At 40.5% G+C, this 144,179-nt stretch overlaps 5 protein-coding genes, 1 long non-coding RNA gene and 1 pseudogene across 10 annotated transcripts; 4 read left to right on the top strand and 3 right to left on the bottom strand.

Annotated features, from left to right (window-relative positions):
- Positions 1-15,676: 15,676 nt before the first annotated feature.
- On the top strand, positions 15,677-20,487 carry hepacamb (hepatic and glial cell adhesion molecule b). Its single transcript, XM_084698414.1, has 7 exons — positions 15,677-15,855; positions 17,698-18,039; positions 18,205-18,486; positions 18,798-18,891; positions 19,171-19,247; positions 19,370-19,437; positions 19,649-20,487. Exons 1-7 carry the CDS (start codon positions 15,768-15,770, stop codon positions 19,967-19,969), a joined length of 1,272 nt encoding a protein of 423 aa, XP_084554540.1. The 5' UTR covers positions 15,677-15,767; the 3' UTR covers positions 19,970-20,487.
- A 9,747-nt stretch (positions 20,488-30,234) lies between these two features.
- LOC146288773 (uncharacterized) lies at positions 30,235-31,003 on the bottom strand. Its single transcript, XR_014755117.1, has 4 exons — positions 30,973-31,003; positions 30,620-30,655; positions 30,430-30,534; positions 30,235-30,338 (listed from the first exon to the last, which is right to left on the bottom strand). It is a non-coding gene; the product is annotated as an uncharacterized LOC146288773 (long non-coding RNA).
- Positions 31,004-32,898: 1,895 nt separating this feature from the next.
- Positions 32,899-37,842, bottom strand: LOC146288772 (uncharacterized; annotated as a pseudogene).
- A 4,177-nt stretch (positions 37,843-42,019) lies between these two features.
- ccdc15 (coiled-coil domain containing 15) lies at positions 42,020-53,715 on the top strand. 2 transcript variants are annotated; one of them, XM_084698607.1, is made up of 11 exons: positions 42,020-42,175; positions 42,497-42,657; positions 42,778-42,927; positions 43,113-43,310; positions 44,525-44,641; positions 44,749-44,934; positions 45,212-45,331; positions 45,711-45,814; positions 45,996-46,190; positions 51,963-52,111; positions 53,090-53,715. In XM_084698607.1, the coding sequence occupies exons 1-11, from the start codon at positions 42,166-42,168 to the stop codon at positions 53,212-53,214; spliced, it is 1,515 nt and encodes a 504-aa protein (XP_084554733.1). In that variant the 5' UTR covers positions 42,020-42,165; the 3' UTR covers positions 53,215-53,715. The 2 variants fall into 2 exon arrangements, with proteins under 2 accessions (XP_084554733.1, XP_084554732.1); XM_084698606.1 differs by lacking the exon at positions 42,020-42,175 and having other exon boundaries at positions 42,201-42,657.
- Positions 53,716-54,681: 966 nt separating this feature from the next.
- slc37a2 (solute carrier family 37 member 2) lies at positions 54,682-68,986 on the top strand. 3 transcript variants are annotated; one of them, XM_084698400.1, is made up of 18 exons: positions 54,682-55,344; positions 55,990-56,071; positions 56,270-56,360; positions 56,506-56,584; positions 56,924-57,059; positions 57,640-57,716; positions 58,803-58,969; positions 59,519-59,556; positions 59,649-59,786; positions 60,053-60,143; positions 60,260-60,322; positions 60,938-61,023; positions 61,361-61,409; positions 66,201-66,274; positions 66,480-66,558; positions 67,929-68,026; positions 68,108-68,172; positions 68,584-68,986. In XM_084698400.1, the coding sequence occupies exons 1-18, from the start codon at positions 55,286-55,288 to the stop codon at positions 68,597-68,599; spliced, it is 1,488 nt and encodes a 495-aa protein (XP_084554526.1). In that variant the 5' UTR covers positions 54,682-55,285; the 3' UTR covers positions 68,600-68,986. The 3 variants fall into 3 exon arrangements, with proteins under 3 accessions (XP_084554526.1, XP_084554528.1, XP_084554525.1); XM_084698399.1 differs by having other exon boundaries at positions 54,683-55,344; positions 59,646-59,786; XM_084698402.1 differs by lacking the exon at positions 68,584-68,986 and having other exon boundaries at positions 59,646-59,786; positions 68,108-68,176.
- Positions 68,987-85,212: 16,226 nt separating this feature from the next.
- On the top strand, positions 85,213-99,462 carry pde9ab (phosphodiesterase 9ab). The gene is made up of 20 exons (XM_084698246.1): positions 85,213-85,327; positions 85,668-85,795; positions 86,511-86,581; positions 86,950-87,027; positions 87,420-87,463; positions 87,692-87,746; positions 87,887-87,957; positions 88,224-88,311; positions 88,537-88,618; positions 88,703-88,777; positions 88,889-88,975; positions 89,101-89,205; positions 91,022-91,104; positions 91,258-91,414; positions 91,535-91,648; positions 91,892-91,996; positions 92,112-92,240; positions 92,443-92,538; positions 92,789-92,872; positions 99,325-99,462. The coding sequence occupies exons 2-19, from the start codon at positions 85,727-85,729 to the stop codon at positions 92,837-92,839; spliced, it is 1,560 nt and encodes a 519-aa protein (XP_084554372.1). The 5' UTR covers positions 85,213-85,327; positions 85,668-85,726; the 3' UTR covers positions 92,840-92,872; positions 99,325-99,462.
- Positions 99,463-121,827: 22,365 nt separating this feature from the next.
- Positions 121,828-131,747, bottom strand: pou2f3 (POU class 2 homeobox 3). Of its 2 annotated transcripts, XM_084698312.1 has the most exons (13): positions 131,630-131,747; positions 131,208-131,258; positions 129,313-129,347; positions 128,363-128,464; positions 126,143-126,239; positions 125,805-125,893; positions 125,406-125,582; positions 125,086-125,227; positions 124,796-124,929; positions 124,359-124,523; positions 123,894-123,960; positions 122,647-122,758; positions 121,828-122,527 (listed from the first exon to the last, which is right to left on the bottom strand). In XM_084698312.1, exons 2-13 carry the CDS (start codon positions 131,248-131,250, stop codon positions 122,485-122,487), a joined length of 1,206 nt encoding a protein of 401 aa, XP_084554438.1. In that variant the 5' UTR covers positions 131,251-131,258; positions 131,630-131,747; the 3' UTR covers positions 121,828-122,484. The 2 variants fall into 2 exon arrangements, with proteins under 2 accessions (XP_084554438.1, XP_084554439.1); XM_084698313.1 differs by lacking the exon at positions 131,630-131,747 and having other exon boundaries at positions 131,208-131,291.
- Positions 131,748-144,179: the final 12,432 nt, after the last annotated feature.

The following is a 144,179-nucleotide window of genomic DNA, read 5'->3' as shown; positions in this document are numbered from 1 at the left end:
TGCTTTCTGTTGATGGATGCAGCAGCTCAACATGTGGTCTCGTAAGTTTTACATTTCTTTTTATATTCAGCAAACAAGTTGAAATCCACAGATTTTATGTGTCAACACTGTCTTCAAAGTAGGTATGATTTCAATCAAGAATTTCGAAATAAAAGTTGGTATTCCGGTTTAGTTTAGTGGCAGCTAGCAACTGAGGAAAATCAAAATGGCTACCATTTACTAGACATGATTAAATTGAAAAAACATGTTGTTTTGTCAACTCCGTCAGACGTCAACTCCGTCAGATATTTTGTCTGATGGTGTTGACATGTAAGCTGACGGAGTGGAAAAGTGCTCCGAAATACTTATTAAGTAATGTATAACAACTACATAACTAATAATGATAATATGATATAAGTGTAGCCTGGCGAAATTGAACCAGCACAGGACACAAATATATTTTCGGGGTCTTTATTCTGGACTATAAAAATGGTGTTCAGCTAAATAATGAAAATAAAACAAAACTAGTAGACCAAGATACTGCAATAGTATTACGACGTGTACACTATGCGTTTCTTTTTACTTAAGACAGTAGAGTGCAAAAATAACTACAGTCACTCCTGTATACACAAAAATAATTCACAATTAAGATGTGTACATTGATAGACAGGTAAATAAATGTATAAAGCTTAATACACAACTTACTAACCTGTACAGATCCGTATCAAAGAAAATAATAGTCCTATGCCATGCGGCTACATCTGAACAATGTCTACAGTATCTGTTAACATCCGATGGAACACTAACATCAGTTTACAATATCTTTTGGATTGTAGGATTTGTAGGCATCCATTTCAATAAATGTTTACACATTGATATTTTATGCCAACAATCAACAAAATATACATATTTACCTTTTAACAATAAAAAGTATTGTTTTTATCTGTAGTGTAGGCAGACATGGCTAGACAAAACCTGTCAGTGGAGGAGCGAAGAAAAAGAAACAGAGAGAACCAGAGAAAAAGGAGAGAAAGAATTAACAGTGACCCAGATAGCAGAAGAGACCAGTTAGAAAATGAGAGACAGAGATGGAAGGATAGGGTCCAAAACAAAAAAGTTCAACAAGTAGGAGATTTAGGACTAAGAGCAAAGAGGCACCGCAGAAGGTATTGGAGGAAAGCAAAGAAAAGGTCCAGAGCTATGCAGAATAGACAGCTAAATGAAATAGACACCCCACCAGAAAGTCCTCTGGACCAGACTGTTGAGGAGCCTACTTCAAGCAGGCGTGCCCTTGCAGCTGAGAGGGAGAGGAGAAAAACCAGGAAAAGGTATGAAAGGGAGATAAAAGTATTGAAAGAAAAGGTTAAGAAATCGACAAAAGAGCAACAAAAACTAAGAAATCAGGAATGGCGGAAAAAGAAGGCTCAAATAGAAAAGTCAAATGTCAAACAAAAAGATAAAATGACAGTAGATTCTCCGCAAACAGAGAGAATTCTAATGGGAAGCCAACTTCGGAACCCAAACATTAAGAGATCTCTTCTTTTCCACAATGTTCTCTGCCAAGAGCTGAGAAGGAATAATACAACACCTGTGGCACAGAGACGAGCCGTTGAAAAATCAGGTCACAGACAACTGGCATTATCAGGCAAGGTTTTAAAGAAGTATCGGCTTCTTCATAGGCTTCGCCAGTTTGGTGTTAGCTACAATTTAATGAGCAACATATCTCCAACGTATAAGCCAGACTGTTAAGGAGTTCATTGTAAACTCATCTCTCGCATGACAACTGATAAAACAGACACCATCACCAGGAACAAGATAAAACATCAAAGGAGGATTTTAACAGACTCGATGCTGAACCTCCATAGTGACTTTCTCAAGAAGAATCCGAGTATGAAGCTGAGTTACTCATCCTTCTGTATTCTCAGGCCCTTATATGTAACACCACCTAAGGCATCCGACAGAAGTGCCTGTCTCTGTCGTCATCATGAGAATGCAGACTTAATGCTGCAGGTTCTAAGGTCATCGGGTGCTTTAAAGTCAACCAAACTGGAGGATATTTTTCAATTAGTTTGTTGCACTCCAGCAACTGAGGCCTGCCTTCTTCGCACCTGTTTACGGTGCAAAACCAAGCATACTGTTCTGGCTCCAGAGATAAGTGGAATCAGTGTTCAATGGAGGCAATGGGAGCGAGTTAAAGACCAAACAGCCAGTGGGATCCACTTCAACATGAAACTCAACTTGCATAGTGGGAGTCTTTCAGAGTTGCTTCATCTGTATGAGGATAAACTTAGAAGTGAGACAACAACACACGTGTGCCTTGTTCACAATCAGGAAAAACAGACAGAGAATTGATTAAAACATGCAGTGAGAACACTGTAATTGTTCATGTTGATTTTTCAGAATCCTGGAAGTGTAAATATGCTTCTGAAATCCAGGCTTGCCATTTTGGCCAGAACTTACCTCAGTTAACTCTTCATACTGGAATGTATTACACCAAGGGTGAAAAGGGGGCATTTTGCTCAGTGTCGGAGTCTAAGAGACAAGATGCAGCAGCAATCTGGACTCACATGGATCCTGTCCTTAGAGATATACGGATTAAAGTCCACATGGCAGGTTAACCACCACTGTTGATTAATGGGTACATAAAACACTCAAGATATGTAAATTATTCAAGAAATCTCAAAATGGTGTCTCAAAATGGTGTTTAAGACCAATTGTTGACGTTTTTTGTGTTAGCATTAGCATATTAGCTTAATTCGGCGATGATGTCACGTTGGGGAGTCGTGGAGGAGAGTAGCCTCAGTCTAGTACTAGACAACAATTGAGGTGTTATAAAAATCGTATTTGTTACATTAAACATTTACACAATTTCTGCAGAATAAACACGTTCTGTTACGTACTGTATTGCATCTTCGTCCCAATATCTCTAGCTACAGACCGTGCAGCTAATTTGATGCCTGACACTTGATCGGGGGCTTATTACTTGAAAGAGGAATTATTTACTGCGTCTTCTCAGTTACATTATATGTGCTTTGAAATACTGTGACTTGCTAAAGTAGGCAAATGGCTAGAACATAACATTTTATAATAATTTCAGTCAATCAAACAGCTGCAAGACCCAGTGAAATGTTAGAATCAATGTCTATAGCATCGCTAAAGAGGAGAGAGGCAGTGCCGCCGCTCCCATAACGCGCACTACGCGCTGTGCGCAGGGCACCAAGTCCTGAGGGGGCACCAAAAAATTGCCAACTGAAAAATCATCATAGTTATTATAATTATAATGCTGATATTATTTTAGTAGGCCTATATAAATATTACGCACCTTTTAGGCATGTAAATCACAAAACAGGCAAAACAAGAGATATATTAATTTTTTTACGACGGTGCCCCCCCCCCCCACCCCACAAAAAAACAAATACACACTCAACTTTCCAAGCTCGCCGTGGGTGCCCTTTCCTACCTCAGTGGCCTGACGAATTTTGACAGTAGGCTAGGTAAACTTTTCGAAAATTGCCTCAAAAAGACAACAGGAGTCAGGGGCAGAAAAATAAATAAACTGCGAGATGATGCCCGTGCATCACTTTCAGGTAAGTCCATGTTTAATTATTGTTAAATACGGGAAATGTGCTGCTAACTTATAGTTAGCCTATGCATACACCTCGAACTAGCTGACGTTATTGCTAATTTTAGCACACTCAAATATGCATTTGAAATAACTGACGCCAGCTAGATGTTACTTCACTGTACATTCTATGATGCTTTTATATTCGATTGATCAAATAGTTTTTAAATGAGTAATAAAGGTGGAGAGCTCCTTGGCTGCATGCTTTCAGTTTTAAATGTTTATAATCAATTTGGAAAACCATGCTAAGAAACGTAAGGGTGGGGCTGAAAAATTAAGAGACAAAAATACATCACCTTCACTAGACAAGGTTTTACCAATTGAAAAACGGTTGTTTATTTTACATTATTTTGTTTATGCTCCAAAAACTATCATGCACTCAAATAAAGGCCCCAAAATTTCGCTCGCACGCATTGCGCGCTCGCATTAACAACGTAACGAGCTTCATATTAAACACAGAATGCATTGACAGGGCAGCTGTGGTGGTGGTGGGGGGGGCGGCATCATAAAGGAATTATGCGTAGGGCACTAAAATGGCTAGCGGCGGCACTGGAGAGAGGGTATAATTTCTGGGGAAATTGTAGTGTGTGCTTGCTTGCGTCGGTTGCAAATGGGTCAGTTTATTATGAAACAAGCCGAACCCCCTTTGATACATACAAGCTATTCTAACAACGTTGTCACCGGCAGTATTTTTCAGATGGAATTGTGATTCAAACAGTGTACCAACTAATAACTGAAAATATGCCCACAAACACGTATATAAGATGGACATTTATTTAGGGGGAAATGGCAAATTCAAAAGAAGTTTGCTGGAAGCGATCATTATCAGTAAATAAGCCAAAAGCGACCATTTCTGTCGGTCTCAGTCATGCAAGCTAGCCTAGCTGCTGTTGCTAGCCAAACTTCACTGAATGTGCTGGAAATTAAAACATTTCTTTTGACAGAAAAACCTGTGGCATTGAAGACAGTGACACACCACACTAGCTTGAGTTTAAATACATTATTTAATGTGACATTACTTTCTGTACATGCAAGTCTTGAATTTCTTAAATGTATGATGCTGCCACTACAAGGCAAGATACCATACTATCATTGTAGAACTACTTACTGTGCAACTGTCTATCCAGCCTAGCACATCCAAGAAAGTCGTATCTACTGCGTTGTCTCAGTTACACTATCAGGGCTTGTAAACACTGTGACTTGCTAAACAAACAGCTGCAAGAACCAGTGAAATGTTATATACTGCCACTGCTAGCAAACTAACGTTAGCTAGCATCGCTAACGACATTGGCTAACTCAACTTCGGTAGGCTATCCTCAGTCTTTGCAAGTTGGCCAGTGCAAGTAACATAGCTTTTTTTTTTTTTTTTTTACTTGTCCAGTGGGGCAAGTACATTTCTCTTCCACTTGCCCTACAAAAAAATCCACTTAGTTACCTCTAGTAGTACTAGTAGTACAGCAGAAGACATCATGCTAGCTATGGGCTGGCTATTTTTTTTACTTGCCAGTCCCACCTGTAAAATCCCCCCAAGATCATCGCTAATTAAATATTTTCCCCGACGTTGTAAACACATTTCCGAGATGTCCCACGTTTTGATGGTACTAGCAGAGCCCATATTAGACATTCTCTGGTACTAGCTTAGTAGTTTTTATTCCCAATGGATTTCAATGGTCTTAAAGCAGACATTTGTCTGTTGTCTCCCCAACGTGACGTCATGCAATGCATTGTGGGGGAAAGAAGAATCATTGCAAAAAGTTGCAACTTTTTTGTATTATATTACGTATTGTGACACCCAACAACATGAAATACAATGGATAACAGTTTAAATGTTTATTACCAACAACCAAATAGCGCAAATTCGTTGGAAAAATCTACCTGCCATATGGCCTTTAAATATCCATCAGTTACTACTGTGCACTTCTGGTCAGATGGCCCCAGTAAGCAGCATAAGAATAAGAAGAACTTCTTCGTCATGTCTAAAGTACCACCCACTCTGGGCTTCAGCAGGACCATGTGGAATTATTTCCCAACATCCCACGGAAAAGGTGCCCCCGACAGCATTGGAGGAACAGTAAAGAGAACTGTAGATTCCTTGCTTCTGCGGGGAAATTATGTTGTGGATGGTAAATATTTATTTGAGAAAATCTCAAACAGTTTGAACGGTGTTAAACTGTATCACAATTTAGAAGAGGACTTGGAGCTACATGACACACTTGTTTCACAACACCTTAAACAGGTTCCATCAACAAGACAAATACACCAGGGGGGTATTCCAAGTAGCGGGTTTAGTGAAAACTTTGAGTTGTTTAACCCTGAAAAGAGGCATACTCCGAGTTGGGGGTAAATATATTGGCCAAACAACCGAAACTAATTCACCTATGGTTTGATGGAAGATGGGAAACTGAACAGTGTATTAACATTAACCAAATAATGCCAATACCAATGTAATTACAGTTATTTGACTCTTTGGGTTAAATCAGAGAATGGTCAAATTAAGGTTAAATAATATAATCAGTTTATCATGTTGCAAATGAATGCAATCAATGAAGTTAACTCTTCTGCCTACTCTACCATGATTATTGTAAACCAGAGATAGAAAGCATGAGGTGAGGAAAGAGTAGGACAAGCCAGAGCTGAGGAGAAGGTCTCAGGAGATCAAGAATCTACAGAACAATGCTTCACAATTCCTCTTATAGAACAACTACAATCACACCAGAATCTTGACCCTTACTTATCAGCATGTCTAGCAATGCTACAGTAAGTTGCAAAGATGTGAGAGCCATCAAGTTGAGACTTCATCCAGTAACTCCATATTTTATCATATGAGAGGTGGGGGCAGGTTGATAACCTTACAAGATCAGCCTTTATTCTTCTGCCCTAAGTACAACATCTCTTGGTCAAAATAGAAATTCAGCAAATTCAACAAATAATATTAATGTAGGTTATTGTTCCTACAATTAACATCACTTGTGACCATGCATCCTCTCATAACTGGTGTTCCAGTAAATCTATATCAAGATTAGCCTTTATTCTTCTACCTCAAGTAGGCCTACACCATCTCTGGGTCAGTTTTTGGCACTTTCTTCATGAGCTGCAATTTGTACAACTCACTCACTTGTAACTGGGCATACATGAGATTACATTAGCTACATTTCACAGTTCCACATGCAAAATTCCCCTGCCTTAAAACTAAGGTGACGTTGAGGCTACAATCACAGCCTAAGCCTAAGCAAAATATGTGTTACCTGTTCGTAGTATGTTTTTACATTTAATAAAACATTGAACACTTTTTCTCCTGTAATATTACCAGACAGCGGGGTTAAATGTTCAATATATGGACTGGCTATTGCCTTCAAATGTATGCATTGACTCGGCAGCAATGTCTCCCAAGCCACTTGTATACGCTGCTACAGCCGTGTTGCTTTTTTCGGTGAGCCTTTGGAAGGAGTCAGGAAATACATCGGGAGAATTCTAGATCCTGTTACACTTCAGCATGTGTACACTATTAACACTATTACATACCTTTCTTAGTTAGTTCTCGGCCTATTGTATCCTCTTGCAAATCAGTTGTTAAATTTACAGTTTAATTTAAAAATAGATGAGAAATAGAGGACCTCCAGATACATTTGCTTTCTCCTTTTGATACCAGGAACATTTTGACATTTTCATGTGTGCCTTAAAGATTCTGTCATCAGGTACTCTTTTTTTTTTCTCTTTTAAGTTGGATACACTTTCCCTTGATATTCTCTCCCTTTGTGATGTCAAAACTAGGTAAATGTCTTTAATCAGTTTGATTCTTGATTAGTTTGTCAACACCGTCAATTGTGTGTCAACACCGTCAATTGTGTGTCAACACCGTAAGATGGAGGTTTTTCATTTTTATAAAATTTTTTAGTTTCTTTTGTTCAATTGAGTGTGTTCATACATTAAAACACCAACTTATCTACATGCATCAGTGTCTTGTGTGCACAAAACCACTGATAGTACATATTCAAAATGAAAAAATGTGTAAACTAAATGAAGGTAATTTAAAATGGCCAAGTCCAAAACTCTGTAAAATAATATTAAAAGTGTATACAATGCAATTTATCACTTAACCTTGCCAAAGCACACCATTTCTACACACTTAAAGACTTGACAGTGTTGTTGAATTGATAAATATATATACATATATATATATATATATTCATGTCTCAGACGGAGTTGACAAATTTCAAGTTACTCAATGAGTAAATGTCAACAAAAAGAAAAGTGGTTAAATAAAAAACCTGTTCCTTTTCATTGTATGATAGATGAGACCCGTGTTTTTGAAGATATCCAATTCAAATAAATGTTGTATAGATTTTTTGTTTGTCACTTCTCAAAAGTACTTTTGTCCCTTATTTCAACAATCAGTGATATATTTGAATATACCTTCACTGAGTGGATATAAAAATATCAGACTTTATATCCGTTATAGTAAACAAATGATTCTACCTTTGGTTCTGAGTCGGCCCTTGAACTTGTTATGCAAGGTTCAAGACTTGGATATGGTTACAGTGTTAAGCTCACCAGAGTCAACATCTTTGAAGGAGGACATTGAGTTGTGTTAAATTTGTCCACTCTGGAACACATGCTCCACATTCCCACTGGCATAGTACAGCTAGCCTGACGTTGTCATACTCATAATTCTAGTCAGAATATGAGTCTGATTACTCTCCGTTGGGCTGTGACTATGGGGTATGTTTCAACTGAACTCGTAAAAACAAATGCCTCTACGCTCAATTGAATAGACCTACAACCAATCATAGCGACGTAATATGTTGTTTGTTAAAAAAAGGAATTCAACCCAAGCGCTCTTTTGTGACGTTGTTGATTACGTTACTGTGTGTCCATCATCATATAAAGCCCGCCCTGGCAATTTTATTGGTCCGCCCAGCTCCTGGTTTTATATAGTTTGTCCCCAATACGAGCCCCTCCACACCCAACTTCCCGACCAAATTTTTGTTGTGGTCGGGGCTAAGTTGGGCGGGAAGCCAGGCTATAGTACAGCAATAAGACCTTCAGAATAATGTGATAATGGTTATGAACAGAGATGGGTTGATATGCCAGATACCCATGCTGTAACCACACAGAAAGTCAGCAATAGCAGCAGTGGCATTTAATAGACAATATGAAAGATTTTCCTGGTTCAGTTTCTCACTATGAGTTTATTTTTTCTTCAGGTTCAGCAGACCACTTTAAGAGACAGAGTCCATAAATTGAGTCCTTGTTCTCTCTCAAAATAGTGTGGTATAATAAAGATTGTTTCAATTGCCTGTTCAGCTTCAGTTAAATGAGGATATTTTTTCAATTATTTATTCAATTTTCATAGAAATGCATAATTTACCTGCATACTCCATGATAGACCCTAAATATTGTTCAGGTTGTAAACAACTGCACTTTGTCTTTCTGAACCAGGAATAAATAATTAACCATTAATTTATAAACTTGTCTTAAATTATTAGATAGAACCCATGTAAAAATTAACCATATTTCCCAGATGGACATTCCTCACAAGTGCATCACTGTAAGGCAATTTGGGCATTAGCGGGTCTGATTCCCATTGTCACGGTTCTGACCGTGTCTCAGTTTTTTCCCTTCTGTTTCACTTCCCCCCAGTTTTTCCTGTTTTCCCCTGTATGTCTGTGAGTGTGGCTCCCGGCTCCATTAGATCCAGACCACATCTTCACCTCCACCTGCTCAGTATTTGGGTACTTCTTGCTCCACTACCCATAGACAGAAGGATCTGGCCCACCATGGACCCAGCAGAGAAACGCCTGTTCTTGGAGAAGGTATTTGAGTTTGGTCAGGCTATGCAGTGCCTCATGACCTCTCAACCACATAAGCTGTCCAGCACCAATGGTTCAAAGAGAGGCTGTGGGGAGTCACACTGTTCCCCAAGTGGATATCCTCCGTGCAGGGTCGGACTGGGACTGAAAAACAGCCCGGGACTTTGAAACACAGACCGTAACAGTAATACCAAATGTTTTTTTTGTTGTTGAAAAATTAAACCAATATGGTTTGGCTCAAGACCGCCCGGTCCCAACACAAGCTCTTCTCCTGCCTGGCCCCCCAGTGGTGAACTCCCCACCTCCATCAGAGACACAGACTGTCTCCACCTTCAAGAGAAGGCTCAAGAGAAGGCACGCACTTGTTCCGGAAGTACAACGGTACTTAGGAATGGTTTGCTAAACCCATTGCTAGTTTCCTCAAGGATCACAATGACTCTTGCTTAGAGACTTGTTGCCCTTTTTTTAAACTGTTTTAAACTGTTGTATTCGCTGCAAAATATTCTATTTTAGTTTCTATTTTTACTGCTGCTGCTTTTTCTACAGGTACACTTGCACTTAGAGATTCATGTTGTTTAAATTGTAACTTGCTTAACTACATGCTCTTATGGTTCTTCACTTTGGCACTTATTTTTTGGTTGTTCACAATGTGTGCTTCTTGTTTTGGCTACCCGCAATGCTTTGGGGCTATCTTGTTGTTATTATCAGTGACCTATGCACTTTGAAAAGCTCTCTCTTGGAAGTCGCTTTGTATAAAAGCGTCTGCTAAATGAATAAATGTAAATGTAAATAAATGGAATGATATTTGAATTTTCTAAATGTCCAGCTGTTGGGCCTCGCTGACCGTTATGGCATTGAGAGGTGGCAAGCGGCTGAAAAGGTTTGGTGCGATCAATCTTGGCAGCGCTCCTGCCAAGGGCTGTCAGTATTGTCAGGGGTGGGGCATGGGAAGAAGGAGTGCCCTGTCTTGAGTGATGGTGGCAGGGGGGTCATCCTCAGCCGCTTACACATTCGGTGATTGCCCTTAGGTTCGTTGGTCGTTGCTTGGCTCGTTGGTCGTTGATTACCCGTAGGTCCGTTGGTTGTTGCTCGTCCGTCGGTTTGTTGGTCGTTGCTGGGTCGTTGCTGGGTCGTTGGTCGTTGCTTGCCCGTTGGTCCGTTGGTCGTTGCTGGTGCTTAGGTCCGTTGGTCGTTGCTTGCCCGTTGGTCGTTGATTGCCCTTTGGTCCGTTGGTTTATGCTAGCCCTTAGGTCCGTTGGCCGTTGCCAGCGCTGAGGTCCGTTGGTCGTTGCTTGCCCGTCGGTCGTGGTTTGTCCATGGGTTTGTGGTTGTTGGAAGGCTGGGCAGGGGTTTGCTCTGGGTTCGCCGGCTGCTTTTGCTGTTTTCGCCTGTTCCCCCCCCCCCCCCCCTTTGTTTTGTTCCATTCCAGGCGCTGGGGGCTGCTGCTTGGGCCGGGTTTGGGTTTGGGTGACACCCTGTGTCCCCGTCTTCTGGGGGGGCGTGTGACGGCCTCCTCAGCCGTCAAGTGGCTACACCTGGGCCCGGTGGTTTCCTCCCCTTTAAGAGGACGTCAGAAGAGAGAGACAACCCTTCCGTTTGTCCGCAGCACACTTTTGTTTTGAGTTGTGGCAACCTTTTGACTTTTGTTAATACACCTTTCAACACTGCTCGCTATCATGAGACACTCACACACATGTACACCACTGACTTACATACCTCACGTTTAGTTGTATACTAATGTTAAATTAGTATTCTTTAATAAATTACCACAGCTTATAGTTCTCGCGCATGTGTTCCCCTTTGTTCTGTCTCAACCCCAGAGCCGGGTTCATGACACCTGTCAGTCTCTTCTGCCTACTCCAGCCATAGAACCGGGCACCCACCTGGCTCTGGGAGGTCATTGCAATACCATCCAGAATTCCAGTCGTCATGGCAGGTGACAAAAATTGGAGCCCCCTTTGGAGCTGTGGTGTACTGCAAGTCTGCAGCTTGTGTGTGAGTGTACTGTAGCCGTAGTCAGGGGTGGTTTTCGGCACGGGCAGACCGTGTAGCCGCCCGGGGCACCACCGGGGGTGGTGGGTGTGCAAGTGATAAACTCAAAGTATTTTTGTATACCACAAGGTTCATCATTATACGTTGTGATTAGCTAGCTAGTTAGCTGGGAATTTCCCATTCCTCACGTTCTGTTAGCTAGCTAACCTTGCTGCCATACTGAACCTGATGTATTTTGTCATTTTATTTATGTGTGCAGATGCTGCGTATACCAATTGTTTATGGTTGTGCATGAACAGGTATGTTGCGCCAATAGTGTGTTATATATGTGAAATATGTGCATTGTTGTTTGAATTGTTTGTGCACTGTTTTTTTTGTAGGCTATATGTGATTTATGTGTTGTATGAAATGAGACAGAAGAAGGTTGCCTGTCAATGATGCTGCGTATAGCAATTGTTTATGCTTGTGCATGAACAGGAATTAAAGAAGCATCTTCGTCAAGAGTGTTTGTCAGTCCTCTGTCCGTCCTTATTAGTGGTTCGGTCCTTGTCTGCCTGAAGTTCAGGGTTCCTGTTTGCTTGAAGTCTGTAACATACCCAGGGGCAGTGTTGGGTGTAATGTGTTACAATGTAATGCTTTACAGTAGTCAGACTACTTTTCTTAGGTAACAAGTAACTTAACGCGTTACTTATTTAAATGAATGAATCCGTTACTAGTTCCTTGATCAAACAAGTAACGTGTTACTTTATTTAGTATTTTAGTCGCGAGCCCTCAGCATGTAGCTAAAAGTCTCGAAAGGTTGAGATGTCGGTTGAAAGTTGACGGTTTTATCTGCTAGACAGGTGGGTTCCCATTTGTTCTTTTGGTGAGCAGTCTCACAAGACCAATTTACCTGGTGTCATGGAGCCGACCAGCTAAATTATTATTTAAGACTTGCATGTACAGGCGTACGTAATGTCACATTAAATAATGTATTGAACCCAATCTTGTGTGATGTGTTGCTGTATCGTTCAGTGGTTTAGGTTTAAGTCTATATAACAGTAAGTAAAATAGTCTGGTTCAGTACATAAGTGAACACCATTTTGCTACCATATACCTAGCTATAGCTTAGCTTTGTTTTCCTCCTATATTCAAACCTAGCCTTGGTAAATAGTAAAGCTAGCTAACTGCTCGACTTCTGCCTGACATTTTACAACATTATTTATTGATTAAAGAGTTTCTTGATTCAAGAACTACATGCAAATATTGCTTTTCACTATGGTGGATTATTACCTTGATCCGTCTTGCTGTTGAGGAAGAAAATTCTAGCTGGACTGTGTAGATTTGAACATAGTCAAAATGGCAGTTTCAATTTAATTTATTTAGCTTGTACAAACTTAAGATTGAACAAAGCACGGTGGCCCTGAAGTGCAAATCACCCCCCCTAATATGAGTACATCCCCCAAATGAAAACACTCCCCCCGAATACGAGTCAACTCCCCCCAAATCGGATGACTTGTTCACCTCCCCCCAATACAAAAACACGCTCCCCCAAATGGAAAACGACATTACATGAACTCTGAACGGAAAGGGTAGGTACTACACTTTAGCGCTGATTGGATGCTAGTAGGCTAAGAAATTGATCGACAGAAGTAAAAAATGCACTAGCCTGACAGAGTTACGTGCACTAGGACATTTATTTGGGTATCGAAGCATGTAGCATATGCTACATATGCAAAAGCATAAATTGCGTGTTAAACATAGCCAAACAACTAGTCCACCTAACTCTGTCATTATCATGAACTTGATCGTTTTGGTTGGAAGGAAAGAGGAAACATTAATGTTTACAATTCAGAGTCATGACACTACTCTTTATTTTAATCAGGGTCATTCCTATGAAATAATCTCAGATATGCTGTTAACGTTTCATAATATAAGTAGCCTATGCGCACGCTAAAAACGCAGACTTTTCAGAAGAACAAACTATTAGTCCACTACAGAAGAACGAAATGCCACAATGACAGAGTAACGTGGACCAGGATATCCTGATCCTGGTCCACGTTACTCTGTTTCATGTTAAATGTAAAAATCTATATCGATTTTTACATTTAACACGAAATACTTTTGCCTAAGTAGCCTACTATTTGCTACATTCTTCGATAGCCTAACAAATGTTCTGGTGCACGTAACTCTGCCAGGCTATTGCATTTTGTACTTCTGTCGATCAATTTCATATTTCTTATTTGTTAGCCTACTGCATCCAATCAGCGCTTAAGTGTAGTACCTACCCTTTCCGTTCAGAGTTAATGTAATGTAGTTTTCCATTTGGGGGAGCGTGTTCTTGTATTGGGGGGAGGTGAACAAGTCATCCGATTTGGGGGGAGTTAACTCATATTCGGGGGGAGTGTTTTCATTTGGGGGATGTACTCATATTAGGGGGTGTGATTTGCACTTCAGGGCCACCGTAACTTTGTGATCAGTCATTACGAAGGGTGTGCTGGTCACAAATCGTTCGCAAGAGTGATAGAGAACTATCACACATGCACTGCCTTATATAAACTTTAGATCAAATGGTCTATCAATAAGGTCTATAAGGTCAATCAATTAATGTAGCAAACTCTGTGATTGGCTAACTCAACTTAGTGACAGTTTGAAACAATACATCTCCATACCAATTGTCTCACAGTTCTTTGATGTGGCATCTCTCTCCAGGGCAGTAGATAATAAAACCCTAGGAGTTGGCAAGCCAAATGGTCAACTGTCCTTTGTGTGGTCATCTTCAAACAATACTTTTAATTAACACAAACAATGAAACAGGACACAGTCCTTCTCTAGCCAAAGTTCAGAGCAACTACCTCATTGACCCCTTACACTGACCAGAGGACAGAAGGCCATATAAGATGCTTCACCCATCCCTCATGGCAAGCTGCCCACAGAGCCATCAGCACCTCACATTCCTTTGAACTAAACTTAATTATCTTCCCTTCCTGTCTCTTATTAATGAACATAGAAGCTTATAGATTTCAGACACATACATCTATGCATATGACCTAAAATTTCTACCACACTGTATAATGAGGATCGATCATGTAATATGCGAATGACACTGAATATTCAGTACAATATGTGCTATTGCTGAGGTCAACCCATTCAATGTGCCTTCCAGGCATCAGAGTGACCAAGGTGAATTGTCTTAGAAATAAAATACTTTTCATAATGTAACGCAAAAGTAACTTAACGCCTTACTCTGTACAGCAAGTAACTAAGTAACGTAACTAGTTACTTTACAAGGAATGTAACTAGTAACTGTAATTAGTTACTTTAAAAAGTAACGTTACCCAACACTGCCCAGGGGTACCACCTTCGGTGTCTCCAGAGCGACCCAGCCATCAACACCATTAGATTGGGCCTGCCTTCGCTGCCATGTGGGTGTGGCTCCAGGCTCAAGTTGATCAGACCACACCTTCCACTCCACCTGCTCGGTATATACACCTGCTTTCAATCAATTCATCAGTATATCTTCTCTTGTTCTCCACCCACTTACTTTCAGATCTTTTGTTTTTCATCAGTTTTGTTCTTGGTCGCTTCATTATATGTTCTCAGTATTTATTATGATTTACGTGTTGGTACTTATACTTACCTCTTGTCCACCTATCTGACTTGCCTGCCGTGTAGCGCCAATATTAGGCAAAGGTCTCAAAAGCACAACTCAGATACAGAGACAAGAAGAATCCAAACAAAGTATCTACTTGCCAAATGTTTGGTATGCAGTAATGCAGTTAGAAAGGAGGCAAACATTCCTATAGGAAAAGGCAAAGTGAAGGCCAGGAACAGATTATTGTATTTAGCCTGTTTTGCACCTCTCTTTCACCTCTTTCACCAACCATCTCTGGAGGAGGGGATCCCTCACCGAATTCCTCCTCTCAAGGTTTCTTCCATTTTTTCTTAACTTGGTTTCTCTGGGGGGTTTACGTTTGATGAGGGGCACTTCAATGGGTGTATGTGAATCCGTCTGTGACATTACTTGTAAAAAGGGTTATACAAATACATTGTATTTGATTTCATTTGAAGAGAGCTGTGTCATGAAATGGATTTCAAGAGTGCATCCCATTTTTAGGGTGAATTTACTTCCAAGTACCACCAACAAAAAAGGAAAAGTTCCATTACTTTCAAACATTGTTGTTTTGAGTCTTGTACATTAACAATGCCAACTTCTCCTCTCCCTGTTTCTCTTTCTCTCTCACTTGCTCTCTCTTTCACACACAACACCCAGTCCCATCTGAGCCCAGCCTTAGAGGAATGGCTGTGTGCTTTCTCCAGGGACGTGCCCAGAGTGGACAAATCATGCTAATTGTCTGGGAGAGAAACAAAGTGTTAGACCCAAGATGAAGGCAGAGAGGGAGGCTCTCTCAAAAGCTGCAGCCGCTCCTCGACTTTTGCTACTCTGGTGTCTCCATGTTTTATGCCTGTCAGGTTAGTAAAACTATTTTCAAGCCACTAACGTTGTACTGATCTAACATTAGATTACTTTAGATTCCACTTTATTTTCATTGTGCAGAGTACATGTACAGAGCCAGTGAAATGCAGTTAGCCTCTAACCAAATGTACAAATAGTAATAGCTTATAAACTTAGGTATTAAGTGTGATCAATGTATTATGGCAATAGAGAAGTGGAACAGTGCAATAACCAGTAACATGTGGTAGCAAGTTGAGTAGTGGAATGCTCTGGAACAGTGCAACAGTGCAGTGTACGGAAATGGGGGACAAGTACTGCTTAAATAATTAATTGTGCGAAACGATGCAACGAAATGTAGGTGCAAGGTTGAGCAAGGATGTCTAGATGGAAGGTAGGGAGGGGTGGAAGATAAGAGAGCGGGGTTCAAGTTTTGAGTCCAAGGTTCAGTAGGTGGACAGCAATTCCTGAGCCTGCTGGAGCGACAGCGGAGGCTATTGCAGCGTTTCCTAGATGGAAAAGGGGAGAAGAGTCAGTGATTGGGGTGAGAGGGGTCCTTGATGATGTCTCTCACCCTCCACAGGTGGAAGTTGATTGAGGTTAGCTGGGTACCGGTGATGTGTCAGGCGGTCTTCACCACCTGCAATTTCCGTACCACACTGAGATGCAGGGGGGTAAAGTCAAGAAAAAGAGGGCAGGAGAATTAAAACTGTGTTGCAGGTTTGGCTTCATTCATGCCCGATTAGAGCGGCTTGGAGTGGAATCATTTTTTTTGTTGAGACATTTGTCTACTAGGAATCTGTTTAGTTATTTATAATTTTTACTTATACATTTAAGTATTCAACTATTATGATGTTTTTAAGTCCACTTACATTTCTTACTAATGCAGCAGCCAATTAAAAGTTTTGCATTAATGACTAATTAACACGTAGAGTTTACGAGAAGAGAGCTGTTGAAAGTAAGTCACGTATTCAAGGAACTCAAATGTTTTCTAATGGACTTCAAATGCCTCATAACAAGCTTCATTTCTGAGATGTTTATGTAATGTAGGAGGTGGTACGTATTTGTAAAAAAATATTGCCATCGTATTGTTACTGTAAATATTGTGTCAGAGGTGTGGTTTCCATGTATCACTGCAGTGGTGTTGTAATCAGAATCACTGAGGTTCTCTGTCCCCTGCTTTAGCCAATCAGAGAACCCTGCTTTGCACTGAGTGCTCTTTTCATGGGCTGCCAGGGAGGAAATTGGGCCAAACAAATCCAGCTTTTGTTAGCTCATCCCAGCCGTCCCATAGGATTGCGATCCGTTACCACGGTGATGCTGAGCCGCCACACAGACTTGCTCTGGTGTTCTCTGCTCCGGCAGAGGAGGAGGAGGTGCTCATACTGGAGCAGAGTCATTCGCTTCCTCCCACCACAGCTCGCAACAGAGCTACTGTAGCTAGCTACAGGACTTAACACTCAGTCTGAAGCGTGGGCTGAATCTGATTTTCTCCTCAGAGGGATTAACCACAGGTCAATGAACTTTGCTGTATGTGCAAAGAAAGCCTACTCTTGAAACCAAGTAGGACGGAATTTCTTCTCATATTGCTTGTGTACTGGAGGCTGTAGCTCATGCCTGAAAAGTAACCTTCTCTCGATACCTCATTTGTCAGCCACAAATGCTTGAATGAAAAAGTGCAGATTAAAAAAGGTAAACCTGCTGATATTAGATCGCCAATTGTTAAAGGCGATATGGGGAAAATGCAAGATCAGGCTATAGTTTCTTTTACTAGCTGCTTTGGCTTTAATCTGTGTCCCATGAACCTGGCCAAATAGTAAAGTGTTTACACATAGTTGACCCATTTCCTCCCACATCCTCAGGCCGTGTTGAAGTGGTCAACATCACCAGCCCAGGCTCCCTGATCCGGGGAATTTTAGGGGGGGAAGCTCTCCTCTCTGTCCGCTACAGCAGCATCAGCCTTGACCCACCTGTTATCAAGTGGCAGCTGAAGAGGGATAAGCCCGTAACAGTGGTTCAGTCAATTGGTACCGAGATCATCGGTAACCTGCGGCCAGAGTATCGGGACCGCATCCTTGTGTTTGAGAATGGCACCTTGCTCCTCCACAACCTCAAGCTGTCGGATGAAGGCACATATGAGGTGGAAATTTCCATCACAGACGACAGCTTCACCGGTGAGGGGAGTATTGAGCTTACCGTTGATGGTAAGTGATGTCCAGAGATGGAGCGAGAAATTTGATTGTTAGATTGGTTGTTTGTGTTTCCAATCTGTTCTGACTGCTTCAGCTTTGATTGTATGATTGTGTGTAGGCCCTTTACGCCAATGAATATATGCCTGAACATATCTGAACAAATCTTCTTGCCCATAGAGCCCATATCCAGACCGTATGTCCATATGGAAGCGTCCTCTGTTCTAGAACTCAGTGAGCACTTTATCCTAAACTGCTCCCATGACAATGGAACCAAGACCACATACAGCTGGTTGAAAGGCGGGAAACCGATAACCAATGAGACACGGATGCTGCTGTCACCTTACCAGAAGTACTTGACTATTAAACGTGTGCTAATGGTGGATGATGACATCTATAGCTGTGCAGTGGAGAACCCCATAGGCAGCATGAAGAGCCTGCCTATCAAACTGACTGTGTACAGTAAGTGTTGCAACTTTTCTTGTTGCCTTGATTTCAGAAACATGTTTGAACCAATCACAAGCAGCAGACCAGGGCAAGTAAAGAGAGAGAGACAGACAGATTTAGGCTTGAAGGTAAAAGTTGTCATTACTGTATGTACCAGAAAACTAAAGAGTAGGAAGAACATATTAAAAGAGATGATCTGGCTCATCGTCAAGGGGGTGTGACTGTGTGTGTGGAAGGAGCATGCACAACCCATTTGAGCCTACTGAACAGTGGCAATACATTGTTTCCTTTTCAATATAACTATACCATGACCCCATTCTCCCAAGGAAGGAGCTCCCTCTACATCATTCTCTCCACCGGGGGCATTTTCCTTCTCATCACCCTGGTGACCGTGTGTGCTTGCTGGAAGCCCTCAAAAAAGTAAGAGCCTCCACTGGATCCTCTGGTGTTTGTCTCTAGGCACTCCGGTGCATGTTTTGATGAATCGCCTCTCGAGGCTTGGTGTGGAACACTGTGAAAGAAATTGACTTTTTCGAACATTCTCATGTTCTACCAGTTTTATGGCTCATTTCTGTGTATTTCATTTAGGTGAGGCATAACAATGTCATGTGAACGTGAGCAATGGCAATGATTATGTTTCTCTCATCATGCAAAAGCCAGACTTTTCATGAATTAAAATGTTCGTTTTCTATCTTCTAGGCCAAGACATCCTGTTAGAAAGCCTCTATCAAGATCATTTCACACTCACTCTGATCATTTTCCAATCAATCATGCAGGTATGGAACACTTCCTCTCTAATTCAAAACCAAATAATCTCATAGTAGATAATATTATCATAGCATATTATTATAGCATTTTTATCATAGTTTACCAAGTTTAAATTATGATTTAATTACAGTTGATGTGGTACCAATAATGACAGAGCAGAAACGCAAGAATACAGTGGCTCTCTACATCCTTAAAGAAGTAAGTCTACCTGTCATTACTATGAAGGATGTAAGATGATGTGAGTCTGCTTGACACTGCTAAAAATACCATGAATTAAAAGAGTTTCTTAAATGACAAAATTGCTCTCAAACACTGATATTGTTACATGCATATTTTACAATAACTTATTCACAATATTACTAAATGTTATGTTGTTTATGAATATTGACTTTTCTTTGTCTCGTTGTAGGATTCCCCCAAGGGTGAACATGACTCACTCAACAACATGGGCTCCTCTCCTGAACTTAGCAGTCCCCCTAGCTACAGCAGCTCGCAGCTCCCCTCCTCTCGGTCCCCCGAGCCCCCTGCCCGCTCATCTCGCAGGTATCCCCGCACCCCAGCCAGCTCCCCCCCTTCACATCACAACAAGGTGCAGGGCAAGTCCACCCCCTCCCCGCCTCGTACCCGCAGCTCCGGGCACATATTCTGCTCCCCAGAAGTTGTACCTTCTGTCCTTCCTTTGGAAAAGCCTGCCCACACACTCGAGGCCAATGGTACAGTTCAGACCTGATTGCTATGCACTCCCTCCAGTCATACATTGTTTTTGCATAGGAATGTGTGATCAATTTCTCTTTGTGCACATGGGTCATCACACAACAGCTGACCATATGTTTTTAAGAAAGAAAACACATCCAAAACATTAAATTATAAAAAGAACACAGGATGTAGTTGTCCTTCCTTGTGGTATAGTACATTTACATTTCAGGTTTTAGTACAGAATCAGAACCAGTCCAGCTTCCATTACAGCTTCAATGAAATTTCACATTCCTGTGTGAATGTATGTTTACATCTTTACACCTTTATATCTGCTTTTTGTCAAAATGGCATTGTGTAGCTGTTTTGTAATTGAACCAATCGTGTATGTTCATGGTACCATAGTTCAATAATGATTGGACGCTATTTTATCAAGGACTCACTGAGAATTGTACGTTCTCTCCTTTGTGTAGATTACTTAAATGATCACGAAAATCAAAAGATGAACTGTACATATCAGTAGTTGAGTTTAATAAAATTTTGAAAAGCACACAATGCTTTTGCTATTTTTTCACATTCTTTTTCAAATACTGTTAATAGAAAATTCAAATGCCACATTTTTCTTCACAGTATCAAACCAATATTTATGAATATATTTTGCTCATTGTTATAGCTATATATGTCGTGTTTTTGTTTTAGTTAACAGAGAAAGCTTGTCTTTAAACTCAATGAGATAGACACACTTTCCACACAGTACAGTAAAAGCCTTATGTAACAGTTGGACCCCTTTTGTTGAATGCTGTTCATACTGATAGTTGGCTCTTTCTCACACACACACACACACACACACACATACACACACGCACACACAGAATGTTTCCTGATTCACACCATGAGAACAATGGTTTTTCTGTTCTGTAACTACACTGTTGTGTAGCTTGGGCATTGGGAAGACAGGGAACAATTCATCTGCTCATCCCCACATATACATTTATGCGTAAACTGGGGAGGGTGGACACGGTTACACAAGATGCCACAGAACAGTACAATCTCATGCCAGAGTAACAATTACGTATTGTTACGATATATCAAATAATGTTCCAAACTCCTGAAATTTGTGAAAGCCTACATGGTACAAATCCAATCATCTCTTGGACCATTGGAAAGTAAATGTTTTCAAAGCAGAGTGAAAGTCTAGGTAAGATTATGCTTTTAGGTCATTCATAAATTCCTGCCTTTAGTAAACAGTCAAATGACCCAAAACAAACATTCAGCATCAACATTCAGCATCCAACGGTGTAATCATGCATACAAGTTTAGCACGCTTTGACATAAAATATAATATTTAAGTTTTAATTAATCATAGTTAAACTGAAGGATACCCCACTCCCTACTTAATTTTGAGAACATCACCAAACACACATAGCATATGCCTGCTCCAAAGTACTGTACAGTAGCTAGCGTTAAGCTGCTAGCAAACGATATCGAAGATGTTAGTTGAGAGAACATCCCCAAACAGTTCATGTAAACTAGTGTTTTTACCACTACTAGTGCATAACTAGTCACTCCAACAAATATGTTTATTGCATAATTCAAAATGTTGTATCAATGTTGAACAAAACGTCCCAACAAGCCATTATAAACTTATTTTATTGTAATCTTCGTAGAATTTTGTGTGTGGGCGACATATTCCTGAGTATCCCAACCCTGTGCTTGCTGTTCAAGTGACTGGCCAGACAAGGCTACTTGAGACCTGTATGCTTTGGCTTTGATTTTTTTTGTTTTCCCATTGCTAATTTTAATATTTTGAATATATCCTTCCATTGCATATTGCAGTCCCTTCTGCCTGGATCTGGAAGATATCGCAGAGGTGTTACTCAAAAAATCCTCACTCACACAGACAGCTATCCACCTTATTCCTAGCTCCCATGATCCATTTCCTAAATTATGGGCGCCACTTCAGGAGCCGGCAATTGTAATGGCAACGCTCATTAACAGTCATTGCGGTAAACTAGTTCTGATGCAAAATTAATCATAATAAATAAATGTGGGAACACAGTCTGATACACCTGAATCGAGAAAGTCTGATCATACTTCTGCCTTCTACTATCGAGGGATGGGAGGCCGACCTGAAAAAGTGGCCTAAAATAACGTACACTAGCATATTTCGCTACTTTATTAACTCTGTTGCTACGGACGGCGAAGCGATAAATAACCTGAAAAGCTTTGAGTCTTATCAGTAGCTAGCTACCTCCACAGCAATAAAGTTGGACGCGTTTTAATAAAGGATGTGTGGGACACAACCTTATCTACCTTAAAGCAGACATAAAGCCTAGTCAGAGCCTCAAAGTCCCACATGTTGTTCTCTGGCCTCCCAATTACCTACTTGAAAAAGCGGGTACAAAATGCTGCTGCTAGACTATTGACAAAAACAAGAAAGTTTGATCATATAACCTCTACTCTTATCTCTTTACACTGGCTCCCTATCCAAGCCAGAGCTGATTTCAAAGTTTTACTACTAACTTACAAATCTCTGCATGAATTGGCACCACTGTACCTTTCCGGTCTCCTTGCACCCTATTGCCCCGCAAGGACTCTAAGATCTCAAGATGCCGTCTATCTGGTAATACCCAAAATTAAGAAAAAAACTGCTGAAGGTAGGGCGTTCTCATATAGAGCACCTCTTCTCTGGAACAAATTACCTGTCTCAGTTAAGGAGGCTGATACTGTTTCGACATTTAAAACTAGATTAAAAACGTTCTTGTTTAGTCAATTCTATGATTGTTAAAGGTAAGTATGTGTGTACTTTCTATGGGATGTGTGGGGGGAGAGGAGAACAGGGATTAGAGAATGCCAGGAGCAGCTAACAGTTACAGTCGTAATATAATGAGATCCCCACCAGTCAAGTGTGGACTAGTGCAGCAATTTAACAAAGCTAAGAGGGTATTTGATGCAGCCCTACACACCAAGACAGCGACAGCCCCCCTTGGTTGGAACATGAAATCTGTTCCGGGGGAAAAAACTCTAAAATAGGTTATATTTATACGAATAAGCATGAAAACAACCAGTCCCCCGTTGTCTCCAACTAGTAAACTATAACAATAACAATATACAGCAACGGAACTATTACAGTAACAATATACAATAACAGGTTTACTTTATTTGTAACATCTAAATGGGCAGTGTGAACATAAGCTAAAATTACAATTTTAAAGTTACATGAGAACGCATAGGCAAACGCACACCCCAGGTTTACTTGTGGTGTGAGCTGTCAGGACCTGCCTGGTCGTCGGTCTACCAACGCTGGACCAGGTTGTCAACCGGAAACCAGTCTCCATGACGACCAACAGCGAGTTTCCAGGTCCCATCCAACGTCTATAAAGCCGAACAGTGGATTTTGGTGTTTCAAAACCCATTGACATTTTATGACTATATTTAGCTTGTGTTCTGCTCCTCTCTCTTACCAACCGTCTCTGGAGGAGGGGATCCCTCTCTGAATTGCTCCTCCCAAGGTTTCTTCCATTTTTTCTCCCGTTGGGAGTTTTTCTGGGAGTTTTTCCTTGTCTTCCTTGAGGTTTTAGGTTGGTTGAGGGGCAGTTCTATGGGCGTTGTGAATCCCTCTGTGACATGCTTGCGTGTAAAAAGAGCTATACAAATACATTTGATTTGATTTGACATCACCGGTCCTGGGTTTTAGTTTCATCGTCAGGTGAAATAGAAACGGCTGGGTGCTCATGTGTTGCTGGACCAGGACACAATACTAACCCAAAAAAATTCCTGTATGAACACTTGCATCGCACCTTTACTGCCAGTACTGCAATTAAATCTGTGGAGGTCTTTCGTAGCCCACACAAAGTAGGATGTGGATTTCCTCCGTCGGCTTTTTGTCCACAAAATGAAATGAGTAGCTACACATACGATAGTATTTTGGGTGGTCTCTTCAAGGCTAGGTTTTTCAGCTACATTCTTTTGTAGTCCTCATCTGTTGGCAGGCAAAAGAAACTGTACCGTTTGTCACAAGAACAATCCCTTTTTGTTGTGGGTGTGTGTTCAACACACTGTCGTTGAAGCCACAGAATTAGCTATATCTGGTTGTTAGCTAGTAAAAAGCCGCAAACCGCGCAACAGGTAGCCTACCAGAGCTCCGCAATTACATTTTATAACAATGATAATAACAATCAAATGACAACATATGTTTAAAAACAAACCAGTTTAAATTACAAACCAGATAAATTACAGTTGAAATAACTTTCGAAAGAATCACTGTTCACTTCCGCTACTCACCGGAAGATGCACCCATAATCATTTCTACAGTAGAACCGCTGAGAATAAGGTGGATAGACCTTTTTTGAAACGTAAACAATAACAAACCAGTTTGGAACGCAAGGCCCTGAACGACATCCGGTTAGCGCATCTCATACATTCGTTGCTAGCCACTTTACCATCGAGTTAACATGACTAGCGCATATTACCAACAATTAAGTGGCTGTGAATAGCAGCGATACATCAAATAGTGTCCCCTAACCGACCCACTGGATCAGAACGTTATTTATTTTAGACTATAATTTATTTTAGGCTGTTCTGAAATTGATAGCCTACCTAAGGACGATAGAGCTAGAGGCTAGAGCTAATCTATCCCGATGTCAAGGCTACCACTATTTCAAATAGTAGCTACATTAGCCTACCAAATACTATTTGGTAGAGTGTGTTTACTGTCAGTAAAGAGGTTATTGGAGCTTATAAAAGTCTGATGCCTACAACTAACTAACGGTTGACTGATCGCGTTGTTGTACCCAGTCAAAGGAATAAACACACAGGAACATCATGAACATTCAATCGGAGAATGTTTAATATAGAGAGAACTGCCACTCTCGGGAAACTTCCGGGTTCTGAACTGGTTAAAGTTCCATATGAGGGCGCTAACGAGCGACCCCTCAAAATCCACTTTTCTCAGGATATAATTTTGTCTAGTAATTTGAATTATGAATTCGAAAGGGGAGGCAAAAATAATACACACTGCTGGCTGTTAGATTGTTTTAAAGTCGCCTTTCTGTTCTAAAAAGCTTTTGAAAATGTCATTGACGTCATACACATCGTACGACCAGAGCTACTGCTTTACGGCAAGTTCTGGTCACTTACTTTTTTCTCTCAGGGCATCGACAACACAGCTTACAGGTCAGGCTCTCCCTGTCAATACACATGCTAGAAAGAGTTTTGGCTTGCTAATGTTGTTGCTAATTTTGCTAATGCTCTGACATTCTGATTCCGCTTTGGATGCCATCAAGCGGGAGCTCTGGTCGTATCATTCCTTCACTAACCAATCTGCATTCATTAGCAGACTGCTAGCGTGTTATGGGCAACAACGACTCACCCTGTAAGAAATCAAAAGGACATAAGTACTCGTTCATTCAACTTTCAACCTATAATCCATGTTGAACATGCAAAAACTACAATCAAATCGGAGATTTCTCAACGACAATCAGGCAAAAGAGACAAATTTAGACGTTTAGCTCCATAGACTCCCATTCAACATGCACTCACTCGCAATCACTCCCAGTGGAACTTTGGTGGAACTGCAGCCAAATTCGGTACAATGGGGCTTAATAGGGAGTGGCAAGGCTCTCCTTAAACAGGCTCTGATTCAATGGTCTAGTCCAGTTATCCTGGCAAAACATGTAACATAATGTTCTATATTTATTACCAGGACACGGTCCAAGTAGCCTCGGCATACGTAAGCTAATTTGTTTGGAATAAGCTATACTTGATGTTACATGTTGATGTTCAGCCTATTCAATTTAACAACTTCAGAAGGACAAGACAGGTAATGTCTAGGAGAAAAATATGCCTATCTATGAACTATGTTGCTAGTATCATTGATAAACTGACATTTTTCTGTTTGCTTATGCCTGCATAGCCATAAGTTAGTTCTTTGTAAGGTGTGACTATGAAAGGCCTGTGACATGAGTGTTGGTCAGAGGTCACAATATTACCAAAGTGTATACTGCCATGCAACTTTGAACGAGGAAAATCGGAGGAGCGTCAAGGCCATTTCTAGGAGCCCTATCTAAAGACCTAAACAAATGCTATCTAGCAGCATGCAGCGTCCTTTTTCTGTGCTTGCAAAGGCTATTTTGATTACGTTTGTTGTGAGAGTAAAACTCCCCATATTGTGATATTATTTAACTGCCCTGATTCCTGTATTCATGGTCCAGTCTTCTGAGATGCTCAACTTGAGTGTATCAGACACATGCACTTTATAGATCTATAATCAATACATTGAATTTATCTTGAACTTTGGTGATTCACTTCAATGACTTGGTACTTTCACAGCAATTGGGTACTATCTAATACATCTTCAGTATTAAACCTGTAAGTTGTGAATTTAATGGTATAGAATCATGTTTAAAGCAATATCAATAGGCTAGTGACAAATAAACTTTGGTATCATGTTATAACAGTGTGCTAGGTTCTGTTAGTGTAGCGTCCACACAAAAAATGAAAACCTTCACTGATGGTCTGAATATGTTTAATTTGCTGTCTTGCACTTCTACACCAGAGTTAAGCAGAAAAGTGTTGTCAGAAGGCAAAATTATCAATTAAAACTCCATTAGCAATAGGCTACATTCATTAGCAACTTATTAGAGGCAGGTAGAGAAGCTGTGATTGCTGCAAGGGTACACCTGTGATCTGTGCCTCGGTTTCTTAATAAGCTGTGCCCTAATATGGTGGGTCTCTGTATTACTAGCAGGAACATCATCACTGTTTGCTTTTTAGTTTGTAATGATTCTCTACACACTCTACACTTGCACTGATCCCACATCCACTCCCTACACTACTAATTTACATGACCCTCACATCCAACTGTTTCTTTGTAAGCACTTTTTATTGAATAAATACACTGTTATCCTTATTTTCTGTGCCTTGTCACTGCCTGAAGTGCCTACGTATCTATCTATTCTTCCTTCATATATGAACCTGGTTATGACAGCTTTAAACAAGCACTGGTTGGCTACACACCTCATGCCGGGCTTATACAGATGTGTGTATTGGCACTTTGAAAGGTTTGAATGATTATATCCACATATCAATGTATAATTATTAAATGTCAAAATGTTCAAAATGTGAATAACCTACAAACAATTAGCATAATACAGGCTAGAGGCGATTCTAGGTTTTAAAACATCATCATCTCAAAATGAATACTGGATCTTAAAATGTATAATTAATCATTAGTGTACAACCAACCATGATAGAACATACAACTCTGACATCACTTTAACATGTTCTAAAAACCTTTAATCGTTTGTGTACATTAGTGTGAAAATGTATTTTTTTCATCCCAACAGTAGGGGGTACTGCACCTGTTGTAAAATTTTCTATGCTACAGACTGTGCAAAGTTGGCTACTCTTACACTATCTCTCAATAAGGAAATGTTAACATATTAAACATGTAGCCTTGCGACTGTATTTCACTCAATAAGATTTGAAAAAACAAGTCAGTGACGGTGGCGACGTAGCTACTTAGTAGGTGTGTTGTTTGGCGACGACGGCTTAGTGACGACGTACTTATCTCAGACGTACTTAGTAGGCGTAAAGGCTGATTTATACTTCTGCGTTTTTACGCACACGCACACGGGGAACGCCCTCTCTGTCAAGAAACGCCCTCTGCGTGTCCTTGCAGAGCTCTGCCTGTACCTCCTGATTTTCCTGACTATCCGTCTGTCCGTGCGTCTTTGTACGGATACCCTTTGGCTGTGATTGGTCCATATTAAGAACCGCTTGCGTCAGGGGCGGGGTTGCCGTGACCAACAAGAGAACAGAATCCTTTGACCGCCATTGTTGTACGTTTTTACTATTCATATTTCAGCTAAACAGTACATGTAAATCAGCATCTGAATTAAAATGGGACAAGAAATGGGCAGTGTAGTTGCTAAGAATGTGCTTATTTTATTGATGAAGCGGCTAATTTGTAAATTTGCTCCAACTTTTCGATAACCTAGCGAGCATTGCAGTGCAGCGCCATCTACTGTTCTAGCGGTTAATTGCTTTCAGCACGCAGAGCCGTCGGAGTAGTATAAATTCAACCAATCCGTCCGACTCCATGTGCGTCTGTCCGTTAACGGAGACGCAGAAGTATAAATCGGCCTTTAGTCCCATTTACACACAACAGTGACACTAAACTATTATCGAAAACTAATTTGAGACAATATAAAGATGGAAAACCAGGCTTGTTATGTTATTTCCTAATTATAAACTGGGCGCAGCAGCGTGTTTAGTTCTGGTACTCTTTACTCAATAACAGTGTTATAACTCTTTATTCAATAACCATCCTAACACATGTGGTCACTCATCTCCGGTCTACTGGTCTACCCCCTAGATTCTCCAATGTTCCTTGTCACGTGACCTCTCAGATCCAATCAACACATCTCCCTTCCTTTAGAAGTTAAGCATTTTCTTTCTAAACAAATGCATTCAAAACAAGTAACTGCATTATCACATAACAAATAAACCACATTTGTTTATGTTATACTTTAGCTTAAACACAAGCATCAAACTTTGTTTTCTCAGTATAAAATATTCAAAACCAAACATAAATTATACTGCCATAACCACAGCTATAAACATTCACTTATTGACTTTTCCCCCTCTTCTTCTTATTTTTTTTTTAAACATCTTTTTCTCCCCCCATAGTCCATAACTCCTTCAGCAGGATTCTATCAGTCTCTCAGGTGGTTTAACCATCCTGCTGGGTCTGTTTTTCACAGCTGGTGAACTGGGTACAGTTTGACCAGAGTCAGTAGTGTTTAGGGAACTCGGACAGTCTTTGTTGCCCGTAGTGGTGTTTATCACCTCCGGTGGCTCTGTGACAGTCTCTGAGCTGTTGGTTTGTAGACGGATGTCCACTCAATTTCTCCTCAGGGCTGATCCTCGATCTGTCTGGATGAGGCAGAACGAGGTGCAACCTCCTGTTGTACAAGTCCCTGCTGTGTCCACATTCCTCTTCCGGCGAAATATCCTCGTCTGACACCATGTTATGTTTTTTCCTTATTATAAACCGAGCGCAGCAGCATGTTTAGTTCTGGTACTCTTTACTCAATAACAGTGTTATAACTCTTTATTCAATAACCATCCTAACACATGTGGTCACTCATCTCCGGTCTACAGGTCTACCCCCTAGATTCTCCAATGTTCCTTGTCACGTCACCTCTCAGATCCAATCAACACAAGGCTAAGAAACGTAAACGTAATTACCTTCACTAGACAACCTTTTACCAATTGGAAAAACGGCTATATTTGTTTGTTTCAAGCTCCAAAAACAATTTTCGCTGAAATCAGCCCAAAAAATTCGCTCGCGCGCAACGCGCCCTCGCATTACCCATGGAAGTCCCTAACTAGCATCACACCAGGCACATAATTTGCATACATTAGCAGGGGGGGGAGAGAAAGTGTCCCGCATTTGGGGTTGAGGGAGTTGGCACCCTATAGGGTTGCCAATAACTTATCACTATAGTGATATGTCGGATTTTTTTTCTTCTAATTTCGGCAGTTGGCTACTGTAACCATGGCAGTCAAGACAGTCAGAGGGCGGCGGAGACCAATGGAAGACGCAGAACTGTAGGCAAAGCTGTATATTTATATTTCTATGTTCCGTTGATCTCTCTTTTCTGTGTTCTTTTAAGAGCTTGATGACATCAACATCCAATCTGATAATAAAAGATCGTTAATTTGAATTGTGTCTCTTCATTACCCACACACAGTAAATCCAAGTTGACAAGTTAACAGTTTTTACACCTAGCTACAACTTTCTTATATCAAAGACAAAACCAAAACTCAAAATCAAACAGTTATCTTGTCAACCTCATAAAAGTTATTTGAAGTCTTTCATGACAGGGTTTTCAAAATTACCTTGGGAGTCCAAAGCCAGGCTCTTCTCCTCCATTGATCCAGCAAAAAATTTAGAATTTAAAACTGAATTCATTAGGAGACGTACAAATTCTCGAATCGGCCCGCCATCGTCGACAGCGCCCTCACCAGTCCCACAACTGTCCACAAACACAACACTCAGTCGGCGGGACGGGTTGAAGGATCTTCTGGTCATAGCCCTCAGGGTGGTTTCCAGGACCTTTGACCTGACCACATTTATTTGGTTTGCAATAGGGCCATCATTGTTGAGATCAACTTTGTCCCTCAGAGCTTCTAATACATCAAAGACATTTTGAAAATAAATTACTAGAATTTAGCTTGACTGACCAGAAGAATAGTCAATAGAGAACAGCTACGCCATTACTTAATTCAACTTTAAGACTTAAAGAGTTTAAGACTGGTACTGGAAAAGGTGTAGAGCATGGTGTTGACACCTCTGGAACGGTGAAAGCCTCAGTTGTTAACAGCAGCGGGTCATGCGCCTGTTTACAAAAATATATTTATTTTTGGGATACTATACATTTAAACTTAAACGATAACATATTTTTAAATGGAAAATTATCCAGCAATTACCTCCTCTCTGTCTTCTTCAAAGGACCCCTGAAATTGGGCGTCTTGATCCTCAATGATTGCACTCTCCTCATCACTTTCCTCTCTGTTTTCATTATTTTCCTAAATCTATAATGACATACATAACATTGGCTGCCTAGAAATTACAGATTGAGACTGAGGGAGTTGAAAACAAATTTGTGTTATGGTTTACCAAATCTGAATCCATATTCATGTCATTTTCATTTGGCTGTGAAAGACAAACATGTAATGTTTTAGACACTACTCTGTCACTATCCTCTCCAATATGTTCAGTAAAGTATATAATACAATTAAGTTTAGTCATTGTATATCAATTGTTCTTTTGCTGCTATACATTTAGCAGTATCCAGCATGGGGCAGTATAGATGGAGACGCACTAGGGACAACTATGGAAGAGAGACAGGCAGAAAAAGCCAGGAGCCTGACCCAGAGTCATTGAAAAAGAGTGTTGCTACATACAATGTTCTCGCCCACATAATGGTGACTCATAATTGTGATTCATGTATATTTCATATAAATAATTACCTTGTCTGAGTCCTCACTGTAACTGTCTATCTCCACCTGTATACGGCAACACACAAGAATATTTCATTGAGCAGCACGGTCTTTTTACATAAAATAATTAATAAAAATATGTTTTTTTACTTACTCTTGGTCTCAAGTATAAGGCAGACCGGCCCAACACACCACTGTCTCGAATCTCCCTTGGTGTCCTCTCTGTGAGTTTGACAACCACTCTGTGGCGATTGACCTTACAGAGATCAAATGGGGTCTCTCTAAGTTTTGGGTAAACCCCTTTGAGAAACTCGATGAATTACTCTTCATTTAAGTTTTTGGGGATGTCCACTTTGGTGATTTTTTCAGCTGATATATAATAAAGGCACATTATTTTTTTTATTTGTTTTATCTTGTAAAATAAATAAATAAAAACATTACATAGTTGGTCATTCTTACCTTTCTGACTGTAATGTTGCATTGGCTCCATCATAAGACACAATCTCATTACATACGAGGCAGACCTTTGATTGGAAGAAATTACACTATTATTAAGGAAATCTTACATTATCACATTTTACAATGTTCTAATTTGACATATAATAATGTACACTGTATGCATAAAAAGTGATTAATTTCAGTGTCTCACACCATTGTGGAGTCTTTGGAGACAGAACTTCTTTCCATAATAAAAAAAAAGATTAAAGACACAGAAAAGTTTATTCATTAGGGTTCCTCTGGGAGGTGGAAATCTATTGTTTTGTTAGTATTATTATTATTAGGGTTCCTCAAGTCAAGTCAATTTTATTGATCCCACAAGCGGAAATGTGTTTATTGACAGGTACTGAAACACATTCAATCCATCATGAAATACTACGTACATGTCCTCCGGTAGGAGGACAAAATGTTGAGTTTGTATGAATAGACAGAGTAATAGCTTTGGGACAAAGTTTAAGCAGCTGAAATTAAGTCATGTCTTAACCTTCGACAATGTTCATTGCTATAATATTTTGCCATGTTGCGGAGGAACCCGCATTGCTGTTTGCAGCTATATTAATACTTATTTCTTCCACTATAATTGATGCAAACACATGCATGTGTCCAATAAGGGGAAGCTTTATTTGATTTACCAAATTGTATATGAAAACATATATATTAAAAAAATAAAAAGCATGAGCTTGATTTCAAGTTTTAAAAAAAGTAATTACAAATACATAACTCAATGGATATGATCATATATCTGCAACAGATGTAAAATGTACAAATAACTACTGAATTGTGACGTCTTTATGATTTTTGAAGTTTTTGAAGGGGTTGAAACTCACCTGCCACTGCATGTTGCCACATGCCCAGCTAGGTGGCTGAGGGCAATTTGAGTATTGCAGTTTCTGCAAGTCTCTTTTATGATGTCTTGACCCTTTAATTACAAATACACTGACATGTCTCTTGGCATAACATGGTAAAAATATTTTGTTACAAGTGGATTGGTGTGTTAAACATACATCATTAAAATCTTACCGAATGATGTGGAGGCCTCTTGTCTCACTATTGGGAGACTGGCCTGAAGGGGAACTACATAGGCAACTACCCTGTTTAGACCACTGGTCTCTTTCAAATATTGGACTGTATAGCCTTCTGGTGGCATTGGTATGTCAACCAGCTGGCGGCCCCTGTAGGACCTTATCGATTTAAAACCACCAGCTCCTTTGAGTGGGGGAAATGTGTCAATAATTTTGGCAATTAACTAATTTCCATTAGATTTTTCACTGAGTTTGATGTTCTTTTTGCCTAAACCAGTCATAATTAGGCTGGCACTAGCCTCTGTGGTGGGAACTGAATCCGTGTCTGGTGAGGAACAACAATAAAATGTGTGTTCCCAAATTGACATCTACATTAAACGTCTATGCTAAAGACGTTACTGGTCTGGGTGTTTAAAGGCTACAGTAGGCTATTAGGCTAACTGGTCAGATGTTCTTGAGACAATCTTACAGCGTCTATGTAGATATCTATTCCAAACACATCACTGGTCAGGAACGGGTTGATATTGTCCCTCAGATGGGCCTCAATTTGTTCTTTCAAAGTAGTTGGAGCAGCTGGCACATTAACCTGTTGCTGGTCATCGGGTTGACTAACAGGTCCATCCCAGTCGATGCCCCAATTAGCATCCTCAATCTGTAAAAAAAACAAAAAAACGTATATTTAATGAATAGTTTACTTGTTTGTAAAACATTCAAGGAAATGTTAGCAGGGTGTCTGGCAGAAGTATCCACTGTAATTCAAGTCCCGTACTTTGTCTGTTATATTGTCTGATATCTTTTGAATTACATACCTGCTCTGGAGTCTGCAATTCATCCAACAGCTGTCCTGCTACCCACAGCTGTTGAGGTGATCGGTGAACCTCAGAAGACAGAGGATGATGGTTCCAGGTCTGGATGAACAGTTGGAGGTGCCAATTGATCCTGGGAAGCATTACATAATGCAGGCAGATAACATGTAGGTCTTCATCAGGATCCAACATGCCATTTTCCTCCAGGTGTCTGAAGGCTGCGTAATAGTTATTAACTACAACACACCAGAGATCACGCCATAACCTGTTGGGATCAAAAGTACATTGCACAACAATGTACTATGTATTATATTTACATCCAAAATAACAACAACAACACAAATAAATGTATGAAGAATGTGATTGTTCAAAAACCATAAAAGTATAAATAAAGACCAATAGGCTCAATATACAAGATGTTTCATGAGTTGTTAAGTTGGAAAAATAAATGAAATGACAGAATAAAACCATGAAAATAACAACTGACAATGAATGCGAAATCTATTCCGCCAATATTCGCCAATTATTCATACAAGAATTCTCTGAACTATTATCACTATGTGCAGTGCCGCCGCTAGCCATTTTGGTGCCCTACGCATAATTCCTTTATGATGCCCCCCCCCCCCACCACCACAGCTGCCCTGTCAATGCATTCTGTGTTTGATATGATGCTAGTTACGTTGTTAATGCGAGCGCGCAATGCGTGCGAGCAACATTTTGGGGCCTTTATTTGAGTGCATAATAGTTTTAGGAGCATAAACAAAATATGTAAAATAAACAGCCGTTTTTCAATTAGTATAACCTTGTCTAGTGAAGGTGATGTATTTTTGTCTCTTAATTTTTCAGCCCCACCCTTACGTTTCTTAGCATGGTTTTCCAAATTAATTATAAACATTTAAAACTGAAAGCATGCAGCCAAGGAGCTCTGCACCTTTATTACTCATTTAAAAACTATTTGATCAATCGAATATAAAAGCATCATAGAATGTACAGTGAAGTAACATCTAGCTGGCGTCAGTTATTTCAAATACAGATAGATAACATATTTGAGTGTGCTAAAATTAGCAATAACGTCAGCTAGTTCGAGGTGTATGCATAGGTTAACTATAAGTTAGCAGCACATTTCCCGTATTTAACAATAATTAAACATGGACTTACCTGAAAGTGATGCACGGGCATCATCTCGCAGTTTATTTCTTTTTCTGCCCCTGACTCCTGTTGTCTTTTTGAGGCCATTTTCGAAAAGTTTACCTAGCCTACTGTCAAAATTCGTCAGGCCACTGAGGTAGGAAAGGTACCCACGGCGAGCTTGGAAAGTTTAGTGTGTATTTGTTTTTTTGTGGGGTGGGGGGACCGTCGTAACATTTTTTGAGCAATTAAGTATATATCTTGTTTTGCCTGTTTTGTGATTTACATTCCTAAAAGGTGCGTAATATTTATATAGGCCTACTGAAATAATATCGGCATTATAATTATAATAACTATGATGATTTTTCAGTTGGCAAATTTTTGGTGCCCCCTCATGACTTGGCGCCCTACGCACAGCGCGTAGTGCGCGTTATGGGAGCGGCGGCACTGACTATGTGTCACTAGATATGACAAAGTAGTTTTAAACGGAGACTTAAATATCCAAGTAAATAAAAAAGCCGACCCAAGAACTATTGAGCTCTTAAATCTCCTAGACAGTCTCAATCTAACTCAACACATAACAGACCCAACACACCGGCACGGAAACACACTAGATCTAGTGGTAACAACTGGACTAAATATCAATAATATCTCAATAACTTATCTACCCCTCTCAGACCATCATTGTATACTTTTTAATGTGGAAATTATCCCAACAAAAAACACAAAATAATTCTTAGTCCAAAGAAGATATTTAGACGATACAGCTATGATGAAATTTTCTGAACAATTTGCTCTATATGAACCAACTAATCAGGTTTGCTCTCTGAATGAAATGGTAGAGAACCTCAATGATGCACTATTATCAGTGTTAGACTCTGTTGCACCACTGAAAACCAAAAAGAAGTCCACAAGCAGAACCTCCCCATGGCTGAGAAATAAAAATGTTAGTGAAACAAAAAGTAAATGCCGTGCAGCAGAGAGAAAATGGAGGAAAACAAATATCACTATCCACTACAATATCTATAAATATACACTAACCACCTACAACAAAACCATCCATCTAGCGAGGAGAGAATATTTCTCCAACATTATTACAGAAAATGCCAGAAACTCCAGAGTTCTTTTCTCCACCATTGACCAGCTGCTAAACACTGTCCCTACCCCCCCGCCATCCTCAGCAGTTAAATGTGAAGAGCTTGCTTTGTTTTTCAAGAACAAAATAACTTTAATCAGAGCTAGTACTAGTAATGGTGGAGTCGAAACTGACATTAGTAAATTCTGCAACATAACCATGAGCACATTTACCTGTATCACACTTAGTGAACTTTCAAATATTGTCAGTGAATCTAACTCCACAACCTCAGATATTGATCCTATACCCACAACATTCTTTAAGCAAGTGTTTGATAGTGTCTCAGGTCCGGTGCTAGAGATTATAAACACATCCCTTAGAACTGGCGTCTTCCCAGATGCCTTCAAAACAGCTGTTGTAAAGCCCCTATTAAAGAAACCCAAATTGGATAACAGTCTACTTGCAAATTACAGACCAATATCAAACCTTCCATTTATTAGCAAAGTACTGGAAAAGATAGTTTCAGTCCAACTAAATTCTTTTCTTGAAGAAAATAACATTCTGGAAGTCTCACAGTCAGGTTTCAGGAAATATCAGAGTACTGAAACTGCTCTCACCAAAATAATTAGCGACCTCAGACTAAACTCTGATGCAAATAAAGTCTCTATCCTTATCCTTTTAGATCTCAGTGCAGCATTTGATACCATTGATCACAACATCCTAATCAACAGACTGGAAAAGCTTATTGGGTTCACGGATAGTGTATTGAACTGGATGAAATCATATATCACAGGAAGGAAGTTTTATGTTAGTTTAGGAGACCATAGGTCTAAGAAACATAAGAACTGCTACGGGTTTGCTCAAGGAAGCTGCCTAGGTCCATTACTTTTCTCTCTTTATGTGTTACCACTCGGTGACATAATCAGAGAACATAACATGAATTTCCATAACTATGCGGACGACACACAACTATATATATCCACTGAACTCAACGATGCAACGGCCATCAATTCCATTACCAGCTGCCTGTTGGCAATATACAAATGGATGAATGATACATTTCTTAAATTAAATGAAGACAAATCTGAAGTCCTACTATGTGGCCCCAAATCCAAAAGAGAGATGCTTACTAAGAATCTAGGAAGTTTAACCCCCTGGCTTAAACCAGAGGTGACAAGTCTCGGTGTAATCCTGGACTCGGATTTGAATTTCAACTCTCACATTAATAAAGTGACCAAAACTGCTTTCTTTCACCTGAGGAATATAGCAAAGGTACGACAATTCATAGACCAAAATGATGCAGAGACGTTAATTCATGCTTTTAAATCCAGCCGGCTGGACTACTGTAACGCACTTTCTTATACAGTAAGTACAGGGACATTCTCCCCAAGGCATGTAGGGTGAAGTGCCTTGCCCAAGGACACAACGTCATGTGCACCACCCGGGAATCGAACTGACAACCTTCAGATTACTAGCCCGATGCTCTACCCGCTCAGCCACCTGACTCCCCCGTTCTGGATTCTCCAGCATATACCTGGCCACCTCCACGTTTTCACTCCCTTTGTCACTGCGGACGCATCGTGGCAAACCATGATTCTGGACTGCCTCCAGAAAGCAATCAAGGACTGTTGATGCCATGTTGTTGTTGGCAGCTCTAAGGAAAACTATCTTCCTGCTAAACCCATCAATTCCTCCATGGATGACCATTCTCCATCTGAAATTAACAAAGTAATGTCCCCAAATAATTATAAACTTGCCTTTATAGGATTGATACAAAAATATGTAAAATAATCACATAATCACAACGAAAATCCAATTGTCATTTTATGGATAATGTCAGTCTTACCGTATAAGTTTATGGTAGCCATCAATGTGCCACAGGAACAATGGGCCTGGAACTGAGTATGGACGCCTGGGAATTACATTCAACCGAAGTCCACGCAATACCGTCCCAACTGGATCAACACATCTGAGTGCTTAACGAACCCGCGTTGCTGGACTCTTGTTGAAAAATCAAATATAACATATGATCAAAAAAAATACTCGGAAACTGCACACTTGGTTTCTTAATGTAGGCTACTGCATTTTGACCTCCATCGACATGTCATAATTACGCCTACCTTATCCCAATAGATTTCAGATGTCCGGTGACAACATTATAACCCGTGTTGGGGCAAATGGCAATGAAGTCGGATACAATTTTCTTTAAATCCTCATCGCTGATGTCCGTGTATGTCTGCCTTACAGAAAGCCCATACTCTGTCATTCTCCTTCTGATGGTTCTGACGCTCAAACAAAAGATCTCTGAAATATCTCGAACTGTCATCTGTAGTTCAAGCAAATATTCAAGTTGCTGTTTTGTTACCAACATATAATTGGTCGGGCCTTGAGTACGACGCCAAACAAAGTAATTCCTATCCAATTCCAGCACCGCTGTATTTAACTTTGTGAAAATCGCCTCTTCATTTGGCAAGGTGTGTGTTACTGCGAATCTGGATAATACATGAATTAGACTCTCGAAACGGTAGTAAAAATGATCTGTGTCCGTGTCCCGGTGCGTTTGATTAAGTTCTATGCTCAGTGCATCAAGTGACTGCATTAGGTATTCCCGGAATTCCTCCGAAATATCCATTTTCTGAAAACACCAACTGGTAATGCGTTAGATCAGAATTGACTGTATCACTTGAACAGTGTCCCTGAAATGCAAAACACACCCAGTAATATGAGTACATCCCCAAATGAAAACACTGCCCCCGAATAAGAGTCAATTCCCCCAAATAGGCTGACTTGCCCACCTTCCCCCAATACAAAGAGTCTCCCAAATACGAAATTAGATCCTGTATCCAGTGAAACAACCCGGCAAGTCCCCCACCACCACCCCCACCCCACCCCCCCACCTATACCAGGGCAGTTCAATGTAGACAAGGGTAAAATGGCCTATGGTGATTACACAAAAAGGCATCAACCAATAAATGAAACCACATCACTGCAAATTACAATTACCACACACAACCACTGCTGTTGATACTCTGAAATACAGTGCAAACTAGGCCCCAGCTATGTACTAGAACCCACTGGCTCTCCAAAAGGATAGGTATACATTTCCCACAAAAAGTGCCCCCCTACTCAGAAGCCCTGGGTTTATGCTGCGGGCCAACCTGAGCTCGTAGCTTGTGGACCTGGGACTAAGCACCTCCCTATGCAAGTGGATCTTCAACTTCCTGACGGGGAGGACACAGGTGGTGAGAATAGGTGACCGCACCTAATCCACACTAATCACCAACACAGGCACCCCCCAGGGCTGTGTGCTGGAGCTCCTTGTTCACTTATGACTGCGGCAAAGCACAGCTCCAACCTCCTTGTTAAGTTTGCTGACAACACAACCATTGTGGACCTCATCTCTGACAGTGACGAGTCAGCCTACAGAGAGGAGGTTGATACCCTGACATCATGGTGCCAGGACAATAACCTCTCAATGTCAGTAAAACTAAGGAGATTATCATGGACTACAGGAGGCGGAGGAGGAGGAGCATGCTGCTTCAGGTCAGCTGCAATCAGGTCAGCTGCGTCAGGTTCCTCGAGGTGAACATCAGCAATGATCTCACCTGGTCTGTTCACACGGTAGTTAAAGCTGCCCGGAAACGCCTGTTCTTCCTGAGGAGACTGAAGAAGTTTGGCATGGACTCAGTCATCCTCACTAACTTTTACAGATGCACAATAGAGAGCATACTGACTGGTTGCATTACAGTGTGGTATGGGAGATGCACAGACAGGGGCCGCAAGGCCCTACATAGTGTGGTCAGGTCTGGTGAGTTCATCATCGGCAGGAAGCTTCCAGCCCTACAGAACACCTACCACACACAATGCTTTAGGAAAGCTGACTGTTACCACCCATCTTTCAGTCATTTTTCCCTGTTGCCTTCAGGTGGGCAATACTGAAGCATTCTGTCTCGTACACGTAGACTGGAGAATAGTTTCTTTCCATGGGCCATCAGGCTTCTGAATGGACACTGATACACTCTCACCACTTTCTCACTAACCACTTTACACACTGTCACTTTCAGCTACTGGTTGTATTATCAGCAATATTGCACTAATTGTTACCCCACTTTTCTTTAGGTTAGTATAGGTTTAAACAGTTAGTATAGGTTATTATGTGTATTACAGGTTTAGTATACTGTATTGTATATTATTTTGTATATTTAGGAGTTTTTATTTTCTTATCATAGATGTAATCTATGTTCAGAGTACTTATATGTTATGCCAGGTTGCTTTGCGTTGTCTTGTCCTAAGAATTTCAGGGCCCAGTCTGACCTTCTGTTGTTCTGTGCACCTGAAAATAAAAGACTTGAACTGGAACTCAGCTAAAAATCAGACTAAATGGTAGAACAGTGGTGAAAACCAATCCTATGGACAAAAAACAACTTAAAATACATGAAATGGGATTACATTTTAAAACCAGCACATACAACTCATATTCACCTCTTGTTTGTCAGGGACACATAAAAAGGCATTTTCTTGATAGTGACTTAGGACTCCAGCAAATACTATTGTTCAAACATTGAAAGCAGACACAAGGACAAGCAACTTTAAATGCCAAAACATAGTTTATTATCAAAATAATAGGATAATAGGATTGTGTTATGGGCAACAACGACTCACCCTGTAAGAAATCAAAAGGACATAAGTGCTCGTTCATTCAACTTTCGACCTATAATCCATGTTGAACATGCAAAAACTACAATCAAATCGGAGATTTCTCAACGACAATCAAGCGAAAAAGACAAATGTAGCCGTTTAGCTTCATAGACTCCCATTCAACATGCACTCGCTCGCGATCACCCCCAGTGGAATGCTGGTGGAACTGCAGCCAAATTCGGTACAATGGGGCTTAATCGGGAGTGGCAAGGCTCTCCTTAAACCAAGCCCCCACCCCTCGGCTTGAAGCAACGGCCCCGGTGGATGTAAGTGGTATTGCATTACGGTTAGGTTTCCGACTCTTCCGGTCATTTTTATTCTATTAACTCCATTCAACATTTACAAAACTATCTCCCCCAATAATTTTTGTTGGATTCTCGAACCTGGCTCATACTACTAGCTTTTTCATAGAATACATTTTCCCGATTTTTGCTAAGTTTGAGACCAATCCGAAATGGGTAAACTAGCACCCCATTTATTTGCTTACGTCAATAAAAGTTGCCTGCAAATGTGCTTGCGGATACTAACAATGCACGAGCACAAAAGTTCACATTGGTCGATAGCCGATTTACATGGCGCTGAATGAGCCATAGACTTACATTGAATGAGCACAGGGAGAAATGGCTTGAGTTGCCTGCCTTGTTGTAGCAAGTTTAGCAAATCGTTGTCACACATACATGAAATGTTGTTAATAGGCTATAGTTTATTCCCGTTATTTTAAAACGGATTTGATTTTTCGTAAACGTTCATGACATGATGGCAAATATAGGATGACATATATTATGTTAAGCGCGAGCATAGATTGTTGACATATATCTGGAGCAAAGACGAAGATTAATACTTTAACTGTTAACCACAATAGGAAATGATATATATTTAAATAATATTAGTCTTGCCTTCAGAAGCTTTTGTTAAACACACCCATTATTATTATTTTTTTGATCGTGCCAGACGATCAAAGGTCCTCAGTGATATATGTTTCACCCCCACTTACATCTGATGGTAACGTCTTGTAGCCTATGGTTCTATGAGTATGCCCCTTTCAAAGGCAAATGTTCAAACAAGTATATTTTAGACACACTTCTCAAGCTTTTATTTATTACATTATTAACACGTCTTGTTAGATCACGTTATATCCATTAATAGACGTTCGGTTTTCTAGGTTGAACATATAAAACACAGGTCGCATTTCGACACTGATGTGAAATTGAAGGCAGTGTGAATTTCGTGGCATTTCGTTTGAATATAAAGTTGACAGTAAGCTATGGTAAGTCTGCATTATGGAAGATTTCGGTTACCAAAATAACTCATTTCTTTGCCTGGCGAGAACAATGACGGAGCTGTTCATGTTAACAGTTTATTTCATCCGATACAATGCGTTGGAAATCATACTCATATCACGAAGAAAAAAAGCAACATATGTGATGAGTTCCATCTAGAATAGCCCTATATTTAGCCCTAGAGCCCATTTCTAAAAAACAAGTAGAAGGAATACTATACAGTGACAGAATACATTTCCGTTAAGTTTGCATCATGTCTCTGATTCTTATCGGACTTTCTGCCCATAGATTCTGCCTTAGCTCACACGCTCGTAACCATATAAATCTATGCTCGCGACTGGTTGTCGCAAAGTATGACGTGTAGAGCTAGTTGCAAGCGTGCACGAGATCTCGGAGCTAGGGAAAAAAAGAGCCACTGTTTAAAGCTAGACCGGAAGACACGGAAGTGGAAATATGGCCGCGCCCGGTCTCACGCTCTCGCTTGCCTCACTGCGCCACTGAGCACTTTTCATAGAAATGAATGGGGACGCCCACTTGGAAGACAAAAGTAGCTTACTCTAGTTATATTAACTCTATGCCTTAAACAGGCTCTGACTTGGGGGTGGAGCTGACCGTCGCTTTTAAAACACGTCATTAACAACGTCAAATACACGGTGGCAGTTGAAAAAGCCAAACACTCAAATTAGATGTGGATACTGCGCTAACATTGTTTCTTAATGCGTAAAGGTAACGTTTCCTAGTCTACTGTTGAGATCACAAATACAATTCATGTAAAAACAGACTGCGTGTCCATAAACTATAGCTCTACAGTAGTTTGGATAGCATAAGGAAGGAACATTTGATAACTTACCTTTTAGCAAGCTACTAGGCTAGCTGGTACTGTAGCTAGTCTAAGTTAGTAATGTACAGTAGTAACTAGCAAATAGTGTTGAAGATACTAGCTAACTACATGTTAGTCAAGTATTCTATACTCTTTGGTAGTAGCAGCGTACATTAACTTCCGGTGGGGTTTGTTGTCCACCAAAATGAGTCTTTATGATCTTTCAGTAAAGAACCCCGCTTCAGTATCGGTTAGTGTGAGGAATGGTCCAAGCAAACATGCTGATAGAAATAAAGTGTTGGCTGAAAGAAACCAGGCTGTCATACCTGTCGGTGCATGGGTGGAAAGTGGACACGACAATACAAGTCCAGACCACAACCATCCAGCTGTAAGTGCTTGCATCGAACGCTTTCATCTAGTTTGTATGCGAACATGTAATGAATTCAGTTAACCATTTCACACAAATAATGACCAACTACTAATGCATGTTTTAAAATATTTTTTCAAGGTCCGTGCAATTTTAACTGATGCGCTACAGGTAGAAGTACTGCGACAAAAAGAACAAAATCTGCAACGGTTTCAGGACCGAGTGCGTCGCCGTGTGGCACAACAAGCACAAATACTCAAGAGGAGGCAATTGCAGAAGTCATGCGAATCGGTGACTACTTTAGGGCTGTTCTAGGATGACTAATCACTTCACAATATACAAAAATCATATAACAAGTCATTTGTAGTATGTTTTTTTGTTCAACAACCAAACAGTTTAACTGTTTGTGCATCCATAGCTTAACAACATAAGCGTGACCAAACTTAACCAAGTCACTTTATTGTTTGTTCTTCAAGGTGGAGCGAGAGGGCAGAGTTCTGCAACAATCAAGTGATGCAGCCCAATGCCTCACCCCCAGAAAAAAATGTTTTCCTTCTTTCCCTCCTGGGGAGTTGGCTATCTGTAGTCCCAACTCGCGTTGGGTCGAAGCAAGCCGCCGCAAGTACAGCGAGAGAGAGTACGGCACACAACTAGCAGATCTGCGCAAAAATCAGGTGGCGAGAACATGTTACATTTAGTCATTTAGCAGACGCTCTTATCCAGTGCGACTTACAGTAAGTAAAGGGACATTCCCCAGAGGCAAGAGGGGTGAAGTCAAGTTCCTTGCCCAAGGACACAATGTCATTTGGCACAGCTAGGAATTGAACCAGCAACCTTCTGATTACTAGCCCGATTCCCTAACTGCTCAGCCACCTGACTCCCTCCCCCAATCAACTGTACTTGTTTGTTGTGAGGGAAATAATCAACTCTTTTCAATTTTCTATATCTTGAGACCTAGTCTGTAATGTCTTTCTTGTAATAGTGTAGCCGGTGTGAATTGGTGAAACTCACTCCTCAGGTATGTAATGGGCCACCCGCGTCAACGAATAGCTAGCTTTTCTTTGGCATAGCTGGTAGTGGTTGCGCTTTGGAAGTCAGAGGTGGTGAGTTTGACTCCTGGTCGGAGCGGCCAGATACCTCTGACGGAGCTTGCAAAGACCACGTCCGTTACATACCCGTCACAATAGCATGTCTGACACCATGTCTAAATACATGTACATTACTGAAATGTAAAAAATAATTGTATACACATCTAATGCAATTATAAGAATGGGTTGACTACATCAGGGGTGCACAATTAGAATTGAAAGAGGTCCATTGACCAACATTGTAGCCCTGTGAGGGGGGGGGGGGTTTCTGATAGGTGGCATTTTACTCTGTATAACTTGAGACAGCGCTATCAACTCAGCAGAAAACTTCCCTCCGTGTGCCTGCGCCTCGTCTATTAATTTTATAGAGCGGGACAAGTTATCCCTTACTTTCCTGCGTGAGAAATAAAAGGTGTGGCGTTTGAGATCTGTATTGACTTTTGAACACGCTATTGTACAACTTCTCTCGCTTCAGCTTTTATTTCTCTTACTGTCTCTCTCTTAACGTGTATTGTAAACATTAGCTCTGAATTTCGTGAGGTTATTTAAATAACGCCTGTTTGGGACTTTCCCAGCTGCACCAAGCCAGTGCAGTATGTATTCATTGAAAGTAACGGTTGCTTCATCAGTATTTAATTTAACAATTTTTTCTGAGAAATGTATCTAGGGCCAGATAGAACCTTGACGGACCGAGTTCGGCCAATTGTGTACCCCTGGACTACATAGCCTGCCTCAAATGGAAAACATACTAAATGCTTACTAACGGTTTGGTCTGTCTGTATTATTAAATTTATTTTAAGTTGAGTCATGTCATGAGAGAAGTGAGACACAGACTGGCCGCCTGTCAGACAGTCAGTGATGGGGAAGTGATGTCAGAGCTTCCAGGAGGACTGTGGAAAGTCTCTCCGACCAGAGATGTGAGTGAGCCGCAGCATCCTCATTTCAAACATTTCAAGAACACTTTAAATTGAGATTCTCCCCTTGTTGTAGGCTGAATTCTCATATTTTCCTTCTCAATGGACAGAAGCCTGTTTCCAGTTTCATGAGAGATGCAGGGGAAGAAAAGGAGGAAAAGGAACAAGAAGAGGAAAGAGAAGAAGAAGATGAAGATATTCCTCTGACTGGGCAGCATGACTGCCCTCTTTTTCAACAGAACGTTGATCCCTGCGAGGGCCAAGTAAACAAAACGGTCACTTTTGACAGTAATTCGGTAATCCATTCACCAATAATTGCACTCACTTCATCCAAATGTTTTCCCCATTTTAATTGCACTGGTTCCCTAATGCTCGGAAACAATAGTCATGTCTAAAACATTTTCATGAAATAATTCTTCTTGGCAGACAGTGTTCTGTGTCTAACATTAAGACAACACTGACATAAGACAATTGCTAACATAAACAACACTAACATAAAGACTAAGCTGGACAACAGCCTCCCTTCTTGCTGCTCTATACAAGTGTTTATGTTGGTCGTTTTTGTTTTTACAGGTGTGTGAGAGGCTGTTGAAAGAGCCCTACCCTTCCGGTCCTAGCCTTGGGTTCAGCACAGATTACAGGGCGACACAGGTTCTCTGGCCACAAGACGACCAGGAGGAACTAAAAAGACAGGTAATCTTAGTCTTTGCTTTCTTGGTAGTATCTAACACAAGAAAAGAATGGACCAAATTGTGTCAGGTTTTTTCAATTGTCCTAGCAACAGGTCTGATTACCTCTAGTATTAAAGACAAACTATATTAAATTACAGCTCTAGCCCCCACCCCTCGTCCTATTTGAACTCTATGTTGCACAGTAAGAGGTTACTGTGCCTCATATTTGTCAACAGAGGTGATAAAGACAACCCAATTGCATCCAGATAATACATAGTTACCGGTACAATTCACCAACATTTTCATAATTTTTTTTGTGACCATGGTCATATGTTATTTAAATGTCTCCCAATTTGATTTGAATCCTGGCACTGACACATTTTCATGGTCATGCCTCGTAGCGTCAGTCTCAGTTTCTGATGTATCGGCGCCTCTTTATGGACAATGAAAGAGAGCAGGTGAAGGAGCACCAGCGACACAGGAAACACCTGAAGAGAATTGCCAGGTGCAGAAACACAGCCACATATTCTTGTTTTCCTGTCTCCTTAAATTCTGTCAGATCTCTAACCTTTTCTTCTGTCTATTTCTATTTATCAAGATTAAAAGATTGTGTGAAATGCATAGGTATTATGTTGCATAAATTGTGCAATACATTGCATGTAAAAATACAATGTCTTCCACAATAGGATCAAAGCAGAAAAAGAAAAGATAAGACTTGAAGAAGAGCAGAAAATGGAGAAGATGCGGCAGCTGAAAGATGACCGATTAGAAATGGCCAAAAGGGAGTTTCTAATCCTGGAGCGTCTGAGGCTGGATGAAGAGGAGAGGGCAGAAGCCAAGCAGAGACAAGAGAGGGCCAGGAAAACCAGAGAGGCCACCAGGTAGCTTTCTAAGCACTTTTACCATTACATCCACATACACTTTTCAGGAAAGTCAAATTGTAAAGCAGAGTAACACAAAGTTATGAACACAGGATTTGTATCTTTACAACATCTTGTTCTGGTCAACAGTGTTACAGTTAATTACTGACTAATGTCTATATTACTAGCAGTGCCGGTCCTAGCACATTTGGCGCCCTAGGCGAGGTGCACATTCGGTGCCCTAGGCAAGATGCACATTCGGTGTTCATACGGACCGGCACTGCTAGTCGAGGTGCAAATCGAGGTGTCTTTAAAAACAAGAACACACTGCAGGTGACAAAATGCACGGTGTGCTGTACCGACCATCATTGTCCCCCAACCGTCGTGGTTGTGCCTAACCTTAACCTCGACCGCTGCTACGACTCCTGGCCTTAAACTAATCCTAACCTCAACCGTCGTTGTGACGCCTAAACTCAACCGGGCCTCCCAAGCTGCAGCCGTAGAATGGATTTTTAGTTTGTAGTCTAGCAACAAACAAAAAAAAAACACGTACACCAAAGTAGGAAGGAGAAATAGCGGACCAGACAAGCTTTTATTTTGAAAAGTAGAAGCATGAGCCATACACTGCAATATGCAAATGTCCAACTAGTCATCGGTTGCCATCGGTTGATCTCCAATGGCGCCGACGATGGCAGCCGCTGTAGCTAGGTGCGCTCTGTTTTGTCTGTTAATTCAGTGGTCCGCCAAGATTACCGGGGTTTTCTAACAAGAGACTTCACTTAACATCAGGACTACAACTCCTGTGGATTTATTTCCGACTTTTCTGCTTCCAGCGGCAGATGTAGTGGGAAGTATAGTCAAAGCCACCCTCGGCTTTGTCCTAGCAGCGAAGCATCGTAGGAGAGGTAAACGGGCCGGTGCTTTGGTGAGACTTCGTCGGCGTGGAGTGCGCACAGCGTTACCGGGGATATTTCTCTCCAACTTTCGTTCGCTGAGCAACAAACTGGACAAACTTCAGCTACTGGTGTGGATAAACAGAGACTTTCGTTTATCTTCCGTTTTGTGCTTTACATTTACATTTAGTCATTTAGCAGACGCTCTTATCCATAGCGACTTACAGTAAGTACAGGAACATTCCCCCCGAGGCAAGTAGGGTGAAGTGCCTTGCCAAGGACACAACATAACTTGGCACGACGGGGATCGATCCGGCAACCTTCTGATTACAAGCCCAAATCCCTCACCGCTCAGCCATCTGCTCCCTACGCTTTACGGAGACATGGATGAGTTAACTGATCCCAGACTCTGCGCTACAGCTAGCAGGTTTCAAACTGCTGAGAGCGGATTGTGACTCCCTGCTTTCTGGCAAAACGAAAGGCAGTGGTATTTGTTTTTTTATTAACAGTGGCTGGTGTAAAGATGTCAGTGATTCTGCAGTACTGATCTGGATTTTTTTTTAATCAACTGTAAACCTTTTTACTCGCCACGTGAGTTTGCTTCATTCATACTGGTCGGCGTCTACATGCCGCCTCAGGCTAGTTCCAACGAGGCTCAACGTGTGCTCGCCAACCAGATATTGAGTGTGGAGCATGAAAATCCAGATTCCTTGGTTATTGTGCTAGGTGACTCTAACAAAGGCAATCTCACTCAAGAACTCCCCAAATACAGACAATTCATCAAATGCCCTACCAGAGAAGAGAACACTTTGGATCACTGCTACTCTACTATCAGTAAAGCATACCATGCGGTTCCCCGAGCAGCACTGGGTCACTCAGACCACGCCATGGTCCACCTGATTCCTGCATACAGGCAGCGCTGTAAGCCTGCTGTGAGGACATCGAAACAGGGGACCAGTGAGGCTATGGAGGAACTGCGGGCGTGCTTGGACTGTACTAACTGGGACATGCTCATGACTGCTACCAATAGTCTGGATGAGCTCACGGAGGCTGTGACATCATATATCAGCTTCTGTGAGAACTGCTGTATACCAACATGCACCAGGGTGAGCTACAACAACGACAAACCCTGGTTTACAGCTAAACTCAGAAGGCTGAGGCTGGACAAAGAGGCCGCGTTTAGGAATGGGGACAGGGACAGATTCAAGGAGTCGAAGAACAGGTTTAGCAAGGCGGTGAGAGAGGCTAAACGACTGTACTCGGAGAGACTATAACATCAATTGTCTTCTAACGAATCTGCTTCTGTCTGGAGAGGCCTCAGGCAGATCACCAACTTCAAGCCCAGAGCCCCCCACTCCACTAACGACTCCCGCCTGGCCAACGACCTGAATGAGTTCTACTGTAGATTTGAAAGATAATTGGACAGTCCTGAACAACCCCTTTCCACCCGTAAGGCCTCCCCCCTCCCCCCCCTCTACAGTGACGACCCTCTCCATTTAGGAGAGACAAGTGAACAAACACAAGAACTGCGCTGACCAGCTGTCTCCGGTGTTTACCTACATCTTCAACACCTCCCTGGAGACATGCCATGTGCCAGCCTGTCTCAAGTCCTCCACTATCATCCCTGTGCCCAAAAAGCCCAGGCCAACTGGACATAATGACTACAGACCCGTCGCCCTGACCTCTGTGGTAATGAAGTCTTTTGAGCGCCTGGTGCTGGCACACCTTAAATCCATCACAGACCATCTACTGGACCCCCTGCAGTTTGCCTACAGAGCCAACAGGTCTGTGGACGACGCAGTTAATATGGCCCTCCACTACACCCTACAGCACCTGGACTCCCCAGCATCCTATGCCAGGATCCGGTTTGTGGACTTCAGCTCTGCCTTTAATACCGTCATCCCCGCCCTGCTTCAGGACAAGCTCTCCCAGCTGAACGTGCCTGATTCCACCTGCAGGTGGATCACAGACTTCCTGTCTGACAGGAAGCAGTGCGTTAAGCTGGAAACACAAGTCTCTGATTCCCGGTCCATCAGCACCGGATCTCCCCAGGGCTGAATCCTTTCTCCTCTGCTCTTCTCCCTGTACACCAACAGCTACACCTCCAGTCATCCGTCCGTCAAACTCCTGAAGTTTGCGGACGACACCACCCTCATTGGGCTCATCTCTGGTGGAGACGAGTCTGACTATAGGTGGGAAGCGGACAACCTGGTGACCTGGTGCAGCAAGAACAACCTACAGCTCAATGCTCTCAAGACAGTGGAGATGGTTGTGGATTTCAGGAAGAACACAGCCCCACTCACCTCCATCACCCTGTGTGACTCCCCAGTCAACACTGTGGAGTCCTTCCGCTTCCTGGGCACTATCCTCTCCCAGGACCTCAAGTGGGAACTGAACATCAGCTCCCTCACCAAGAAAGCACAACAGAGGATGTACTTCCTGCGGCAGCTGAAGAAATTCAACCTGCCAAAGACAATGATGGTGCACTTCTACACAGCCATTGAGTCCATCCTCACCTCCTCCATCATCATCTGGTACGCTGCTGCCAAGGACAAGAGCAGGCTGCAGCTTATCATCCGCACTGTGGAAAAGGTGATTGGCTGCAATATGCCTTCCCTCGAGGACCTGCACACCTCGAGGACCGAGGCAAGCAAAGAAGATTGCGGAGCACTCCACCCACCCGGGATGCGGTCCATCAGGACCAAAACCTCACGCCACACAAACAGTTTCTTCCCTTCCGCTGTTGGCCTCCTCAACAAGGCCAAGAGTTCACACTGACTTTAATGACTTCATGTCTTAAAACAATTTGCATTTTGCATTACATTCAAGTCCTGTAATATTTGTATTTATATTGTAAATTGGCAACTTATATTTTATTTTATGGCTTATCGCTTTTATTTAATTGTATATTTAATTTTAATTTTATTCCACTTAGTATTGCTAGTTTATGTATCCTTAGTATAGTTAGACCACATATTTAAATGTAAGATTCCTATAAGATTCCTGTAAGATTCCACCAACACGTTTTCCGACGTGGAGGCAGAGTCTGGGGACATCGGGGGGGGCCCTCCTATCTCTGGGGCCGAGGTCGCCGAGGTGGTTGAAAAGCTCCGCGGTGGCAGGGCCCCTGGGGTGGACGAGGTCCGCCCGGAGTTCCTTAAGGCTCTGGATGTTGTAGGGCTGTCTTGGTTGACACGACTCTGCAACATCGCGTGGACATCGGGGACAGTGCCTCTGGACTGGCAGACCGGGGTGGTGGTTCCCCTCTTTAAAAAGGGGGACCGGAGGGTGTGCTCCAACTTTAGGGGGATCACACTCCTCAGCCTCCCTGGGAAAGTCTATTCGGGGGTCCTGGAGAGGAGGGTCCGCCGGATTGTCGAACCTCGGATTCAGGAGGAGCAATGTGGTTTTCGTCCTGGCCGTGGAACAGTGGACCAGCTCTATACCCTCCGCGGAGTCCTGGAGGGTACATGGGAGTTCGCCCAACCAGTCTACACATGTTTTGTGGATTTGGAAAAGGCGTTCGACCGTGTCCCTCGGGGGCTCATGTGGGGGGTGCTCCGAGAGTACGGGGTACCGGATTCCCTGATCGGGGCTGTCCGGTCCCTGTACGACCGGTGCCAGAGTTTGGTCCGCATTGCCGGTAGTAAGTCGAACTTGTTTCCGGTGAGGGTTGGACTCCGCCAGGGCTGCCCTATGTCACCGATTCTGTTCATTACCTATATGGACAGGATTTCTAGGCGCAGCCAGGGTGTTGAGGGGGTCCGGTTTGGTGACCTCAGGATCGGGTCGCTGCTTTTTGCAGATGATGTGGTCCTGTTGGCTTCATCGGGCCGTGACCTTCAGCTCTCACTGGAGCGGTTCGCAACCGAATGTGAAGCGGCTGGGATGCGAATCAGCACCTCCAAATCTGAGGCCATGGTTATCGACCGGAAAAGGGTGGAGTGCCATCTCCGGGTCGGGGAGGAGATCCTGAACCAAGTGGAGGAGTTCAAGTATCTCGGGGTCTTGTTCACGAGTGAGGGAAGAATGGAGCGCGAGGTCGACAGGCGGATCGGTGCGGCGTCCGCAGTGATGCGGGCTCTGCATCGGTCCGTCGTGGTGAAGAAGGAGCTGAGTCGAAAGGCGAAGCTCTCTATTTACCAGTCGATCTACGTTCCTACCCTCACCTATGGTCACGAACTATGGGTAGTGACCGAAAGAACGAGATCGCGAATACAAGCGGCCGAAATGAGCTTTCTCCGCAGGGTGTCCGGGCTCTCCCTTAGAGATAGGGTGAGAAGCTCGGTCATCCGGGAGGGGCTCAGAGTAGAACCGCTGCTCCTCCGCGTCGAGAGGAGCCAGCTGAGGTGGCTCGGGCATCTGATTAGGATGCCTCCTGGACGCCTCCCTGGTGAGGTGTTCCGGGCACGTCCCACTGGGAAGAGGCCCCGGGGAAGACCCAGGACACGCTGGAGGGACTATGTCACTCGGCTGGCCTGGGAACGCCTCGGGGTCCCCCAGGAAGAGGTGGTGGAAGTGGCCGGGGAGAGGGAAGCCTGGGCCTCCCTGCTTAGGTCGTTGCCCCCGCGACCCGATCCCCGGACAAGCGGAAGATGACGAGACGAGACGAGACGAGATTCCTATATGTTTATTGTATGCACCTTCCTGCCAAAGCAAATTCCTTGTCTGTGCAAACTGTCATGGCGAATAAATTCCCTTCTTCGTCTGTGATTACTTGTAAATCTTACACAATCAGTTATGGTTAGAAAATAATTGCTGAGATCAGAGCCTGTGGTTTGGTTTGAACAACAAGCGATCCGTTCGCATGCATGCATACAAACATAAATGTGAGTGTCCCCATCCCACTGTGTAAATGTTTTTGTTGTTTTTTTTATCAAGTCTTTGTGTGGTTTGATAGGTACATTGAGGCTCTGCGGGCCCAGATGAAAGAGAGGATTGTCCAGGAGAAAGTAGAGCTCCCCCATCTGTGTTGGTGTGGAGACAGCTTCTGGGACTCCCACCCTGATACCTGTGCCAACAACTGTGTATTCTACAACAATCCGAAAGGTACAAACTCTGCAAATATTGCTTTTCAGATCCCATTCAGACTATTGCCCCATGTTGTTTCAACATGCAGTCAAGTTTACGCGTTCATTTCACCCTGTGGTTTGTCACGCTTCAATGTTAAAACATATTTTGTAGCACACCCTCAGAGTTCATTAACATGACTATGACAAGCTACTGACCTTTAGAATGACCTTAACTTCATGCAAACATGTATAGATGATTTTCTTAGAATAGTGCTCCACCAGTTAACCCAAGCCTATCCAAAAGTTTTAGGCTGAATCCCAATACTCCCCCTTCCCCTTAGTTTTGCGCGTTCCCGTGAGAGCTAGTGGTGTCCTAATAGTCTTAGCCCTAGTTCAAAAAGAGTAAGGGGTATACACCCCTTAAAACCAAGTAAGATCGGGAGTTTACTTGAAACCTAGGGCTATGTGATTACTGCGCGACTGGCAACAATGGCAGCCAGATCATCCAGAGTCCGATAAATGTAATATTTTCGACTTAATTAATTGATAAAAAATCATGACAATCTTTTTTTGTGTTATACACAGTCCTGAACATATATATTTGCAACCATTTTCCTAATCGAAACGTTTCTAAAAATCGCTAGTTTGGTACGCTAATGTTACAGTGCTGAATTGTACAACAGTCCCGCATTTCTTTGACTAGCATGTCTACAGTTTTAAGTAAACTCCATTAGCAGCAAATTGTGTTTAATATCAGTGCATAACACTACTTGCCTTGGAGATATCAATACGTGCTAGATGACGTACCTGTAACCAAGTGGCGTCCCATTTCTTAGGGATATGTAGCCCTTACCCCTCACTTTCGAGGGCCAAGGGCTAGGGGTTAACTAAGGGCTAAGGGGTAAGGGGGAGTATTGGGATTCGGCCCGAGTCTAGAAAAATCCCTGTAAAAGCGAAATGTTGATTGTGGGTTTGAAAGAAGGGGTGATGGTGATTTTGTGTTTTTGTGGTCTAGCCTATGTCCAGGCTCTCCAGTCCGCGTTGTGGAGCTGTGATCTAAAAGACGGGACAAATATCCTTCAACACAAGGGTTCAGCTCACAGGATTGCCTCCATACATGTGCTCTCCCCCAGGAAGTGAGCAGAAAACAATAGGAAGTCATCCCACCAGAACCCGAAAGCAGACCTTTATAAATCATTTTTTGTTTAGTTTCATGTTCCTCATTAATAATGACCTTAAGTTTACCATTAATGTTTGTAGAGGGATGTTATTCATGCTGTGTGATTTAATCATACTTTTTTCTTCTGTTTTGAAGGGGCATCCTTTTTTTATCATGTATTTCATGCTCAGGTACACTCATCGGTTGTGTAAAATCACAGCATGTTGATGAATATTGTACACTTAAAAATGTATCTGATTATCTCTGCTATTTGTGCTATTTCAAAAGACAGAAAGTGTCTGAGTATTTAGAAAAGCGCTATATAAAAATACATTATTGATATTATTATTATTGCAAGTTAAGTAATTTGTTTATTTTTTGGGCAGTACAAAAACTTCTGTCTTGAGTTGGAGCACACAAGCATCATCAGTGCATATTTATAATTGCACTAAATGCATAAAAATACATTTGATTAAGTTTGACATTGTTGCCAGAAAATACTAAATATTTGTTATTATTACACTTCACAGGTACATGGTTGATTAAAGTTTTAATTGATCATCACTTTTTAAAAGGTTTTCCTTTGTCCCCTTCAGGCCATTTTGTGTTGTTTGATTTGAAGGATATTTACATTTAGTCATTTAGCAGACGCTCTTATCCAGAGCGACTTACAGTAAGTACAGGGACATTCCCCCGAGGCAAGTAGGGTGAAGTGCCTTGCCTAAGGACACAACGTCATTTGGTGTGGCCCGGGAATCGAACTGGCGACCTTCAGATTACTAGCCCGATTCCCTAACCGCTCAGCCACCTGACTCCCATATTCATTCAAAATGCAAGATTTATATAACATAGATCGCTCTCTTGACATGCTCCATTGGAAAAATAAATATGCCAGGTGTAAAAATGGGGAAATGGTGAATAGTCCAGGCCACTGTCTATTCTTGCCATTTTCTATAATATCACTCATTGACTCATATTACTTATGATGATGACATGTTTCCCATTGGTTTGTTGGATTGTGGGTGATATAGTTTCTGTCCAAACAACTTCAAATTAATTAATATAAAAGAGAATAAAAGCATCCATCTTGGATATATCTTATTTCAAAGGCATGTGAATTTGAGATTAATTTGCCACAAATGTCAGTGAACCATGCTCAGCTAGTAACGACACACCATAAAGATGTACAGAACACTTTGTTGGAACATGTTTCAATAACTTATTCGGTAGTTAAAATGCAATTTTAATAGGTACGTGTGTTGCTTTATGTGCAGGTCCAGTAGTTGTAGAGTTAATAGGTGCGTTCGACTTCATGCAGCGCCGGTGTCGCCTGCAGCCGCCTGCAGCCCGGCTGACTTGAAGCAGCCAATGGCATTCTTAGCTTCAAGGCAGCCGACTGCAGCCGACTGAAGTCGAACGCGCCTAATCAGTCACGTCCCTGACGTCACGGGAAAGTCACATGTCCATACAGTTCTAGGGAGGTTTGGCACAGAGATTGTTTAGCTTGGAAAACATTAGGGAATGGCGGCGTTTACATTTATATTTATTCCAATCATGAGCATGGGCACTACAGTACATGTGACTTGGTAAAACGGTGCATTGACTATTTATAGCAACTGCCTTTAAAACGCGATCACCATACTGGACCTGATCAAGCATGGAAATCTATGGAAATGCATTGTTCGCTGATATCCTCCCTCATCAGGGAGTAGTTGGAATAGCAAATGGACTGAAGCAGTTTTGATCGAAGTAGCACTATTTCTAAGGTTTTATCAATACCTTTTTAAAGAGAAAAAATAACATTTATAATTTACCTAATTGTGCAAATATTTGTCGTCGTATAAAGATTGTTTCTTGTTACCCAAGTTGATTATTTGGCTCCCGTTGGTGATTAAATTCACTTTTTAGCGAGTTTCGTTTTAAGATTTTAAATATGGCGTTTTATCCTGAATTATAGCAATTGAATAGCCTACATGTAGCAAATTTATCTTTTGAAGGTATGTTTGCGTAAAAGTTATAAGGTTTTTATCAAGTTTTAAAAGACCACCGAAGATGAGTTCGTCTTTGGCCCCAGCTATTCGCCTTGTCACGTCCTTCTCAAGAGATAGTTGGTAAGTTTCCACTCCTTATCAATCTTGTGCTGTTATGTTGGTCAAACGAATTGAATTACCTTACCTAAACGTAGGCCAAGTAGTAGGCCTTACAAGAAGGCTGGCTACTATTAATACCCATACTGAAACCGAGTTGGTGGCGGAAGAAGCCAGTGAATCTCAATGTAAATTGAATGATTGATTTGTGTAACATTTCAGGAATATTGTATCTTAGACTTAAGTCTTGATATATACAGAGCTCCCCCACCTATAAATAACATGGTTTCTTAGACATTTGAGGACTTATATGGAAAGTAATGAGTTGGCACTCGCAATCGAAGATTGCTCAACTCCAAAACTGTATGCGTTATTTGTATATGAGACTCGGTGGTAAAAACCTGAATTTACACTCAAAAAACGCAACTCGGAAAATACAAGGACTGCCCTGTGTACGAGGTGCAGGCTGTATAACTTGATTTGGGTGTAAGGCAGCAGAAATAATAAATATCTCTGATAGTGCTTCTAGTCTTGGTACGGCTTTCTCCACATGAGCCAGAGGCTATGAAGTATAAGTATGCTTTAGGTTCCATTAAAATCAATTAGTCTCTGTAGTCTTGTAATCTTTCTGTCAACCTATAATTAATACATCTTGCTCACTCTCTCAAGTTACAGATACTACACCCTCTTTCTCACCTTCATCTTTTACACCAGTTATCATCTCTCCCGCAAACCTATCAGCATCGTCAAGGTATACCTTCTCAACAAACACACATGACTACATCATAACCCACAATGTCCTAAGATGACCAACTTAGTAATTTTATTGATATGTCTTTAATGGCCATTGTTGAATCCTCTGTGATACATAGTGTTTATGATATAACAATTGTTTGGACTGATGGCATAACTAAATGTGTCGTTTTTTGGGGTTGTTGACCATCAACAGAGTGAGTTGCACAGGAACTGTTCGACAGTCATTCGCCCAGCAAATCTCAACATCACCGACAATGCCACATGGTGTGATTGGGCACCCTTTGGTGGGTTCCTTTAAAAAAAAAAACACCCATACTGGCACTATAGTTGGCACAATTGAGGACTAATCTTGGATTAAACCTTTGTTGTAAGATATCAGACATTTTGTGGAACATGTTATTAATGTGTCTTGTACCTCTCTGTCTTCAGACAAGGACAATTATCAGACACTTTTTGGAGCTTTGGACAACTCATTTCTGATTGCTTATGCCTTTGGCATGTTTTTCAGGTATGCAAATGTCTACCTTTGTGTACATTCATTTGTTGTGTGTGGGTTTGTTTGTGGGGACAAGAATAGTAGTAAACTAAGGACAAATGTAACTATTGAGGACATTTTCTTGGACCTCACATCTTCAAGAGCTATTTCAAGGGAGGTTGGGGTTAAGATTGGTGTTAAGAGTTAGGAAAAAAACTATTTTGGATGAGACTGAAATGAGTCCTCATAGGAATACTAAAACAAGTGTGTGAGTGAGAGAGGGACAAGGAAGGTGAGAGAATGTATGTGTGTATATATGTTTGGTGTTCATAACACAAGAAATATAAATTTAGCTTGTCTTTTTTTCAACAGTGGGATTTTTGGAGAGCGTCTGTCCTTGCGGTACTACCTATCCACTGGGATGATCCTTAGTGGCCTCTTTACTTCTCTGTTCGGTCTGGGATTCTACTGGAATATCCACTCCATATGGTACTATGCCTTTGTCCAGGTAGGCCAGTCATTGGATGGGAATTACATCATTTGCTTCCTGTCCCTCATGTTTCTCGTTCACACAAGCCTCTTTGGTTGGTGCATTAGGTGTTCTTAGTGACAGACACAAGCCATATCCACTGGCTATTTTATCTCTACATGTTATCTGGTAAGAATCTTCAGTTCAACATATCGTGTACATAGTCATCATGTGCTCATCCTGTGCTCATTCACAGTTATGAGCTTTTACCGGAGTTGAAATTGTCATAAAATTAGTTTTAAAGGCAGACAGAAATGGAAGCTTGAAGCAGACAACTCACATGAGGGGTCAGCTTTAATCACATGATGGCGCCGGAGGGATTATGTGCTTTCTCAAGGATGTGAGAGTACTATTGTTGACTACCTTACTGACTTGCCTCCATTTTTCTCATTCCTTCTATCACTAGCCCTTCATTTGTTCCATTCCTCTGTTGTGACTGGACAGGTCTAACTATATATTTGATGTTTTTTTTTTGTAGGCCTCCTCAATATGTGAAAGAATAAACACAGTATCTCTCACTATCCCACCCTGACTCTCTTCTCCCATGCATCCTTAACAGGCCATGAATGGACTGGTGCAGACGACAGGGTGGCCTGCAGTGGTTGCCTGTGTTGGGAACTGGTTTGGAAAGGGGAAGTGAGTGTTACAGTTCCAGATCCCTACATTGTATGCTTACTCTAGACAGGGCTCAGCTCTGCTGACTCCACAGTATCAGTACCCAAATGTTTTCTATGTTGCACGTTGTTTCAGTTGGGACCCGGCCCACAGTCACATGATATGAAAGTGAAACAAGATAAGTTTCCTTCTTTGATTAGGTGTGACGGTTTTGCACATGCAGAGATTCAAAATAGAAACTAATAGAAACAATAACTTGACAATCTTTAGAAACCCTTCAAATATACAGTAATAAGAAAAGCTAAATATAATTTTACCACTGGTGTGTGTGTGTGTGTGTGTGTGTGTGTGTGTGTGTGTGTGTGTGTGTGTGTGTGTGTGTGTGTGTGTGTGTGTGTGTGTGTGTGTGTGTGTGTGTGTGAATATACACACACCTGTAGTAAATTGTTTTACATAAAAAGGGTGTGTGTTTTCTCAGCTATAGCATGATTGAATGAAACATTGATTAAACATCAGAAGAATTGCCATACCCACCCTGTATGATATGTGTTTTTTTACTAAATTCACCAGTTTCCCGATGATTAGAGAACATATTTTCAGATCGTTTTTTACCTTATGGCCACAAATAACAAAAAAATGAATGAGCACCCAGACAAACAGCAATATTAACTACTTACTAACCGAGAGTGAGGTCATGCCGGGAAATATCAAACTGAGGCTGCAAAGCCGAGGTTTGATATTTCCCTGCATGACCGAACGGTTGAGGTTAGTAAGTAGTTTATTATATGGCATTTTTAGCTTCTTTTCATTTTGTAAATGAAAATAAATGGTACCTCTAGGCTAATTGTGGCTAGCTCTCAAGTCTTCTCACGCTGTGTTTCATGTGTTGCCTAGCAACTCATTACCGGCGAGGAGGGCAATACGCGGCTGGCATGACTACCCATTAGCCATCAGAACGCTCGTACCGTCGTTGCCATATAATAAAAGAACATAATGCCTTATTGAAAAACACTGTTATTACAGGGGGAAAAAATATCATAGCAATACACACCAGAAAGCGGAAATTAGTATTTTGAACGATTTGTCTGTTTTGTGTGTGTCTACAAGACGGGGCTTCATCATGGGCGTGTGGAATTCTCACACCTCAGTGGGCAACATTCTTGGATCCATTATCGCCGGCCTCTTTGTGTCCTCGGCCTGGGGCTTGTCCTTCATTGTTCCTGGCATCATTATGGCTTCCACAGGAGTGCTCTGCTTCTTGTTCCTGGTAGAGAGTAAGTCATCTTTTCATTTGTTAAAGACATGTCAACAGGATGGCTTTGCGTAATGTTCTACTGAAATGTAGTACTGCCATGAAATGACAAGACTATAGGTGACTGTCATGCTCAATGTGATGGGTTGGTTGTAGACAGATCGCATGCTGCTATAAAACTGTTGTAACCCTATGTGAAGAGTGAGAGGTGAAGGGTGTGTATCACCTCCCTTCTATCTAAAAAGAGGTCAGAGAATAATTTTACAGTTCTCCTATATTTTCCCAAATGGGTGATCAGTTTTTTTTGCTTCCCTCTGGAAAATGAGTGTCAAACGTAAGTGTTGTATTCCCCCCCCCCTTCCCCCCCTCTGTGAAGCACATTGTGTTGCCTCCTGGAAAGTTTTATTTGATTTGACTCCTGATAATATTACCTTGAACATTTATGCTGTCACCCAAATATATTTGGGTCTCATTTAAACATAGATCCAGAAAGAAAACAATTGTAGAATCCACTCATTTGCATTTTCAATACAAATTATTGATTTGAGTCAATGTTTTTTCTCCTTCACAGACCCTGAAGATGTCAACTGCAGTCCTCCTCAGCACTATGTAAGTTTATCGCAAGAGCACAACCAAATTGGCTGAAACAGTCGTATCTGGTTAGGATGAATGCTGACCAGCAGTCTTTTGTATGTCAGAAGAACACTGAGAATGAGCCCAGCTTCCACAATTCCAGTAATGAGGAGATCTTCAGCAGCCCCTCATCGAGCTCTGCCACCACAGAGGCCTCGGAGGAACACACGCAGGCTATCAGCTTCTGTGGAGCACTGAGGATACCTGTGAGATTATACTAGTTTCATAACTGTCTCAAATAAAAAGTTACCTGTATCTGTTTCATCTCATGTGTAGCAGGTTCTCAGACGTTTTTACATCAATCAGTATTTGTTTTTCTAAATTGTACTACATTTATCTACTGCACCTTAAAGTACAATTAATAATTTTCCATTTGGTTATTTTCATGATTTGTATCTTTGTTGCTACTCATAATGGAATAGAATAGCAACAGTCAAGCCCTATAACCTTCTGTTTTGTAATTACACCATAGGGTGTGGTTGAGTTCTCTCTATGCCTGATGTTTGCTAAGCTGGTTAGCTACACTTTCCTGTACTGGCTACCTCTCTACATTGCTAATGTTGGTAAGTGACTCATGGCAATTCATTCTAAAGTATGTCCAACATTTACATGATACATCAATCTACGGAAATTATTAGTGTATGTACCGTTTCTTTTTCTGTTCTATTTTTCTCTCAAGCCCATTTTGATTCCAAAAAAGCTGGTGACATGTCAACACTATTTGATGCTGGAGGAATTTTGGGTAAGATCTTCCATTTTATATGATTGACATTTGTGATGATATGATCTAAGTTGACATTATGAAATTACATCAGAAATCTCTCAATTAACAGCTTAATGCTGTCTGAAAACAGACATAACTGTCTGAAAACAGACTTCTATAAACAACATACTGTTGATAACATGTTTCATAACATTCTTTTTTTAAACTGCAATAGGTAATATTATAAAACAAAATAAACTGCGCTCCCAATTCTTGTCTGAACATCAGCACTTTCATTCAGCTCGAGTTTGACTGACAGTGGTTTCACAAAATAAGCAAAGGATGAAGGCCCTCTGAAGGCGGTTAACTGGAACAGGAGTGCTGGAACATAATTGGCTGTAAAATAGTGGGCCGCTCCAAAATTTGAAATGTACATTCCACTGGCAAGTTTTCTGTGTTGCTAAACAACTGTCAATGGGCATAATACACAACATATTTGTAGGGGACAAAACCTTTAGTTTTTTTACTGAAGTCTTACCAATTGTAACTTTTTACCAGTGTATCCACCTATCCACACCTTTTGAACGTATGTAAAACTGTGTGTGCTTCTGTTTGTTGTGTCTGTGTGTGTGTGTGTGTGTGTATGTTTTGCAGGGGGCATCATAGCTGGGCTAGTGTCAGACTACACTGGAGGCAGAGCCACCACCTGTTATGTCATGTTAATATTGGCTGCCCCTATGGTGAGTGCAGCTTCACACTTAGTTATTTTATAACACTTTTACCAAAAACTCTAATGCCATAAAAAAACATCTGTCATGTTTTAACCGAAATACTAAGGTTTACACAGTCACTCTTTATGTGAATTGTCCATATATTTAACATAATTAAATGTTCATTAGAGGTTCAGCCCCCCCCCCCCTCCCTTCCTGGCTCAAGTCTCAGAGAGGCATATCATTCCGTTTTCTCCCAACACCAATGTTTTCAAATGGATTAGCATGGAGTTGAGAAATTGTGAGAAAATCCCCAGGTTAAACTAGTCATATTTTAATGTTTCACCCCCCCCCCCCCATTTTCCAGTTGTTTTTGTATAATCAAGTTGGACAGAACAGCCTTGGAACCACAATTGGTAAGTGTAAATATTTTGCACAATGATCCTTAATCAAGCCTCAGAAAACCAAATGTAGCATTTGAATTCCTAAACGACATAGAATCTGTAATAGGGCTGGGCAAAATTACGATAAATATTGTTTGGCAACAGAAAAATGTATATTGTTTGATATTTTGCTCAATCGCAAATATCGTAAAATCCCACTCGTTATGGCAATATTTACGAATATATGAAGCGCAGTGAAATCTATCTAAAATCTATATTCAAGTTAAAAATCTAAAAATGAGGTTTACCGTATTTTTCGGAAAATACACCGCATTTTCTATAAACCGCACCCCACCAGAATAGGAGTTTTGGGCTTGTAAATCTGAGTATAAACTTACTGGAATATATGCCGCAATTGATACGGGAACAATGATACTAAGTAGGCCTATAGGCGATCTTACAGCATGCCGTTGTGTAACACACTTCGAAAACGAAAGTAAGTGCGTAATGTAAGTGTATAAGTGTATGTTTTCTTTTGCCCGGTAAATAATATTTACCTTTAGTTCTAAATATTTTCGACGGTCCCCAAAACGTTTCGACGGTCCCCAAAGCGTAAGTTATTTTTACAAAACGGTAGGTAGCTAGCTTTAGTTCGCTTCCGGGCTAAGTTAGCTGGCATAATACTCGTAGCAATGCTAGTGTTACTTGTTAGCCTTCTCATTAGTACATTTTGCAGCCATAGTCAAGCGTTTGTGGCATAGTTTTTTGTCCATGAAAATATTCAGTTGGAATGTTCGAAATTGCATATATGTGACATTACGCTGTCAGACCCGCATTTGAACGATCACATGTGCGACGTGATCTCCTTAACGGGTTAAATAGCAGTCACAAAAAAAGTATTTCTACTGTTGTTTTGTTATAAAAACGAGCTATAAGCCTATTAGAAATTTTAACTGCACCACCAAAAGAAAATTGTAAAATCGGTGTATAAACCGCGGTTTTATTCCTGAAAAATACAATAATTCGCTAGGTGACCGAGGTGAAATGAGTTTAATATCCGACATTCCTCTCACATTTGGAAGACACTACTTTGCAGCGTCGCATTAGGGATCGAGTGAAAACTACCCATACAATTTTGAAAAATTATGACTTTTATCATATTTCTAGGAATATAAACTTCAAATGAACAGCAGAGTATTGCAACAATGTCTGGTATACTTCCACAGCCTTTCCTTTCTAAATAAAACACAATTTTATATAGAAAATTGCTAATCTCTGAAAATAGCAGGAAATCCTCGCTAATCTCAATAATTTTTTCAAACTTGTGTAAAAAAATCTCATATACACCAGATTATTATTATTAATGGTGGCTGACCTACTTCCTCACCTTTTACTTGTTCAATAATGTTTTTAAAAGAATGATAGAAAATTGCTAATCTCTGAAAATAGCATGAAGTTCTTGATAAACTCAGGGACCTTTTCAAATTTGTCAAAAAAAATGTCAAATATACACCAGATTATTCTAATAATGTCTGACCTACTTCCACACCCTTTACTTTTTAGAATGATAGAAAATCGCTAATCTCTGAAAATAGCATGAAATCCCCACTAATCTCAATAATTAAAAAAAACTTGTATCAAAAAATCTCAAATTTACACCAGTTCATCCCAATAATATCTGGGCTACTTCCAAATTCTTTACTTTTTCAATAAAGTTTTTAACAACATTCAAATCAATCGCTAATCTCAAATTAGCATGAAATCCTTGCTAATCTCAATAACCTTTTCAAACTTGTCAAAAAATCTCAAATATACACCAGATTATTCTAATAATGTCTGACCTATTTCCACACCATTTATTTTTTCAATTACATTTTTTGAAAAATAATAGAAAATTGCTAATCTCTGAAAATAGCATGAAATCCTCGAAAATCTTTAAAACCTTTTCAAAAATGTCTGGTCTACTTCCACACCCTTTACTTTTTCAATATTTTTTTTTAGAGAAAGAAATTGTTAATCTCTGAAAACAGCATTAAAGCTGTGCTAAACTAAATTCTGACCAATGGTCACACAGCTGCAGGTCAACCAGGAGCTAGTCTGTGGTTTGATTGGGACAGCATAACCAACGTGTATTCGCACCAATATGCTTTCCACCAAATGCGTCAGAGGACAGCCAGGGAGATGGACAGGAAGGGACCAGGAACTCTGTGTGGTCCGTCATAGGAGACCAAAGTCCACTTGAGGACTAGGTCCAACATTGTCACACCAGCAACCAGGCCGATGTTGACGGCTCAACCCCCCCACACCACAGGGGAGGTTAGATGGGCAACAGAGACAAGAAAGTATAATTAGAGAATGCAAACCAACAAACAACAGTTACAATAATAGTATGGGTGAAGTCCCCACCAGTCAAGTGTGATTTGGTGCAGTAGTTAAGCAAACTAAAGAGTTTTTGATGTGGCCCTAAACGCCAAAACAGCACCAGCCACCCTAGATTAGAAAATGAAGTATGTTCCAGGGAATAGAAACTGTATACACAAATGCTCAGTAACCTGATGCATTTGTTTGAGTTGGAGGAGGCAGGAGGCAACCCCGGTGGACGAGAGGGTCGCCTCCCTATGCCTATGGGTTGTGGGGGAGAACATTCTGACTGTTGTCTGTGCATGTGGACCGAACAGAACATCAGAGTATTTTGCCTTTTTAGGGCCCCAGTGGGGGACTCCATATTGCTGCTGGGAGACATCAAAGAGTACGTGGAAAATGACAGGGACACCCAGAGAGGCATGATTGGGAGGAAAAGCCTCCCTGATCTGAACCCGAATGGGTGTTTGTTGTTGTATTTCTGTGCTAGTCATGGATTATCTATAACAAACACCATGGTCGAACATAAGGATGCTCATAAGTGTACGTGGTACCAGAGCACCCTAGGCCGAAGGTTGATAATTGATTTTGTAATCATGCCGTCGGATCTGATGTTGTTTGTTTTGGAGTTGTCAACCGATCAGCATGTTGTGGTGAGTTGGGTTCCAGCTGAGTTTCTCAGGTATCCCTGCGGAGGTTGCGGGCATCGAACCAGAGTGGGCAATGTTCAAAGCCTCCATCGCTGAAGCCGCGGTGGAGAAATGCAGCCTCTGAGGTAGTCACTGAGGTAGTCAAACAACTCCACAGTGGCAAAGCCTGGGGATTCTTGCTCTTCTTGGGCGATCCAATCCCTGTACATCCAAAGCGAGAGTTGTGTCAGGGTCCTCGGCACAAAGTTGAGTTTGTTCCGTGTGGGGGTTGGTCTCCGCAAGGAGACCAACCCATCATCGGTCCATGACCTCAGCTGGAGGTCTGAGTATTCGTACTATTGCACCATTGAGCCGGAAGGAAAAACTTTCAATCTACCGGTCAAGTTTAGTTCCTACCCTCACCTATGGTCATGAAAGTTCGGCCATAACCAAAAGAACTTGGTCGCGTGTACAAGTGGCTGAAATGGTTTTCCCTCAGGAGGGTGGCTGGTGTCTCCCTTAGAGATAGGGTGAGGTGCTCAGTCATGAGGAGCTTGGAGTAAAGCCGCTAATCATTTGCGCCAAAAGGAGCCATTTGAGGTGGTTTGTGCACCTGGTGCACAAGGGTGTGGAAGTAGGCAAAGCATTATTAGAACAATCTGGTCTATATTTGAGATCAATTTTGAAATTATTATTAAAATTAGCAAGGATTTCATACTATTTTCAGTGATTAGCGATTTTCAATCATCATTTAAAAAAACTTTATTGACAAGGTACATGGTGTGGAAGTAGCCCATACATTATTAGATTAGTCTGTTGTATATTTGAGATTTTTCGACACAAATTTGAAAAAGTTATTGAGAATAGTGAAGATTTCATGCTATTTTCAGAGATTAGCGATTGATTTGAATGTTGTTAAAAACTCTATTGAAAAAGTAAAGGGTGTGGAAGTAGAACAGACATTTATTAAAATAATCTGGTGACAGTTTGAGGTTTTATATCCATAGAAATAGAATTTTCTAAATTGTATGGTTTAGTTTTTACCCGGTCCCTAACTTGATACTGCAAAGTAGCGTCTTCCAAATGTCAAACGAATGTCGAATATGAAACTAATTTCACCTCGCTATTTTAACATTGGATAGAACAATGGTCACTGAATCAGCTCGCAGCAGGCACATACTGTGCAGTAATTAGCTAGCGTTTTGTAGAAAAATTTAAACAGGTCACAACTCAACAATGATTTGCACTCGCTCCTGTAAGGAGTTGGAAGTTGGAGGTTGACAAAGTTCTCCCTTTTCGCACACAACTATATGTCGTTTTTTCAAGTAGGGCTACAAAGACAATACTTTTTGAACAGCAAATGTAGCTAACTACCCACAACGTGGTCCAGGTGCAGTGGCCACTTGAACCTGTGCTGTAAAGTATGTAATTTGTACAAAATATATTTTAGAGTATAGCGGACTACTACAATCCAAAATATATTTATAGGTGGCGCAGGTTACATTTTGGGTAACAATTCTGAACTCTCCAAAAAATCTAATATGAGTAAAAACTTTTTTATTTGGCCTCTCCATGTGGAAATTGTATTCATTGATTTTACAGAAAATGTGCCATTCTTATTGTTATTGGGATATGAAAGGATCTATATCAGGATATGAGATTTTGGTCAGAACGCACAGCCCTAGGCTGTTACTTGCATTGTTTGGACAAACTGTTCATCACACAAGAATTACCATGTCCCCATTGTATTATTTTGTTATGTAAATTTAAATACTAAGATTAAGTCTGTCTGCAGAATAGTCACAGGACTATGTCATGTTGTCCTTTCATGCAGGTACGCTGCTCTTGTGTGGAGGCCTGGTGAATGGTCCCTATGCCCTTATCACCACCGCTGTGTCGGCTGACCTGGTAATTACTTCTGTCCCATTCATCTCTGTATGCCTTTTTCACATGACCCCTGCAGCTGTTCTAGACACCCTTGATCGTACTGCACAGACAGGTGGGATGGAGGGTTGCTGGGGGGGGGGGGGTGTTACATGTGCCCTCATGATCATTTCAAAGTTACAAGGACCTTTGAACTGAATTGACTGTTGGGAATTTCCTCCCCTCCCAGGGAACACATGAAAGCCTCAGAGGAAACTCGAGAGCGCTGTCAACGGTAACGGCCATTATTGACGGCACAGGATCAATAGGTAAGTGAGGAATGTCTGGGTGGTGGAGGAGGGTTGGTTATTTAATCTTTGTTTTTTTTTTTGCAGACGCTCTTATCCAGAGCGGTTATCCTTATTCACTCCTGCAAGTAGAAAGACTCATGAGACTCGTCAGACTCATCAAACTCTGATGGTGGTTATCAAAATAATAGGGCTGTCCACACTCAGTTGACTAGTTGATTTTCTGGTCGATATGCCCTTTGTCAACTAAGATTGTTTTAGTCGAGCTGCCGTATGGCAGGGTGAGATCTGATTCCCGCTTGTGTCACCATTGCTGAATTAATGAAATGTTCTACAGAAATTGTAGATTATATTATTTAAGACAAATAACGCAACTCCAAAAATATATAATTTAAAAGAAAAGGTGTCACTGTTTTCCCTTTCGTTAATCTGCACTTTGTTTTGGTTTGTTTTTTTGCACACGGCCCGCGCACAATTGGCTGCTGAACTACAAACTCTGCCATAGCCTACTTTGACGTTGTTATTAGTCAAAATGTCAAAGAAATCTGTGGTATGGTAGCATTTCATTAAAGTACATTTACAGTACCGTGTGACTCAAAAAACATTGAATGCGAACTCTGCCAACAACGGTTTATTTTTCATAGTTCGACATTGCATATGATGTAGCCTACCACCTGAAAAACGTAAGTTGGCCTAGGCCTACTTCGCTCATGCTAATGCGCTGGGTTGAAAAATGAATATGCCTATTATAAGAATCACATCCAAATCGAATGACATTATCTTCTCCGGCCAAGACAACAAAATCTTTCTCTGTTGCACCGTTCCCCACTCGGTTTCAACATAAGTTTGCATGCTGCAAGTTTTCAGGCAGTGATAAGCGCGCTCTGATGATTTGCATGTTAAACAAACAATATTTTTAATTTGTACTACATTGTAAGAGATAATACATAATAACCAATCAGGCATTTTGTATTATATTGGCATTTAGTAACAACAGGACTGGTGACACGAGACTTAATATTAGTAATTAGCTTATTTTATAGCGGCTGAATCTGGAATGTCCAGCAGCTACATTGAGTCAGATCGGGAAAATGTTTGTACATTTATGTTTGTCTAGTTGTCAATCTCCCTTCTTAAGTGTTTAGTCAGTCTTGGTCGAACAAAGAAAATTATAGTCAGGGACAGCCCTACAAAATAACTTTGTGATTGTCAGCTAGACACAGTTCACAGTTAAAATTGTGTTGCAGTAAGCATTGTAATCTTATGCTATTGTACGACTCGGTCTTGGGTGCATGCTTTTACTTTGTAAAACAATGGTTTACCTGCAAGATGGAAAGTGAGTTAAGATGTCATTAATGTACCTCTGTTCTTTTTCACCGATTGTCCTCTAGGTGCTGCTATAGGGCCTTTGTTAGCTGGTGTGATATCTCCAACTGGATGGAAAAACGTCTTCTATATGCTCATCACGTCTGACATCCTTGCATGTTTGGTCAGTGTCTATTAATTAACCAGTGCTATATTTTACTAATGAAAGCAAAGTTATCTTACACAGATGTCTGCGTGTTTTCAGCTTCTGACTAGATTGGTGTACAAGGAGATCAAGGGTTGGTGTGGACACACCCCCAGGCAACGAGGGTGAGGGCATAAAAATCATGAATGCACTGCACCGTCACAGCATACATCCGTGATTCATACAAAATGAATTCAAAATGTCTTTGATAATCATCTAGCTTATGACTCGAGAATATGGGGCAGAACTATACATAGCTCTCACTCTTAGGCCTGCGTAAAGGTCCTCTGGTATAACAAGCAACGTGACACACTATCTGCTCAATACATTTCCCATTTTAAAGAGAAAAATGCTAGAGTGAAAATACAGGTTGTTTTTTTTCCCATTGGTATAATAGATCAATCATGATCGATATTCTGATCGATCTTGAGATTTGCATGTTTCCATTGGGATTGCCCAAAGGCAATATTCAACTCCAACTATTTACAATAGTTGAATATTGGAATTAAAGGAACGCTTCTCAACATGTGTTCCAGATACAAAGAAATTTGAATCCAGCTCTTGCCCACTGACCAAATCTGTGAGGAAGGATGCAGAAAAAAGGACCAAGAGACGAATGGATACTGTTGAGCAAAACAAGACCTTGAATGTAGTTCTGCATGAAAACCTCAGGTTTAAGCATGACACAGACCCTTTCATTGTTCAGCCTTAATTGAACCAATCCATCATCAGCAGATGAAAGGAATTGAAAGGAGGGACAAAGATACATTAATATTCTGGGACTGGCTGACAGAGATATAATTATTATTTTCTGAAATTTCCATGAAGCTCTTTTACCATTTTAAACCAAAAATATATATTTTTTAATGACTAATGCCTCTACTTTGGCCTTGTGTACATTTGTGATCTTCTATCATTAAATTGTGTGTACACATTTGACTGCGTCTACTTTTATTTATGTATTGTTAATGTTGTTTAGTTCACATGCCTTATTGAAGGGATACTTAAATTTTTTTTTAAGGTAGGGAGTGGGACACATCACTAACTCTGTTTCTTGCACAACACCCCCTTTCAAGGTGTGTCAGATTGGGCGATTGCACTGGTGCTCAGTGCCACGGCATGAGCAGTCAAGAAACTTGATACAAAATCAGATGCAGACTACACCTGCACTCACTCTAGGTGTCAGAAATATTAATCTATCAAGCATTGCACAGTCAGTCGGTGAACAAGTTTAAGAAAGTTTATTGCTTGCGGCCGGCCCACAAGGAGACAAAAACATCACACGCCATTGTGCTACAAGTTTGTCTGCTAGCATGTTGTGCTAGCTAGCTATTTAAGCAGCCCCACTCTTTACAGTTATTGGTTAAGACAAAGGCATGCAAATGTTCCATGGCTCTTCTTCATTGGGTCCTTGCATAGACCTGGTGCGCGTGTGTGCGTGCGTGTTTGAGTGTGTGTGTACCTTTTGACCCCTGTAAGCTTGACCACATGATTCACCCAACACAGATAAGGCCAGACATCTTTTATGGCCTCTCCAGTAAGAGAGAGTGGTCAGCCCAGGCCACTTTGTTTACATATGCCTCGTGTTACCCAAAGTTCAGATTTGGGGGTAGGCCTCTCTATACACACAAGGAATGCTGAACACAGAATAATTCTTATACAGGATAAATGTGTTACATCTTCAATTTTTCCAACATATCCCTCCTGTTTATCCTGAATAAAATGTGTTATTCCAAAACCATGCCTACACACAGTCAATAAAATAAAAAAGACAAAATCAAAATAATTCATAAAAATCTAAAATGTGTAATATTCCATAAGCCTATACAGCATTATAGTCGAGTAATGTGAATGCTTGGACATGACGGAAGCCCATGGTATTGGGTAAAACCCGTCAACACGCAGCAGAATGGTCATTTGACGTCTGATGCGTTGGACCTCATCTCAGATTTCCTTGGATTTTTTTCTCCAGATGTACTCCCCCAGTCAAACTTATCTCCATTTTATAGATGGCAAAAGATTCTCCCCCTCCCCCGAAGGTGATGTCCTACAGAGCAGTCAGGACTTTTTGTCAACAGACATTTCTTTCCAGCCTGCTGCTACCCCTTCTACAACCTCTGCATGATAAGACACATCACTTTGGCACAAATCCTGAAATCTCATTACACGTTGTCAATTTCTGTTTCTTTTCAAATTAATATAAATTTTCTGTAGTAGAACCAAGTTTCTCAAAAACTAAACATTAAGCTTTAATGCAATTCTCAAGTAATACTTAATCAAGTCACATAAATGAAACAGCATTGTTATCACCTCTTCCGACAGTCTATAACTGTTCTCAAAAGATTCAAACTCCTGCCCTGGAACATAACAAATCAACTGGAACATCTTTACGTAACTGGTAGAACGTATCGTGATAGGAGTGTTTGTACCTACATTTCATTCCACAGACAGGTTTCTAACTTATATCAAGATTAAAACTTTGCTTCTGTATCTCTACCATTTGCATTGTTAACCCTGAAACAGTTAAATCATTATATCCGTAGTCATAGCACCATTTAGTCCATATGTATTTCAACATACAAAACGGAACATCATTCCCAAGACAATCCCCATTATTATCAAGGTCCAATTTGCTGAAACTGATGCCATGATTGTGTGCATGGTATGTGTAATCTTCTATAGAAAATGTTGTCTAGTTGATCAAAACGGCAACCTCAACACACTGTACTATAGGCACATCAGCGCTGAGTTTTCCTTATTTTGACATCATCAAAATGCACGCTTGACTCACGTCTACCATGCCATCTTCTCTGAAACTAGCCAGGAATGACCCCGTTCACCTTGGGTCATTTCCCAGGACTTAATGTGTCAAATCGGTCACCAAAATCCAGTCTCCTTAGGTCAGGGACCTCTCACTGGATTGAGACAGCATCTCTCTCCTGTCTGCAAATTTCAGAAGAAGTAGACTACACAGCAATTAAAATTACATTGTCACAGAGGTCAGTTTAAAGCAACTGACTCGTTGTTGGTCCATTTATGAATCTTTACAACATTTCTTTAGCTCAATAAAGTTAATGCATATCTTGTTCTCACTCAAATTGGGTATGCTAAAAAAGTTTTTTCTTAAAGTTTTCTTGGATAGTTTGGAATTCCATTTGCTGTAAACACTCTTTAGTTATTACTCCCTCCTGTTGAGACATAATTAATCTCATGGCTCAATATTATAGCATAACGAAATAGATTCTTTAGTAACATGAGTTCATCCTGTGAATTTACACAACCCATCATTTTGGTGACACGTCTCGCATATCTCTCAAGACAGTCTCATCCACATTATACCTTTCCTAATGTTAAGACACCTGTATGGCTGCCTCTTTTGCTGCCACATGTGCTTTAGCATTCCCAGAAAAGAAAAAAAATCAATGTTATCAGTATACACTTCTCGTTGAGCAAACAAATTCTTCATAATCGCTATCTTTCTTTGTCGATAGTCACTGAGGTTAAAACATTGCATCTTTTAACCATAGGGAACAGCAATGAGATGCTCTTGCATTGTTCAGTAACATAAAACTATTGTTATAATGTTGAAGCACACATTATAAACCTGTGTAATCTGTTTAATCACTCAGCTGGAATAGCACTGTGCCTAGTTGAGGTCTAGCTTTGGCACATGCAAGACAGTTGGACTTGCCTTTTTTTTGCGAGCAGCAAACATTATCCATTCCAATCACTAATATTCTGTCAGTCAATCCAGTTATTAATAATAGTGTGTTCTGCTCGTCTCAGCGGTGTTGTCTTTATCTGTCCTACTGTTTCCACTAGGGGCATCATACAGGAGCAAGCACCTTTTCAAACCATAGTATAGGGAAGACTATTATGAATATTAGCAACAGTAAGCTAAATATGGTACCACAGATGTCACAGTACTACGGATGAGGAAATAGGTCACCCATCTTTTCTACCTTTCCCTGCTTACTGTCTCCTATCTTTTTAGCCTATTTAGTCTACACCCTATGTCTCTGTTGGCTGTTGGTTTCTTCACTGAGGTTGAGACGTGCCGTTCTTTAAGAGAATGACTCCCCTTTGTAGTCAGACTTGTGCCTCAAGACTGTGGTGAGTAATGAATCTGTCCCTGGATCAATGTCCCTTACTTTCTTACAGTGTAACAAATGTATCCAAGACGTCCCCTCTGCTATTTTGACTGCAGTGGGTGTGGTGAGTAGTACCTGATACGGCCCCTTCCACCTGGGCTGGACCAGTTCTTTCTTGTAATAACTGTAATCAATACCCAATCTCCTGGTTTGACTCATCCACTCTTTGGTTTACTGCTTCACCTGGAACAGAATTTAGCAGAAGATATCTATTTTCTAGTTAGCATTTTGTATAAAATCGGTTAACGTTTTGATCCACCAATTCAGGAATTTGTACTAGTTCTAGTAGAACCAACACAAGTTCTTCAGAATTCTTATCTTTCCAGGTGATCATTGCCCTATTTTTTCATTGTTGAGTAAACATATATAACAAGACAATACCTCATTTGATATTCAACTCCTATTACTTATGTCTAGAAATCTGTTTCTTTTGTTCCCTTTTAAACAAAATCAACTGTTAGTCCCATTTCTTTCACTCCAAAAACCTTTTCTTTCTCTCAAAACAGTTAAGTTTAAGATCTATATAATTTTAGATACTCGGTTTAACCAAATCATACCTCTTTTTGTCAAAGATATGATAAAAACCATTGTCATTATCCCAAACCAGAATTTAATCTGCATGCTTCTCAAATGAAAATATAGACCACATACTGTTCCCAATGTAGCTATTAACAAAACATTTTTTCAACTTTATTTTCCATAAAAGTCAGATAGGTAGAACTTCATAACTTGCTTTGGCTGCAGTCCAAAACAAGCTAATTAGCTGAAACCATAATGACCACAGTTTATCAGACTTGTTGAACTTTCCCAAATTATTTCAGAACAAAGGTTATAATAACCCTCCTTATGCACTAATACCATTTATTAATACAACCTTTTCACAGCCTAACTGTTTATCCCAAACAATGTGTCAGGCTCTTCATAAAACATCCAATAAAACTTAAAATCAAATTACAATCAACCTCCAAATAAAAGTATATTTGAGTTATTTTCTCTTTCTCATTTGTAACCAAATTGCATCCAATACCTTTATCAAAACTTTTAGAAACCCAATATTTTACTATTTTGATTTTAAATGTTTTGTCATATACCTAAATTATATGCATAGTTCAATTTTCAGAACATCAAAGTGTTTTAAACCAACCATCTCTTCACAACCACAAAACATTCTCTTGTTTCATTTCATTACCTTTTATGATCCTTTTAAACCAATCTTTTATGTAACTTTCTAATCGCTTTTTTTCTTTTTTTTTTTTACTTACATTTCCTCAAACCAAAATAAAACATTTGTGAAAACACAGCTTCAAAATAATCCAAACTGGAAAAGTGGCATCAATTGTTCCATGTCAATGGATATTTGATGTGCACGTGATTAGAAAACAAATGTAGATAATAATAAAGTTACAATTTCAAATGAAATCAGATCCTTAAACAAAACACATTCCTTCGCCAAATAAAAACAACCTTCCTGTCTGAACACAAACTTCCCATAAGTTCCCATGACACACAAGGTTGCAATTAGTGAGTGAATCTCGCCTTTTGATTTCAAAATTGGTGTTCTACCAATTTGCTGACCCACATTTTAATTTGCTTTAAAATATTGTTATCATAATTTTGTTTCATTAAATCCATGTTCGGACAGTTAAAACTGCTCCCAGACCTAAGTCACTCATGCCAGTATTACGCTTCGTAATCACGTCAACCAAACAATGTCCTCCCTTTTTCTTTTTAAACCTTTAAATTCACAATTTTACAAGGGTAACATAAGCCTGTAAAGCAAAACCTTATTCTTAAACTTCTCAAAAGTCTTATCAAAGCATGTAATACAGAATACTCCTTTGAATATTCCTACATTTACCAGCCATTATGCTCTCAGAATGCGTAATGCACGGACAATTCTTAAAATCTCAATTTTGCGGACCAAAAACCCTAAATAAAAATATTTAATTAAATATTTCGTAGTTTGTATATGGTTTAATGTATCACTCTTCTTACTTTCTCAATTACTAGTTTTTTTTTACTCGAAGAACTCAATGCAACAGCGCGCTTTCAAACAACAGCGCGCCAGGACCAAGTTTTAAATTCAGTTTTTCTTCTCTTTGAACAACACAGATGGTTGGCGTTTACCTTCTATTCATTTAATTTTGCTCTAATATAACTCTTCCGATTGTATTGGACCAATTTATAAACCAGGGGTTCAATTTCTGCATTCTTATTGAATACCATCACACACACATCACAGATATGTCGCTTATAAATACAATTTCTGGTCGGAAAGGCTTCAAAAAAACTCCCTGTTTGACTAGGAATTACAACAAATGTTGATCACGCATTTGTTAACCACCAATCTTCTAATTCATCCAAACGAACACATCTTTCAACATGTAATACTCACATAATTATGCAGAATTACCCTCTGGGATCACCTTTCCTCTGAATTTCTGAAAATCATGTAAAATGTACTCAAACAACCAAAAACCTTGTTAGCAAATATTTCAAAATACTCATCACGTAACATATTTTAAAAAGAAACCAAATTAATATCAAATTTGCCTATTTCTCTAAATTCGTGTCTTTTCTCAATTTCTCAATTAGTCTGCACATGCGTCATGCGGTTACTCATCCTTGATGTCAAATGTTAAGCTGCAATTCCTTTACTAGCCTGTACCCGCCACCATCGCTGTTGAGTCTGTATGCAAGTTTGTTAGCTACAAATGTCGTTGCCATATTTGCAAATTCAACTTCCTGGACTCTCCTCGGTCTCAGGACCGAGCAAAATCTCTGGCAAAATGCACTTTCTCTACGTTTTCACCATTAGCCATTAGCTACTAGCTAACAAAGTCACTGCTTGGATCTTTTCCTCTCAGATCCCAAAGCTATCCTAGCAATTTGTAAAAGACTTTGTTCAACAGACAGTGGACTGGCAAATTCACTAGAATCATGTCAGCTTTCTTTGAGACACATTTGAGACAATTTAACACATTCTTCTCACAATACTCTTTAACCCAAAAAACGGAACTCAAACTTTGATTTCACCATTGAACCCGAATTTAGGTTTCCATCTTTCTAAGCATTTCACACTTCCACTGTACAACTTATATTTATATTTACATAGAACCTCGATATTTACAATTCTATCAACTCTTAGTACTATTTCAATTTCAACAGAAAAAATTGGACTTAACAACAATCTCAGTCTCTCTGACTGGTTCACCTTATATACACTTCAGTCTCTTGGACTGGCTCATCTTTTACGTGCGCACGGAGATATCTTTTACCTGTAGCCTTCTCAATAGGGCTGTGGACCAGTCCGTTACTTCAATGGCTTTCTACAGAACTTAGCAAAATAGGCTACTAAGCTGTTCTCGGTACCCCCGGCGCCATATATTAGTAAACGTGACTCCTGTGATTAGCCTGCACCATCTCACAACTTGGACCTGAATTAAGTAAATGCAAGAGATATAATTGCATGTAATTTATCTTTAACTCAAAAATCGAGTCCAAAGTCTACATTGTACACTGAAAAGTCCTATCTTATGTTCACGCATCCAAATCCTGGTCGACCAGGCCTTGTCCTGTTCGTTTGACTAGGATTTAATAACACATGTTTATGGCACGTGTCTACCACCAAACTCAGATACTCAACAAACATCTCAGCAACAATAAACGCACTTATGTAGAACTCCACTCTCTAAGGCATGTCAAATGCCTTTATCATGTGTAAATTACAATTCCCAATTCATCAGCAATAACAATCAGTTATTATGTCAATTTCAACCAATATACATTTACAGGTCAGGATTCATTGTGAGTTTAGTTCACTACTTCACAGCGGAGTATTTTATCCAACTCTGTTTTACTGCAGTGGCATTCCCACAGAAATCAGCAATAATCTTTCCATTTGGTTAGGTATTTAACTACCACCAAACTCAGATATATTTAAAATATCTCAGTTCTGGTCGGTCAGGCCGTAACTGATTCTGTTTCCCGGATCTCCCGGCGCCATTTCTTAGCAAAACCTACAGTCTATTTACTTCACCGATCTTTCTGCTCCCGATACGTCACAGATCACGGGTCTCAGTAAATATGACACCCTACTCGCTGCACTGGCTCGAAGGACCATTGTGTCAGAAATATTAATCTATCAAGCATTGCACAGTCAGTCGGTGAACAAGTTTAAGAAAGTTTATTGCATGCGGCCGGCCCACAAGGAGACAAAAACATCACACGCCATTGTTCTACAAAGTTTGTCTGCTAGCATGTTGTGCTAGCTAGCTATTTAAGCAGCCCCACTCTTAACAGTCATTGGTTAAGACAAAGGCATGCAAATGTTCCATGGCTCTTCTTCATTGGCTCCTTGCATAGACCTGGTGCGCGTGTGTGCGTGCGTGTGTGTTTGAGTGTGTGTGTGTGTGTGCCTTTTGACCCCTGAAAGCTTGACCACATGAGTCACCCAACACAGATAAGGCCAGACATCTTTTATGGCCTCTCCAGTAAGAGAGTGGTCAGCCCAGGTCACCTTGTTTACATATGCCTCGTGTTACCCAAAGTTCAGATTTGGGGGTAGCCCTTTCTATACACACAAGGAATGCTGAACACAGAAATATTCTTATACCGGATAAATGTGTTACATCTTCAATTTTTCCAACACTCGGTGTATTTTTTTTATGCTGCCCCATGCCACTGGATTTAAGTGTTTTTTGCACATGCTTTGGTTCTATTTCCATTCATAGTACAGGTCATTATTTACCCAAAGGTCATGATTGCACCTCAGGGACCCTTTTAAGCATTGCTGTGAGAGGTGTGTTGGTGTATGGGGTTGTTTAGTTGATAGATGCCAAGAATTTATGATGAGGATTTGCCATTGCATTGAGCATACTGCATCATGTTAATGTGACAGGTGGTTAATTATTAGTGATGCGTTATGGAACATAGTTTGTCATACACAAGAGATTCTAATTTATAGAAACAACACAAAGCTGCGGTAAGCAGGTGTTGAACAACTAAATGTGTGTGTTATGTTACCTGAAATCAGAAATCTTAAACATGCTTGTGGTAATCAAAAAGTACTAATAGAAAATAGAAAAATTACCATGAACAATGTTTGGATGTTAGTTTTTTTTGTGGGGGGGAGTAGAAGACTTTGAAGGAAGTTAAAATTCAACGTTCTAAGTCTTGGATCAAACATTTTCTAAGTTTTAAACAGCACAGGAAATCCGACAGAGTTTGATGCAAAGAGTTTTATTGGAATCCAAAAAGGCAGGGTGATTCCAAAAAACGTGAGTGTGATTCTGCAGAACCAGACTGAAGAAATTCTCTCCAAACACTCTCTTTTATATCAAAACCTTATCAGTTCTGTAAGTTTTATTATTGGTACAATATTTGTTTTGTCACAATTCATCTAACTTCTTATTGGATCTCTCTCTCTGAGAGATTCAGATTGCAGATGCTTAGTGAATTCATCTATTTTTTGTAGACCTATTCTGACCTTGACGGCCAGTTACACTGGGCTCCGGCCTCATTACTGCTGGGTCTTGTAGTTTTTCATATAATAGGAAGTTGCTCACATAGACTTATCTCACACCGATTCACGATCATCCAGATTAACACTTTGGGCTTAATTTTCCTTCTATATTTTAGGGGAAATACTAAACAGTCAACTACTTTGCATCAGGCTTTTTCAATAGTGTAACATATAAAAGTATAAGATATAACATATAAAGATATAAAGTATATAGGTATAAAGTATAACGTATTAAAGTAATTAAATGGCATTCTTCATCATATAATCCATACTCATCTTCATAATTACAACAGTGTGATATTATTCCACTTCAGTCCCCCCTGTCTTTAAGTCTGTCAGACTTATAAAATCTCACCACAACTCATACTACTTATTATGAGTAGGTGTCTGATGATGTCCAGGGAAAACGACTGGTGTTTGATGTGGTTCAGAGAAAGGGTTGGATGTGGGAAGATGTGTTGGGAAAGGGGTTGGATGTGTGAAAATATTTTAGGGAAAGGGGTTGATGTCTGGTGATGTCCAGGGGATGGGGTTGGATGTGTGAAGATAATTGGGGAAATGGATTGGGTCTCCGGCGGGGTGTCCAAAGGGGGCAGTATATTTTAATGGGGGACAGAATAATCCGTGGTAAAATTGAGTACTCCAGGATGTAACAGAATATTCCAAAGTGAACAGAATGATCCAGGGTGAAACAGACTGAGTGGTTGGATTGGTGTGGTTGGTCTTCTTTTTGGGTTTCATCTAGTTTGCGCGGGCAGACCATCTCATCCTTAGTCATACTTTGGTAATTACCATTCGCCATGTACATAGTACAGTAAGCAAAGTACTGGTCTCGGTCCGTACAGGACCCTATTGCGCTACCTGGAATGGGCCTGATCTGTGGAAGTCTTTTTGCATTGTAACATGCTTCACAGGTTTCCTGACTTACTTGCTGAGCGGAGTACTTCAGCCAGTCATAAAACATGTTGGACTTTAATTGCACCGTTTTTAACGTATAGCCACTATCCCTGCTGCGTTTGACTCGACGGGTCACGGCGTATATTTTGATCATGTTTATGGCTTTTTGTTTATCCATTACTCGTTTTGCGTTTACATCAATACATCGCGTTTTCAAGCATTTTATTATTACTGTTGTAGTTCCATTTTTCATGCACATTGTACTCTGGGAATGACTGTAGATTATTATTTTACCGGGGCTGGATGTTATTATCACATTTCGGTCTGGTGGTATATTATATGTTAAATTGACGTCTTCAGCTAATGGTATATATCCTAGATTTGCCGCCAGCGTCCCTACAGCAAGGGCACACTTGGCCATCTGCACATCTTCCTTTAGTGTTTTTAACTTATTGGTGGTAAAACATTTTGTAGGGTTGGGTCGTGTTGGGGATATTGTGTGGGTAAGATATGTTGTGGAGTCAGGTTTTCTTGGGGATGTGTGGTGGGTGAAACATGTTGTAGAGTTAGATTTTGTTGAGGATATATAGGGGATGTCAGGTGTCGTATTGTCCATATTAGCATTATCCCTAACCCTGATCATATCTTAGTTGCACAGTCTGGGGCGTCCCTCTCCTGTCTCGTGGTGGCCCTAACACTTGGTGCTCTCTCAGCTGTCTGCTACATCTGGCTTTGGTAATTTCTTAATAGCTGGGCAGCTGCTGTTAGTGTTTTGGTTGTTTGCAAGTCTTTACTGGACCAGTCTGTGAGATCGTCTGGGTCCCTGCGAGAAGGAGTGTCCATCCCCATCTTGGAGTCCCTGCGGGGCGGTGACAACAGCCCCTTCTGTCTCTGGTTGAGCTGCTCCTCTCTTATGTGCCTCATTTTTTTCTGGATCTTTGGCTTTACAGCAGTGATTGAAATGGTACCAAAACTTCTTACCGTCAACTTTTAGGGCTGTTTGGGTTGTTAGACAGACTTTGAAGGGACCTTCCCGTCTGGGCTCGTTCCACTTTCTTTTGAATACCTTTACGTAAACCCAATCTCCAGGCACAGCCGTCCAATTTTTCAAGGGGAGGACCCTCAACGGGGGTCTTCCAGTTGCCATTTCATGCGGTGTTAGAAATGTTAGTCGGTTAGTACTCGAGCGCATTGCCATTAGTGCCAGCGGTAAAGCCTATACCCAGTTTAACTTACCATCAGCCATGATTTTTGCCAACTTGGCCTTCAAGATACCATTGGCTCTCTCAACTGTCCCTTGTGATTGAGGATGGTACACACAGCCAAACCTTTGTCTGATACCTAGCATTTTCAATGCCAATTTAAATGTTTCAGCCACAAAATGCGGTCCATTGTCTGAGCTTATGCTGTCCGGGATTCCAAATCTTGGAAAGACCTCTCTACACAGAAATTTAACTACTGATCGGGAATCTGGACCTGCAGTTGGCACCGCCTCTATCCATCTACTAAACCGACAGATTACTACCAAGATGTATCTCAGCCTTCCTATACGTTGTGTCATGTCTACATAATCTATCATCAGATGTCTAAATGGTCCGTCTGGCGTTAGAATGTGTGATATGGGAGCAGAAAATGTCTTCCTAACATTGTACTGTGCACATACTTTGCATTTGTGTAGCACTCTATCAACTGTGGCAGCTAAATATGGTGATCACCACACGCTTTGAAGGCGTCTTACAATCTCCCCCCTGGCGCAATGGTCAGTTCCATGCGCATTCTTAATTGCAAAGCGTAGCAACGTACTAGGCAAGACGACCTTTGTTGGGTCCATCTTGAGTGTTTTGCATGGCCCCCCGTTTCAACCACATATCTTTTTCCTGAGGACTAACCCGGTCTTGGGCTAACGCAAGAGAAGATAAAGTGGTGAGTGGGGCAGGGTCATCAGTCACCTGAAGGGGTCCCATTACTGCCCCTGTCCCCGTTGCTGCTTGCCTGGCTGTCTCATCGGCCATGTTGTCTCCTTTGGCAATGAGAGTGTCAGTCTTTTGGTGGGCAGGGCATTTAATTATGGCCAAGGCTGCATGGCCTCCAACAGTTGTGAAAATGGACTGTCCGTGGCTGATTACTGTACCATCGGCTCTGCGGAAGCCTCTCTGCTTCCATATGTTACCATACACATGACACACGCCATATGCATATGCAAAGTTAGTATAAACATTAACACTCTAACCCTTTGCCAACAGGCATGCTGCTGTAAGAGCTTTGATCTTAGCCAATTGGGCTGAACACGGTTGATCAACCTTTACAGATGGGATGGTTTCAAATGTGCTGTCATCTTTGAGCTGCACCACGCCGTAACCCGCATGATTGCCCACAGCATCCCTAAAGCAAAATCCATCCACAAACAATGTGAGGTCTGCTGTGATAGGTTCGTTGTGCAGGTCTTGGCGTGTGCGCATAAATATGTCGGTGTCGTGGACACAATCGTGTGGTGTCCCATCTACTGGCAACACCATCTTAGTTGCTGGGTTTACTGTGTCATACCTTTGTATGGTGAGCTCTGGGGCAGACAGTATCACCTCGTAGCCAGTTCTCCTGGCCTGAGTCAACACAAATTGTCGGCTTGTGAGTAAGGCATATAGCTGATGGGACGTGTACAGAGTTACTGGGTGTCCCATCGTCAGCGATGAAGCCTTCTTGAACGCAAAAACAGCGGCTGCCAATCCCTGATAGCAGGGTGGCAGTCCTGCTTCTACATTGTCAAGTTTTGTACTGTAATTGGCCAATGGTTGTTTCCCTATAGTCGTGTCCTGTAACAGTACTGCAGTAGCATATCCAGCTCGTTCTGCAACATATAGATGAAATGGTTTAGAGTAATCGGGATTGCCAAGGGCGGGGGCTGATTGCATGTCACTTTTAAGAGCTAAAAAAGCTCCCTCCGCCTCTTCGGTCCACTGCAATGTAGCAGCATTACTAGTCTGCCCTGCAGCCCTAATAAGGGCTCGCAGAGGTGCTGTTTTGAGAGCATAATCACAAATCCATGGTCTGCTGTATTCCGCCATTCCCAACAAGGTAAGCATTTGTCCTACCGTCTGAGGTTTGGGTGCCTTGACAATGGCTTCTATCTGTGACAAGGCTATCTGTCTCCTGTTCCCACTAAGCCTCCTGCCCAGATAATCTACAGTTGTCTGACAAAACTGTAACTTGTCTTTACTGACTTTATGACCTCCCTCTGCCAGCTGTGTTAACAGTGTGACAGAGTCTTTCTCGCACTGCTCTTTCGAGCTGCTACAAATTCAAATGTCATCGGCATACTGTAAGACGGTACTTGCAACATGCAGATTTCGCAGTGTTTGGTCAACACTCGATTAAACACTGTGCAGGCTGTCCAGGAATCCCTGAGGCAAACGAGTGGATGTCATTTGTTTACCTTCATAGGTGAAAGCAAACAGATATTGCGAGTCCTTGTGTAAAGGTACTGCGAAGAAAGCAGAACAGAGACTGTATACCATTTTGTACCTGGTGGGATATTCGAGAGCAATGTATGTGGTTCGGCATGACCGCCTTTGGAACGTTTACAATGGAGTTAATTGCTCGCAGATCATGTACCAATCGATAATCATTAGAATGTGGCTTCTTTATTGGAAAGATGGGTGTATTGCAGGGGCTTTTAGTTTCAATCAAGACTCCTGCATTCACTAGACCTGTAATGGTCGGTCTAATCCCGTCTATGGCGTGTTGTCGGAGAGGATATTATCTCTGGTAGGGTAATCTTACTCCCTCCTTTATGTTTACGTGTATGGGCTCTGCTGATTTTATGTAACCTTCAACTGTCTTGTGTTTTTACCATAATGTCGGGGGCACTTGTTCTAACAAATCTTTATGTTCTGAAAGTAAGCATAGTTTGGTGGGTGTCTGTATATTCAATATCACTGTCTCTGCTGTCCCTATGTTATAATTCTTTGCAGAAATTCTATTAAAACGTGTGTCGGTGGATATGTGTATGTTCTTATTGTTTGTGGGCCTCCATTCTAATACATGTAAAGCTGCTTTAACCATTGGTCCTAATTCTCTAGTCCTATGTCCTTCAGTTGTCATTAGTGTAATGTGTGGAGTAGAATTTTGTATTTGATACCATTCTTGCAAGTCTGGTGGGAGTGTTACAGCTGCGGCAGCTCCCTCAGGGCCCACAAAAATATCCTGGCTGATGATAGAGTACTGTTTTTTATTGATCAACTCTATCCAACAGTCAGCATAGTCCGTGTGGAGGTGCTTGTCCCTCCAGACAGGACTGGTCCTATCGCTTTTGTACGGTGGCCCTGAAGTGCAAAAGACGCCCCCTAATATGAGTACATCCCCCAAATGAAAACACTCCCCCCGAAAACTAGTCAACTCCCCCCAAATCGGATGACTTGTTCACCTCCCCCCAATACAAAAACACGCTCCCCCAAATGGAAAACGACATTACATTAACTCAAAAACACATGACATCAACTCTGAACGGAAAGGGTAGGTACTACACTTCAGCGCTGACTGGATGCAATAGGCTAACTAACAAGATAAGAAATTGATCGACAGAAGTACCAAATGCAATAGCCTGAGTTAAGTGCACCGGGACATTTGTTTGGCTATCGAAGAATGTAGCAAATAGTACGATACTTATGCAAAAGTATTGCGTGTTAAATGTAAAAATCCATAGCCAAACAACTATATCCTGGTCCACGTTACTCTGTCATTGTGGCATTTTGTTCTAGTAGTTGACTATTAGTTCTTTCTTCTGACAAGTCCTGCTTCCTTCAACTGCGTTTTTAGCGTGGGCATTGTACTTATTTTAATATTGTAAAACGTTAACAGCATTTCTAAGATTGGTTCATAGGAATGACCCTGATTATAAGAGTAGTGTCATGACTCTGAATTGTTAACACAAATGTGTCATCTTTCCTTCCAACCAAAACGATCAAGTTCATGACAATGACAGAGTTACGTGGACTAGTTGTTTGGCTATCAATGTTTACGTTTAACACGCAATTTATGCTGTTGCATTAGTAGCCTATGCTACATGCTTCGATACCCAAATAAATGGCCTGGTGCACCTAACTGTGTCAGGCTATGGCATTTTGTACTTCTGTCGATCAATTTCTTATCTTGTTAGTTAGCCTACTGCATCCAATCAGCGCTGAAGTGTAGTACCTACCCTTTCCGTTCAGAGTTAATGTAATGTCGTTTTCCATTTGGGGGAGCGTGCTTTTGTATTGGAGGAGATGAACAAGTCATCCGATTTGGGGGGAGTTGACTCGTTTTTGGGGGGGGTGTTTTCATTTGGGGGATGTACTCATATTAAGGGGAGTCTTTTGCACATCAGGGCCACAGTACTTTTGTCCCTTCGTGGTCGTCAATTGAAGAAGTTAAAATTCAACGTACTAAGTCTAAGTCTTGGATCAAAAAAATTCTAAGTTTTAAACAGCACAGGAAATCCGACAGTTTGATGCAAAGAGTTTTATTAGAATCCAAAAAGGCAGTGTGATTCCCAAAAAATGTGTGTGTGATTCTGCAGAACCAGACTGAAGAAATTCTCTCCAAACACTTTCTTTTATATCAAAACCTTATCAGTTCTCTAAGTTTTATTATTGGTACAATATTTGTTTTGTCACAATTCATCTAACTTCTTATTGGATCTCTCTCTCTGAGAGATTCAGATTGCAGATGCATAGAGAATTCATCTATTTTTTGTAGACCTATTCTGACCTTGACGGCCAGTTACACTGGGCTCCGGCCTCATTTCTGCTGGGTCTTGTAGTTTTTCATATAATAGGAAGTTGCTCACATAGACTTATCTCACACCCATTCACAATCATCTAGATTAACACTTTGGGCTTAATTTTCCTTCTATATTTTAGGGGAAATACTAAACAGTCAACTACTTTGCATCAGGCTTTTTCAATACTGTACCATATAAAAGTATAAGATGTAACATATAAAGATATAAAGTATAAAAGTATATAGTATAAAAGTAATTAAATGTCATTCTTCATCATATAATCCATACTCATTCTTCATCTTCATAATTACAACAGTGTGAAATTATTCCACTTCAATTTGAAGGTGACATTTGATGTGCAATTCACTCATTCACAATTCAGTATGTATGAATACTGAAGTAACAAATGTATCATAACAAATAATACAAAAAAAAGTTTAATATTATTTACAAGCCCCAAGTAGATTAATTAAAAAACAACAGAAAAAGCATTTATAACATGATATACATGTTGCATTTGTAATTTCCTGTTCAGAAAGGTTGAAACCATCATGGACTTCTATCACCACCTGGCTCTTTCTTTTTGTTGACCCTTAGTTAAACCAAGGGTCAAAGCAACTATTCTTTATTAATTATTAATTGCCCAGACACCTGTTATGTATAATTTCTCTTTTATATAACCAAACCTTCAAAGCTGTAACAGAGATTGAGGATGGTGGGAATGATTCCATCTCTGGATGTGTGCTTTCTAAAGGGAGGTAATGACATGAAAGAGTCAAGGGACAGCCTACTTTGCCGTAGTAACGGGTCCCCTAGCAACAGGGAGTGTGTGTGTGTGTGGAAGAAGGGTTATATTTAAGGGAATTATAGTGGTTTCTTCCTCAGGTTTCAATGTTGTATGTCTACAGCGGTGTGTAAGGGAAAGGCTGTTGCATTTGGCAGGGATACAGGTACTGTAGTTTTCATTACGCTTATTTTTTCATCCATTCCTTTGAATGTACAATTACTTTTGATTTGACAAGTTTGTTTTTTTCTTTGCTGGTAATTTATGTTTTATTTCAGTAATTATTATTCAAAATAATTGTAATGTGGCTGATCTATTTCACACTTAAAAATGTTACTTAAAAGTAATTGCAGCAAACTGTTAAAAACATTGACACAAAAAATGAATGAATGTTATAAAATGAATGAATATATGAACTATAAAATGTTAATGAGATGTAAAAAACAGAACCTTGGCTTACGTTAGGCTGTGGATTTAATCCAGTTCTTGTATTGGGTGGATAACAGGTGAGTATTCAGGGACCAGTAGGTGAACTACAATACAGGTGACCTTTCTGAAGGTCAGCATGGGTTCCAGTTCCTCATCATATGCGCCAAAAAAGATTTACCTGGATGTAGATGGGAAAGTGCAAAGGGTATGTGAACGTATTCTTTCTACCAGGGTTTTCCTGCAGCTTGGCCTACTAATGGAATGGTAACATTCATTTGAACAATCAATTGTGTTCAACGTTGTTTTTCAGTAATGTGAGGTTTTTATTTGGGTTGTGTTAATTTGACAAATCAAATGAGTGATCTTGCTTGAAGCAACAAAAAAAGATATGAAAAGTAGATAATGTTGTTTTGAAGTCCAAATACCAAAATTAGTCTTGTCATGGTTTGTAATTGTAGTAGTTTTATTCATAAGACAACCAGGAGTCTTGTTGATTTTTACATCTGGGACAAATGAGTAAGCATAATTCATTGACTGAAGTTATCATTTTCTCAAGCCAATGTCTGTGGGTCAAATGTCAGGTCATGTCAAAAATAAAGACAAGAGGTGACGTGCGTCACAGGTGGTTGTGACACAAGGGTTAAAGTGACACCTGGAGAGAACATGCTCTACTCTCAGCAGTTGTTGACGGTTCATTCAGTGTAAACCCACTTCACCTTAATAACCTTAATAGGCGTGAAATGTGCTTTCTGTGCTTTTATTTAGACTACCATCACAATACTTCCAAAATTGTTCCCGGGTGTCCTCCAGTACAGTGTCTGCTTACAGTGTTAGTGCTTACAATGTTCTAGTGTTCAGTATATTGTACAAGTACGAACATAAATAATGTTAATGAGAAAATCTTTTTTGTCTGTTTTCAGGTGATTTTCAGTCGGTACTGTAGCCCTTCTGACATCCGAGAACTTCTGTGCTCCTCTTCAAACATAGCAAGGTCTGTGGCATTTCTCTCTGTCTGTCTGTCTGTCTGTCTGTCTGTCTCTCTCTCTCTCTCTCTCTCTCTCTCTCTCTCTCTCTCTCTCTCTCTCTCACACACACACACACACACACACACACACATACACACACACAGATAGATATGCACTCACAACTAATAAACAATGTTAGCTCATTATGCTAGCCAACCAACATGACTCATCCTGCTAGTGCCCTTGAAGACTGCATTAGGGACCTTCTTTGAAGGGTTGTCCACAAAGGTTTTTTTCATTCCATGATTTTCTTTTCCACTCAAGCATGCAGATATAACTGTCTTACAAAATCAGTCCATCATCCTACTTTGATGCGTGTTTGGTTTATCCTCAGGAACACTGCTATAATGCTGGTGGACTCAGAGGGAGCGCTTATTTCCATAGATCCCACCATGCCCACCAACACTCCAAAGTAAGAAAATACTACTTTAGTTTTATTTTTAGTTATTTTTACGTTAAATGTAAAAAAGTCTTATGACTGAAACTAGAGGATAGAAAAGCCAGCTTTTGGGTATCATTTAACTTACTGTCTGAAGCAAATACTGTCTAACTACACAATACGCTAACATTACAGTTAAACAGGGACTACGATGATGTGTTATGGTAATTATTGAATAGTTGTGACATGCTGAAATGTATCACCACTTGAAAATGCCCCCATTCCAGATTCTGTGTTTATTTTATGTTATAACACATGCCACTAAACTATAGTACCAAAACATAGTCATTGAAATGTACCAACTCTAAAGTTTGATGACTTTCTTTCAGGATAATCATATCATATTTGTGTTTTTGCCTTTTCAGCTCCTTATACAAGGTAATGCCTCAGTCAGCTGGCCAGGTGGGGGGTAAGCAGAAACATTTATTAGGGACATTTTATTTGCTTTTAATGTATTATGGTTGATATTTTTATACAATTATATTGAAATAAATATGGCTATATTTACTTCATCTGAAATATACATTTACTCTCAAAGTTTAGAGTAGGTTGGGGGGAAAAGCACAAACACAAACAAAGGAACAGAAAGAAAATACATTCTTAAATAATTAATCAAATCCTATTTCTTCTTTCTCAGATAAGGAGGACATGTTCCAGAATGTTCTGTCCCAAGTTGCTGAGCAGTTTAGCAGGTAATGCAACAGTTTTACTTGCCATTGGCCCTCAGCAGCTTTGAACATGTTAAAAAGAAAACATTTCCTTGAGTGTAAAAAGCAACACAAGTTCTCCATGGAAATGTACGAATGCATTTTTTTTGTATTTTTTCTTTTAGAGCTTTTAGGATCAACGAGTTAAAGACGGAGGTGACCAACAGACTGGCCATGCTGGAGAAGAGAGTGGAGTGTGAGTTGAGATGTTATTATGGTATCTCTGATCAAGTATTAGTACTAGGACATGAACAGAAACCAGCTTTTTTCTTGTACAGCATGTCTTGATTTTTTATCTGTTGACAGTGACTCTTTAATGTTTACACTGCATCAGAGTGTTTCCATGTTGTCATGCTACAAACTAGCATTAAAAGGAAATTTGCTGAGGTTTGTCTCAAGGATCTACAAAAAATAGTTGTTTCACTTTTTACTCTGTAAACTAACAGTTTGTACATGTTTCAGTGGAAGGCCTGAAGGTAGTTGAGATTGAAAAGTGTAAGAACGACCTGAGGAAACTGAGAGACGAGATGACTTCCAAGGGAGGAGCAAGGTCAGGGAAATCAAGATCTTTGTTGTTGTTTTGACCAACTTAACTATTTAAGTTTTTTCCAAGGTGATATGCAATAGGCTTACTAAACCCGCCCTTATGTTTACTAAAAACCGCCCTGTTACCATTTTTTTTACTTCTACAACATTGAAATTAAAGGATTTAGTTTTCATTGTTTTCATAAAGTGTTACTTACTTATAAACCCCATGTCTCGCCTCTGTTCTTAGGGTGACATGTGGCTGCAAATATAGCTTCACAGAAGATGGAAAGAAGCTGTCGCCAAGGCGCGACGTTCCAAACTACCCAAAGGTAAAATTCTGTTTAAAAAGACACTGCTACACTTTCATGGTGGACAGAAGAAACACCACTAACTCTTTGTCCGTTTGTCTACAGTACACTCTATCTCAGGAGACCATTGAAGCCCTTAAGAAGCCAACATTTGATGTCTGGCACTGGGAACACAATGAGGTTGGAGGTCTATCATTCCTAAAACAAACGTGTATTAAGGACCAAGATATGCCAGACACCTCTCATATTCTGACGAAACTTTTCTGTTTACTATGTATCTTCAATGTGTAGATGTTGAGTTGCTTGGAGTACATGTACCACGACCTCGGCCTTGTCAAAGAATTCAATATGAACCCCATCACACTCAAACGATGGCTGGTAAGATTCAGCATGATCTAATTTAGTCTATCAAAACAGTATACAGTATAGTACTGATTTAGAGTCACAGTGTGACACATCTGGTTATTACATGGGAACAGTGCATTTCTCATTCTGTGTTTCAGCTAGGAATCCAGGAGAATTATCGCAGCAACCCTTTTCATAACTTCCGCCACTGCTTCTGTGTCAGTCAGATGATGTATGGGATGATCCACCTCTGTAACCTCCAGGTGAGGATACAGGAAAGACAGTATTGTCTGTTTTGTAGATGTATGTATGTTGTGTCTTAATTTTCTGCTTATCTGATTTCATGCACTTGCATGTTTAAATGTGTATCAAGTAAGTGTTTGAGAGTATGTGTCCATTTGTGACTTTGAGTGCTGTGTGTGTGGGCTTGTTTAACAATTGGAGTGAGGATAAGAAATGTCCACAAGAATAGTAAAATGTAAAAGATTTTATTGGATTTTTCCCCTTACCTGTATTAGTATTTATCCATCCAAATGGTTTTTAGTGTGAGTTGCCGAGTTTTGGAGATTCGGGCTAAAGAGATGTCTGTCTTCTCTCGAATATATTGGAACTAGATTGAGCTAGTCATGTGGTACTCAAAGTCCCCACCCCAGGGGGCAAATTATGGGAGGGTTTGGGGGGGTCTGACCCCCTAATCAAGACTTGGACCCCCCCAAAAGAGGTAAAAACAACAGGTCGGGGGGGTCGATACACGCTCTGGAGAAGACGTTGACCCCCCCTGATTGTCATTGGCCTGGTTTCCCAGATTTGTTAAGAAGCTCTTAACGCTAAGAGCTTAACGCTCTAGAACGCTCTTAGAATGCTCCAACAAAGCTCTTAGTGTTAAGAGCTTCTTAACGACTCTGGGAAACCCGGCCATTGTATAATTCACACTCTAACTCCCCCCCCCCCCCCCCCCACACACACAACAAAAATAAGAAAAAATCATGACCTGGGGCCAGTTGCATAAACGTAGTTTAAGACTAGTCTTAGCCTTAGACTGTCTTAAATTGTCAGGTTAGACTAGTCTAACTAAGCCTGTCTGTTGCATAAATAGTAAGACTGACTTATTTTGAGGTTAAAAAAGTTAGCCACCTCTCCCCCTGGCTAAACCTTGCGGTTAGGGCTGAGTTGCTATGCCAATTATCGTTAGTAGGCTACGTCATTATCTTAGCATAATTTATTACAAAAAGGAATACGTGTATTATTTGTAACTGCAGAAAATGTTGACTGGGTTCTGCTTTTCCGCAGAATAAAATGTCATTTTATTAAACGAGTGAGTACATAACATAACTCACTTTATTGACGCTAGCACTAGTCGGCATCTGCGTTGGAGTTGTTGATAAATGGAATTAACGTTGGGGTTAAATTTAGAAGCTTAACAACACATACACTAGCCTATTTGTTAATAAGACAACTTTTTCAGTATTGTATTCCTCCAAAAGATATAGTTTTTCATCAGGTTTAAATGTATCAATCTTCCTCTTTTAAGTATCGCTGTTCTGTCCTCCATCTTTTCTTTTCTCGCAAAGTGTCTTATTTTACCCATAATGCAAAGCGCAACAGGCTATCTAAGTCAGTCTTACGTTAGTCACTGATAGTGAAGCTTGATGCAACAGGTACAATTAAGTGTCTATAGTAAGTTGGACTTAAAGTTACATTTAAGTATAAGACTAGGTCTATTTTTATGCAACTGGCCCCTGGTTACTCAAGATAATCTACACACCTTGTTGCGAGCAGTTTCATGTAACTATTGTCTTTCCACCAAACTACACCCACCAACCGTATCACGAGAAAGTCACGGTATTCAAGGTTGTCAGTTGTAATTTGGTAGAAAGAAATAGCTGCTGATATGTCAAAAATTCTGCAACTCACACCAAAACAATCTAGATGAATGGATTGCACTACATTTTGTGGTGAACTATCACTTTAAGGTTAGGGCTAAGTTTAGGTGTTAGGGGATACAGATTTTGAATGGTACTGAATTGTGAGTCCCACCAAGAATAGCAAGACAAACTTTTATTTGTGTATGTTTCTCAGGAGAGGCTGACCCTGACTGACATGTGCATCCTCATGACAGCTGCTGTGTGTCATGACCTGGACCATCCTGGCTATAACAACACGTAAGTTAAATAGAAATGTAAAAACAATTAAAGTCTGTTTTGCTTGAAGCAATACTTTTCCTTTTTACTAATATTGCAAGTAAAGTCAATATTTGTCAAAGCATATCGTATTATCTAGATGCTATCAGGAAATTGTCATCTGTATGTTGCCAGGTACCAGATCAATGCTCGTACAGAGCTAGCGGTGCGCTACAATGATATCTCTCCCCTTGAGAACCATCACTGCGCAGTGGCCTTCCAGATCATCTCAATGCCTGAGTGTAACATCTTTGCTAACATTGAGTCAGAGGCCTTCAAGCAGATACGCCAGGTTCATTCATAGCTCCTTCACAGTCACACAGATAACATTCATAGTGTTGTTAACATTAATAATAAGACATTGGGCCGGGACATGTATAGTATATTTCTTGTCATTTTGGCCCCATTACAGGCTATCATCACTCTCATCTTGGCCACTGACATGGCAAGACATGGCGAGATATTGGATTCCTTCAAACAGAAAGTGGACAACTTTGATTTCACTAACGATGAGCATGTAACTTGTGTATGTAGTAAACAAAGGCCTTCTGAAGAATGTTACACACCGTGTGTAATGTGATGTTTTTTTCCTACAATTTATGATAAAAGTATTAACATGTACTCCACACGTTACTAGGAGCAGTAATGTCACCCAAGTATTGATGACATGTATAATTCACACAATAAGTAGTGTACATTTTGCATGTATATTGCATGTATACATGGGATACGTATTGATGTATTCCCTGTCCTTCTTGTGCGCATGCAGCTAAAGATGGTTCTTATTAAATGCTGTGACATCTCCAATGAGGTGAGGCCTACAGAAGTGGCTGAACCTTGGGTGGATTGTCTACTGGAAGAGTACTTTATGCAGGTAAGTGAATCCATGATACCATGATTGTGAATTAAAAGGTTAAACTCAAATTTCTCATTGTTTAAACTGAAATTCACACTTGATAGCTGCTTAAATATGTGTTAATTTGGTCCAGAGTGATAGAGAAAAGTCAGAGGGTCTGCCTGTGGCTCCTTTTATGGATCGGGACAAAGTCACCAAACCCACTGCCCAAATTGGCTTCATCAAATTTGTCCTCGTTCCCATGTTTGAGACTGTAATGAAGGTGGGTCATGTTTATGAAAGAAACAGAAAGAAAGACAGACAGACAGACACCTATATACACATACACACACACACTTACACAGACATAAACAGACACTGGTTGAAAGTGAGACAGAGTGAAAATGTCCAAAAGAAAATGTAGAGACTAACAATTTACAACATCTTGCATTGATTGGTACCAACCATTTACTGCATCTGCACAGCTCTTCCCCCAGATAGAGGAGATTATGGTGCAACCATTGCGGGATTCCCGAGACCACTACGAGGAACTGAAACAGATTGACGATGCCATGACTGAGGTACAGTTCAGCCCTTCACCTCACACCACATGAACCTATTGTCATGTTCATTTCCTTTCAATTCAGTCATATTTAATAATTATTAAATAATAAATATATGGGAATTAAGAGTTTAAAAAAAAACTAGTTTTCAACATTGAAATACACCAGAGTAGTACTCATAATAGTTATTGGTTCTTACCCTGCCTGCATTATTGAATGAAATTAGCGCACAAATGCTAACCTGAAGGTGTGTCTTTTGTTCTATGAGGCACAGAAGAAAAAAAGTGAGAGCATGTCATTAGGCGGGAAGAAGAAGTAGACTTTTCCGGCAAACTCAGTGGGTACGGTGTAAGTAAGTTTAAACAATAGATGTGACAAGTACCCTCCTTTCTCACTCTTTGACACATCCCTGTCAATAGTTGCCGTTTCAGAGACCATAGCAAATGGTCAGTGTGTTCTTGCTATGTTCTTAACTGTGTGTAAAGTAGCTTCATAGGGTAGCTTCAGTTCCAAGGGACTGAGGACATCTTGTGGATGTTACAGCCTTTGCAGATTGAAAACCTGGACATTGTGATTTTGCAGGCATTGACGGTGCTCTTGCTGCACAAACACAATTTACCTTTATACTGATGATAAGCTGTTTTTGTCCTTGATTGCAAACAAAGCAACATGCTGAAAAAGACTGCTGACAGACTAGGGCTGGGCGATATGGGTAAAAAATTCTCGATATAGATATTTAAATTTACATTCGATAACGATAATTAAGACGATAGACCACAGATTCGTAGTAGTAGAAAAATAAGTCTCTTCCTCAACTTTTTCCTTACACTCGGCATAAAGTTTAGGCAGCGCGGTGTGAGAGAAATGTTTGCGTCCAGGGAGCACGTACCTAGGGTTAATTCGAAGTATTTACCCATTAACTAAATACTAACGTGCTGGTCATTACTGGGTATGTTTTCTGTATTATTGGGTATTACCGATTGGTACCAAGGTGGTAAATACAGAGATAATTTGAAGTATTTACCCATTAACTATTTACTTACGTGCTGGTTATTACTGGGTAATTTTCACTGCTCCTAATTAGGTAAAAACAGAATAAAAAACTTAGTATTTACCTGGAAACTTATAAATATTACTATTTAAATACCTCTGGTAGTAAGATGATGATGGCCTCATTTACTTGGCCTCCGCTGGAAGAGTTTTCCTCTACTATCATGGTAAATCTTCTTGGATACTGGGTATGTTCCAGCGCATGTTTGGACTATTTACTCAGTAAGTAATCTGAAACTGGACTGTAAAAGGAAGCCTTGTATGTTTCCATTAGGGATGTGCATCTCCATCACTGAGGACGATGCAATACACATCTCGATGCACTGCCAACGATCCGATACATTAAAGATACATAAAAGCAACTACTAATGCGATACGATACGATTCACCCCTATTGCGATGCAGTGCGATTCGACACGATGCGATTCAATGAGATGTGATGCAAAGGGAATATGATGCCATGCAATTTAATATGGTACATATTGATTTACATTTATGCTATGATTTATTTCTTTGTCAGACTGCAAATCATCATTTAACTTAACAAGTGAAAGTTTTATTTCACATATTAAAAGTCTCTGACAATAGATAAAATAACATCAGGCCTAGACCTTGCCTTAAACCAGTCCTTCTTTCCTGTTGTATGTGTTCTCTGAATGTAAAAAAGGGTAAACTATTAAAGGCAGTCACAAGCTGCTGTAAACACTGTCATAATACAACACACTAAATTGAACTAATACGTTCTACTTTTTCCCTAAACATTTTCTCAATGACTCAGCTATCTCTCGTCTTACTTTGTCGTACACAACAGGGATTTGTTTTGTCGGAAAATAGCTTCCTATTCTTGCTTAGGGTACCGATGGAGCTAGCCACTGACAGTAGCCAGCTGAATCAGAGGGGGAGGCAGACGTCTCCACACAAATACCATGTAGCCTCTTCAGGTGACAATCTAAATTAGCCGTGCTGCCTGTGTACTTTATAGCAGCACAACATATCTTTCCAATTGCATGGGTCTTGTCAAATTGCCCAGCTTTCTTGTAAAATCCGAAGTGTTGCCAAACCTTGGATTTATTGCAATTTGTAGTAACGTGTAACTCTTCCTCCGCCATAACACTCGCCCGAACACGCCTCCAACTCGCGCGAAACTTTGCCGAGATACTTCACGATAATCGGCCACTGACAGCAGTGGAGATAAGAGCGTGCTTAAGAAACTAACTAATTATAAAATTATTGGTCACAAATCATTAGTCAAATTTCTAAATACTAAAGGTGTTCGCATACACATCATTCTATATAAATACATCGGATTATACCGATGCAAAGATGTTAGAAACGATGCATCGCGATTTCATCCCACATTGTATCCGGTGCACACTTTTTTAATCCGGGCCATCGCATCGTGAACTTTTATGCCGATGCACCGATGCAAATCGGTGAATCTTCCCATCCCTAGTTTCCATGGTGTTACCAGGTTCTTACCATATTCTTTGTGAGCGAATATCACTTTGTCAATGTTACTCTTAGTATAAACTTGTAATATAAGTTCCAAGGCGATACTAGGTAAAACATGGCTATGTACTCAGTAAGTAATCTGAAACTGGACTGTAAAAGGAAGCCGTGTTTGTTACCATGGTGCTACCAAGCTCTTACCGTATTCTTTGTAAGCGAATACCACTTTGTCAATGTTACCCTTAGTATGAACTTGTAATATAAGTTCCAAGGCGATACCAGGTAAAACATGGCTATATACTCAGTAAGTAATCTGAAACTGGACTGTAAAAGGAAGCTGTGTTTGTTTCCATGGTGTTACCAGGCTCTTACCATATCCTTTTCAACTGTTCATTCCCTTTTCATGCAATAAACACAAACTTGGATTGTTTCAAAGGAAAACGGGACACTTCACTCTGTAAATTGTAACATTATTGACCAAACATGAACAAATGTTAAATCTATACAAACCTCCATATAAAAACTCAAAATTCAATAACTTCATACCATAGAACACGTCAGTATTAGTTTGGCCCCTATGGTTTGTTTTTTCTACAGCTCCTGTAACATAAAACATAGTCTACAAATATCTAAGATTCTACCTATTTTATTTTAGAGTACAGAATAATCAATTGCCACATTTATCTGAGTGTATCCTGTGTGGTTGCCAAGGATGCTGTGGTAGTTTTGGTTCTTTAGAAGTGGTTCCACACTGGGCATCGTTTTTTCCTTGCCAGCCGCCTCTCCCTTTGGAGCCTTCTTATTAAGCTTTTACCGCCTTGAGCCGTCCTCTGAAGTAATATATTTGTTAATGTCATACTACTAAAACAGATGTTCAATGACTTTAAGTTGTATTAGCACTCAGGAGCTTCGTTTTCTTAGCGAGAAAAACTGTGGACGCAGATATCACGCATCGTGAGATTAAAATGGCTAGCAAAGATTTAAATGGCTAATTTTGGCCTCAAAATATGTTCTGGACCGATCATCGTTCTACTAGTAGGTAATGGACGATAATAGACCAATGGTTCATCCAATCACCTGCCAACTAATATATGGAAGTTCCGGGTTTTATTCTGAAGATTTTCTGTCATCAATGAGTGGTTGGTTGGTTTCGTGAGCTAACTCCAGCATCAGTCTTGCATTACTAGGTAAGTCACAAAATAACACACAGCCTAATTACATCATTTATTTGTCAAGAAAAAGTATATAAATGCCTATTAAATGATCTTGTGCTAATAACATGTATTTTGAAAATAAAGTTAGGCTATAGGTAATGTTAGCACATTGCTAGACAGCTACCTCAGTCAACATTGCCTGGTTGCTCGTCCACGTTGCTAACATGTTTATTTTCTTTTTATGATCTGTCTTGCAGTTCACTTGCCTGACGTTGTCATACTCATAATTCTAGTCAGAATATGAGTCTGAAAACTCTCCGTTGGGCTGTGACTACGGGGCGTGTTTCAACCAAACTCGTAAAACAAATGCCTCTTCGCTCAATTGGATAGACCTACAACCAATCAGAACAACGTAATATGTTGTTTGTTGAAAACAAATTCAACCCAAGGGCTCTTTCGTGACATTGTTGATTACGTTACTGTTGATCATCTGTCCATCATCGTATAAAGCAATTTGATTTGTCCATCCCGATCCTGGTTTTATGTAGTTGTTCCCAATACGAGACCCTCCAGACCTAACTTCCCGACCAAATTTTTTTGTGGGCGCGGAGAAGTTGGGCTGGCAGCCAGGCTAGTAGTTCACAGTCCAGAGGATGATATCCACCGCTATCGTGTTCGGCGCACCAGGAGCATGACCCTCTGCCGAAAACTAAATGTCGACAAGAGCACATAGCTTTGACTGCCATCATTGGGGCAATTGTGATTTAACCTTTTTATTTGTTCATGTCATGCCATGGAAACAATGCTCTAATTTAAAATAATGTTACAATTTACAGAGTGAAGTGTCATGTTTTTCTTATAAACATAATCCAAGTTTGTGCTTATTGCATGGAAAAGGGAATGAACAGTTGAAAAGAATATGGTAAGAACCTGGTAACACCATGGAAACAAACACGGCTTCCTTTTACAGTCCAGTTTAGAACATAACCATGTTTTACCTGGTATCGCCTTGGAACTTATATTATAAGTTCATACTAAGGGTAACATTGACAAAGTGGTATTCGCTTACAAAGAATACGGTAAGAGCCCGGTAACACCATGGTAACAAACACGGCTTCCTTTTAAAGTCCAGTTTCAGATTACTTACTGAGTACATAGCCATGTTTTACCTGGTATCGCCTTGGAACGTATAGTACAAGTTCATACTAAGGGTAACATTGACAAAGTGGTATTGGCTCACAAAGAATATGGTAAGAACCTGGTAACACCATGGAAACAAACACGGCTTCCTTTTACAGTCCAGTTTCAGATTACTTACTAAGAACATAACCATGTTTTACCTGGTATTGCCTTGGAACTGATATTACACGTTCATACTAAGGGTAACGTTGACAAAGTGGTATTCGCTTACAAAGAATACAATAAGAACCTGGTAACACCATGGAAACAAACACGGCTTCCTTTTACAGTCCAGTTTCAGATTACTTACTGAGTAAATAGTGCAAACATGTGCAGGAACATACCCAGTATCCAAGAAGATTTACCATGATAGTAGAGGAAAACTCTTCCCGCAGAGGTCAAATAAATGAGGCCATCATCGATAAATGTATATCTGAAAAGGTATTTTATTAGAAAGAATTATATTATATTAGAATTATATTCTCATTAGACGTGGACTGTTACCGACATTAACTTTAGGTAACTGCATGGTAATAGTAGAATATGTTTTTTTCGTAATTCTGCTGGAGCTTGACCGTCTATACCTAGCCTACTTAGTAGCAGTGTTATTTACCCAACAACACATTATAATTCACCATATAGGCTATATCTCCTGTAGATACCAACTTACTACCGGAGGTATTTAAATAGTAATATTTATACGTTTCCATGTAAATACTAAGTTTTGTCTTCTGTCTTTACCTAATTAGGACCAGTGAAAATTACCCAGTAATAACCAGCACGTTAGTAAATAGTTAATGGGTAAATACTAGTGCTGTCAGTTTAACGCGTTATTAACGGCGTTAACGCAAACCCAAATTAACGGCGTCAATTTTTTTATCGCGCGATTGACGCTCTTTTTGGCCTAGCAAACTTTGTAGTTTTTTTCACATGCTGTTGCAACAACTGCCAACGTTAGAAAAACTACAGCACCACACCGGATCTAGCTAGACCGGAAACAAAACAACAGGCACGCCACACACACTTGTTTGGCTTGCGGGCCGACTAAAGAGTAGTAGCAGAGCCCGTTTACGGATATTAGACATTCTCTGGTAGTAGGCTAACGTTACGTTTTGTGTGGATGGCGAGCGCGAGACGCCGAAATGGATGCCAATAAGATTCTGAATGGAAAGTTTACTTTTAAAAAGTTGCCAAATGGTTCCATTGACAAGACCAAAGTGATCTGTGTGTTTTGTCGTTGTAAACTGAGCTATCGCAGCACGTCCAGTCTGAAATAGCACTTGATGGCCAAGCACACAGCTGATGCGATTCATGCGAATTCTCCGCCCCCTCGTCAAAGCCAGGCGATTGCAATGTTGTTTTCAATAAAAACAATATTTGCACGAAGCAATACGAACCACTTTTCCATGTTGATAAGAGCATTAAAATGTGAAAAAAGAATGGGACAAAAAGAAATCAAGGGACATTTAGAATAGATAAAAATGTGCGATTAATTGTGATTAATCGCAATTAACTATGACATTAATGCGATTAATCGCGATTAAATATTTTAATCGTTTGACAGCACTAGTAAATACTTCAAATTATCTCTGTATTTACCACCTTGGTACCAATCGGTAATACCCAATAAAACACAAAACACTTGTACTTAAGGGTTTAATAGTAGAATGTGTGTTACAGTATTGCATTTACATTGAACCTGTTAAGCAACGTCTGTATAATTCTATATTTTCCCCTATGGCCCTGCTGCTCTCATCTACCCTACATTTCAATCCAGCCAAGCCAAGAATTGATCACAACAATCAATGCACAACCTTTGGCATAGTTGCTAAAACTAGTTTAATGTCAAAGCTAGTAATGCTGTTATCTCTTGCAATCATATAAAGGTCTGTCCTCCCCTGTAATTGTCATATGACAGCTTTCCGTCTATGGTTACACAATTCACCTCCAACCTACCTTTGCCCCTTGTTAGGGACCCCGTATGGTGTTTCCGTTCCGGGGAGGAACCAAATCATCATCTTGAGGAAACGGTCTCCTTTGAGTATCAAGACATGCACCATCCTACAAAGGGGTTATCCCCACTCAAGTAATAAACACTTCCTGTGGTCCTGTCACATTTCCTGTCCACTGGGTATACATAATGGTCAGTAGTAGAGATATAACAGATGAGTGCCTGTTCTTCTCCATAGTCAATAGAATTAGCTTTTCCTTAAGGCGATATACACTGATTTACCTCATCTACCACTAATTGCCTGAATTTTTTATGGCTATTTTCCATGTAATGGGCATTGTAAACAAAAAGAACAAACAAAAATATAGAAAATATGATAATAAAATATGATATGAAATATTTAAACCTAGAGTCAGTTGTGTGGAACCACACAAATTACAGTTCATTTTTTCAAGTGCGTCTATAAATCTGCACAAGTTGTAAAACTAGCATACTTACTGAATAAAATGTTTTTGTGTCATGTTTGTATAACAAGCCTTTGCCCATGATATTACTAACTTGCATGTTAACTCTTTCTGAGCCACGTTTCGTCATTATAGTCACTTTTTTCAATCACCAAGAGAATTGTGCTGTAGTAATGTGTGTAGCATATATTGTGCTCCATCTGATGGTTACGCCACTAAGTGTGTGTAGCAGTGACACCACCAGGGGAACCACAACCATCCTGATACAATCGCTGGCCTTAATAAGACTTCTCATATTAATGATGACATTGCCATAACAGTCTGTATCACAAGCTCAGTAGAGAAATGCTTCAGACAAAATCACTCTCTAGGGTAAGAGTCTCTCTCTTACATACACACTGATGACCCATGACGTTTCCATGACACTGAATGGTGTCTTTAACCTATAAAGAAAAGAAAAAAAGAGTACAGATGTAAGTAAATTGGATTCAGCCCGCTATCTCTTCCATCTGTTTTATCTGCAGGGGCTCTGATGAGATCATCCCCTTCCTCCAAATGGTTTCTCCCTCACAGAAACCGAGCACCCACTGGGTGGTTTGTGGACAAATACAGAAGCTACTAAACCTGACTACATTCACTATGATTAACCTACTGAATACCCCTGGTGTTTAGTGTAGTGCTTTATTTGAATTGTGTAGTGCTTTATTTAACTAAGAACAATGGGGGTAGAGGGCAGGGCCAGCCCAAGGCATAAGCAAACTAAGTGGCTGCTTAGGGCCCCCAATAGCACATTAAATTACAGTTTGATGTAATTTATTTTTAAAGTAACTCAGAGGGGGCCCCAATTCTGCTTAGGGCCCCATAAAGGCTTGGGCGTTGGGCCGCGATGTAACTTGGGGGGGTCACGTCCCCCCCACTTAAAAAATTAAGTTTTTGGACCCCCCCACTTTTGCGGGATATAAGGAGGAGACTTCTGGACATAAGGAGGTTTTTTTTCGAGGAAGAGGAAAGTAAGTCAGAATTGCCCAAGTTTTCCATTCAGTGGCCAAAGCACCCTTATGAGACATTCTCTGACTATAATAGCATTAGTTAGCGTTAAGTCACAAAGATCCTTCGGCAAACATTAGAATTATAGCTAGCTAGATAAGCTATATTTTACCTACATCTAGCACTAGGCAATAGCATACTATATTTACCCATTACAAGTGGATAAGCAATTGTTGATTTCTTAACCTGGATCTGAAATATGTTGTGCTTTTGGCCGTGTTCAGATCTAGGCGTCTGTTTAAGGCAGAAAGAGATGACAAGGATGTTTTTTCCAACTTGCTACAAAATAAATTGCTGGTGTTTTTTTTATTGCCATAACAACCGTGAGCTAATCTGGAGTTAACCTTAGCTAACATGCTAGTTGGATGTCTCGAACGACTGGAAAAAAAGAAGAAAGCAAAACTCCTTTATTTCAGAATTGTCTTCCAAATTTAAAAATATTGCTCAACTTGCAATTTTGGCAATTTGTAACATGTCATTACTACATCTATAACGGGTATGCAACGGACGTGGTCTTGCTAGCAAACTCCGTCAAAGGCATCTAGTCGCACCGACCAGGAGTCGAACTCACCACCACTGACATGCTAAGCGCAACCACTACCAGCTACGCCAAAGAAAAACTAGCTCTTTATTGACGCGGGTGGCCCATTAAATACCTGAGGAGTGAGTTTCACCGATTCACATCGGCTACACATCTTAGTCTGTAACATCAAGGCAAAACGAATTCAACCATTAAAACCATCTTCTGAAAGCTTATACCCTCAGGATGTTATCTAATGAGACAAGAAACATGTCCTTCTTTCCATATTAGTATGCTGCCCATGCATAATAAATTCGATATTGGTAAATGGAGTATATGACTGATACTTTTTTGGGCTGTGCCATTTAGGGAAACGGATTCAACCACCTAACCCATGTATATTCTGAAAGCTTACATCCTAAGGATGTGATCTGTGGAAAAGACTACAGGTTTGAACACACATTTGACCATTTCTGAACTGTCCAGTCGTGCTTTAGGGAGATGCAAATTTTTTATGTAGCCTACATAATTATTAGGCTTCTAAACCTATACCAATTGTAAATTTGATCCACTGATAACATTCTCTGCTTTTTAAAAGCAGGCGTAAACCAGGATGCGCATATGCCTCCTGGTGAAATGGCAGCCGTAACCCAAGCAAAACGAAGACATAGGCCAAAGGATTTTTACCACAAGGATCACACTTTCTGAGTTGAGTGAACACAAAATCATTACGCGTTACAGATTAAGCAGCCATGCAATATTACAGTTACTGTAAGAAATACAAAATTACATTGAATCTTCGACTCAGCGTTCACATTCCATTCCAGCAGTTGTTAAACTCATCGCTACATTGCAAATATTGGCATCAGGATCATTTCTATGGAAGCAAATCGTGACCAAAATTCAAATGAAAATGCATTTCCAGAAATGCTTTTTCATTTTAAGAATGTGGCTGCATTATTTGACTCATAAATAAAATTAGTAATCAATCATCCTATTTGCATTTTAATTTTCTTCTTTAAGTCTGCTCATTCTTTCACTTAATTAAAATGAAAACGAAAAATACATTTGAAATTTAATTTTCAAAATATGCCCCAGCAAATCGATACCAAAATTCTCTTTGAAATGTAAAATTCGAAAATGAAAATGCATTTCCAGAAATGCGTTTTCATTTTAAGAACGTGGCTGCAAAATCGTGACCACAATTCAAATTCAAATGCATTTCCAGAAATGCATTTTCGTTTTCGTGTTCTGCCCGCAAAGAACTGCCCATAATTCGAAAACGAAAATGCATTCTGAGCGGCGCAGCAGAGTGACGTCAGTAGCCTCTCTTCTTCAGCTCCCTGCTGACCGAGCTACCCATCTTGTTCGGTAGGGGGCGGTGTGCACATACGCATTGCATTACATTACAACATTTGCCGGGAAATTGACTGAATTGCCGAGTCTTTAGAGGACACATCACAGATTATGGCGCTCCCTCTAATTGTGCTGATACTTGTAAGGTATTTTCTTGTGTGCTTTTATTGTGACAGGGGTGTGTGGTTCTGACGTTGAAAGAAAGTGAGTGGAGTGAAATGCTATGTGTGGGGGAGATACAGTAAAGATGTACAAAGTGTATGGAGCTAAAGCTGACAAAGGTATCTGAATTTGAATATGAAAGTTAAGAAATATTTGTATGTCGAATTTCATAAAACTGAAATATTTTGCTGTTTAATATATAATATCTGAATTATTTGTATGCCGAATTTAATTAAACGGAATTATTTGATCCAAAAATACACATTTCAAAAATTCAGATTCTTGAAATTCAGATTCTTGAAATTCAAATTCTTGAAATTCAGATTCTTGAAATTCAGATTCTTGAAATTCAGATTGCGGAAATTCAGATTCAGATTGCGGAAATTCAGATTTTGTCTGAAATAGGCCAAAGGTGAAACAGCTTGCTTTCACAGGGAAAAGCAGACGATTTCAGAACGACCGAACTTTACCTCAGAACACAAGCTCAGTTGCTCATTGGAGGAACAGTATTGAGCAAGTGCTTATGAAACTTGTAAACACTTGTGTCTTCTCCTTTGCCAAAATCGGCAGTTACTGTTACCAAGTGAGTCGAGACAGACTCGGAGGGCGGCGGAGACCGATGGAAGACGTGGAACAACTGGCAAAGCCATAGCCTATATATTTATGTTTCGTTGTTTTGTTTTCTGTGTTTGAGTTCTTTTAAGAGCTTGATGCCATCAACATCCAGCCTGATATAAAATCATGAACTTCAATTGTGTCTCTTAATTATAATACCCACACAGAAAATCCTGGTTGAATCAAGTACTGTATTGCTAATAGCCAATTTTGGATGGTCAAGCATATTTTTCATTGTCTCCTTATTCCTATCAAAGTCAATGTTCAGCCTATAGGCTATGTTCATTTGCTAAGTGACATTTCATATCGGTTATGGTTAGTGAAATATTTGCTTTCTGAGAGATCGGACATAGCCTATTTAACAGCATATAAAAACAATTTCTTTAATAAGAGTAATAAACTAGAGGACTGAAACCAAAGTTTGATGCAAACATATTTTATATTTGTAATTTTGTATGTTTGTCTATGTATGTTGTATGTCTTGTAAGCCATGGCACAGAAATAATGAATGATTAATATGTTATGTTTGTTGTAGTCTGTTGGCTTTTTGTGCTTTGTGCTTAACCCTTGCTGGGGACTTGGTCTGGTTTGCACTAACTGCGCACCGCTGGCATTAGAATAAAGATAGTGTGCTCTGACTTTGAAATACATTGCTGCTCTCATTTTGAGATGGTACTTTGAATAATATGTTGTAAAGGTGTTGTACAGATGATTTTAAGTGTCTGGAATAATATGTTATAAAGGTGTTGTACAGCTGTCTAGAATAATATGTTGTAAATGTGTTGTACAGCTGATTTTAATGTTAGAAATAATATGTTGTAAAGGTGTTGTACAGATGATTTTAGTCAAGTCAAGTCATTTTTAACTATAAAGCACATCAAAAAACAGCCAATGCCAACCAAAGTGCTGTACAAAATCATCAAATAGGGCAAAACAACAATAAATAAGAACAACAGACAAACATCACATTTACAGTAAGCACGAGTGACCCTATACTGTCTCGAAAGCCAAAGAATAAAAATGTGTTTTAAGACGAGACTTAAATGTCTCGGTGGTGGGGGATGAACTGATAAAAATTGGCAGTGTATTCCACAGAGTAGGGGCTACAACTGAAAAGGCACAATCACCTTTCGTTTTCAACCGAGTCTGTGGAATGGCTAAAAGGAGGTGGGTTGATCTAAGGGGCCTTGAAGTGTTATACAGCCTAAGTAGATCTGAAATAAACAATGGAATCAATCCATGTAAAGCTTTAAAAACAAGTAACAACAACTTAAAATCTATTCTATATTTCACTGGTAACCAGTGAAGAGAGGCCAATATTGGTGAGATATGGTCCCTTTTCCTGGTACCAGTCAACATTCTAGCAGCTGCATTCTGGGCAAGCTGCAGGCGGGATAATGATGATTGACAAATGTCATAATACAGAGAATTACAATAATCAATTCGAGACAATATAAGTGCATGAATAACGATTTCCAAGGTCTTGAAAACGAGGAAAGATTTTAGTTTTGCGATAGTCCTTAAATGAAAGAAACTACCTTTGACAACAGAATTAATTTGTTTTGAATTTTGAATCAAAGATAACACCCAGATTTATGGCATGGGAGTGCACATTGGTGGACAAGGGGCCCATTTTTTTAGATAAATCATCAATCGATCTGGGGGTACCAAACAGAATCACCTCTGTCTTACTCTCATTAAGTTGGAGAAAGTTATTATCCATCCAGCACTTGAATGTCTGTAAAGCAATCAAACAGGGACACCAGACAGTTGGTATCACCTGGTTTTAACGGTAAATATAACTGTGCATCATCACCATAACAGTGATATGGTATATTAAGTTTATGGAGAATGGAGCCCAGAGGGAGCATATACAGAGAAAAAAGAATTGGACCCCGGATTGAACCTTGAGGTACTCCACATGTAATCGGTGCCAAAGAGAAGGAAATATATTCCAATAGTAACAGAAAAGGTTCGATCTTTCAAATAAGAGTGGAACCACTGTAGAGCCACACCTTGGATCCCAACCCATTGTTGGAGACGATCCAGGAGGATAGGATGATCAACAGTATCAAAAGCAGCACTGAGGTCAAGTGTCACGTCTGTGTGTGTGTGTGTTCCCCTGTTTTGTTTGGCCCCGCCTCCTCCAGGTGTATCTCGTCTTGTCTGCTCGTTAGTGGGGTATTTATTCCGTTGGGTTATGTTTGTCTTGTGCCACTTAGTCTTGTGTGTTTCTAACAAGCATTCCCGCGTACTTGTTACCTGTTCTGTTCCTGCCTTGTGCTCAGATTTCCCGTGCTTCGACCTCGATTGGACTGTCCACGACTACTCTACCAGATACCGGATTGTACCTTCGCCGCCAGCCTGTGCACCTATCACCTGCCTGTCCACGACCACTCTACCTGATACTGGATTGTACCTTCGCCGCCAGCCTGTGCACCTATCACCTGCCTGTCCACGACCACTCTACCTGATACTGGATTGTACCTTCGCCGCCAGCCTGTGCACCTATCACCTGCCTGTCCACGACCACTCTACCTGATACTGGATTGTACCTTCTAGGCCATAAGGTGAACTAGGAAAAAGTGGCTAGAAAGTGATTTTTGTTCCCACACCTGGGCACTACTTTTTAAATGCATTTTTGCATAGTCAACACCCTTATGGACTTTGTTAAAAGTTCTCCGCAAAATATCCTGCAGTTTGTCACGATCCATAAATGTATATGACTGTACATTTAAAAAAACGAAATTCTTATGCTGCTAGTTTTGCTTGTAACTTATTTTTATTCATTTTAGCAACACTAAATAGTTCTCAAACTGTCATTTATACGTATATGACGTATATTTATATGTACCTAAACATTTGAGACAGGTATTGGTGCATTACTATACTCAAGTGTGAATGTAGACCATGAAATATGGTAAATTTGTAGAAAATATGCTTATACTTTATGAATTGGCACCAAGCAAAATTAAACATACACATTCTAAATTTAGCTAAACTGATGTTTTATACATCAAAATGTTCAGCAGGCACAGTGTAATCACAGAAAGATAAAAAGAAAGAAGCACACTGGCCCAAATTGGCTGAAATGACTCAAAATGCTACCCCGTCACTTAATTCTGAATAATGCCAAACATTTGACAATTCTACAATAGATTCATTACAGCTCAAAAACAACCTAAAATACAACACAGCGCATCTTTACTCATCAGTATTATCCCTACTCGTCAGTATCATACTCATCAGAATCATCTTTACTCATCAGTATCATCCCTACTCATCAGTATCATCCCTACTCATCAGTATCATCCCTACACATCAGAATCATCTTTACCCATCGGTATTATCCCTACTCATCAGTATCATCAGAATCATCAGTAACATCTTTACTCATCGGTATCATCCCTTATCATCAGCATCATCCCTACTCCTCAGTATCATCCCTAATCATCAGTATCATCCATTAGCATCAGTATCATTCCTAATCATCAGTAACATCTTTACTCATCAGTATCATCCCTAATCATCAGTAACATCTTTACTCATCAGTATCATCCCTACTCATCAGTATCATCTTTCCTCATCAGAATCATCCCTAATCATCAGTATCATCCCTATTGCTATAGTCAGAGCTGTCATCCCATGTAGCCCTTTCCTCTGTTTCCTGGGTAACATTTGCACAATTCTGGCACCGACAAATCAATACAAGAAAGTCTTGCAGACATACAGGAACATCTTCCACACTCACATTTGCCTTGCTTGCAACTGCAGTGGACTACCTGCAACACATTTTCAGGGGCAGGATTTCTAGTCAAGTATTTTATTGTCAGATGCACAGAACAACACAAGGGGCCCTATCTTGCACCCAGTGCAATTGACTTAGTCAACGACGAAAGTGTAATTCCTAGTTTGCACTCGACGCAAAGGCGACTTTTCCCTCCACAGATGCACATCGAAATGACTTTGCGCTCCCGTGGTCGGTTCAGCGAAAAAGGAGGCGTGTTCCGGCGCAAACGTTCCCTGGTGCTATCTTGCAGTCGAAAAACAATTCCGCTACTGACCAGGAAAAACATGGTCTAAAGTCATTGGCGCATTATTCAGATGCTATTTTAAGGGCGCAAGCTTGGTCCGTGCGCACTGCTGGCGAGGCCAGGGTCTTCTTTCTGCGAAGCTACGTGACATTGTTTTGATTTATGGCTGTTACATTTCTTCAATGATTATAAAAAGATTTTCATAAGAAATTTCTATGTATGTGAAACTTTATTTGTAACAACTGTGGCAATTTCCTCCCATGACAGTTTAACCAAAGCTAATTTGGTTAGGTTTCTTCTCCCATGCCCATCAGAATCAGAATTCGGTTTATTCGCCATGAAGCTTATGTTACACAAATACGCGATTTACTGTGGCAGGAAGGTGAAAACAATAAACATATACGGGTATAAATTAAGTACAAAAGTACATTAGTTAAACTAATTCTAAGAACTAAACAATTAGAAAAAATATACAGAAAATACTACAAAAAATATAACAATAAAAAAAAAATATGTAAGAATAAGAATAATAATTTGAATGAGCAGCATGAGTGGGCAACTTAGTGCAATGAGAAATCTGCTCTGCCTTTTTCATACAATGTCACTTCTCTATCTTTTACAGCCCTGACGACAACATCGGTCTCCTCAGCTGTGAACTGCAGGCGTGCGCCTGGCAAATCCGCCGTTATAATAGCAATTCGCCATGGAACAAGCGCTGCTCTTAAAGGGAATGTGAGATGATGCTCTGATTGGTTTATTGCACGTTATGCCCAAACCACACCCATTAGTAATGTAGCTACTTCAGACCCTTTTTAGATTTGCGCCAGGCGCAAAGTCATTTATCCCGCCGGCAAAATAACAACCAAGCTGAAGTCACGCCCACAAAGTTACTTGCGCTTTGCGTTTTGATACTTGCGTTTCAGATCGTCAAAATAGGGGGAAGGTCAGACTGGTCACTGAAAAATCCTTAGGACAAGACAACGCAAAGCAACCTGGCATAGAATAACATATAAGTACACAGAACATAGATTACATCTATGATAAGCAAAAATATATTAAACCTCCTAATATATAATAATATACAATACAGTATAGTAAACCTCTAAATACACAATACACATAATAACCTATACTAACCTTATAGGCTAACTTAAGACAAGTGAAATACAATAGAGCAATATAGCTGATATTGCAACCAGTAACTGAAAGTGGCAGTATGTAAATGACTAGTGAGAAGTGTATCAGTGTCCATATCAATGTTCATTCAGAAGCCTGATGGCCCTTGGAAAGAAACTGTTGTCCAGTCTGCATGTGTGAGACTGAATGCTACGGTATTGCCTGCCAGAAGGCCGTTGGGTAAAAAGACTGAATGATGGGTGGTAACAGTCTCTTAGCGTCACTTGTCGGGGGGCATGGATAGTTCTGGCAAAGCTGACGATGCCAGGCAGAATGCTTTGTATCTTGCATCGTTCACGGTTTTGGCAGATGAGTGGCCATACAGGTGGCACACATGTTTGCAAAGTAGTTCATAATGATGTCAGGACAATAACCTCTCTCTCAACGTCAGCAAGACCAAGGATGTGATTGTGGACTATAGGAGGCGGCAAGAGGAGGAGCATGCACCCCTACACATCAACGGATCCAAAGTGGAGAAGGTCAGCTGCTTCAAGTTCCTCGGGGATGAACATCAACAATGATCTCACCCGGTCTGTTTACAAGGTGGTCAAAGCGGCCCGTAAACGCCTCTTCTTCCTGAGGAGACTGAAGAAGTTCGGCATGGACTCAGTCATCCTCCCTAACTTTCACAGATACACTATAGAGAGCATTCTGACCTGTTGCATCACAGTGTGTTATGGGAGCTGCAAGGACAAGGACCGCAAGGCCCTATGTAATGTGGTCCGTTCTGCTGAGTTCATCATCGGCAGGAAGCTCCCAGCCCTACAGGACACCTTCCACACACAATGCCTCGGGAAAGCTGGCAGGATTCTAAGAGACTGTTACCACCCATACTTCAGTTGCTTTACCCCGTTGCCTTCTGGCAGGCGTTAACGCAGCATTCGGTCACGCATATGTAGACTGAACAACAGTTTCTATCCAAGGGCCATCCGGCTTCTGATTGGACATTGATGTGGACATTGATTCACTTCATCCTAGTCACTTTACACACTGTCACTTCAGCAACTGGTTGCACTATTAGTAACATTGCACTAATGTATTTCACTGTACTTTGCCATCAGGCTCCTGAATGGACATTGACATGGTCATTGACTCACTTCTTACTAGCTACTTACGCACTGTCAGTTTCAGCTCCTGGTTGTACTATCAGTAATATTGCACTATTGTGCTTCACTTTACTTCACTTTGTTTAGAATAGGTTTATAGGGTTAGCAATAGGTTATTAAGTGTATTTAGGGTTTATTATATTGTATTTTTATATTTATCTGTATATTTAGGAGGTTTACTTATTTAAGCTTAGCATAGATGTAATTTATGTTCTGTGTACTTATATGTTATGCCAGGTGCTCACGTTGTCTTGTCTTAAGAATTTCAGTGCCCAGTCTGACCTTGTGTTATGTGCATCTGACAGTAAAATACTTGAACATGAACAAAGTTAGAGTGGTCCAGGTTAAAACTGCTACCCATATTTGTAAATACAGTCAGGTATTCATCTTTCTCAAAAGCAACAGAAAATGTCTTTCTTTTGCCTTTGTCATAAATGTCAATGAAACGCCTGTAGCAAGTGGAGTGAAACCCAGTGTCTCCGGGAACATTGTCAACTTCTAGACAAAGTTTGTAAGTTTCCGTTATTTTCTGATTCTCACCCTGCAAGCCAAGCCACCTTTTGGCCCGGTTTCTGAATGTATCCCACCATTGTTTAAAATCCTTACCACGTCGTTTTGAAGGTCTGGCCTTAATTTCCTTTTTTTCGCTACTTGATATTTACGAGATTGATGGAGAAAACCTCAGACTTTAAATGTTGTTACAAAAGGCGGCCACTTTATTGGTCTAGCGGCAAGCACGTGATGATTTCCTCATCATTCATGATGAAAATATAATTATGCGATGAAAGAACTAGTGCAGACTTTAAACACTAATAAAAAAATAACTGCAGGATTCCACATGGAGAACTTTTTTTCTCTTGCTCAAAACCAATAGGTGTTTTTATCAAAATCAAAGGAATGTAGTGCCCCTTATATGGGAACGGGATGAAACGAAAACCTTACGGCCTATTTGTTGCCAGCCTGTGTACTGATCACCTGCCTGTCCCCGACTACTCTGCCTTAAATAAACCCAATGGTTCTTGGAAGCTACCTCCTGTGTCTGAGTCTGCATCTGGGTGTACCTCTGTGCGTGAGTTGTGACAGTACGAACTGGCCATGACAGACCCAGCAGACACGGAGCAGCTACGCCAGGCTGTTCATCTGCAGGGAGCCGCCATCGGAAGACGAGAAGTATTCCTCCGGGAGGTAATGGGAGGAGTTCAGGCCATGTATGATCGTCACAACCAGGTACTCAACCGGCTAGTAGAACAAGTCCAGGCTTTGACTGTTGGACCGGACCCCGTTTCTCCTCCTGTTGATCCCAGCCCTCCTGCCCACCCGACCGCCCCGGTTTCCAGAGAACCCCGCTTGCCTCCTCCAGAGCGTTACAACGGTAATCCTGGGACTTGTCGCTCATTCCTCTCGCAGTGCTCGCTCATCTTTCGAGCTCCAGCCATCCACATTTCCGACAGAACGCACCAGGATAGTGTATCTTGTCACTTTGATGTCAGGTAAGGCAAGGGGATATGCGATATGGGAGCAACAGTCCTCCATCTGCCATTGTTATGAGGATTTCACTGCTGAAATTAGACAGGTTTTCGATTGCCCTGTATCAGGCAGGGAAGCTGCTAGGACGCTCCTCTGGCTTTTCGACGCCTTCCATCATGAATTATGCGACGTTATAAAGGACGAGCTTGCAGCGCGAGAACTCCCCGACTCTCTTGACTCCCTTATATCCCTTGCTGTCCTGATTGACAGCCGTCTACGGGAACGGGACCGGGAGATGAAGGATCTCCGTTCTGGTACAGCCACCTTCCTACACGGCACTGAACCAGCAACCCAGAAGTCGCCTTGGTTACCAGGAAATCCCCCGAGAGCTGCCGAGATCTGCCGTACCGTCTCAAACGGAACCGATGCAACTGGGAAGGGCTTCGCTGACGCCGGCAGAGAGACATCGCAGAGGAGCAGAACACAAGGTAACCCTTCGCCCTTGTGTTGATTACAGGGGCCTAAACAACATTACAGTGAAGAATCATTATCCACTCCCTCTGGTCTCCTCTGCCTTTGAGCCCCTTTAGGGGGCTGTTGTTTTCACCAAACTGGATCTGCGCAACGCCAACCACCTGGTGCGCATTAAGAAAGGGGAAGAGTGGAAGACCGCTTTCAACACGGCCAGCGGTCACTATGAATACCTGGTCATGCCGTTTGGTCTCACCAATGCCCCTGCAATGTTCCAGGCTTTGGTGAACGATGTGCTTCGGGACATGTTGAACCGCTTTGTTTTTGTTTACTTGGACGACATCCTGATTTTTTCGGACTCTGCTAGCCACCATGTCTCCCATGTCCACCAGGTTCTCCAGCGCCTCCTTGAAAACCAACTGTTTGTGAAAGCCGAGAAGTGTGAATTCCATCGTTCCACCATCTCCTTTCTGGGTTACATCGTCGAGGCAGGCAACATTTGGATGGACCCCAAGAAGGTTGGCGCAGTGTTGGATTGGCCGCAACCAACATCCAGGGTCGAGCTGCAACGTTTCCTGGGGTTTGCTAACATATACCGCAAATTCATCCGCGGATACAGCTCTGTTGCTGCCCCCCTCACGGCTCTGACCTCCACCAAGGTCCACTTTGCCAGGACTCCCTGTGCTGTTCACGCCTTTGTTGGGCTAAAGCAGCGTTTTACCTCGGCCCCTATCTTGACTCACCCTGACCCGTCTCTGCAGTTTGTCGTGGAGGTAGACACCTCGGATGTAAGGGTTGGGGCCGTTCTCTCCCAACGCTCTCCACAGGACCAGAAGTTGCACCATTGTGCCTTCCTGTCACATCGTTTTAGCCCTTCAAAGAGGAACTACGACATTGGGAACAGAGAGCTTCTGGCAGTTAAAGTGGCCCTAGAGGAATGGAGGCACTGGTTGGAGTTTCTTGTATAGACGGACCACAAAAACCTAGAGGACCTACATTCGGCCAAACGCCTGAACTCCCGCCAGGCACGATGGGCTCTTCTGTTCTCCCAGTTCCACTTCACCTTGTCATATCGCCCTGGTTCCAAGAACCTGAAGCCTGACACCCTCTCTTGGATCTACAGTGCCGATCCCTCTGCCTTGGATCCTGACACCATCCTACCAGTCTCATGTCGGGTCAGTACCATCACGTGGGGTGTAGAAGAGGCTGTGCACCAACGCCCTGACCCAGGAGGGGTCTGGCAGGTTGCCTGTTTGTCCCAGACCCTCTACGCTCCAAAGTCCTGCAGTGGGGTCATTTTTCAAACTTGTCCTGTCATCCTGGTTCCCGCCGTACTCTGGCTTTCATTCGTCGCCAGTGGTGGCCCACTATGGGAGCAGACATCCCGGCCTTTGTAGCTGCCTGTGTGGTGTGCAATCAGAACAAGACACCACGGCAAGCGCCCTCTGGTCTTCTTCAGCCACATTTCATACCTCATCGTCCTTGGTCCCATGTTTCCCTGGACTTTGTCACCGGCCTTCCTCCCTCTGACGGCAACACCGTCATCCTCACAGTGGTGGACCGCTTCTCCAAGGCTGCCCATTTCATTCCGCTGCCAAAGCTCCCCTCAGCCAAATAGACTGCAGAGATCATGGTACAGCATGTTTTTCGGTTACACGGTCTTCCGGTTGACATGGTATCTGATTGTGGGCCTCAGTTCTCCTCCCAGTTCTGGCAGGCCTTCTGTACCCTCATTGGGGCCACCGCTAGTCTGTCATCGGGCTATCACCCGGAGTCCAATGGTCAGTCAGAACGGGCGAACCAGGACCTGGAAACCGTGCTCCGCTGCCTTGTCTCCTCTAACCCCAGTACCTGGAGCCGCAACCTGGTGTGGGTGGAGTATGCCCACAACACCCTTCCGAGTGCTGCCACTGGCCTGTCCCCATTCGAGTGCTCCCTGGAGTGGCAGTTTATTTATTTTTCTGCCCCTGACTCCTATTGTCTTTTTGAGGCCATTTTCGAAAAGTTTACTTAGCCTACTGTCAAAGTTCGTCAGGCCACTAAGATAGGAAAGGGCACCCACGGCGAGCTTGGAAAGTTGAGTGTGTATTTGTTTTTTTTGTGGGGTGGGGGGGGGGGGGGCACCATTGTAACGTTTTTTGAGCAATTAAATATATTTCTTGTTTTGCCTGTTTTGTGATATACATGCCTAAAAGGTGCGTAATATTTATATAGGCCTACTGAAATAATATCGGCATTATAATTATAATAACTATGATGATATTTCAGTTGGCAATTTTTTGGTGCCCCCTCAGACCTTTGTGCCCTACGCACAGCGCATAGTGCGCGTTATGGGAGCGGCGGCACTGCATACGTAGGGCCCGTCAATCACTCCTCCGGACTTCAGCCAGGTACCGACGGCAAGCTGATCGTCGCCGGAAACTGGCTCCCCGCTACCACACTGGGCAGAAGGTTTGGCTCTCCACCCAGGACCTGCCCCTGCGTGTTGAATCGCGGAAGTTGTCTCCCCGTTTTCATTGGCAGTCCGCCTCCGCCTTCCATCCATCCTTAAGGTGCCAGTATGGTACTCAGACTCCGTTACGGATGGGCGGGCCGCCGGATAGGACGGATTCATTTGCATTTCTGTTGCCTTTATGGTTCTCCGAAGGCTGGGGGTGCTTAAAACAATTCACCGCCAAAACACTAGGTGGAGAAGTGTTTTTTTGTCGAAAACGCATTGCTTTGTTGCGGCTTTGTAAGTTAGAAATCGTCGTTGTTTATCTCCCACCTCTCATCACACGTGTGACCCTCCTACCAGCTGTCACTAGTCAGACGATACGATATAGACAAGGCTCTGGTTTTGTGAATTCATTTCTCCACCACCAAGTGTATAATCCAATGTGAAAAATGATAAACAAAAAGACTGATATTATTGGAAACAAAAAGATCCATACAAACTGTTTGTACAGTCAAAACTACAATGTACTACTCTAGGTCACTAAACTGTGGCAGTCAGTGCACAGACAACAAACTCACGTTTCTGAATTCGCTAGAGTAGAGCATAACTAGCTCACAATAAACGTTCTCTCCAAGCAGTTCTCATCACATACGTCTTTCAAGAGGACGACCTTAGAGAAAACGCCTTTCTGTCGAAGTAGTCAGCGTCGTCGTTGAGTGTTTATGTACCTTCTCACGGCTTTCCTCACACACAGTGAACAATGGCAGCTAACAGACAAAGACTGTTGATGGAAATTATGTTGTAGCGGATCAATCACAGCCAAGGGGTATCCGTCGCTGTACAGCACGGCATGACGGATCGACAGGAATTTCAACGGTGCACGGGAGAGCTCTCCGAGGGCCCCGGAGACGACGGAGAGGGCGTTCCAGGGCGTTCCATCTATGTGTAGGCCCTTCCCATGTGTCCGTAATCGTGAAGTACGGAGTACCATATAACGGCCTTTAGGGTTCACATCACCTTTCATGTTTCCCGTGTCCGTCCTGTTACTAATTGTTCTCTGTGTCCTGCTTCGAGGCCTACTAGGTCTCCCTCGTCTGGTCGATGGCCTTCCTGCTTTCACGGTGCGGTGCCTCCTGGGGGTCCGTCCTCGAGGTTGGGGATTCCAGTACCTGGTTGACTGGGAGGGATACGGTCCTGAGGAGAGGTGTTGAGTCCCGGCCCGTGACATCCTGGATCCTGCTCTTATTGCGGATTTTTGCCGTCGCCACCCCGGTCAGCCAGATGCGGTCCCCGGTGGGTCGCCAGGTGGCGCCCCCAAAGGGGGGGGGGGGGGGTTGTCACGTCTGTGTCCTTGAACTCTGGGGACCCTGATGAGTACAGGAAGGCCAGATACGACCTTCTGAAGGCAATCAAAGCAGCGAAAAGGGCTTACAGGACCAAGGTGGAGTCCAGCTACCATGGCTCTGACCCCAGGCGCATGTGGAGTGGACTTAAAGCCATTACTGACTACAAAGGGAGAGGCTACAATGAGACCCAGTCCTCTGTCCTACTGCCAGACGAGCTGAATTCCTTCTACGCTCGCTTTGAGCGAACAACCCGAACAACAACTCCAGCACGCCGGCCTCGTTTCTTCTTCCTCCGTCTGGCAGGTAAACAGAGCGGCGTAACAACAGCCAGCTGCAGTCCGAGCTCGCACTCCGAAAAGTGGAATTAAAGTTCGTAAAATAGTCCTTGAATGTCCAGAAGTGTCTGCCGGTCGTACTGAATAAATGACAATATAACATTGACAAAACAAGTAACGAACACTAAAATGACAAACAAAAAGCTAGGTTTATGCGGAGCTCTCGTCGGCACAGCCATCTCTAGGCGCACCGGAACACTTATTATCTGTATTTATTCATTTTGTAGAGGTACTTGGGCAGATAAGTGCTCTACAGAGCATAGACGTTGGCCACAAAGTCTGAAATAGTGTAACAAGCTGAGTTAATGTGTCCTTGTTGTTGTGAGTTCATCAGTTAGGTCAATGTTTACATGTGTTTGTGTTATGCACTAATGTTACCAGCAAGGTTAATGTGGGTCTATTGTTGAGACCTATTGGGCGGGGATTGTCTCGTGAGAGGGGGGGGACAACAAGGGTTTTGGGAGGTTAAGAAGGGCGGGAGGTTATTTTGGTGATGAGAGAGCTGAATGGGAAGTCAGGCGGCTGAGCGGTAGGGAATCGGGCTAGTAATCTCAAGGTAACCAGTTTGATTCCCGGGTGAGCCAATTGACATTTTGTCCTTGGGCAAGGCACTTCACCCTACTTGCCTCGGGGGAATGTCCCTGTACTTACTGTAAGTCACTCTGGATAAGAGCGTCTGCTAAATGACTAAGGGCCCAATCTTGCACCCAGCGCAATTGACTTAGTCAACGACACAAGTGTCATTCCTAGTTTGCACTCGACGCAAAGCCGACTTTTCCCTCCACAGACGCACGTCGAAATGACTTTGCGCTCCCGTGGGCGGTTCAGCGAAAAAGGAGGCGTGTTCCGGCGCAAACGTTCCCTGCTGCTATTTTGCAGTTTCCGAAAAACAATTCCGCCACTGACCAGGAAAAACGTGGTTTAAAGTCAATGGCGTAATATTCAGATGCTATTTTAAGGGCGCAAGCTTGGTCCGTGCACACTGCTGGCGGGGCCAGGGTCTTCTTTCTGCGAAGCTAAGTTACTTTGTTTTGATTTATGGCGTGTTACATTTCTTCAGTGATTATAAAAAGATTTTCATAAGAAATTTCTATGTATGTGAACTTCATTTGTAACAACGGTGGCAATTTCCTCCCATGACTGTTTAACCGAAGCTAATTTGGTTAGGTTTCTTCTCCCATGCCCATCAGAATTCGGTTTATTCGCCATGAAGCTTATGTTACACAAATACGCTATTTGCTGTGGTAGGAAGGTGCAATAAACATATGCTGGAATAAATTAAGTACATTACTTAAACTAATTCTAAGAACTAAACAATTTTAAAATATAACAATAAAAAAAAAAATATATATATATATGTAAAAATAAGAATAATAATTTGAATGAGTAGCATGAGTGGGCAATTTAGTTAATGAGAAAACTGCTCTGCTTTTTCATACTATGTCACTTCTCTATATTTTACGGCCCTGACGACAACGTCGATCTCCTCGGCTGTGAACCGCCTGGCAAATCCGCCGTTATAATAGCAATTCGCTATGGAACAAGCGCTGCTCTTAAAGGGAATGTGAGATGATGCTCTGATTGTTTTATTGCACGTTACGCCCAAACCACACCCATTAGTATTGTAGCTACTTCAGACCAACCCTTTTTAGATTTGCGCCAGGCGCAAAGTCATTTATCCCGCCGGCAAAATAACAACCAAGCTGAAGTCACGCCCACAAAGTTACTTGCGTTTTGCGTTTTGATACTTGCGTTTCAGATCGTCAAAATAGGGGGGAAGATGTAAATGTAATGAGAGAGCTGTGTTTCCTCAATAAATGCACTGAAGTTGCAAGCCAGTCATAGCCTCCTTATTCAACGCTGCAGCCCTGGGGTGAGCATTACAAAAGTTTGAGACTTATCGAGCACCGTGTTCGTGTGCAAGTGTAGAAAGCCACCACGGGACTAAAAAGAATCTTCCGTTAGGGTTAAGGGTTAAGTATATTTTGATTGTAGTCTATTGTCTGGGTTCACAGTGATAATTTAAGTATTCATTTGTAAGATGTAGTTTCATAAGGGGCTGTGGTATCGTGGGAAAGTTGGCTATCGCCTAAAGACAACCCCAAAATATGTGATTAGCCTACACATTCGGGTATTTTCTGGTGTGCCCACGGTAACTGTACGGGTTGTTTTCAATGAACCCATTCAAAATGTTGCCTGAATGGCAATAAATATGTGACTGAAAGCTTCTTTTCTCCATGAGCCTGAATAACTAGCACTGTATTAGGCTGCCAGCCCAACTTCTCCGCGCCCACAAAAAAATTTGGTCGGGAAGTTGGGTCTGGAGGGTCTCGTATTGGGAACAACTACATAAAACCAGGATCGGGACGGACCAATGAAATTGCCAGGGCGGGCTTTATACGATGATGGACAAATGATCAACAGTAACGTAATCAACAACGTCACGAAAGAGCCCTTGGGTTGAATTTGTTTTCAACAAACAACATATTAAGTTGCTTTGATTGGTTGTAGGTCTATCCAATTGAGCGTAGAGGCATTTGTTTTACGAGTTCGGTGGAAACACGCCCCGTAGTCACAGCCCAGCGGAGAGTTTTCAGACTCATATTCTGACTAGAATTATGAGTATGACAACGTCAGGCTAGCACTGTATAGCAACGGACCAACAATCATATGTGTTTTTGCTCTATTGTGCTCAAATCCCACTTCATGCCATTACATTTTACATTTATGCATTTAGCAGATGCTTTTATCCAAAGTGACTTCCAAGAGAGAGCTTTACAAAAGTGCTTAGGTCACTGATCATAACAACGGGATAGCCCTGAACATTGCGAGCAGCCAAAACATGAAGCATACATTGTGAAAACCAAAGTGTCAAAGGGAGGAACCATAAGAGCATGCAGTTAAACAAGTTACAATTATACAACATGAAACTGTGCATGTGTACCTGTAGAAAAATAATAAACAGTAAAAAAAAAAAGTACAGTATATATATATTTCACAGCGAGTAAAATAATTTAAATCCGTTACAACCAACCAACAAGAGCAACAAGTCTCTCAATAAGAGTCATTGTGACCCTGGAGGAAACTAACGTCATCAGGTCCAGCCAAGCATTCATAAGCGCCATTGTACTCCCGGAACAAGTGCGTCTTGAGCCTTTTCTTGAAGGTGGGGAGATGGAAAAAATAGGTCCTGGACTTTGATCCAGACCAGCCTACCAGAACCGGTTCCGTATACGCCACCACAGTGAGCGCCCTGCTAATGCATGCAAATTCTGTGACTGACGTGATGCTTTGGGACTTCCACGCTTAATGCAAGCGCGCAAATTATTTTGGCTGATTTGAGCAAAAGGTAGTTTTTTGAGCTTGATGTAAAACAAACAAACATAGCCTTTTGTCCAATTGGTAAAACATTGTCTAGTGAAGGTAACTACGTTTACGTTTCTTAACCTGGTTTTCCATCTTTATATTGTCTCTTTAGCTAACTTTCGATCTGTCAGTGTCACTATTGTGTAAGCGGCACTAACGGTGCGTTCACACTGCAGACTTTTTTACCGCTCAGCACCGCCGGCCTTCCCACAGTGCACCACGCTCGGGGGCGTGCCAGACAGATTCATTCAGAGCTGTAGTTCTCTTAAATCACTGTTGTAGTTCTATAATGTCATGGCAAATGTGCAGACACAATACAACTTTTACACACATTAAGCAAGAATCCGACACGCTTTCTAGATCTGACATGATCTTATCTTCAGACACTTTTTTTAGGCCGAGTGAAAGATTAAATGCCACCCGCACTCTATGTAACGGGTCTTTTTCCGGCTGGAAAAAAAGATGCATCAGACATAAACGTTGACATGTGTAACCTTTTATTATATTACTCGAAATCTGTGCAAATCATTCGCTAGATTATGACTTGCCTCTACACATTCACTGTATGGATAGCGAGTGGCCGCCAGCCAGCATTTCAGCGTTGAATGTCAATCGTGTGCCGGGTGAGCTAGCTAGACTATGCAGCTAGCACAGAAGAAAGTTACGTAATGTGAAGAAACTGAATTAAAGTACAAAATACAACAAACCAAGGACGCCGACAACCTCAGCAACCCTGCGCCAGGCATATTTTTTTTTGTTTACGTCTCTGTAATCTAACATAGACGTATCATACAATACTGGGTATGAAGACACATACGATGAGTTGCTCTTCCATCTTGAAAATTGTCAAACCTAGAAATGTTTACCATTACCAACAGTTGCTACGTTACAAGAAACAAGAAACCAACCCGATTGGCCATCGCTGGCGTTTTCACGCTCCTCATTTACATAAAGTTCAGAAAATCCAACTTTCGCTACCCCGCTCGCCTTCCCACAATGCCCTATGCGAGCTTCGCCGCCCCGCTCACCTTCCCACAATGCCCTACGCGGGCGTCAACGCCTGGTTTCATTGAAAATGAATGGGAAGCCGACGCCCCGCTCTGCCCGCCCCGCTGCAGTGTGAACGCACCGTAAGGGCTGCATAGACGTTCATTTGGAATAGATCAACCGGCCTCGGGGAAAGGGGGGCCGACAAACCGTGTTGCTCTATCTTCTTCCTTTTTCTCAGGATTTAATTTTTTGTCTAGTAATTTGAATTCTGAATTCGAAAGGGGAGGCAAAAAAAATATACACTGCTGGCTGTTAGATTGTTTTAAAGTAGCCTTTCTGTTCTAAAAAGCTTCTGAAAATGTAATTGACATCATACACATCGTACGACCAGAGCTACTGCTTTACGGCAAGCTCTGGTCACTTACTTTTTTCTCTCAGGTCATCGACAACACATCTAACAGGTTAGGCTCTCCCTGTCAATACACATGCTAGAAAGAGTTTTGGCTTGCTAATGTTGTTGCTAATGTTGCTAATGCCCTAACATTCTGATTCCGCTTCGGATGCCAATAAGCGGGAGCTCTGGTCGTATCAGTCCTTCACTAACCAATCAGCATTCATTAGCAGAATGCTAGCGTATTATGGGCAACAACGACTCACCCTGTAAGAAATCAAAAGGACATAAGTACTCGTTCATTCAACTTTCGACTTATAATCCATGTTGAACATGCAAAAACTACAATCAAATCGGAGATTTCTCAACGACAATCATGATCGACAAATTTAGCCGTTTACCTCCATAGACTCCCATTCAACATGTACAGCTTTGCTGCTGCTTGGCCCCTAATAAAAATACTAACAATAACAATAGGTGCCTCGCAGCTTCGCTGCTTGGCCCCTTATAAACATAACTGCAAGCAGTAATCCTCCAAAATATTGCGAACCATTGAAAAATGTATATTCTTGACAAATTGTAACTGTATAGAAAAATCAATGCTGCAGAATTACCAATGGGATACCAAATCTGAAATGCAATACCATCAAGATCCACAAGGGCCTTTATTTCAAGCCAAGAAGTGAAGGGAGGAGGCTTGGTGAGCCTATCCATTCCAGAAAGCCTTGTATCTTTGTCCTTCAAGGCGTGGCCTGTAGCGCCACCTATGCGTTTGTAAACACAAGTCCAACTTTGACCCATTGATGGTGCTAGAGTTGTCTAATGGGAGACATGAAACTTGGTGTGAATAAAGAAGGGAATGTCCTTAATGAGTGTGCCAAATTTCACAAAAAGTTACCATATGGTTCTAGGGGCTGCCATTGACTCCCATGGTACTAGAATAAAATAAAAAAACCTTCCTCACGGAGGAATCCTAATAAAACTAACAATAACAATAGGTTTCCTCCTTACGGAGGAATCCTAATAATACCACCACTAACAATATGGTTCTCCTACCGGAGGAACCCTAATAATAATAATAATACCACAATAACAATACGTTTTCTCTTACCGGAAGAACCCTAATAATATCACCAATAACAATAGGGTTCTCCTACCAGAAGAACCCTAATAAGAAAAGGTAGAAACACTTAAGTAGCTTTATCGCTTTGCGACTTGGCCACCAAATATTGATCAGAAGAAACTTTATTTTTCCCCAAAATCTATACACTCCTAACTTTTACCAATGTCACTAATGTTCAAACAAATACATACAAATATAAAAAAAATACAAGCAATGGACAACATATACAATTGTTGTCTTACATTGTAATATGTACACCTTCACACAGTACCGTCACACACCATAACTCATGATAAATAACAAAGGGAACAGTTAAAATGTTCATACTGTAGCCTAAACATGTCGCTCAAGTCAGTTCACCTGCAATGCCCAATTTAGAGATTTTAGTGACAGAGATTTTAAACATTTGTAGTATTGCCGCTCTTTATTGCCCATAACAAGTGTTTACGTATACATTTTTCAATGCAATACTCTTTTGCATTTATGGTAATTTGTAAACAAAGAAATTGCATAGATGTAACTTTCTTTGCAAGTTTTACAAAACTGGTATGAACTTTGCAACTGTGTAGGGATTTTTTTCTGGCAATAATTTAGCTGTTGTGCATCTCACAGATTATCACAGTGAAAAAACAGTTGCATTAATGTGTATTTGATACCAATTGTATAATTTATTTTATATTACAGTTGTAGGTACATATTTCCTTTCACTCTACTGACATCAGCAGTTTGTCTGCGTTATCAGAATAATTGTGGACAGTTACTAATGAAGTATCTCTCAGTGGTGATAGGATGCTGGGTTCCATGTTCGATACCATGACCTGAAATTAAAACACAGCATATATATCTAATATCATATTTTGTTGCCAGTCAATAGGGTTCATCTGATTTCTGTATGTGTTTAAGTGCATGAAAACCAGGGAGTTTGACTGTCACACACCCTGGAGTGCTGTAGGACTGGTTGACCTGGGAGGTCAGAGTAGTGGTGGTGGAAGAGAGAGTGCCTGGGGAAGGCCCGCGACTGGGACTACTGGGAGAGGAACTGGACGATACTGAAACACAGAGGAACACAGACAGCCGACGTTTCAATATAAATTATGCTCTTAAGAGTATGGATACACATGGATGTAAGCAGTGTTGGGTAACGTTACTTTTTAAAGTAACTAATTACAGTTACTAGTTACATTCCTTGTAAAGTAACTGGTTACGTTACTTAGTTACTTGCTGTAGAGAGTAAGGCGTTAAGTTACTTTTGCGTTACATTAAGAAAAGTCTTATTTCTAAGACAATTCACCTTGGTCACTACTATGCCCAGAAGGCACATTTAATGGGTTGGCCTCAGCAATAGTACATATTGTACTGAATATTCAGTGTCACTCGCATATAACATGATCAATCCTCATTATACAGCAAGACTGATCAAGGTAATAATCCACTGTAATGAAAAGCAATATTTGCGTGAAGTTCTTCAATCAAGAAACTCTTTAATCAATAAATAATGTTGTAAAATGTCAGGCAGAAGTCTAGTAGTTAGCTAGCTCTACAAGGGCTAGGTTTGAATCTAGGAGCAAAACGAAGCTAAACTATAGGTAGGTATATGGTAGCAAAAGGGTGTTCACTTATGTACTGAACCAGACTATTTTTCTTAATGTAATATAATCCTAAACCGAAACCACTGAACAATACAGCAACACATCACACAAGCTTGAGTTCAATACATTATTTAATGTGACATTACGTAGGCCTGTACATGCAAGTCTTAAATAACTATTTAGCTGGTCGGCTCCATGACGCCGGGTAAATTGGGCTCGTGAGACTGCGCACCAAAAGAACAAAGGGGAAGTTTTCGTAGGTACCTAGCGAAAAGTATCCTCAACTTTCCTAGACTTTTAGCTCCATGCTGAGTGCTCTCGACCAAAAGACTAAATTAAGTAACGCGTTACTTGTTTGAACAAGGAACTAGTAACGGATTCATTCAATTAAATAAGAAACGCGTTAAGTTACTCGTTACCTAACAAAAGTAGTCTGACTACTGTACCGCGTTACACCCAACACTGGATGTAAGTTTCTGAACTGTACTTTGAAGGAATTTGACAATACAAATGTATTTAATATGTGTTTTTATGCTCATCGTGTAGTATCATCTTGTCACAGAATGTCACAGAGTGTTTTAAGTGTAATACTTACCTCCCCCTGAAGCAAGAGGGCTGTATGATCTAGATGTGGACGCCTGAAATAATGTGTTACATGATGGCTGATGAGGAAAAACACATTACAGTTTACATTTATATTTGTTCATTTACCTGACACTGACCAAAACAACAATAAAGTAGTTCAGATGTTAAGTCCAGTAGTAATTAAGGTCTAAAAGTGCACAGTTCTGACAGTATAATAGTTGTTAATGTCAAAGAGCAGTCTGTATGACACAATTCCACAATAGTACAATCTACAATATTATAATTTCACAGTTCAGCTCAATGAAATGCTTTTGATTCACACAATGCCTACAGTCAGCCAACAGAAGCTACAAATTAACTTGTTTACAATCCTGAGCTCTTTTACATTATATTCTTAGAAAACAAAACATAAACATAATTCTAAAATGGCACTGGTAGAGATACCTGCTAAAATTCAGCTAATTTTGTGGCTCACCATTCTCGAGTTGAAGTTATGAGACTTCATAGGTGAGTTGGACACAGGGCAGTAGATTCTTTTCTCTTTCTGTCTGCGGTTACAAAACCAGACACGGACCACCTCTTTCTCCATGGACAGTTGGTCTGAGATCAGAGTGATCTCCTCGGAGTTGGGCTTGGGGTTCTGAACAAATGTAAATTATGTTGTCATAACAATGTGCTGCTTGCTATTTCCACTCTAAACTACAAACTTTACCACATCAATAATTATTGAACAATGGTTTTAGGAATACTGCGACGTAGAATAAACATGATGGTGACATTTATCTTTAGAATACATACAATATAAATGTTCTGTCACTTGCACATTTCAGCACTCTGACAAAAGGATGACTTAACACTGCTTTTAGTGTTTCTGCTTCATTGGAGATACTGTAGATGACATCACAAACTTACGTCCATAAAGCGTTTTTCCAGGGTTAGCTTGATGTTGGTTTCGATACTCGTCCTCTTTTTCCTCTTCCTGCCATATCCTTCCATTAAGGGAGGGAGAGAGGCAGAGGCGCTCATAGGATCCGATGGAGAGTTCTCTAACAGGGAAACATTGATAAGGGCAACATTAACCAAAGTAGTTTCAGTTCAAATACACAAATCAAAACCATTTGAGGCATTGAAAGATAAACATTGCATTTCTCATATACATAATGATGAAGCATGTCGATGCTGATGCTCATGCTGCACTCTACCTGCATCACTTAACCACTTTTCAAGTAAGGGCTTCAGTTTGCACATGTTCTTAAAGCTCAGGTTAAGGGCCTCGAAACGTGAGATAGTCGTTTGGCTGAAGTCGTTCCCATACAGTTTTCCCATAGCCAGACCTACATCCCCCTTCAAAAAACACAAGCATACAAGCACTTTGTAATATATATCTGTAATACACATCTATCCACTATCCCAAAATCAAAAATACATAAATTATAAACATTAATTTGCCAATGTGTGAGTAAACTATATCCCACACATCAATGCGTTAGCTACAGGCACCATTGTCTGGTACATACTGTACCTGAGTGAAGCCCAGTTTAATACGTCTCTGTTTGAAGGCCTTGGCAAATTGCTCCAGTTCCTCCAGGTCACTAGGTTCATCCTGTTGGGTAACACCCATGTGTTTAGGCACCTGTAGGTGGGACATGTCCAGATGGCCCTCCATGGACGAGCCAGACAGACCTGAACGACTCATGGCCTGGGAAAAGAGGCACACAAAGGGGATGCAGCATTAAGGACAGTGGACCATGCAATGGATCCATTTGTTTGGAATTAAAAGGTTGTGAGCATTTCACCTTGACTGGGATTATGGCAGCAAATGAACCTCATAGTTGATCTAGGCACTTTTCATCCACGTATACAAAAGTGAGTGATGTGGTACTGTGGGATGAGACCTTCTCCCCCTCAGGGTTAGGTTTACCTGGGGTGTGAGAGCTAATCCAGGCTGGTGCTGCAAGAGGCCTGACTGACTCTGGGACGGCAGGGACAAGAGGTTTTGCTGCAAAAGTGCTGAACGAGATATTGGGTGTTTACAGCAGCAGAAAGATAGAGCTAATAAAACAATTAATTAAAATAAAGAGTGTTTCAGCAATTGATCACCTAGTTTTTTTTTTATTATTGGGAGGGTTGGTGCTGAACTGTTGACTAATCCCTATGACTAGTAGAGAGTGACTGAATTCAGTCTAATAAAAGGATTAGTCTGTTGACGTAATAATACAGTGTTTATCAATATATTTATAGATACACATGGGTATTTACCTTGGTGGTTTGTCTGAGTCTGTGAGAGCAGGAAGGATGATGGGTGAGCTCCTGGCATCAGGACCAGTTGTTGCATGGTATGTAGGGAGGGCAGCTCCTGTAGAACAGGCATAGTGACAGGGGGGGGGTCTCTTCTTAAATTTCATAACCCATAAATCTTATTCTTTACTTTTTTCCACTTATTATTGTTTTGTTATGAAATCCTACATTTGGAATTGGAAAATTATGGACAAAAACATAACGTAAGCCTATTTGATATTCACATTTATGAAGCCTTACTAATGTGATACTAGGGATGCACGATATATCGGCGGCCATATTTGTATTTGCCGCTAAATGTCTATTTTTAGTGTCACTGGGCCTCATTCACCAAATGTTTTTACGAACAAATTTGTTCTCAAACCCCACTTACGCAGTTTTCACGAAGATTCTGGCATTCACTAATGTTTTCTTATTTGAGATTTGTTATTAGGTAAGAACAGAATTTACGCACACCAAAGAGCACTCTTAAGCACAATTGAGAGCTGACATGTTTGCGCAAAATAAATAGTTATACCTTTTTCGTCCTTTATAATTTAAAATTGAATATTTCTTTCCTTTATAATTTTCCAACTAATAATTTTCATAATTTTACACTTTTTTTGTTTGTTTGTTTTAATAATTACACACTCCACTTACACTTCTGCTAATTTGTAATGCACTTGGAATTTCCATTGTGTATGAATTGTGCTAGGCCTATATAAATACAGTATTTCACTATGAAAGTTTTTTCAATACCTTTAACAAGTTTCCTAAACTCTTGACACAGTGAGCACAACATGCGTCTGTGTAGGCTGTACAATTAACACATTTCTTGTTGCTTTGACACAAAATGCATAGAGTAAACACAAATTTTAAATGCTTGAACTTCTTTTACACACAAGCTTAACCAAGACCAAAACAATCGATTTTTGTTCCCTGAGGAGGGATCACATCTTCCTTGACCATACCGATGTATTTGCAGAGAGCGACGAGTAGGCTACCTGTTGGAACGCTTTAGGCTACCAAGAGCAGTCCTCATGGATATTTGTAACAGTCAAAAACAGTCTGTTTTTTTGCTTAAGAATTCAGATTTAAATTAAAATTTTGTTTTTTTTTACTTCATCAGTTCTGCGCACTTCTCCAGATACAGCATTCACTGCATGAGTAATTGCATACCATGCATCGGTTTTGTTTACTGATTTGTATCCACAGCCGACGCTATTACGTAAATATGATGTGTCGTTTGTCGCTAACTTCTTGCAGCTGTACCTCCACTTCAGAATTATTATTACGTTTTTCTGTCTTTTGTTGAGGCCTCCACCGTCTTTACCACGCCGTTTTGACATTTCTCTGAGTGTGCACACGGCCCTGCCATATCATGCCCTTTTATGGGAATTAACGGGCCGTTTACCTATGCTAAATAGGAGCAACAAGCTTTCGACTTACGAAATATTGGGATTCATCATTCTAAGAACACACCTGCGAACAATTCTGCTGTCTGTTTAAGAACGCTTCATGAATCACACGTAGATTTTTCTTAGGAACCTTCTTAGGAACAAATTTAAGAAATAACTTAGGAAGATATTGGTGAATGAGGCCCATTGTTATCGGTTCGATAACAAAATGTGGTTGATAAATTAAAACCGATAAATTATGGGTAATTTCCACACGTTGAACCACTTATTTTTTTGTAAAATGTAAAAATCTAATCATTTTGGTAAAAGAAAGATCTAGATGTTTTACGCAGTTAAGGTTTTAATCAAAGCCGTTATCCACTATATTTGTTTGCCTTTTGTTTTTGTAACCAGACTTTGACTCTATATTGATCGGCATGTATCGGTTATCAGCTTCCACATATAAAGACTTAGCGGTTATTGCTATCGGCCAAAATTTCAATATTGGTGCATCCCTATGTGATACATTATGTAAAAGGTCAATTTTGTGAGACCACCCAAACTGTGGGTCCTAAGACTAATGGAGGTTCTCGGACCCTCCCAGTCCTGCCCCTTTTTATTCCTGGGTAGTGTTACTATACATATGTATCCTGGGACTCTCCATGGAGGTTACAACACACGGACATGCATGCCCACACACACTCAAGAATAGTTAGCTTGTGCCAATAAGTGCCAGTCCTGCATCGCAGTACAACATGTAGTGTGCATGCATATATTGAGACAGAGTATAACCATAGTGTCTCACCCCGCTCAGCTGACCACCATGCACTGGTGAGCCTTGTGTCAGATGACATGTCTTCAGAGAGGTGACTGAGTGAGGGGAGTCATTGATGTCCTCTGTCTTGATCTGGCAACAAAACACCACCACAAATGACACTCCTCCTACTTTAAGAGGAAGACATTTTCCTTGAACAAAGACTATGCAACTATAAACCTTTTTTCCTCTCCATGGATTTAATTGACGGTTTCTACAGAACTACCCTAAGTTGACATTCACCTGTGTTCTAATAGTGGATGGTGTGTGTTTGTGTGCATGTGTTTGTGTGTGCATTCACATGCATGTGAGCTCTTGAACCGGTTAAGTTAGATTGCAGGACTTGCTACACGAGATACAAACAGCAATACAGTCCCACCCTCCCCTCGGGCAATGCAGTCGGCTATGCAAATGTATTCCAAAGCTTAGGGCAGTTCCTGTAACTATGAGGACTACAGGCTAAACTCAATCACCCATTTTGCCAAAGTTTGAAGGAATATTTGAGGGATGTTCAGAATAGCCAGAAGTTGTTTGAAATGTTTAAACAGTAAAATAAACTAAGAAACCAATTTTTTTCCTTAAGGGTTTAACCAAAGTCAATTTCAGGGGCTGTAGTACAATACTGAATGTCACATTAGGCTATGTACCCAGATATGGGAGAATGTGCTTATCTTTAATGTTAGTTTGACGTCCTTTTTTATAATGACTGTGGACAGGTGGGCTGGTAAACATCTACTAGAAAGATTCTCTCAAGCATAAACAATACTGGCAATACTTGTTCAGTTACTGTATGGCAACTCAGTCAGGGTTTGGAGTAAAAGCTATGTTAAGGATGTTATTATGAATTGACAAAAGGTCATTTATGTTAACCTATGTTTATTAAGATCATTTCCATTTAGGAAAGTTTAGTTCTGAAGAAAAGTGTGGAAATAAATACTCACTTGTCTTGAGAAGTCAATGCCATTTTGTTCAATGTCTGCAAAGAAAAAACACCATAAACACAATTTATGTACCATCATGTTGTGTCTTTTTTTTCTATGGTACAAGCACCATAACATTACAGTGGTGAATAATGCCTTGTCCAAAATGAAAAAAATCTCAAGTAAACCCTTTCCTTTCTAGAAAAAAAAGCATGATACATGCCTGGGTTCAAAGGTGTACTGTGCCAAGGCAGGTAATCTTCCCTTATTTGAATGTCAAATGGGACCTCTGGGAGTTTGCGGTGGGTGGCATGCCTACTAGACCCACAATATGGAAATCCAACCCCTCTCTACGACCAAACTTCCAGTATGGAAATCATCAACCCATGCAAATGAGCTGACTGTAACCATGGTAACCTTTTCAGGCCCTTCCATTTTAATGTTTACAGACCCACAGGTGCATCTGTATGTCTGTGTCTCTCTATTTCTCAACACTAGTATACTAACACAAACACACATACATACAAAATGACTCTGTGATCTAGACCTTAATGGGTGCTCTGCATTTCATCACATCACATTTGTCACAAAGTGACAAAATCTAGGTCTTATATTGTGCATTGCGTATGGATAGTGATACTGCGGAAACAGCGAACGGGATAAGCTACTAACAAAAGATAATGTGTACAAATGTTTAAGAACAGTTCTTTCTTTTTATTGAGAGCATTCAAAGAAACTCAAATAGTCTACTGATGCATGATTCTGTTTTTAGGATTTCAGTTACGAGTCCATTTACAAGTCATTTTTTATTTGATAACTTGATTTGCTTAGGGGACATCCATTTACTTACATACAGAGAAATATCTTTCTAACCAACATTTTATGCACAATAAATAAAATAAATAAATCTTAGTAGTAAGGCTGATATTTTAGCATAAAGAATACTCAATGTAAAAATCTTTTAAATACATTTTTTAATGATTCTGACACTTATATTATCACTTTGAACGGTTCTGAATATAAGTATTGACTGTCTTATTTCCAGAGAGTAAATAATGTTTTTGAGATCATTAAGATAAGATTATAGTTGTCATTTCTGCAATTGGACCAATTCAGGGGTTAAACAAATGAAAATATTCACTTCTCTTTTGTTTTGAATCTAAGTTCCATTTTTCATGCAGTTTGTTCTGTATTTTACTACCTAGTGTGTCAGCACACAACAAATGGCTTGGAGTGCTTCTCTGCAAACAGCCTCGGGGGCATCCTGGTAGGCCTTCCAACTGACAGAGTCAACACAGACTTTTTTTCAATGAAGTGAGATTGAGGAAGATAATGGTATGGACAGCAATGTGTCTAAATGAAGTTTTCAACAAAACTTTTTGGCTGTTGCTATTTGATTTTTGGGAAACAATGAGCACATTTGCTAAATTAGTTCTATACTATTAAGCAAATGCTGACATCATCACTGATTATTTTCTGAGATTTAAGAGAATTTTATGACAAAGTTGTCTTTCTTTTTTTGTTTTTTAATTTAAATTAATTATTTATATTTTCTCCAACATTCATTTCACAAAGTATATTTCCAGGTAAGTATCAACTACACCATTTGGCAAAAATATTGTGTTTAAATTATTGATTAGACAAGGATAAAATACAGAACATAAACCAATGTGTATTTTAAAATGTTTGACTGTAACATAACTGAATACATACTCTCTGTATTTACTGTGTATAACAAGTACTAAGTACTAAATACTAATAGGTTTTTTTACTCACAGGAAAGAAAAGATGACCATCGAGGGCAAAAGAGGTGACTAAAAGCAAATATGATAACTTTCCCAGATATGTCGGCATAATGTTTGGAGATATGCTTCCCGAGAAAATAATGAAATGATAGTCAACTACAACATGCTTACCTGTTTGTTCATGGTGAGACTGCTCCACTATGTCAGTGCTCATCTTAATATCTGTAATGATAAATACTGCTTATTTTCCTAAAGGATTGTACCTTTGCTGGAACAATGCAGCAGTCAGTGCTACAAGTAAAATGATCTTGAGGTTATTCTAATGTGCTGTGTACTTTCAAATGTTTTCCCCCACATGAGATTGCTGTTCTCATATTCATAAGTTGGAGGGTATCCCCATTCAGTGTTCACCACAGTTACTCCTGTTTGCCTATCTCTCACAGTCAAAACAATACAGACCAAGTCAACCCACATTCACATAGATTATTAACACGGCACAAAGATTTATATGACATTATGGATTAGTTATGTAAAACCTAAACATAATGGACTCATAAATAAACAATTAATGATGGCATAAAAAGATAACTCACCTTAGTTTGAAGATCCCCCAAAAAGTTTCACATTTATATATGCCTCTTGTCCTATTAATGGAATTTCAGAAAAACTGATGCTCATCTGCATTTACCTAAGTGGGTTGGTAGAGGAACGTTCACCTTTTCAATCCCCCACACATACAGATGGAGGATCATTTGCATAAGTCTCTGGTGTGTCCTATCCTGCTTCAGACTTTTGCATAAAACAACAATGGGACTGCGAACTTCAGTGTGTGTATGTATGAATGAATGGGTACCCAAGCCAAAAACATGTTCAATTAAAAGTTCAGCTTTGACCATTCAAAAAAAGAAAATTATAAGATGTCAACATATCAATACCTTTTTTGTGTGGTGAAGGTGTATCCAGTGTCAACATGACTGATGAAAGCAGACTGGAAGATAAAAAAGCATGATGGCACAGGTTCCTCTCATAATGCCCTCATCTAAACTCCTCCTTTTTCTTTGAATCCATTGAGGTAGCATGGCCATTTCTCAACTTAAGAAAAAAAGGCTGCAACCTCAGCTACTAGTTGTCTTTTTGAATATCATCCAAATGCAAAGAGCAGACCTTTGAAAGGTAAAAAAATAAATAAAAAACTTGTTTTGAGTGGAACTGCAATTTTGGGTTTGAGGGGAAAGGAGTATGCTGAGAATACAGCTGTTTCACTCTTGTCATTGGGTTGCATCCTCAACGATGTTTTTTTTGTCATGCCTTTGGACATCATCACATATTGTTCCAATAACTGAGACCCACACTCAAACTCCCAGAGAGAGAAAGAGGGGGAGGGGGTAAAGTATGTCTAATATTTTAGTACAGCGACTTTGGAAGGTATTCAAACCGTTTCATAGTTTTTTGTCATACACTTAATTTATTAATTTTCATTTAAATTTAAAAGGGATGTAATAGCCTATTATAAGTAATAATCCATCCTTACACAATATGTCAATACTTCTTTTACAAACCAAAACATTTGTGGAATACAAAATATATATTTCTACAAGTATTCAGACCCATTATTTATAACGTGTCCCAATGTCACTCGGAAATCCAACATAGATATTTGGCTCTAGTCATCATTCCTTTAATCTTGACCAGTCTCACAGTCCTTGCTAATGAGAAGCATCCTCATAGCATCGTGCTGTAGGAATGGTATCGGTCATGAAATGCTTACTACCTATTCATGTTTTTGCAAGATTTTCCACGTGGCATTGAAGTGAAATTTGCTAAATCTAAGTCCATGTGTGCAATGGCTATTGGGAACTTGGTCATCTCCCTGACAGAGGACCTTGTTGCCCAGTTTCTTGGAAGGATGATAAGCTCTAGGAACACAACAGGGGGTTCCAAGCTCCTTTCATTTCATATACCTGGAGCCCTTTGTGGTCCTGGGAAATTCAAATGTTTTAACAGTGTTTTACAGATCTATGCCTCAACATAATTGTTGTTTAGATTGGATGGATGGAAAATACTGATTAATTTCAAACTCTATAATAACAAAAGGTCAAAAAAAGTGAAGGGGTCTGAATATTTTAAAAGGTTCTGTACATGACTGGGAAGGACAATCCCATATTTTATAATTAATCCCCTCAGATTGTACTTGAAATAAGACATTTACCAGAGGACGGCGCCAAAAACTATGTTAAACCATGTGCATGTATTGCAGAATGCAAAGGGTGATATCACTCCATAAAACATCACTCTCCATACAGTGTGAGAGACAAGGACAGAAAGGATAACCAGATGTGTAAACTTTTATTTTGTAAATAGACTCTACTGCTCTGCAGCTACCAAATACATAATAAATCATGCTAAAAACGGTAAAAAGTTAAGGCACTTAACAATCAACAACAATCAACCATGGTATGGGGGCACTTCAAAACAAACACATACCTTTGGAAAAAATAAGATGAGAATACCATGGTAATTAACTAGGGCTGTGAAATGATCAACATTTTTAATCAAATTAATCACAGGTTTCTGTGGATTAATCATGATTAATCACATATTACCGGTTTTCCGAATTTTTGTCATTAGTGTGCGTCTTTGATTTTGCGGTACCTTGATGTTCGAGTCACCCATTGCCACTCGCAAAACTTTGGTGAACCCCTCGTCCTCAACAATATCAATCGGTCTACAGCTTTTTGCAATACATTTGGCAACTGTGCTAGTCACCTTGTCACAGACAGACTTAGTGAGGGCCCTATGCTGTTCGGTGGTTTGGCGCATTCTACTTGAACTCCCCTCGCCGACCAACGCATGCTTCGCGTTGAGGTGGTATAGGTTACTTTAGGCTGGTATTGCTTAGGTGAAATGATAACATTCAGTCATTTAGCATTCAGTCATTTAGCAGACGCTCTTATCCAGAGCGAAAACGTCTTCCTGCAGAGCAGGGCTCCAGACTGACTTTTTTTACTAGGAGCACAGTAGCCCCTGACTGAACATTTTAGGAGCGCAAGCAGAAAATTAAGGGACACACACGTTATATTGACCTGCAATGCATTTATTAATGTAACTGGAGAGGGTACAATTCAGTGGCAATTTTAGATCCTTTTTAGGCCTAATATATATATATTTTTTTCTTAAATATATTGTTTATTATCATTTAATGCTGGTAGTTCATGAAGAAAGGGACATCCTTAGTTTTTTCATTCAATATTTTGCATAATAATACATAAATGTATTAATTGTTATCCAGTGAAATTGGGGATTTATATTAGCAAGGGGGTTTACGTATAGCACTTTTGCAAGGCACTGTATTCATGTCACATTCTCAATGGGGGCTGAGCACCCCTAGGTCTGATCCTAGAATCGCCCCTGCAACGCACCATATAACCTAAGCTCGAGTTTAAATACATTATTTAATGTGACATTACGTACTTTTCATGCAAGTCTTAGCTAAATGACTTAAATGTATGATGCACTTTTCGATCAGTCCTCCGACACCACAACACGATACTTGCCGAGTATAACAGTGCAACAGCTCAAACACAGGCAGGGATACAGTAGCAACGCTATTAAATAAGTATTTAGCTGCTAGGCTCAATGACGCCGGGTGAGAAGGGCTCGTGAAACTGCTCACCAAAAGAACAAAGGGGCACCCACTTGTCTGGCAGATTAAGACATGTTCGTTGGAACCTAGCGAAAAATATCCTAAACTTTCCAAGACTTTTAGCTAGGTTTATAGGTACCTTACGAAAAATAGCCTCAACTTTCCTAGACTTTAAGGTACGTTACTAATGCAGAAGGAAAGCTGATATTGCTGTCTTACTAGAACGACGTATCTGCGTTGTTGCTAACGTGTGCTGACATTGTGCACACCCAATTAATTCAACATTTGTAGGTCGCACATGCGCGAGTGCTTGTAAAAAATGCTCAAAAACTGGTTGCAAAATGCAACCATTTGGTCGCAATCTGGAGCCCTGCCGCAGAGTGTGCATATCACTTTGGTTTTATTGGATGTTCCATCTTAGTTTTTTTAAGTTACAGATTGGGTGGAATTGTGGTTATATTACGTTAAATGCGTTAAACAAAAATAACAAATTAATCCTGTAATTTAATCATAACGCGTTAATGCGTTATTTTTCACAGCCCTATAATTAACATATGCCTGACAATCTTCTGATTAGAAAAACAAAGGCCTTTTTCACAGACAGAACAAATGTACCCCTACAAAGGACTACAAAGATTACAAACTGGGCTAAAATGTAATCCCATTAATCAGACAATAGTTACTCCTTGAGAGACTGAAAATACATACAATGCTTAGTCAGTCGAAAATAATCATGAAATGTAGTACAGCACTCATAAACCATACTACTGGCACATTGAACATATAACATAAAATCAAATAAATATGTACATATTAGACTGTAACGGTGCGTTCACACTGCAGCGTCGCGATGCGAGCGACGACATGTTTTCCATTCATTTTCTATGGAGCCAGGCGAATCGCTTGCGTGGTGCATTGTGGGTAGCGACGCGACGCGACAGAGTTGAGATTTTCTCAACTTTATGCAAATGAGGAGCGATTTTCCTAGCGATGGCCAATCGGAGTGTTTTCTTGTTTCTCGTAACGTGGCAACCATGGTAAACATTTCTAGCTTTCTAGGTTTCAAGGTGGAGGAGAAACTAATCGTTTTTGTGGTTGCTTACCCAGTCCTGTACGATACATAGCTGTATACGTACAGAGATGTTAATTTAAAAAAAACTAAGCATGGCGCAAGGTTGCCGAAGTGTTTGGTGCTTGTACTTTCTAATTCAGTTTAGTGACATTACGTAACTTTGTTCTGTAGTAACTAACTAGCCCGGCTGGAACTCCCTATCGTATCGACAGATTAGCAGAGACTGAGTAATGTAATAAAACGTTTTTTACACATGTGAACGTGTATGTCTATTAAACAGTTTTGTATTTTGTATACAAGTTGTATTTTGATCGATGTTGCGAGTAGCACTACGTAAACCCAAGTCTGCACACTTGGCCATTACAACTACAACAGTGACTTTAGAGAACTACATTCTACATGAATCTGTTTGAAACGCCCCCGAGCGTGGTGAACTGTGGGAAGGCGAGCGATGGCAAGCGATTTGCGTCGCTGCAGTGTGAACGCACCGTTAGAAACATTTCAGCCCACTAGAAACTAGCAAAAGATGGGAAACCTGAGACAATATGTATGTTGATCACAAACTTATATGATTTTCGGAAATAAAGCCGCGGCTAGTAGGCTACCCCAATTTTACAGTTTTCTTATGGTTGTACGGCTTATAATTCGAAGCGGCTTATAACCTGGTTTTAGAAAAAAAATGTGGCTTTGTCCCAAGATCTCTACAGACATTAATGATGGCCAGATGGCCCAGGGCCAGTAAAAAGTAACGTTGGGACGGTTGAACCAGCAACTCACTCACATTATTGATTGAATAAAAATTTGCATTGTAAAAGTTAACATCCTTCATATGTTTTGCTATCTGCTAAATGCATAAATAACTTTTCAGCTCGTGGGGCGCACAGTTGGCAAATCAAGAGTTGAGTAGTGAGTGACGAGTGGTTGTCAAATTGTAATTCTATAATCTTGATACATTTTTTTACAACTGGCGCGAGACTGGCGCAAGACAATAAAGTGAAGATGGCAGCAAAGTAGAGCTACGAGCTCAAACGGAAGCAACTTTTTAAATGGAACTAAGATGCACTGTGTCGTCTGTCTTATGTTCCCATCTAAAGCAGACAAAACTGGATCTTTTTACACAGGCACTGACAATTTTCGGAAAACAATCCCTGACCAGCCATGCTAGTAGACAGCACCTGGTGTGCGTGACAGCTAAGCGGATGGTTGACAATCCATCTTGCAGGCCGTTGAGCATGCTGGTCAGGAATTTAAATGCAGATGCCCATTATGTTATTGCAGGACTTATAACAACGGCATATCACGTAATTAAGACGGGCCAGCCATTTGCCTCGTTCCTCAGGGCTATTGAACTGCAGCAGAAGAATGGTGTCGACTTGGGTACTTTGTATCATACTGATGAAATGCTATGGAAGCTTCTATATATTAGCATTGAGGGACCAGAAGATTCAGTTTCAGCCAGACAGAGTTGTGCAGAGATGGATATCAGCAGGGAAGAGAGCACGTCATGGTTGAGGTTAAAAGTCAATTGTTTTGCTGAGTATTACCTTTTTTGGTGATGAGATTTCATTTTTGTTCTTTTTATATCCAGGATGTGTTTAATAAATGGTTAAACATTTTAACAGAGTAACATAAGTTATTAGTCGTTGGTTTTGTTGAAACAATAATGATGAATTTCAACTTTTGGAGAGGTCACCCTTACAAAAAAGAAGTATACTTCAAGTTTATTTTGTAAGTATACTTAGTATAAAAAGTATACTAGTATCATGTTACTTAAAGTATACTAGCGGTGTACTTATTTATATACTTTTTTTGTACTAAGTAAACTGAATTTGCCCACTTTTTAGGTCATTTAGTACACTTTAAAGTACACTTGTAGTGTATTTCAAGGTTTACTTTTGAATACTGCAAAGTAGCCTGTGTAGTGCACTTTCAGTTCATCAAGTTTACTTCCTCAAGTACTTCAAAGTATACTTTGGAATACTCTAAAGTAACCTGTGTAGTGCACTTTGAGTTCATGAAGTATACTTCCTAAAGAACCTCAAAGTATACATTACAATACTTTCAAGTGCACTTTTATTTCATGTATGTACGTCAACAAGTAAACTTCTAAATGTAATTTTACTATTATTTACTAATGATGAAATGATTATGTTTAGGCCCTCAAACGCCTCAGATCTTCAGTCACTTGGCAGTAACAATTTACTGCAGAATCGTAGCTCTTTACTACATACTCAATAACATTCCTAGAATCCAGCTGTTCTTATCAAATGTAACAGTCATTTAACTCACGGTTACAATGGTAAACCAGCACAACAATGACAATTACCACGCAACAAAACTCTACATTCTAAGCAGACACATTTAAAAAACGAAATTCATGAAGTTACATTTGTATTTCGAACAAACGGCAAACTTATCAGCAAATTTTAACACTATTTACCGCCTTGCATCATGGGAATTGACTAGCCAATGAGACACACTATCTTCATTATCTCACATCGTTATTTCGTTCTTCAGTCAGTTTGACAGTATAACCTTCAAATTCTCAAGTAGCTTTTTCGTTTTTTTTCCATTAATACTCCAATTGATAATTATTAATATAGGAGTATAGGGTTTCAGAATGTTTTAGCAGTAATTAAGGTTACAGCTTCAGTAACAAAAAAAGATTCAATGTGCAATGCATTAGATTTTCATAAACATGAATAATTAGAATGAGATGGATCTAAAAAATGTAACCTGTAATGTACTTTAAAATTATTTTGACTGTCTTTGCTGTATAATAATAGAAAACATACATCCCACTCCAGAAAAAATGTATACAATTTTCTGTTTCTAAGCATACTTCTTAAAAGTACGTTATTGAGTACGTAGTAAAGAGCTACGAATCTGCAGTAAACTATTATGAGGGCCCCGTTCTCGCCAAGTGACTCAAGATCTGAGGCGTTTGAGGGCCTAAACATAATCATTTCATCATTAGTAAATAATAGTAAAATTACATTTAGAAGTTTACTTGTTGACGTACTTACATTAAATGAAAGTGCACTTGAAAGTATTGCAAAGTATACTTTGAGGTTCTTTAGGAAGTATACTTGATGAACTCAAAGTGCACTACACAGGTTACTTTAGAGTATTCCAAAGTATACTTTGAAGTACTTGAGGAAGTATACTTGATGAATTGAAAGTGCACTACACAGGCTACTTTAGAGTATTCCAAAGTATACTTTGAAGTACTTGAGGAAGGATACCTGATGAACTGAAAGTGCACTACACAGGCTACTTTGCAGTATTCAAAAGTGAACTATTTTCAAAGCATACTTAAACGTATATTAAAAGTAAACTATGTTCTAAGTATACTTCTTAAAAGTATATTAAAAGTGAACTATTTTCTAAGCATACTTCTTAAAAGTATATCAAAAGTGAACTAAAAGTGTAGTATCCATATTTTAGTATACTTATAGTATACTTCAATATACTTATTTTTTGTAAGGGCAGTAAGTGGCAATTTTTTTTAATGTTGAGCCCTGACGGGGGCTTATTACTTGAAAGAGTCATTATTTACTGTGTCGTCTCAGTTACACTATCTGGGTTTGGAAATACAGTGACTTGCTGAAGTAGGCAATGGCTAGTAGAACATAACAATAGTTTCAGTAAATCAAACAGCTGCAAGACCCAGTGAAATGTTATATACAGCTAGCAAACTAACATTAGCTAGCATTGCTAACAACATTGGCTAATTCAATTTTGGTAGTGTAACCGAGCTCTTGGTAGTTTTGTTTTAGATATAGCGTTAATTGTATATGGTCTTGTGGACAATAAGACAAGGTCTCTTTTCACGACTTGTATTTTCCCACTTTTCTTCTTGACTATGGAACGCCGAGTTAGTCAAAATTAAATAAATAAATAAATAGGTAAATGAATAGATAAATACATACATAAATAAATACGGCTATGAAATAAACTCTGAAATAAAACAAAGATGGTAATAAATATATAAATATAACATTATATAATTACATAGCTGAATCCATTTACCGACATCAATAAATAAATACATTTATTTATTTAAAAATGACGTTTTTGTAAAGACAACATGTATTTAATTCATGGGACTTTTATTTCCTAATGCCACACTTATTTATTTGTTGAGACTTTTACGCACCACATTTTTTTCCACATATATTTCCACGCCACATTTATTTCCACTCCACATTTATTTCAGTGCTGTATTTATTTCACATCTCACATGCAAATGAGAGGGCCGTGGTTATCGTCAGACCAACGCAGCAGATAGCTATGCTACCTGTATGGGGGTGACAGTGGCATCGCACTGCCGAAAAGCATACTATGTAGACAAGCTTTGCCCATAATGTCTGTGTCGTCTCTGCCTTTGTATGGGAGTGATGGCATTGACTTAGTAGCCTACGTGTGGGGACTTGATCTTTGATAGCTATGAGGTTGCGCTGAAGTTACCTTTATAAACATGGCTTTCGCTCGTGTGACGTGGAACTCGTCTGCAAAGCTAACAATCACTGCCAACACTATGTCTTCCTAGGTGGTATGTTGGCTGTCACCGGTCTCGAAGTCGGCAACTGTAGGCCAAGTGGCTGGCTATCCGGCTAGCTAGCTGACAAAATAATAAAAGGACGACATCAGTGTTGCCATTTCAGCTAGAGCTAGCTACTGTAGAGCTAGTACTAGTGTTGTGCTGTATTGGCACATATGAACAGCCAAACCCGTTTTGTCACTGAATGGTCATTAAAACGAGTCCAGTGGTAGTGGTTTGATTTAATATTGAATAATTCCATAAACCTGTACCTAATATCTGGGTTTGGTTATTGTGTACCGTGTTGAATGGGTCTTGGTCTTGACACGTCTTGGTTAGTTGCAACTTTAAATTGCCAATAATAACAAAGCGTTAAGAAACTTGGGTATGGGTAATGTCTGGAATGGTCTGGCTTCACTTCAGGTCTCGTTTCACTAAATAGTAATGCATGGCATAATGGTGAGGCTAGATCGTTATAATCAGGTGCCTTATCGACCTAGTTATCCACATAATAGCAGAGCGATGTAGCGGTGGTGGCAGTGATTGTCTTCTTTGTTGCTAGCTGTGTTAGCTAACATTACCTGGCACTTATCACCCCCCACTACCTGTACATCTTGCACACGAACAGTGCTCGATAAGTCTCAAACTATTTAAGACTTCAATATCTATGTTCTGTAGAGCACTTATCCGCCCAAGTACCTCTACAAAATTTACTATCTATGCCAAAATAATATATCCTGACAAGCCATGCCGTTCGGCAGTGCGATTCCACTGTCACCCCCATACAGGTAGCATAGCTATCTGCTGCGTTGGTCTGACGATAACCACGCCCCTCTCGTTTGCATGTGAGATTTGAAATAAATACAGCACAGAAATAAATGTAGTGTGGAAATAAATGTGGCGTGGAAATACATGTGGAAATAAATGTGGCATGTAAAAGTCCCATGAAATAAATAAATGTTGTCTTTACAAAAACGTCATTTTCAAATAAATAAATGTATTTATTTATTGATGTCGGTAAATTGATTCAGCTATGTAATTATATAATGCTATATTTATATATTTATTGCCATCTTTTTTTAATTCAGAATTTATTTCATAGCCATATTTATTTATGTATGTATTTATCTATTTATTTACCTATTTATTTATTGATTTAATTTTGACTAACTCGGCGTTCCATACTTGACATCGCCATTCGAAATAACCCTCACCCCTCACTGACTTCACGTAATGCTTATGTCAGCATCATGCCTACAGCAACTCCCGAGGGATATAACACCTTTTCCGTTGAATATAGAAAGGTCTGCTAGTGCTACAGTAGGCTATCCTCAGGATTAGCAAGCTAGCTAAACTTATACTATATCTAAAATAATTTTGTAGACATAACAATGGATTTTGCCACTAAATGAGTGACATGGCTTTATTTCTGGACATACTATCCACAACCTAAGTGTGTTACACAATGCTGTAAGATTGCCTATACACGAGCAATGCTTGGTATTGTTGTGACAATGCTCTTGGTACCCAGAATGCCCTGCGGCAAACTGAAAAGCTACAAAGTTAAGGGCATTAACTTAGATGAGCATTGTTCGAAGTTCTATTGTTGTGTTCGTTCTGTTTTGATATCGTATAATCTGTAGTTTGGTATTGCTAGTTTATGTACCCTTAGTATAGTTAGACCATATATTACAATTTAAGATTCCTATATGTTATTGTATGCACCTTCCTGCCAAAGCAAATTCCTCGTCTGTGCAAACTTTCATGGCGAATAAATCTCTTTCTGATTTTCTAGATCATTTGAGTGTTCACCCTGATAGTGAATGTCGTCTAGTTAGAGGGCTATCCAAGCTGTCCATTGAGAACATGTTCCTGGGTAATTAACAGTCATCCTATATTCCTGTGCAGCCTACTCCTATTTACAAATATAGTTCCCATACTTGTGGGATGCGGCTTATGGAAACTGCGGCCTATTTCCTGTAAAATACGGTAGCCTGGGGTGGCAGGAAAGGTCAGTGCACTTGTGACAAGCCGAATTTCCATCACCATCGATAGTTTCAGGGTATAAATCTGCTAGGGACACACAATTAATCATTCCAACAATGCTTCAAGTGTCCTCATCCCATGGGCAAAGGAGTCTGTGAGGAACACTGTAGTCAGAGCGGTAGCCTTTACTCCAGCTCCTGATGCCGCACTTGTATGGGATGGCCCTGCCGGGGGGTCCCTCTGCGACTGTGGCAGTATTTCAGCAGGCAGGGGACCCACTCCAGGCGCAGGTGGAAGCTGCAGGTGCAGGGCTGCAACAGGTGTCGTGTGGAGGGGCATCGCTGCACCACCGGGTCGACATCTTTTGTATGGGGCTGGGCCTCAAACACGGGAGATTCCCTTCCTGCACAGAAGTACTGTGTTATTTATTCATTGTATGCCATTTATATTACACTATTTCATTTTTCTTGTAGCAATACAAATAAACATTTTAAAACAACTCGAAAACAACATATCAATGCAAGCTAACCAATCTATTTGAATGCCTCTAGAATGTTAATTCAGCCGTCACAAATGGCTTATTTTTTTACTTACATCATAAGCTTACAAACATACTAAAACAGAAAACCATATCATTCTTTAAATTCAGTTTACATTATAAATATAAAGTTCACATTAACAACAACTAATGCTGGGAAAACACTAAACGATTTTTTGATTTTATAAGATCTTCGAACTGTGAAAGACCACACACATGAAGACAAAAAATCATAGATTTAGCCGTTTTGCTCCTACAGTGGGGCTTGATGGCAAGCGCCTGGTGGCCGGGCCTTTTCCCATGGGGCCCGGTCGGGCACAGCCCGAAGAGACAACATGGGACCCTCCTCCAGTGGGCTCACCATCCGCAGGAGGGGTCATGGGGGTCAGGTGCAGTGTGAGATGGCAACTTTTGATAAATCACTATAGTAACATATCAATTAGCACTAACCTGCTCCAGAGCAGGCTAACGTAAGTGTAGCTGGATAAGCTTGCCACACCCCTGGAAAATAACATGGCAGCTCCCTTTTAGGAAAACCAGTTGACCAAGTAGCTATATTCTAGTTCGACTAGCTTTCCATACCAATAGAGTTCTACGCGATCGCCAACATCCTTTATTTCACACGGATGAGTTCTTGTCTGAGCGATATCGGTTCAGCCGACAAGGACTCATTTATTTGCAAGACCTTCTCGGGCCGTACATTGCAAATATCACACGCTGCAGCAAGCTTTTCTGCTTTATGAGCTTATGCTGCTGTATGTGAATATGTAACACTATGTTTTAAGAAATGTCTTGTATTATCTGTTGTGCCTCTGCTTTTTATGTTTCACTGTGGGAGAGTGGGAAACGTCATATCGATTCCTTTTTATGTCTTGACATGTGAAGAAATTGACAATAAAGCTATTTGGAACTTTTACTGTGCTTCAGACTCTGCATAACCTTGACTTTTTTTGCATCAGGTAGGGTGAGTTCAGGTAATGTGGGACATCAGGTAAAGTGAGACAGTTATGCATTTTGATAATCTTTTGTGTGCAATACCGACATCCAATCACTAGAGCTGATCTTGACTCGTAAATACAACACTTCTAGTTACTATGCAGTGGTTTTTATTTGTCTGACATCATCTGAGTATGCGGGATCTGGCTTGACAGGAGGTCCGTACAGACAAAACGCATCAAAAGTTCAGCGGCATATGACATTCCATTTCTCAATGATAAGGCTGGCAAAGGAATTTAAATTAAGTTACAATGAGTACTATTGCAGCATAATGAAGGGGTTTAACCACTGATTGAAACACAAACAAAAATGTGTAAGATAATGCTTTGTTAGCAAAAGAAAAAACGTTTTATGTGACTGTCCCA

This window comes from Hypomesus nipponensis, chromosome 5 (assembly GCF_054491055.1).
Source record: "Hypomesus nipponensis isolate SF chromosome 5, ASM5449105v1, whole genome shotgun sequence".
Lineage (NCBI taxonomy): Eukaryota > Metazoa > Chordata > Actinopteri > Osmeriformes > Osmeridae > Hypomesus > Hypomesus nipponensis.
This window is presented reverse-complemented; position numbering and strand designations above follow the sequence as displayed.

Bases quoted from the DNA above. Each gene is read 5' to 3' on its own strand.
- ccdc15 (XM_084698606.1), top strand. From the start codon at position 42,475: ATGAGTCTTTATGATCTTTCAGTAAAGAACCCCGCTTCAGTATCGGTT. The intron at 44,642-44,748 runs GTGAGTGAGCCG...CTCAATGGACAG, and splicing joins AAGTCTCTCCGACCAGAGAT to AAGCCTGTTTCCAGTTTCAT. The intron at 45,332-45,710 runs GTAATCTTAGTC...CATGCCTCGTAG, and splicing joins AGGAGGAACTAAAAAGACAG to CGTCAGTCTCAGTTTCTGAT.
- hepacamb (XM_084698414.1), top strand. From the start codon at position 15,768: ATGAAGGCAGAGAGGGAGGCTCTCTCAAAAGCTGCAGCCGCTCCTCGA. The intron at 15,856-17,697 runs GTTAGTAAAACT...CCACATCCTCAG, and splicing joins CCATGTTTTATGCCTGTCAG to GCCGTGTTGAAGTGGTCAAC. The intron at 18,040-18,204 runs GTAAGTGATGTC...TCTTGCCCATAG, and splicing joins TATTGAGCTTACCGTTGATG to AGCCCATATCCAGACCGTAT.
- slc37a2 (XM_084698399.1), top strand. From the start codon at position 55,286: ATGAGTTCGTCTTTGGCCCCAGCTATTCGCCTTGTCACGTCCTTCTCA. The intron at 56,361-56,505 runs GTGGGTTCCTTT...CTCTGTCTTCAG, and splicing joins GTGTGATTGGGCACCCTTTG to ACAAGGACAATTATCAGACA. The intron at 68,027-68,107 runs GTCAGTGTCTAT...GCGTGTTTTCAG, and splicing joins CTGACATCCTTGCATGTTTG to CTTCTGACTAGATTGGTGTA.
- pou2f3 (XM_084698312.1), bottom strand. From the start codon at position 131,250: ATGAGCACTGACATAGTGGAGCAGTCTCACCATGAACAAACAG. The intron at 126,240-128,362 runs GTGAGACACTAT...CCTGTTCTACAG, and splicing joins ATGGTGGTCAGCTGAGCGGG to GAGCTGCCCTCCCTACATAC. The intron at 125,894-126,142 runs GTAAATACCCAT...TATCTCGTTCAG, and splicing joins GACTCAGACAAACCACCAAG to CACTTTTGCAGCAAAACCTC.
- pde9ab (XM_084698246.1), top strand. From the start codon at position 85,727: ATGGGTTCCAGTTCCTCATCATATGCGCCAAAAAAGATTTACCTGGAT. The intron at 87,464-87,691 runs GTAAGCAGAAAC...CTTCTTTCTCAG, and splicing joins GTCAGCTGGCCAGGTGGGGG to ATAAGGAGGACATGTTCCAG. The intron at 92,241-92,442 runs GTGGGTCATGTT...GCATCTGCACAG, and splicing joins TGTTTGAGACTGTAATGAAG to CTCTTCCCCCAGATAGAGGA.